General features: G+C 50.0%; 1 protein-coding gene and 1 long non-coding RNA gene across 17 annotated transcripts; both read right to left on the bottom strand.

The window, feature by feature from the left end:
* Positions 1-2010: 2010 nt before the first annotated feature.
* On the bottom strand, positions 2011-101406 carry Fgfr2 (fibroblast growth factor receptor 2). 16 transcript variants are annotated; one of them, XM_046449837.2, is made up of 19 exons: positions 101075-101183; positions 97370-97537; positions 96947-97222; positions 76378-76644; positions 75277-75354; positions 63923-64092; positions 53426-53549; positions 37119-37309; positions 34646-34790; positions 32484-32680; positions 23880-24031; positions 20921-21042; positions 19502-19612; positions 17835-18025; positions 10576-10698; positions 9967-10037; positions 8051-8188; positions 6586-6691; positions 2011-3703 (listed from the first exon to the last, which is right to left on the bottom strand). In XM_046449837.2, exons 3-19 carry the CDS (start codon positions 97110-97112, stop codon positions 3539-3541), a joined length of 2517 nt encoding a protein of 838 aa, XP_046305793.1. In that variant the 5' UTR covers positions 97113-97222; positions 97370-97537; positions 101075-101183; the 3' UTR covers positions 2011-3538. The 16 variants fall into 16 exon arrangements, with proteins under 16 accessions (XP_046305793.1, XP_058437331.1, XP_046305792.1 ...); XM_058581348.1 differs by having other exon boundaries at positions 23880-24030; positions 32477-32680; XM_046449836.2 differs by lacking the exon at positions 34646-34790 and adding an exon at positions 35995-36142 and having other exon boundaries at positions 101075-101181.
* A 16343-nt stretch (positions 101407-117749) lies between these two features.
* Positions 117750-133986, bottom strand: LOC124096440 (uncharacterized). The gene is made up of 3 exons (XR_006852850.2): positions 132913-133986; positions 120452-120547; positions 117750-117920 (listed from the first exon to the last, which is right to left on the bottom strand). It is a non-coding gene; the product is annotated as an uncharacterized LOC124096440 (long non-coding RNA).
* Positions 133987-143606: the final 9620 nt, after the last annotated feature.

Genomic DNA, 143606 nt, shown 5'->3' on the forward strand with positions numbered 1-143606 from the left:
CTGTGGCATGTCCACACAGCGGCATGTCATTGGGAATAAAGGGAATGAGGTACAGATACATGCTGCATTGTGGATGGACCTTGAAATAGGTTACGGGAAGGAACCCAGACACGAAGGCCACATACTGTAGGGCTCCATTTAGGTGAAATGTCTAGAAGAGGTAGATCCACAATCAGCAGCTGGAGGCAGCAAGGGCTGGAGGTGGGGAAAGACTGTGAATGGTTTCAAATGGAGTGATGGGAATATTTGGAATTAGATAGTAGTGATGATCGTACCACATTGTGAAAATTGGAAAACTTTTGGGGGGCATCTTCTGCTGGAGCCAAGCTCCTACAGGTCATCCTATGGGAGGCCCACGAGGCTGGTGACAGCAGGTTTCACAGAGGAGGCAAGGAAAGTTCAGGCACAATCTGTGACTTGCCCAGCATCACCCTGCTACACCTCTCCATTAGCGTGAAGCCCGCCACCCCTCATCTTGGTTCCCACCACACAGACTTCAGCCTTGTTTTCATGGACTCTTTCCTAGCCCGGTGACCCTCAAACCCTTAGGCTGAGTCTCAAGTACCTGTTCTGCAATAGTGCAGCTCTCTGGACCTGGCCCTTGTGGAGCCTGAGACAGGACAAGCTGGCGGACCAATCACTCGTTTTCTGAATGGTGGGGGACTCCTCAGTCCATAGCTGCTCAGGTCACAGGTCTTGTGTAGGTGCTAATTTCCCAAATGTGGGCTAAGGAACTTCCTGCAAATCAGGAGAGTAGCTCCCTGAGGTAAGGAGGGAGGGACGAGCTGAGCAGTAGGCGAGGGGTCACCTCTCCACCCTCCCATCACCAGCAGGACCTCCAGCAGCCTCCTGAAATCTCCCTTCCTAGCTGGGAACAGAAGGGCCCAGGCTCCACCATCTAAGCCAGCTGCCTGTCGGATTTTGTAGATCTGGGGAAAAGGCTATCAGCCGCGGGATTCTTATCAAGTTCAGACTTTTTGAGGTAGGTCTAAAAAAAAGGGAAGAATTTGCAATCTATAAATGGACCATCCTGCCCCTTGTCTCCTCATGACAAATGCCCCTTTCAAAATAATTCTAAAAACTAAAATGGCCAACAGCTGGCTTAGAACTCTGGCCCACCCATCTCCCTGAAAAGGGCAAGTACAGCAATTCTGAAGATTCATGGTGTGCTAATCAGGTGGTGGCACTTCTCTTAGGCTGCTTTCTCATTTTTTTTTGGATCACATTCTTCAGGTGGGGTCATAACCCTGCTCTACTAATAGAGTACAACCCTGAACAGGAGGTTGCAAATGCAGAACCAGGACCCAGGATCTGATGCCGGGTGAGACCCTTGCTCCACCACTGATGGCCTCAAAGCCAACAGAGACCCACAGGCCAGCCCTGTGTACAACAGCCCCGCCAGGGTCTAAGAGCATGGCTGTGGCTCAAGAGAAGTGTCCTGTTACCTCCTTTTCCTGGTGCCAATGAGGCTGGCAAGCAGATGTAACGGGAACTCACTGTGTCCCAGACCGTCGTGTTAACTAACAGGCAAAATTCCATTGCTATCTTCAGATTCTTGGTGGTATGAAACCAAATTCATCCATGTTTTCGTGCTTCTTAGAAATTTTGAGATGCATTCAACTCTATGCATCACAAGTAAACCAGCCTGGAAGGGTTCAAGGTCCCTGGGATCAGGTGTCCTGAGCACCTCCCCTCGCCAATACCTCCCCATCCTGCACCACCTCCAGGTTTGTGACGCTCTCTCCCCTGCTGCTCCTTGGGGACCCAGGAAGGAATGAGGACTCTCTACCCTGAGGTGCCAGTGAGCAACCCAGACAGGGCTTCAACCAACTTCCAATGTCATTGGATCCATGTGCCCCACGTACGGCTGGTCCTGTCCAATCCCAGTGGCATATCACTGCTGCTTGTGGCAAACAAAGGGCCTTGCAGTTCTGCCTTCTGTGCATTTGCACCGCACAGCACTCTGTCAACACCTCCGAGCACAGGAAACCATTTGGTAAGACACGAGTATTAAAAAAATAAGCTGCGTGACATTTATTTTGTCTTGTTAACATTAATATCTGTAGAAACATTTTTATTGTCAGTATAAAAATTAACAGGTTTTATTAAATACTTTCTCCAATTTCGTAACACATAAAATCAGTGTCTTCTGCATTCATGTTGCATGGCTATAGCAAAGTGAGTGGGTGATCTGAAAGCAAAACACAATACTTTAACACAGAATGAACAAGACGGAGCTCTTCTGTCTGATGGGCCGGATCTTGAGGTGAGGTCTTGTCAGCAGCAGACGGAAGCAAACCCTTAAGAAGATGGAAGCAGCCCCCGACTCTCAGCAGAGCATTTCTGTGTTTCCATTTTCTATGATAGTTCTTTGAAGATCCTAAAAGGCTTCTCTGATGCCAAAGAACCTGGAAGCCATTATCAAAACTCACTGAGGAGGATGCAGACTCATCTGACAGATGCACAACTCAGGGGCAGAAGGCCAGCTGCCGGAGAGAACCCGTCCTCCTGGGGCTCCAGCTGAAGTCTGTCCTCGAGGAATGGATTAAGGCACCTTTGAGCAAGGGCGCTGGTACCATTTGTCTAGGGAAATCCAGCTAAATGCAGCGCCGGCCAAAGACAGAGCTGCACACCAACACCTTCCTATGAACAGGTTCCTGTAATATGGGCATTTAGGTGGTTTAAGCATAAAATTATCTGACAGCAGAGTTTAAACACAAATAAATCAAAAACTTCCATTTCCCCCAAGTTAGTCATATATTGTAAATATTTCTGTTCTCATAGGATCTGATAACTAGTTAAGTCCAAGCAATAGATTAACTAGTCCGCTGTGCTGCCCACATAGAAATGCCACTTAAATTACAAAAAAAAAAAAAAACTATAAATGATTAATTGCTTTTGTATATTACCAATCCATTAATAAATTAATGTTATACCATTTTCCCTGAAAGCAAAAGTATTTTTCCCACCTCTGCTTGGTGAAAATTAAGAAATTCTGTATAAGAACAGCATTTAGCAAATAACTATTTAAAAAAAAAAAAAAAGGAGAGACCAATTTTCTAGGTGTATTGGGACATCCATTTAAAATCAATACAAAAAATAATTCCTTGTAAATATATAATATATATTTATACATAATTTGAATATATTTACATACATCCAGCACCTATATACTGCATTTGTGCTCTGTAAGTGTGTGCTGACATATATTTTCTCCAATTATTACAAAATTAACAAGGAAGGCAGAACGTGTGTCTGCCTTGAGTCCGATGGGGCACAGCAGTACCCACAGTGGGTCAGGGTGAGGGGGCAGTGGCTCGTGGCTGTCCACTGCTCCAGAAACATCCTCCTCCTGGCGAAGGTGATAAGTTTTCAAATGTATAAACCTTTACACGTGTGCCGATTCCTTTTCCAATTATTTACTCCTCTGATCCATATATACAAGCAGAGACAACAGGCCCTGGGAGGCAAGGCCTGCCTGCTCAGTGTAGGTAGGTTCCTGGCGCTGCCCTGTCCAGGGACAGGAAGACACGCTCGTTCATGTTTTAATGCTGCCGTTTATGTGTGGAAACTGAGGCAGGCAAGGTTCGTAAGGCATGGGGTCCGGAGAAAACACAGAGTCATCCCCTGAAGAACAAGAGCTCCTTGTGTCGGGGTAACTAGGAGAATACTGCTCGAGAGGCTGACTGAGGTCCAAGTAGTCCTGAAAGAAGGGAGAGAGATGTTTTATTTCATCTCGGGTCAGGATAACAAGGTGAATACGGCTCGAGAGGCTGACTGAGGTCCAGGTAGTCCTGAAAGAAGGGAGAGAAGAGTCTTGTTTGAAATGCAGGTTCCTGAGAAGTGGGCGTAAGCTGGGAAGGGACAGGGATCCCCTGGAAGGCCTACAGAGCCCGTCCCCCCAACAGCCAGGGACACCTCCCCCAAGCCCAGCTTCATCTACCCCCCACTGCTGGTGCTGGGGTCTCCTTAGCCCGCAGAGACCTACGCCAACTCTGGGGCCAGTCACCCCCTTGCTAGAGCGTGTGGTTCAAGTTCAAGGCCCAGCAGAGTAGAAACACCTAATAGGACACGGTCCCCGGGACCCCTTTGCCTAATGAGATCATGAATATTTATTTCCTGAATTACATCTTACTATTATAGTTTCTAGGACAATTTAAGGGGAACACTTCTTCATTCAGCACGTAATTTAACACATGTAATTCATTACTCTCAGAAGCTCGCTCGGTTGAAAATGTAAACAGGTTCAAAAAAGGCTTGGATCCACTCATGCATGTTAAATCCACAGTGGGCCACTAAAGGGAAGCTTAGGGAAATGGAGGTCTGAGATTCCCCAAAGCACCACCTTGGTGTGGCTGCTGAGGTACCCCTGCACCCAGAAGAACAGGCCCTCCTCCACCCAGGCCTGGGCTAGAGCTGGTGGCCTGCTCTCACGCAGCCCGTGAGCTAAGGACAGTTGCTAACATTTGCACATGGATGGAAAACCTCAAAAGAAGAGTAATATCTTATGGCACTCAAATGACATAAAATGATATACAATTCATAACAATTCCAATTTCAGGGCCCATAAAGTTTTAGTAGAACACAGACACCCATTTATTTACATACAGTCTGTAGCTGCTTTCAGGCTATGATGGCAGAGTTTCGACAGAGACCATATGGCCCTTAAAGCTGAAAATATTTACTCTCTGGACCTTTACAGAAAGCGTGTGCTGACCCCACTCTGAAGCCAGGGGAAGATTTCTAAATGGGGACTTTCTCAGTCTCACTGCCTCAACCGAGCTGGCATGCTGGTAGTTCTGCTCATACGCCCAGAAGCCAACTCCATTTCTGTGACATGTGGTTTCACCCAGAGGGGCCTAAAAAGTGCAGACCACAGCAGAAACAGCCTCGGCGTTATCAGAAAAGAGCCCACGGAATGTTGGCGACTATATGTTTTAAAAGACAGAGGGGAAAAAAAAAAACCCCACTATAATTCATCACCAGGGCTGGCAAAAGAAAGAGTCCCCATCCAAGAAAGGGGATGTGTCGGTTCCAACAACACCACAGTATGAACCGCACCACTAGAAACAAACACGCCCACCACATCAAAAGAGGACTTTTTGCTTACAATGATAAAAATGAAATTTTGTCCTAAATGGAACCATTTTTCTTGAGCATATGGTAATGATTTTCAGAAGGAAAGAGACTTCGATTTTTATATCCGTTAGGCAATATGGCATTCTGCTTTTTTTATTTTAGGATACTACATATAAATTTCAGTATGAACGGACCCCTCTTTAAATGTGAATATATAAATGTGTAACGTGGAGCAGGGACACGGGATCATTAGAAGAGAACTTTAGTGCTTTCTCCAGTTTCTAAATGAAGCCATAAACTTTCAGATCTGATAGGAAAAAAAATAGGAATATCAGTGGATTCCAAGTCGAGGGTTAAAGGAACTTATGCTAGAAACAACAATTTTGGCAGGAGAAGAAAGTTGGTGTCCCCCCTCCTACCCCCCGCCCTTGAACTGTTCCGTTCTTTCAACTTCTGAAGGTCAGCTGCATTCATTTAAATGCAATCTCTCCCTTTATTCGGCACAAGCCATAGTGAGACACACAAGATAAAAGTTGCTGAGTTGAGCTTCATATCAGTCCATTCGACTGTATTTTTATTTAAAAAAAAAAAAAAAAATCCCTGTAAACCTGTTCATTAAAAATTAAGTGTATAATTGGTCTAACATATTTGGGAGATGTTAACATTTTGTGGCTCCAAAGACAACTGTGTACTCTGGGGTTGTTTTGTTTTTTTCCCCATGTGAGGGAATACTGTTCCTACATCCTCATTAAATATCTCAAATTTCATTCATTACTAATTTCTCCCCCGTGGGCTTTTCCTGGACTCCAGAGTTTTATCATCTTTCCTGCTCAGAGCATAACCACACTTTCTTGCCATAGCCCTAAAGACCACTCACTCTCTGGATTGGGTATCGAGTGACACAAAGTATTTCTTTGGTGGACATAGATTACAAATATTTTGGAGAAAATAACCACTTTAACCAACAGGTATCAGTTTTCACTAAAAATCCTAATGGTCACTCCCCACAGGAGGCTGTGTGTGTTTACATGCACAAAAAGGAGGTGAGAGCCACAGCCCCTGCCAGCTGAGATCACCCACGGCAGCATCGGTCACACAGAAGGACTCACTAGGTGCCATCCAGGGTCAGCGACAGGGCATCAGCTGCTCTCACACTCATGACCAGGCACAGACTTGGTGAGCACAAAGCCTGAGCTCCCTCCCTCCACACCAAAATGCAGCAGCTGAACACTTCTTCTCCCTCCATCCCAGCCACACGCCACCAGCAGCCACCGCTGGGCAGCCTCGGCATGGCCTCCATCTTTGGTTTCATTAATCAGAATTTACCAAGTGCACTTCTGAGAAAGCTTGTGCTTTGAGAGGAACACACACACAGTTCACTGTCTGGCCCTTCTGGTACCATGACAGACTATACCACGACTCCAACGCGGGAATCGCGTGTATGAAGCTGAGCTTCTCTCCTGAGCTGGGCAAGGGCCCCCGGAGCTTCTGGAAGGAGGTTCTTACCTCATTGGTTGTGAGAGTGAGGATTCGATCCAGGTCCTCCACCAACTGCTTGAACGTCGGTCTCTGTGAGGGCACAGCGTGCCAGCAGTCCCTCATCATCATGTACCTGGCAAGAGACGGGCCCCTGGTGAGCTGATTTAAGCACTAGGCTATGCCAGCTTTAACAGGAACATGCAGAGGCGCCCTGAGTAATGAAAAGGTACCAGAACCTTCCAAGCCACTCAGTGAGGAGGGAGTCGGTCACTATTCAAGGACCCAGTGCTTGCTTCCTCCGAAAGGCACTTGGACTTACAAAAATATGGCTTCACCCAATATGTCCTAGGAAGACATCTAGCTAGGCACCCCTGTGACGTCACCACGGCCTCTCGATTTCAAGGCCCTTCTGGAGGTCAAGGGAGGAGACGGGTGCTGCTAGGTCTCTAGCCTTCCGCCCTGAACACGCTGCTGAATACACTTTGGGTTTTGTTTTAAAGATTCCAATTGACAAAGGTTCCTCAGTTTAAAACAAAATAAAGTGTGAAAACCACAACTTTAAGCCAAGGGTTTCAGGGGCCGATCTGCCCCGATGGGCTGCACGCTGACTTCCTGATTAACTCTCGCAGAGACCAACGTTCCTGGGCTTATCTTGATGGGGAGTTTCAACAGACCCTCTGCATTAGGAAAAGCAAGAGGAACGACAAGGAGCACAATAAATGCCTTTATATAATACGCTATAAAATGTGGTCATTCATCAATGCCCACTGTACACCTAAAAGCACTCATGGGATTACTGACATTAAATCCCTGTGAAAAGACGCACAATGGAGCGCAGTCTCTGGGACAATTGCTGCTCTTAGTTCACCCCAGGGCTAGAGGGGGGACAGCCTCCTTTTCCCAGTGCCACTTCTATTGCACAAGGCACACGTCACTGACACAATGTAACTCCACTTACAGTGCGAGGTGGATTTTTCCAGAAATCAGCTACTGGTTTTATGGTCAGATGCAATACCCTGAGGATTTTTAGTTCTCTGCACTAAGATATGAGTGAAACATGGGTTTGCAGACACTAGCTATCGGCTCTGAGCAAGTGTGGTTGATGTCCATCTGCAGTGGTGGCCGTCAGGGGTCAAAGGTGCTTCAGAAACGCCCACTCTGTCCACTTGCCACGCTGGGGCTGGCAAAAGCACCTCGGCTTTGTGAGGGTGGCCCCACGGCTTCCTAGCTTGCTACCTGACCCGGGCACCTTCCTGACCCTTGAGGCACAGGAGACACCCCAGGAAGATCACTCCAGCGGGCTCTGCGCTCGCCCAGGCAGCCGCCTGCCCTCTGTGCACCGCAGCAGGCTATCTCAGCTCTGGGACTGAGCACGGACACCTTCAGCAACTCTTCTCAGAGCATCTTTAGAGAATCGGGGCTTTAGGATACAGAGGTGACTCAGAAGGGTGGTTGATGTGGCAGCAGGCCCGGCGGGGAGAAATGGCCTTACAGCTCATTGGTGCAGTTGGCTGGCTTATCCATCCTGTGTCCTTCCTTCAGCAGCTTAAAAAGTTCCTCCACGGGAATCCCTGGGTAGGGTGAGCCCCCTAAGGTGAAGATCTCCCACATTAACACCCCGAAGGACCAGCTGCAAAGAAAAGAGAAAACACAGCATGACTGACCCATCCAAACGGCAGGAAAAAAATAAAACACCTGCCCACTTCTTGCATTCACAGATAAACGAGCCCTCCTGTGATTCATCCCACGTCACCCTTCCTGCTCCAAGGCGGCTCTTTGAACAGGGAGGGCTGGGGTACTCTTGATGGAATTTTCCATTGCTCTTAAAAGTTCTTGGTCTCAAAGATGGCACCAGAGACACAGGATCTCCATTCCTACACTCCAAAGGCTTCTGCTCCTCTCACTCTTCCCGGTGTGCCTGACACAAGGACTGTGATTCTCAGATTCTCAGAATGGCTGGTAGAGTGCCCGCAGCAGATGCTCTGTGACTTACTAAGATGGCGCAGGAGTCGGTGCAGGGCCAGGGTCAGGATGGGAGAATGCTGTGCCCACCTGAATTTCACCAGGACACCCCACAGGGCACATTCACACAGGCTTCTTAGAGACCTGCATTGGTTTTTTTTTTTCTGAGCCTAGTTCAGGGGATTCAATCCCTGGGGCGATCAAGCAGAGAACCACAGGTTTAACCTGTGTCATCGAAGCTCTGGAAACTGTCCTTACTGACTCTCTGCTGGTCAGGTTTGGGAATGAAACTGTTCCTGGCTTTCTATGGAGCAGAAGCAGAAGCATGATGTAGGCAGAAGGAGCCACTGGGCTTCAGTTTGCTCATGGCACAAACGGAAATCAGGACCCTTCCTGCCCAAGTTGCCGAGAGGGCCAACCCTGCTGGAAGAGTCCAGGCCTACCCCAGGAATCCTGCTCACACGGGAAAAACAGACCGAATGACTTTAAAGCAAACAAACAAAAACAACAACAAAAACCAGGCCAGGCGTGGTGGCACATGCCTGTAATCCCAGAGGCTCAGGAGGCTGAGGCAGGGGGATTGAGAGTTCAAAGCCAGCCTCAGCAAAAGCAAGGTGCTAAGCAACTCAGTGAGACCCTGTCTCTAAATGAAATACAAAATAGGGCTGGGGATGTGGCTTGGTGGCCGAGTGCCCCTGAGTTCAATCCTCAGTGCCAAATAAATAAATAAATAAATAAATAAATAAATAAATAAATAAAATAAAATAAAATAAAAATACAACTTTTTCCCTTGGAATAATTATAGACTCCCAGAAACTTGCAAAAACAGTCCCTTTCACCCATCTTCTCCCAAAGGTAGCAAGATCTTTCAACTGAATTTCCAAAATCTAAAAAATCAGTTGGAGCCTGATCCTAACTGCATTTTTAAGTGCATAACAGAAACATTATGTAATTTCTACTATATTTCTAAAAGAGACTAAGACCAGACCAGATTTTTTAAGAGTCATCCCAGTGAGCAGCCATGGTGGAGATCATCTGAGCCGAATTTGCCTCACTCAAGTGTCCCCCAAGGACAACCTGGGTGGGGAGCACACAAGCCCCCTGAGCAGGGAGGGTGTAGGTACTACTTTAAGGGACTAAAGAGAGTGGCAGCTGCGGATTGGATTGGCCATCTGGACAGCAGCTCTACAGTACACACCCCTGGGGGCGTGGGAGGGTCACCTCGCTCCAGCAAGGGGAGGTAGGCGATTCCACCTCCTGTGCTCTTCAAAGGTGGCAGACTAGTAACAGAGCCCTGGCTACCAGCCTACTACAACGTCTGCGCTCTCTGAGGCCTTCCATGAACGTGTGCAATGCAGTGGCCACCAGAGGATGAAGACAGAGGAAGAACATGCCCTGTTCCTGTGACCGACCCCACGAAGGAGCCAGAGAACGGAGGTCACTTACACGTCACTCTGGTGTGTGTACACTCTGTCAAAAAGGGCTTCGGGAGCCATCCACTTGACAGGAAGCCGCCCCTGCGAGGGTGGGAGAAAACGTACAAACCCACAGATTAAAACTATGGCAGCAGGCTCGATGAGCTGCACTGTAGCCAGGAGGTGGAACCTCATGGTTTCCCTGGGTCAGGGTCAGTCGTCAGGACAGAGACAAGCTCCAACTAGGACCGGACGTAACATGTCAGCTTTGGGTGCGGTAATAACCTGCCATCTCCTTGGAGTCTCAATACCATTTATCCCCTGCACAGACACACCCTGGCCAGGTCCTAGACAAAAATTAACCCCGTAACGTCCAGGCTCTGTTCTGTGCTATGAAAGTTCTTGACAGACAAGAGTCATGTTAAACGCCTGGAGGCTCCTGCTTACTCAGGATAAAAGAACGTTTCGCGTTAACCAAGATCATCCTGAATTATCGCCTGCATTTGCTTATTGAGAGTTTGTGAAGAGTATGGCCAACAAACAGGAATGAGGGGCGGAAGCTCCTTCCAGCTCCAAACGCCAGGAACCTGGAATCCTTCTGTGCCCCCCACCCCCTCTCCCGCTGACCACCGAGACTCACATTCGTGGTCTTCTTGTAATAGTCTATATTGTTGATGTCTCTGGCCAGTCCAAAGTCTGCTATTTTCATCACATTGTTTTCTGTTACCAATACGTTTCTGGCTGCTAAATCCCGATGAATGCACTGAAATCAAGAAAGAACGAATTTCAAAATACTTTAAAGAAGCAAAAGAAAATATAGGCTCATTTCTTAAAATGCAGACAGAACATACATTTCAAGTCAAAAGGCCATATTGGAGCTGGAAGACGAAACTGGTCAGCTGAGACCACCCGAGAACCCCCAGCACGACTCTGGTATTTATTTTCTAATTGTGAATAAGTAACTAAGCCAAGGCCCTGGTCATTTCAAGACCACACTCTTTCACCGGTAGCCCCGACGCACCAGGGCCCTCCTTCCAGCACACAGAATGGCACTGGAGGGTCCACACCTGCCATCCCAACACCTGATCCTTAAACCCACTTTCAGAAGGGCTGGTTCAACCCAGCATCAATCTTTACCTCCTGGTCCCTTCTCTGACGCTCTGACCTGATACAACTCTGGTCTCAGAAGGTCTACAATTACAACTTTGGTATTCCCTTTCCACAGATGACGTGCTCCCTGCTCCTCCTAAAGAGGATGAATCAGCTCTCCACTGCCAGATCCAGCGGCCCTTGAACCCCCTCCAAGTTCTTCCTCTCTACAGCTTCGGACACTGCTGACCGCTTGCTCATTTTTTGAAAACTGTCCTTCCCTAAGCCCCGCTCTCCCTCCCCTTGCTCTTGGCTCATTCTCTTTCTCTCCTGGACACTCTCTGACTCTGTGGTTGGCTCACCTTTTCCTCTGTCCCTCAAAAGTAGACAAAGTGCCCCATTGCGTCTGTGCATCTCTATCTACCCTCACAGAGTCAAATCCTAGATGACGTATAAAATGGTCACAAATTCCCATCTCCACTCCGACCTCTCCCGAGACCCATGTTCTCATTTTCAACTCACTGTGGGACATTTCCACAGCGGTGTCCCCTTGATGCATCAAGGTTCAAGTTTCTACTCCCCTGATTCTTATTCCTTTTGTCTCTCTCAATCAGAAAGGGACACACCAGCATCCTTTACACCCAAGTCCTGTTGATTCCAACTCCAAAGTGCCTCTCCAGTTTGCCACCTTACTGCTGACCCCTCAGTGCAGGCTGTGGTCATTGCCCGCCCCCTGCGGACTGCCACACTGCCTGTTCTCCATGCTTCAAACTCAGCCAACTCCTCTCCCTCCCTTCCCTGTGTTTTAGACGCAGACAGTTGTGCCCCTGAGAGGTGTGTGTCACAGCATTCCCCATCTATCCAGGCCCTCAGCCCTGTCTGTCAGAACACCTGGCCTTCACAGGGATGCAGGCTGTGGCTACAGGGCTTGCTAGGGGGACTGACGGTGAGGGCCGATGCTTCCTGGGAGTCCCTCTGGTCTCAGAAAGGCCAAGCTATTCTAACTTCTGTGTTTCCTTCCTACAAATGAAATGCCCTTGCTAGCTGGAGTTTTATCTGCACTCTAACATACCACGATTTCATCACGGTACATGGTAATTAGGGTCCCGAATCATCACCCTGTAATTTTGGGAGAGGTAAGGCACAAAGAAGCAAGTCAACAATACCATCAAATGCCTTTATACAGGTTACCAATAAAGGGTAACTGTCACATGACGCCGAGAGTCTGACCAATCCACTGGACATGGCTGCCAGGGGGCCACACTTAGACAGGCACTTAAAAAAGAGCCAAACATTTTGGAAATAGGAATTAAGAATTATTTTACTCTGTCCACACCCCCAGCTAGTCCTTGTGTTTACTTGCTTCCGTGGGACGGCTGAGTTCAGAAACGGGGAAGCAGGAAAGCCACCAAGTCTGTGTGTCCCCGGCCAGACAGGAGCAGGGAACATGAGCACTCCCAGAGCTGCCTGCAGATCCGCGTGGCTGGGGCCGCCTTCCTGGTCTGGAGGCCTCTTCAAATTGAACTTCCAAGCCCTGGGCCAAACTCTCCCGGTGGTACTCTGCCTCCAACACGTGCTGTGAGTTTGGCAAGCCGTGTGGTCAGGAGAATCCAGCTTCCCCTGCACTGGGCCCCGACCACACATCAGGGCTCGACTGGGAAGAGATGCTGCCTAGGGCTACTGCCACCACCTTGTCCATATCGGACACCCCTCTTCCTGGGGAGCCCGGACACACCAAAGGCCCCGCCAGGCTGAACAGAAGACTTGGAACCAGAGCCAGAAAAGGGAAAATAATTTAAAGCAAGCCAGATCCCATCATTCACAGAAATCTGAGTTGTTCTCTAGCCCAAAGAGCTGACTATTTATATAATTAGGGCCCGAGACAGTTTGGCATTCCCCTCTCCTACAGGAGAAGGGTCGCTCAGGAAGGAAAGCTAACGCCCCCAGGACGCCTCCGAGGTGGGGCGATGGGCCTGCTTAATAGGAAAATCCAACCCGCTCGGGTTTAATACTCTGGAAGCTAAATTGGATGTGCAATTTGGTTACAAAAGAAAATATGTGCTTTGAACTAAAAATAGCAAGGAGTTTATAAACTATGTAAGGCCAAACACCCCCTTACGAACTGCACCCTGTTACCACATGCACCCTAGTGGTGCTTTACTTGCGGACTCCCTCTGCACCCCCACCCGGATCTGCAAAGTCCCCCAAAAGATCAGGTGCTGAAGCAGTGCAGTACTATCCAGAGCTTTGGGGGAATGATTGGATCACAGGGCTCTGACCTCATCGATGGATACATCCATTGGATGCATTAAGAGAATCTAAATGGACTCCTGGTGGGACCACCATGATGGTCAGCCTCACCTTAGGTCCAGAGCAATGCAGCCGCCAATCATGAGCTGAAACCTCAGTTACCTTGAGCCAATAAACCTTATTTCCTCTAAGTTGTTTTTCCCAGGTATTTTTCACAGTGCGGAAAGGCCAACACACCTGCATACTCCCCACACCACTGACAGCTGTGTCCCAGCACAGAGCACAGAGCCTGGCCAGGGAATGGTCTGCTGAGCTGCCCTCCGCCCCTCCTTCCAGGGAGTGGGTCTCTAACAAGGCCATCTCTTGGCTGTGAGTGGGAGGCTGTGGGTAGGTAGGCAGGATAGGACCCTTCCCCTACTTCCTCTTTCTCGACTGTCAGGAATGAACCTTCTGGGTCTGGAAACAGGCGATTCCTAAGGGGAACATTCTTTTTTTTTAAATATATTTATTTTTAAAAATTTGTTCTACTTAGTTGTACATGACAGCGGAATGCATTTCAATTCATCGTACACAAATGGAGCACAACATTTCAATTCTCTGGTTGTACATAGTGTAGAGACGCATCATTTGTGCAATCATACATGTACCTAGGGTAATGACATCCATCTCATTCCACCATCTTTCCTACCCAAGGGGAACATTCTTAACATCTTCATCTCCCACCCTTCCCATCTATTCCAATGTCTTCAACTACAGGCAGCCCTGGGCCAGGGACTTTGGACCCATGCAATGCCCCAAGGAAACATTACTGTCCCTTTGACTCTGGGTTCTTCTGAAAAATCAAGGAGTGAGCTCACCAGGTTACTATAACTAAAGCCCCAGAACAGGGACTCTCCTTGGTCCTGCTTGAGTCCAGGGAGAGGTAGAGACTGCCTGAGAGTCGGGCCCGGCTGGGTAGAGGACCAGAGGACTTAGCTCCAGGACAGCCATGTTACCCTGGGGGCCTACAGGTCTCACCCCTTAAGAAAGGACAGTGATTCTGCCATGCTTGGGATCAGAGCCTTCCTTCCTGTCACTTTCCAACAGTCCTCAGCACCCTTATTTATAAAGTCCCACCAATTGCAAATTGTTCCAAGGCTTAGTTATGTAGGATCCTGTAAGCCAGGTGCTTGACACCGTGCCTGACCAATGGTGGGCTCTCAAAAGGTAGTCACTGATGAGTCACAACAGCGGCTACGGCCATCCCAACACCATCTGTGAGGAATCCACCCTCCCACTGTCGTCCTGAAATGTTCTCACGCGTTTTAAAATGTTGGCACGTTGTGCAAAGTTCATTTGACTCCTAGTTCTCTTCACTCCACGGGGCAACTCCAAACCAAGAAGGGCTCGGGGTGCACAGGTTCGGTGGTGTGAGGCTGCCACTGGCTTTGCAGCCAGACTCAACACGGGTGCTTCTCTCCTCCTTCTGAGCACTGATTCCAAGTCTTCTGTTTGACCCAGAGGGTCCTTCGTGTGTCCTAACTCCCTGGGGTAAGGGGTGTCCACACTCGACAAGACGGTTCACAGCCCACCTCTCCCCCTTCCTGAAACCCTCCTTTGGGGCCTCTGCTTCCCCCTTGAATCTCAGACAGCGCCTGCTCAGCCTCCACTGCCTCCTGAGCTTTTCACCAATCTTGGGATTTGAGTTTTCCCGGGGTCCCACTCCAGGCTTCTCATCTTCCTCTTCTAGGTTTCCCTCTAGGTAACTGATTTGCTACCACAGCTTGACACCACCTTCCTCCACAGTCTTCCAGTTGCCTGACCGGTCCATGGGTCTGCATCTGCGGCATGTTGGACACCTCCCTTTGAATGGCTCTGGGATAACCGAGTTCTGGGTTTTCCACCAAAACCCATCCCTGCCCTGCCTCCCAATTCCCAAGTCTTCTTCATCTTGGAAAGCTGGACCACGTCCAGTTTTTCAAGCTGGAAATCAGAAGCCATCCTTGGCTACTCCTCTCCCCGGACCTAATCAAGTCACTATCCTCACAGCAAAATAAGTCTGAAATCACACTAGCAACTTCGGTCAGTGTCTTGGGCCCCACTAAGCCCTGGCCCACACCTACCGGCACCTTCCACAGGACTTGGTGTTTTCCATCTGCCATGCAGGCAACAGGAAGAGCCATCTGTAAAGCACACTCCTGACCTGTTACTCTCCCTTAATGGTTTCTGGCCCCTGGCATGGGGCCTTAAGGTCCTGAATGAATGGGGCCTTATCACACTGTTCCCATTCAGGGTTTTTGTTGTTGTTGTTGTTGTTTACATACTAATTTTTATTTTCATGTTAATTGGAAATCACTCATGGGTCCCGCTGCAAGAGGTCAAGGGCTATGTCCATTCTGACTAGGGCTTGAGGCTTCCAGGGAGGCCTGTTGAGTTGAAGGACTGAATAAAATGCTGAGGCCAGCCCTCCCACCGTTTTGTATGAGCAGCAGCACCCTGTGCCTCTCCCATCTCCCACCTAGGGACAGCTGGGAGAGACTAGGCCCACAAGTGACCAGGCTGCCTCCAGCTAGACTGTGCCCCCAGGGTTCTATCTGAAATACTACAAATATTTCAGAAAAGGTGAAATAGTGCAATGGATAACCAGGGTCACCAAACTTGCTTATTATTCTTACTTGCTTGCCTTCTCTCTTTGTATTCAGCATGTGCACGCAGGCGCATGCGCGCGCACACACACACACACATGCACTCTTACTTTACCGCTCAGCTCTTTAAAAGTTGTATCACTAACGCTTCACATCTAAATTCTTCAGCATTTACAGGGTGAACATACCTGATTTGAAAATCTAAAATCCAAAACATTTTGAGTACTGACATGACACAGGTGAAAAATTCCATACTATAAAACTTGGTCTTATGCACAAAATTAATAAAAATGTTGTATAACGATACCTTCAGGCTCTTATGGGCATTTTGTGTTTAGATTTGGGTCTTTCCTTCAAGAAAGGTGTATGGAAATATTCCATACATGGAAATCAGAAGCCATCCTTGGCTACTCCTCTAGAGTCTCAAACACTTATTTTGGACACGAGCCACTTGACCTGTGTCTCCCACCTTAACACAGTTGCACTGTTGCCCCAAATTCAGCTTTGACACAGTAACGTTACCTAAGACACAGGCCGAGCTCAAGTTTAATTGTGCACAATGTCCTTTGTAAAAGCTGGCCCCACCTCCCACCCCAAAGGAACCTGCCCAAGTCCACTCTCACACCTGGCTGCCATCTCTTTAGCCTCCTTTACTCTGGAATGATCTCCCTGGCACTTTTTGTCTCTTGTGACATTGACCCTTTGAAGCCATGTCTTGTCAAATGCCAGCATCCTGGACCTGTTTCCCGATGCCCAAGACGTTCTGATTGGCAAACCGCCCTGCTTACACGCACATGCAAAATCACAGGACTCAAAACTGTTTCAGTTAGTTTCCCAAAACCTATATACTAAGAGATTTTATAGGGAGAATCTGGAAAAGTTTTGAGCTCTGAATTTTCTGGAAAATTTTTTAAAAACTTAAAGTATTTTTTAAAAATCAAAACAAAACAATGAAAATAAAACACAAAACAAAGACAGAACCCACAGGACCCAGGGTGGAGACCAGGGCTGCAGCACGACTGCCCCTCCCATCCACTTCACGCATCAGACTCACAAGGCCCCTGTGGGGATACAGGTTTGTGACCATCCAAGCAGCCCAGGCCCCCAGGTGACAGAGGTCCACACCCACCAGACCTCAGCTTTCTGGGTTCCCAGGAAGTTCCTGATGCTACATCATATTTCCCAGCAGAGAGGAGTGGAGCTCATGTTGCCTGAGGAGGGGGTCTCTGCACCCCTCCCTGAATGTGGGCTGAGGAAGGGTGTCTTAGGTCCCCTGAAATGCCCCCGAGCACATCTGGGTACCTGCTTAACTGCTTCCAGAATAACTCACATGTTTCAAGTTCCTTTGAAAGTGGCATGCTTGGAATGCCAGCGATTTACCTCGGGGGACCTGGCCAACTTCTGACCACAGAGGGTCACTCACCAAAGTAAGCCAAAATGAACTCAGATGTCCAGGATTCTGTGTTACTAAAATACCCTTTCACTTGATCTCTCTTCTTAGCATACTTAAGGCCACATCAAACTCAAAATCCTAAACACATCACCCAAAGTCCATGTCCCCACACTCAGTAACTACAAAACAAATGAAGCCCAAACAAAATAAAACAAGAAGTCCCACATCAGGATGACAGGGAACACCCCTGGGCCAGTCACCCTCCACCGGGGGCACTGAATTCCCAAGAGCACCAAACCCAGCCCCATCTCAGAGAAGAGACGTCTTTCCTGCTCCTCTCTGCAGCGTCCCCACGAGTTTATGAGGCTGCTTTGCTCTTTAGAGTTCATTAAACTCGAATATGCACAAGGCCATAAAGACTTTCCAGCCTGCACGAGACATGTGAGGGCATGATCTAGAGAATGAGCACAGCCCACCGCCCAGCGCCTTCAAAGGCACTTTTTATTGGCGTTCCCCCGGCCGAGAGGAATGAGGAGGACTCACTTTTTGGGAAGCCAAGTACTCCATGCCTCTGGCCAGCTGGTAGGTGCAGGACACCAGGTCCTTGAAGGTCATCTGCTCCTCGGGCACGCGGTTGATGTCATAGGAGTACTCCATGCCGGGCGGCCTGCGGGCTCGGAGGTACTCCCGGAGGTTGCCTTTCGAAGCGTACTCGACTATGACATAGAGTGGCCCTGTTGACAGAGAGGACACGCTTCCTGAGGCAGCGGGCCAGGATCTGCCCTGGGGCCACTCAGCAAAGGGCCTCTAGTTACTGCACCCAACGTGGCACCGCCATGTTGCCGTCTGTGGCTTCTGCAGCGCTGAGGATGGAGACCCAGGTGCTGGGTAAGGACTCTACCACCGAGCCACACCATCAAGCATGGGTGGTTTTATTTTTTGTTTGTTTGTTTTTTAAGTTTTTACATGCAGAAAAGCACACATGAAAATAGAACACCTGTGTTCTGATCTCTTCAAATGAGAATCAACATTGGGTGGTGACATCTTCAAAAGCCTTCAAGAAATGAAGCAGAGAGGTGGTGCCCTCCCTATCATGGAGGGCAGTGGCTCTCATAAATCTGTTCCCTCTACTATTTACTTCCAATTCATCTTAGCTACTCTACGTACATCTAGTATTGATAAAATGTATGTATTATTTTTAGTCACAGAAAGGAACAATAAAGAGAACTTTGCTACATTTTCACTGATACATTCTCTTGGGGAGGCTACATGTCACCGATACGTCATTCTCATCCGCCTAAGCTGATCCCTCCTTTCCACAGCAGGACAGCATGCTGTTCCATCTCCCATACCACCCTCCCTCTGCTTCTCTGTACTGGTGGGCATTTAGGTTGCTGTATCCACCATAACTGAGTGGGCAAGGAACATGGCTGTGTCTCTCTGCCTTCAGATTGCCATACTTCTCCATGGCACAGACTGGAAGGTCAGCAAACCAGGGCCTGCAGGCCAAAGCTTGCCCATTGCCTGTCTGGGTCACTGACACACAACCAGGTCCATGCATTTCTGGACTAAGGCTGCTCCCCTAGTACAATGGCAGTGACATGTGGTTTCAACAGAGACCACAAGGTCCACAAGACTCTAAAATATCTCCAACTGACCTTATGGAAATAAGTTGCCAATGTCGACCTAAAGGAAAATTATCAAGACAAATGTGCATTTTCAAGTTTATAGATTATTGTCAAATTGGTTCCCAAAGCGCCAGCAGATGTTCAGCGGCAGCAGCCAGGGAATCCCTCTGCGGAGGAAGAGGCACCCCTTCATACTGCTCTCCTCTTTCCTTCAGAGCCCACTGTCTGTAGCTGACAGCAGGATGGGGCGCCTCAACTCCCACCACAAGGGAAGAACTTCTCAACCAAACACAGGGTCTCATGTTCACACTCACAAAAACATAAGGAGATCGCCCTTTCCAAAATGGCCTCCAGATCATGACCTAGAGACAGCAGGACCTGACACCCGCCTGTCCCCAATCCCCAGGCACAGAGGCCCCTTTGTGTCCCTGCCTGGGAACATCTTACAAAGGGTATTTTAAGGAAAACTATAAACATGCACATGAGGCACCCCAGGAGCAGGATTCAGAAGCTCAACTGCTTCTAGAAAGAAGCCTGCTCTCAACTGTGGGCTGAACATCTGGAATCATTTCCCCTACTCACCGTCCTGTGTGCAAGCTCCAAGAAGGTTAATGATATTTTTGTGTTTTCCAATCATCTTCATCATCTCCATCTCTGACACCAGATCAGAAAGGTCCTTTTCCGTGGCATCATCTATGAATAGTAGGTGACCACCAATCAGACATTTCCTCTGATTTGAGGGCTGTCACTGCTAGTGACGAAACTCTTGGTTGAAACTGAATCACAGAACCAGGAAAGACTTCCCCAATCATCTCCCTCATTTTATCAGCAAAGGAACAAAGGCCCGGTCAGGGTTCTTCGGGGGGTCACTAGCAAACAGTCAGGATTAAAACAAGGCATGTGACCCTAAGCCCAAGTCTTCTGAAGCAAACATCACAGACATGAGAGTGTTTCTCTCTACGGTGAGCCAACCCCTCCTCTATCATACATAAGGAATCTTAGAATCACTACAGATTTTCTCCAGAGCAAGAATTCCCTCCCTACGCAACCCCAGTGGCCCTTGGAACACTCAAAGTTGGCTCAGGAGGCTCCCCACAACTGTGTGTGTAAACTGTGTGCAGCATCCTGGGCGGGCCAATGGCCATGGCGCCCATTGGCTACTCAAAGTGGCTCCAGTTCCCATCTTAAAAAAACCTCCAGCAAGAACAGCAAATCCTGCAGCCCAAGGAAAGACTTCTCTGCTTGGAAACCACAGAAACACCTAGCTTTGGACCTCCTTTCCGACATCCCTACAATAGGATTTATAATGTGACCGTTCCCTATAACCTTTCTCATAAAAGACCAGCTCAGGAGCATAAGTTAATGGTTAAAAGTTCTTCTAGCTCCCGTGGAGCGGGTCAGAGGGTTGGTGCGCGCTTCAGGTTCCCACAAGTGACAGCAACTGGATGCTTATGTCTCGGCTGCTGTCCTCACGACCCAGGTCTCTGCACCAACCCCGATTCTGTTAGATCCTTTGTAGCTTCTAAGTCACTTCCCCCGACGGGAGTCATTTCTGCTCCTCTCCTTGCAAAGAAAGAAGGTGTCCTACTCACTGAGCCTCTAGTTACCTCTTACAATGTCAGTTTCTCTGTTTGAAGGCTCGAGTTTGAGTCCTGAAGCCAGTGGGCCAACCCCCATCTAAATCCATCAACTAGGAGTGGATACTTTCTAAGCCCATAAAAACACAGAGCGGGTGAAGAATCACAGTCACCTGCAGGAAGCCCCAGGACAACTCAACCTGGACGGCCACCACTTGCGAACAGAGGGGGCTTTTCTTTCTTGGTAAGTACACATGGCTCAAGATAAATAGTCTGTCCAAGACGCTGATTTATCTTGAAAACTCCTCAACCTCTAGGTCAACTATGTGCCCTCTGACCCCTGCCATGACAGAGTTCACATGCCACAAAAGGGGCATTCTTGATAAGACCCTCTGCGCCCCGCCCCCGCCGCCTCCCCACTCACCTTTCAGCATCTTCACTGCCACGGTGACCGCCTCCTTGGGCTTGTCTTTGTCGATGCCCACTGCTTCAGCCATGACCACTTGCCCAAAGCAACCTTCCCCCAGGGGTTTGCCCAGCGTCAGCCTAAATGTGTAAATAGGGGATTAGCACACGGCATCTGGTGGATGGGCGCAGCGAGGGAGATGCCAGAACTAAATATAACAATCTTTCAGCAGCTTGCAAAAGCATGGCACATTTATCATATGGAACTAATGAGACTTAGGGTACACACGCGCTGGGGTATTTTCTTAGTGACGTTTCAGAGAACGTCAATTACTGGTGGAACAGCTATTCGGTTTCACATTTGTATTCTCAATTTCTTTTCTTTATGAAAGGAAGGCCCCCTTGCTAGGGAGCTGGTCAGTGCCCCTCTCCCCCACCACCAAGGGCCAACAACGAGGTGCTTCAGATCTTGAGCCAATTAAACATTTGTAATTTAGAATGTCCCAAAGAAAAATGTTAAGGTTGTTCTTATTTTTTTTTGTCCCTGTAAAGTGGCAGCTTTAAAAAAAAATCACTATTATTCAAATACCAGTGGATTTTATGGTCACATTCCTTGCCAAGTTACAGGATCTGAATCTTAAATGTGTTTCAAGGAATCTTTAATTTCTCACTACAGGAAGAAGAAATTCTAGAAAATGGGGAGCATACTTTTTTGACATAAGTTTAGACAGAGATCCTTATGACTACCTGAAATTAATCCTGAAAATTCCTCACCTCTAGATCAACTATGTGCAAAGGAAGAAATTGCAAAGTGAGCCTCACAAATTACATTTTTAAGCCCAGAAGCTCTGTGCCCATTTCATGAAGGGCCACATATCACCCTTGGACATTCCAGAAACTAGCAAAATGCGTCTTTGGAATGTTTCTGAATGTGGTTTCTTAAGCCTAACAGCAAAATACTGAGCCGCCATTAGTAAACAGTATTTACGGTAAGTAAGTACACAATGATTTGCAAAAGTTCAGCAAAAAAAAAAAAAAAAAAAAAAACCAAAAAAACAAAAACAACAAAAAAACCTGAGGGCAGCATATGCTATGCTGAGGTCATCCTGTTTCCATTCAGAGCTAAAATTAAATTTAACATCTTGGCAGAAAATAAACATTTGCATTGGAAAAATGGCTAATTTATGTCCTACTGCCCTGCTACTACAAGCATAACAATCCTCTCTTTGTATAAATTCTGCCTCCGATCTAATAAACTGCTTCTAAATAGCCTTCATTCATTGGAAATCAGCTCCACCTACATTGGGGCTAAACACTGTTTGGAAATGCACAGTACTCAGATTTTCCACACTTGGGGGACCCCCAGGTGGGAGCTAACAGTGCAGTACAGACTCCTACTGTTGACCAGGGTGTCACAGGTGGCAAAAGCTACAGACCTAACCTGAGGCTGCAAAGTTCCTTACCCATGAGCACAACTCCCCAGCTCAATGCTATACACAGAGGAATGTGTGCGAGAACTAGCTTATTTATATAATCACTCACAGCCAGGGGCTGGCAGGGTTCAAGAGAAACACCCTTTCCCCTTTCCACACTCTGCAGGTAAAGAAACCATTCTTTGTGCTTCCCCTGTGCCTCACCAGTGCATGTCCGACAGCCAAGCCTTAATGAACGGTGTTTTCCCCACAGTATTCAGAAACTGGAAATTACTTCCATTAATATGCTAATTGAATAATACCTGGACAATTACTTGGTTCTAGCTTATGATATGCATTCGTAGCTCTATATTGGCTGTTGGAAAAGGTAAGCAATGTGAAATTGTATAAGTCAAAATCACCAGTGACGCATAAACTTCCTCTTCCTTCCAAAGAGAACTCCTTATAGGATCTCCAGAAAAGCTGATCTTTGTGTTTCCAAATTTGTACATGTATATTAAAGAAGTGCATCTCTAACATAATCTTAGGGAGACAAATGGGGTAATTGTTCATAAGCAGGTTAAGAGCTCTTTCCAATTTATCTGGTACAGAAAGAGAATCAGCATTGCACCTTTTACCACTCTAGAGCTGTTGGGACTCCAGTTAGTACAAGTACCTCAGAGTGAGCAGACAGTCCTCAGGGAGCTCCCCTTCAGAAGGTGGGGCTGGTGGCGGGGTGGGGATGTCTCTACTAGCAGCCCATGATCTGCCCCACTGGCTCTGTGACTGGCACAACCATCTGCTAAGGGTTTTCAAGGTCGCCAAGACATGAATGGAAATGAAAGGGGCTCCCATGGCCAAGAATTGCGCTCAGTCCTGGGAGGTGTGCACCATGACCCTCGTTTTATAGGAACTGACTGGCAGAGTCAGGGTTCAAATTCAGCCCAACAGAGTCCAAAGTACATGGACTTGCTCAAGTGAGACCCAGAGACACACAGCTCCCAGCAATGCCTTCAATAAAGCCCAAATGGCCACCTTTTACTATGGCAACACCTGTATACCGCCCTGTGAAGACAATACTGTGCACCATAGAAGTCAAATATTAGGTACCATATCTGAAGCTTTTCAGCCCAAAATTACATTAATAAGCATTGAAAACAGCAGCAATGGGTAAAGATCCTAAAGGCAATTTACACTCTAATTTCTCCAAAGAAATAAACCTGAGAACAATCATTTTCCAGTAATTTCCAGTAATTCTGCTTTTATTCCATTTGACTGGTTTTGAATTGTCCAGAAATTTAAAAAATGATAACCAGATGCCATCTTGTTTGGGGAAAAAGCCAGAACTTTGTAGCTCTGATTTAAATAAGCTATTTAAAAAAATAAAAAATTTAAAAAAAAATTTTAATCTTTTCTAGGAGTTGTTATCTGGAAAGTTAATCTCACTCCTATTGACACCATCAGAGCAAGACCTTTGCAGTCAAGACCTAGAATGACAGTGTCCATCCAGGATTCCCATTTCCATCCAAGTTTCCATTCAGGGATGTGCCTGGCAGAAATACTCACTTATCTCTGGGGAACTCCCATTTTGGGTCCTCTGGCAGCTCGTACTCCGAGACCCCTGCCAGCATTGGGGTGTCAGCGGCCGAGGACAGACGAGTCGTTATCCTCACCAGCGGGGTATTGGAGTTCATGGAGGAGCTGGACTCTGCGGAAACCTGGATACAAAATGCAAAGACAGATGTAATCCTGGCTCCACCTGGAAAGGCGGGAAGGCAGCCGGAACCCAGCCAGAGTATCAATTCTTAGAGAGAAAGCAGGTGGGGCCTGGGAAAAGCCATGAACCAAAATGAAAGCCACTGGACTCTGATTCCTTTGTCCCCCCTCGACGCAGCACTTGGATCGGGTTTCAAAACAAAATTTTTACCTAAGTCTGATTGAACTATTGTCTCCTTTCTATCCTAATTAAGACAGCTGCTCCACACAGGCAGACCTCAGTGGCTCGTCACAGCCTCTCTGCCTGCACCCACACCTGTACTGAGCCCCCAGTAATCAAACTCCTCTTTCTGCTCTTCATTGACCAATGCTAGGCTCATGAACTTTCTCCAAAACTTGTAGGAAACAAACTTTTCCATATTTCCTCCACGTCTGGGAACGTAAAGCAGAACATCTCAAAGAAAGAGCTCCGACTGCCTCTATTCAAGGTCAGCCAAGACCCAGGCACTGGGCCCAGTCAGTCTCCCCAGTCCTTTGGAAACTTGCTGATCCCCAAGCCGTTCAATGAGAATGAGCTGCCTCTGGTCCGCTTCAGCTTCAGAAACCAGTGCACAGGCGAGGCAGAGGATCCAGGGAGAGACACCTTCATTCGGTCACCTGGGAGCAGGCGGGGTTCTTTTGCTCATGCACCCAGATCCATTTCCTTCTGTGCCTGATTAGGTGATTATTTCCTAAATCTGTCATCTCCCCTGGCTGGTATCTGTAAAGGAAGACCCACGCACAGCCCACCTGAAGGCCACCCCTGGGTATGACTACACAATCTCAGATGGTCACGGGCTGCTAGAAGACATCCTTACTCTACACCAGGAACAAGACTTTGGCCCAAAAGTCAGAATATGAGGCTAAACGTGAGCCACCCAAGCAGCCCACCAAGCCCCTGGCTTCTTATCTTGCGAGGGCTGACAGAACGCCCAGCTACACGGACAGACACCTTGTCAGCAGAGCGGGTAACAACCGAGCCCAGATGAACCGATGAGGTTGGTTGGGAGGAACTTTTACATGGTAGATCTTGGACTCTTCTCACAGGGAACCAGAGGACTTGTACTCCCTGCTCTCACCCACTCAGGAAGCATTGTTTCTGTCTTTTTAAACCCAGACTACCCTTAAGGCAGGCTAGAAACTCAAGAAGATGCCGAAGAATGAATGGGGGGGGGGGGTAGTTGAGAAATCAAACTGTTTTCAGTATAAAAATCAAGAAGCTGGCCGATGCTTCACATAGAATTTCAATTCCCTTTTTAAATGCATGTGAAAAACATAAAAACAAAATGTATATGAGTACATTTCTGAGCCTCCTGAATTGTCTTTTGGGCAGGGGGAGCTGTTGTTCAAGTTTACCATGCAGGAACGATGAGTAATGGTTTACTGATTGTGCCATATCAAAACACAAATTTTGTAGGTGAAAGCCCCACGCCCAAGCATCCAAGATGCAAAGGCAAATGGCAGAACAAGCAGGAAAAGATGAAACGGTAGGTATGGGCTCCTGTAAAACCTACTCGCACTGCCCACCAACGTCACAGTCCAGGCAGGAGCCCTTCCCTGGACACAGCAGGCAATGACTTCCAAGCCCCACCACAGTTCACGTGGAATCCAACCTGGCTATGGTGGGCTGACTTCATCTGCAGGACACATCAGGCACTTTCAGAGATTCTCAAGTTTCCAGTTTCCACTGACCACACAAACATCCTGAGCGTCGTCCACAGAGAAGGGGCTCGGGAAGATTCAGGAATGGGATTGGCCAAGGATGCTTCTCCCATCTTTCCTTCTAAACCTAATTCACTCTGTATCCTGGCTGCGTGCTGTGCCTGCCAAAGGTACAAAAGGCCCCTGGTGTTTTCAAAAATTAAAAAGATCTTCTGGAAAGTTCCTCCGCATGAACCAGCAAAAATCACCACTTGCTGAAGCGGACACTTGGACTAGAAGATCACAGGCAAGAAGTCCCAGCCAAACTAGTAAAAGTCGGCCTAGCAATGAGACAATACAGGCCCCGGTGGCCAGGTTCCAGCGGATTCTGCAGCCAGGATGCTCTGCAGGACCACCAGCGTAGACCCTCACCAGGGCACTCCAGAGTTCCCGGAACTGCACTGTTGGGGTGCACCGTGTGCTGCTTGATCGATGGAAGATGGGAAAGCGATTGGGAAATCACTGGCAGCCGAGGGCCGATGACGTCAACATCCAGAAAGCACGTGCAGCTTCTCCGCCTTGTCCCCAAAACTCACCCCTCTCCTAAGGGAGGCTCAGGGGATAGGATGTGGGGAAAGCAGCCTTCCCACAGTGAGGGTGAGCACATAGGCATTCAAAACGGCTCTGGGGGGGATCTAAGAGACTTAGTCACCCTTGCGGGAGAGACCAGGAGCGGGGAGAGGGTAGAAATAGGCCTTACTTCAGAATTTTCTAGATCGTTTGGGTTTTATTGTCATGTATGTATATTTCTTCTATGTTTTAGAAACAGCACTTTTTCTTTGACAAACAGAGCATACACCATCTCTAACAACGAGAAATGGCAAGACTGACGCTTCTGTTGCTCTCTTCTGCTGCAAGGTCCTCGTCATGACACTGTGTGCACTTCAATATGGGTACCCCGTGGACTGTCCAGGCCACATCCCCCAACACCGAGGGTCCATCCTGCAGGTCCAACAGCATTAGCCCTGTGAGCTTCGGGAAGCCACGCACCCTTCCCGGCCCAAGTTCCCCTCCGTTACACAGGAGGCAGCCCAGCTCCACCTCACAGTGACCAGGAGGCGGGGGTGAGCTCAGGCCCTCAGCACGAGCTCAGTGATATTTGCTCCCAACCCACAGCATTTTCCCTCAGCGCCTTGAACATCAGTTGTATCCAGACCCCAGTGAATACAGATGGCACCTCTCTGTGGACCACCCGGAGCCTCGGGTTGTTAGAGGTCATTAACTGCACAACCGGGAAGATAGCCAGGTGACAGGAGGGCTGCCTGCAGAACAGGATATGACCTAATGGGCACATCTGAGTTGGGACTCACAAGGCCTCTGCTCCCAACCAGGTGGGATGGGGCTCCAGCAAACGAGAAATGCAGAATCCAGGAGTCAGGGAGCGTCCAGACACAGGGTAACACAGTCCCAGGGACAAACAGGACGGAGAACTCTAACATTCAGTCTGACACTGCTCCACAGCAAACCTCTGACCCCAAGGGAGCCTGCATCCCCCAACTGTGGCACAAGTTCATACACATGTGTTCCTTCCCCCAAACACAGCATCTCCATAAGCCTGTAATGTGAACGCTGTTAAGATGGAAAAGCTAGCCAGGCACGGTGGTGCACACCTGTCATCCCAGCAGCCCAGGAGGCTGAGGCAGGAGGATCGCAGGTTCCAAGCCAGCCTCGGCAATTTAGCAAAGCTCTAAGCAACTTAGCGAGTCCCTGCCTCAAAATTTAAAGAAAAAAAAAAAGGTGGGGGATGGGCCACTGCGGATGTGGCTCAGTTGTTACGTGCCCCTGGGTTCAATCCCCAGCCCCAAAACAAAACAGAAAGGCTCAAATAAATAACAGAAATGGAAACCTTTACACAGTGTGGTTCTCACTGATATTAAAATACAACACTGTGCTTACTTTGTTGAGACGAAGTGTAGAGATTCAGATTAAATATACAAATCTGGAAAATACTTTCGTTATAAAAACACAAAGCAGAAAAAGGTAAGAAAATGCCCCCAGTATAAAAAGGCCTGAGCCTGATGGTCCCATCCAAGGCACATCTTAATTTTACCTCCACGCATTTTTAGAGTGCTTTTAAAACCCCCTTGGGGACTGTAAAGCTCGACTGGCTTTCCCCTCACTCCCTTCCTCTGGAAGGGAACCTGTTTGGAGTGCTTGGCGCAACACCCCCACCCACCCCCACCCCCCCGCAGGCAGGTCCCCGAGGGATGCCATGTTTCAGGGGTTGCTGTCCTTGGAATCGAGGCCCTGGGCCCCCACGGAAGCCCTTCTTCCTCAGCACTATTAGATTATCACTTTTTCTCCCCTTTTCCATGAAATCATAATTTCCCCTGTTACATAGTCTTCAATTCCTACTTCAATTCTGAAGTTTTCTTTCCAATTAAAAAAAAAACAACACCCCATTGTTGGTGAGAAGTTACTTCTAAACAATAAATGCTAACACTGGTGAACTGTTTTCCCACCCAAGCCTTGGAAGGCCTTTTTTTAAACATGTATTTCCACAGTCTCCAATTCAGCTTCCTTGCTTTCCGGAATGTCCCTTTACCATGTGCCACAAATCAAGCTTTTAACTAAATGGGCTTTTCGTATATTTCCACACTACATATGGGAGATTAAGCAAGAAAGTGGGGTTGGTTTTTCTCCCCCTGGCTTTTTAAGGGGCCACCACGGAAGTGTTCTCTCTTCATACGAGACAAAGCTGAACACCTAGAGGGGACCTCCCAGGGAGGACAGCGGGCAGGAGGGCGCTCTCTGTGTTTCCTCCTGAGGACACCAGCCCTGGGCCGCAGCCTGCCCAGGAGCCTGCCCACCCTGAGGCTGCGGCCAGCTTCCCCAACCAGACCAGGCCTGAGGACGGCACTTTTGCCCCAAGTCTCGCCCACATGGCCTACAGACAGACAAATGTTGTCACTGGGTCAAACTGGGCGGGGGGGGTCTGCATAAAGCTTCCAGGGGTTTTTCCCCTCCACAGCAAAACTTGGGTAATTAGGCGAGGAAGTTTATCAGACGCTGAGTTTATCCCTTAACGGGCCTCTGCCTCCCCCAGTCTCTTGAGCAACCTGTGAGGGCCGTGACGCACCCGGCCGGGCAGCCAGCTTCTACTTAGAAGGTCCTGTCAGCTAGAGTCCAGGTCAGAGCTTAGTCAGGCCACGTGTCCTTCAGAGGCTGAGAGAAGAGAGCCGCCAAGCAGGGGCAGGGGAAGGCCAGGGGTCCACAGAAAGGGCAGGTCCCAGTGAGGTGGCCCATGACCATGCTCAGCACCCAAGTCTTTCTGAACCAGCAAGGTTTCACGAGGCCCTTGGACTGCCCACCCTGCAGAGGACATTCGTGGGGTCTAGCTGCCAGTGAGCAAGCTTCCAGAAGCATAGCTCCCTTCTAGAACGACTTCCTTCTAGAAACAGCAATCCCCCTCCGGAACCAGAGCCCCCTTCTTCGGTTTGCTGTGATGCGGAGGCCAGTCACACTGGCCCAGAACAGGCTCCAGAGTCACCTACTCCTCTCCTGCATCTCTGCCTCACTCCTAGCCTCAAAGACATCATCACAAAAGACACCCATGATACTTTCTCTGGTTTTACTCTCCCTGTATCTGGCTGAGAGGGCAAAACTGAAGCCTGAAGAATCACCCCACCCCACCTGGTTCCCACCCCCCCTCAGCCTCTGGTGAGCTGCTGGGGGCAGTGGGAGCTGGTGGGAGCTGCACAGGACATGACCATCCAGACAGAGCCAACTCTAGGACACTCGAATCTCCATCCTACCCTATGGGTGCTTCTGGCTCCAGAGCAAGGAGTTGACATACTCACTGAAAATCCTCCTCAGCACACCCAGCTCGTCCCCTGTGTCCCCTCCTGTACCTGCACCACCCCACTGCCACCCCCAGGTGACTTGTGGGCATCACAGGGAGCAAAGCCCCCCCTTCAGTTCATAGGTGCACAGGCTGCTTTTCCATGGCCCCTGGCCACCCTATAGGGCCACAGGAAGGCCAACAGGCTCACCAAGAAGCCCCTGTCTGGGTGGACGGCTGCTGGTCCCTTCTGACATGCCAAGTGCTCAGGAAACAGCAGCAGGTGGGCAGGGCAGCACAGTGTCCGAGCCCTGACCCTGAGTGAGGTATGAGTCCCCTCCCAAGGGGGCTGCCCCAAGCCACCTGAGTTTCCCCAAGCATCAAGGTGCATGAAAATTCTCAAAAATTCATAGTTACTGGAACATGATTCCAAGAAACACCTTCTTTAGTACTGGGGGGAAAATCTGTTGTTCCAAAAAAATAACATAAATGAAATGTCTGTCTTGCACCCAGTAAATCCAGTGCAAATTAGTAAATGTTAAGAAGGAAAACTCACAACAGGATAAATCACCAACCTCTGGCAGAGCACATCAAGAGAGAGGCCTTGGAGCCAGGAAGACTCGAGTGTGACCTGTGTCACACAGGAGCTTGGGCCAATGCAGGATGCAAGTGACTTCCTGAGAGCCTGGGGGCAAGGGTCCCAAGACAGCCAATGATGGGCTCACTTGTCACCTGGTGAAGACTCACTTCGCATCCCTGGGGCCTTTGTGTGGCTTCTCCCTCCAGCATGGTCGAATAGCCCTCTTTTACCTAGACACGGGACAGGCATCTCCCCCTCCACCAACGGGGCTCCCTGAGGGATGTTCTTTGTGAACAATGAATAATGCTCCCCATTTCACATATATGAAGAACTGGGGGTGTGTCGACATTCCCAAAAAACTTAACTCCCAGAGATGTTTCTCCACTCCCATTTCTCTTGCACCATTTGCCCCTCTCCAACACAAGGCAATCACATTTCAAATAACAGCCTCCAAATAACCTTGAAGCCTCCTGTGGAGCCTGGGTTGGACCAAGCACCAGATGAAGGAGGACGAGTGAAAGGAAGGAGGGAAGAACACGGGAGGGCCTCTGTCCCCGGGGCTTACACAGCAAGCGAGAAGATGACCACTCTAAGTGGACATGGACGATGGAGAGAAGTCAGGAGATTTTAAGGGCACCTTCCTCTTTCATCCTAATAGTTACAAAAAAGAAAAGATGACATAATTACAGGATGAGAGCCTAGTTACGCCACATGAGAGGGTTCCCCTCCTGCCTTATTAGAAGAAAATAATAGCAATGGGAACACCACTCCCTTTTCTCAACTCCCTGTGCCAGATCCCAAGTGTGGATGCTTTAAGAGCAGCCCAGAGGTGACTGGTGAGGAGGGAGGGTGGGGCAAAGTGGCCACGTGGCCTGAAGCCACAGCACTATCCAGCCAGGTGAGGGTCATCTCAGGACTAGACTCTCCAGAAACGGACCAGGCAACCGGCTCTGGGCCATCACTGCTTCTCTGGCCTCACAAATGACAGTGCTGTCACTCAAAATAACAGCAGCATTCTTGGTGGCAGATATGACCCAATGGGCCCCCTTTCTCCCATGTTCTTGGCACAACGATCATCTGCCCATACTTAACACACACCCAGATTCTATCCTCAGCCTCCACGAAGACAGACCTGCAAGGGACATGGTTCCAAAGACCTTAGCAAGGACCCATTCAGCCAGGAGCTGGCCAAGGACAGCCAGATCCATGCGGAAACTGTTGCTGATCAATGGGTCCTTAACCCTTCCCAATGCCTTGTCCAAAAAATGCCATGGATACCCAAGTCCTATGACCAGAAGGGAGATGAACCCTGAATTTCCCAAAGCACTTTTAAGAATCACCTGGGAACTTGTTTAAAATGCAGATTCCTGGCTCTGTTCAAGATCTACTGAATAAGAATCAGGGCTGGGATGATGGAATCTGCAATTTTAGCATAAATTCTACTAAAATTCATATTGAAGCAAGGCCAGTGAGCTGCTGTGGCACTTACTACTTTAAAAAAAAAAAAAAAAGGAAAACACTTTATCAGAATCAAGTTCCAAATATTTTCCTAAGACTTCACATTCATATGTACCTTCCCTTTGTTCCTTCATAGCATTTCCTGACCCTTGGCTTAGGGCACAGTGAAGACAATCTTGTCCCATTTCCCAAAGCCAAAATCAACCAATCAGAAGGCAAATACAAGAAAAGCAGCCACCAAAGACCAGGTTTAAGGTTAAAAGCAATCCTTTCCCAGTTTCACAGAAAAATCATCCTACCACCAGGCCCATGGCCACACCTGTGACCTACTAACAAAAGTAAATATATATAATATATGCATTCAACGCTATTTTAAAGAATCAGAGGAACTCAGCCAAAATTCAGTTTGGAAATAAGTAGTTCAGGTACATCTCTGAGCCCCAGGGTTCAGATCTTGACTTAAATTAAAGAGGACTAGAGTTTCTTTTCTCCTAGTGGTATAAGTCCCATCCAATATCCATGCCTACCTCAAAAAAAAAATAATAATAATAAAATAAATAAAAAATAGATACAGGACACTAATGTGGCCTATGATGAATAGACAGCTATACTTGGAGTCCCTCCAGAGTTATTTCCAGTCCTGCTGAGGACCTGACTCTCTTATTACTGTCCTTTCTTGACCTTGGAACTAGACCTCATTTACCACCCCACCCCACCCCCCGCCCCAAGCACTGTGACTTGACTCTCCAAGCTCCAAATGCTGAGCCCACCAGGCAGCATCACACAATGATGCTCAACGAAGAGAGGACATCAAAGCAGAGGAAAAGATCCAAGAGCTGGCTGGGTGGTTGGGGAGGAGTAAGGTTCTTTAAACTCTTTATCTACTTTCTGTTACCTGTCTCCGCAGGGGGATGCGCTTGGTCAGCTTGTGCACTGCAGGCTGGCTGCTGAAGTCCGGCTTCTTGGTGGTGGTCTTCATTCGGCACAGGATGACTGTCACCACCATGCAGGCAATGAGGAAGACCCCTATGCAGTAAATGGCTATCTCCAGGTAATCTGGGGAAGCTGTGATCTCCTTTTCTCTTACAGGAGCTAGATGGCAGGTCGCAGGGGGAGGAACAGATAAGCAGGCCAGAGAGTTAGGACAGGGGAGTGATGAGTCACAGTGTAATTAAAGGAATCAAGGGCGACGGCCATTCTCCAGTCAAGGTAGGCGTCCCCGTAACTCAAGGCTGCAGGATAACAGGGGCCCAGTTGCAAGTGCCTCTGGCCTGAGGCTCTCCCAGATGCAAACAAATGACCGTGGGTTCCTCACTCCACCATCAGGGCCCAGGAGGTCACCATCTCTGGTCTTAGTGGGTGTCTGCCAGCACTGAGTGGCTGACACCAGGTTACAATGGGCAGGCTACAAGCCACATTCTGTTGGTCATTGGGGCAGAGCTGGATCATCGACTACACCCACAACAAAGGGACCATCTTTCATGGTGGCCTCTGAAGGCAAACCAAATTCAAAGTTCTTGAATATGAGCGTGCCCTTTTTGTTCCTAAGGAGGACATGATGGTGCTTCATGTCACTGGGGTGGGCTCTTTCACAGCAAAGCCCTACAAGATTGTTTTTCCCAGATGAACACAGATAAGTGTTCAGCTAATAGACTGTCCCCCAAAATGTTTTGATTTCTTTAATACAGTCCCCCATGCTATTCAGTTAAACCAATGCATTCTTTATAAAGACAATTATGATATAAAATCTTTATGCACAAAATACACAAAGTTTATAATATTCCATAATAACCATTAAGAGTTTTGTATAAAAATATAAATGGCATTGCATGTGCATACTTATGTAATTAATTTAGCAACTTTTTATATCAAATATTATCTGTCCCCTTCTTAGTCTTCAGTGATCAATTTACAAGCAGTGTATTTCCAAACAGTATTTTTTTTTTCCCCCAAACTGCATTCTTAGTTAATGGGCTAGTATTATCAGGCAAACTGGTTAAGAAGTGCCAGTTAGGCACCTGCAGAATGCAGTACTGCAAGTTAAAGCAAGCTCAACAGGAGAGGCATCTCATCGTTTTTCAAAGCAAATATTCATAGAGCAGATTCACAACAAAAGGAAAAACGGATGCAATGGTATTGAAGCTTATACATTTTAATCAGAAAAAAAAATACTTGCAAAGATAGTCAACTCTCAGCAGCACAGCACAAAATGAAATGATCAATTTATTTTTACTTGATATAAAACAGGCATGCAGGTAGGCACTGTACTCTAAAAACGAGGAATTAATAACTGGAGTGGAACATCATGAGCTAGCAAACCATAGTCTATGCAGTTTCACAAACGAAACAATAGCAGCAAATGTAACAAAGAAAACAGGGTTTGTCAAGACTAGAACAGAGATGTTGGTTAGACTTAGCAGCAACGTTTAGCAACAGGGCTTCACTGATGTTTATTTCTTTGCAGGGCAGAAATAACATCAAGCCTAAGATGGCACAAGCATGCTCCCTAGAAAAGGCCAATGAGAGTTCATTCTATTGCAACATGCAACAAGCCACCGATTCCCAAGGTAGGTAACACACTGCTTCTGCACACCTACGTTGCAGGGTGCTTCCCCCAGGCACCCCAATGAACATCCATCTGCTCACATCTCATTAGAAACACAAGAGGGGGAGAAAAACCACATATGGGATTTCAACGAGATGGAATTTGCAATGAGAAAAAATTACTTTGAATTTTATAAAGTAATTTTTACTTCTTCTTTATGAGAAGGGTGATGGGCTAATTTATACATTGGCTCCATGACTCACTAAAAAAAAATATAAGATCCCTTTGGGTTTTAAGGGTGAAATTTTACTTGATCATAAATGTGAGTGTGGGATCTCCTTGTAAGTGAATTTCCAAAGCAACTTTCTTAATCCCTGGGGGATCATTTTGCATATTTTTCAATCTTTATGCAAGGATAAAAGGGGCCATTTCTGGGAACAGAAGCTGTGTTAATTTTATAGCAATCAACCAAGAAAAGGGGAAAACCCACGGAAAGAAAGAGCAGTATATACCTGGCAGAACTGTCAACCATGCAGAGTGAAAGGATATCCCAATAGAATTACCCGCCAAGCACGTATATTCCCCAGCATCCTCAAAAGTTACATTCCGAATATAGAGAACCTCAATCTCTTTGTCCGTGGTGTTAACACCGGCAGCCTAGAAAACAAAGGAAGCGAGAAAAAGGCTAGAGACAGGAAGGACTGTGGAGGGGCCACGGAACCATGGGCCTCCACGGCGGCTCCAGGAGACGCTGGCCACCGCGAGATTCCAACTGCAGCCATCCACAAAGCCCACAACCAAGACCCTGAGCACACCGGCCAGCTCACCTCCGCAGGCCCGTCACCACACCGGCTTCACCACCTAGACATGCATGCAATCAAACGCATGGAAAAATCAACCCACAGAGGTCTGTTCGCTGGGCCTTTGCTTTAGTTTGGATTGAGGGGGTGGCTTTCCAAAGGCACAGTGCCCAAAAGGCTAATTTGGCTTCTGGTCTTATTGGCTGCAGACTCCCAGCTTGAGAAAAGGATGCTTCTATCTAAATGGCTGTGTAAGAAAACAAAGCACTGTAAACAGCCCAGGTAGACACCTCTCTTGTCCCCATGGCCCTGTGGGAACCAACCAGGGTGGGAAGGTTGTCTCGGTTACCAGATCCTTAATTTCATTTTTGCAAAACCATCTTGCATTACAAAGCCTTGAAAGAGAATGGAAGAAAGCATGATCTTGGCAAGAGAAAAACTGGGCTTTCTGTTGTGGTGGTTTCTCTCCTTTTGTAATAAAAAATATTTGAACATGAGTCACGACAAACTAAGAAGGTCCACCTTCCGCCTTTGACAGCGTCCAGTAGTACGTTCAGTGGGTAAGATGCACTATCTTCAAATTTAGGGTAGGATCCACTATGGAACCAAAGAATTTGTCCAAGAGACTTTCCTGGACAAATAATAGCATGCCAATATTTCTCTAAAAATCTGGAGTAGAAGGACATATATTTCTGATATTTGAATGCTACAAATTCAACAATTCTGCCAGTTTGTGTATAAAACGGTGCTAATGTGCAGTCATGGTGGGAAACGTGCAGCCCGGACAAGATAAACCAGAAGAGATGACTGAGAAAACTGGGTAGGGGTGGAGGGCACTCTTCAGAAGAAATGACAGCAAGCACCTTGAACATTGTGGGCATTTTTCCATGGCTGCTGGCACTATGCCAGCCGCATCACCAAAGAAAGATTATTATGAATATACCGAGGCCACAGGGGTTATCCTAGAAGCTGCCTGCAGGCTCCCAAAGCACCAAGTCTTTTCAGCTTCTATATCCAGCTTTCTTTTAAAAAAATGAAAACAAAAACGAAAACATGGTTACCTTGCTGTTTTGGCAGGACAGTGAGCCAGGCAGACTGGTTGGCCTGCCCTATATAATTGGAGACCTTACATATATATTCCCCAGCATCCGCCTCAGTCACATTGAACAGAGCCAGCACTTCTGCATTGGAACTATTTATCCCCGAGTGCTAGAACAGACATAGGAGAACAATATAACGGCCAACCAGGAAGGACCGAGGGCTGTCTATGGTCCCACCACCAACATACCACAGGGAGACAACCTCCATTACGTTCAAAGAGCTGTGGGCTGAGGGAGAATGAAAAGGGTGGGGCAATGGAGAGGATGTGGGGTGCGGTGACAGCAGGTGGAAGGGGGAGAGCCGCTGCCCAGGCTGCTCATCTCTCTCCAGCCTTTGGACCCTGGGTATTGTTAGCTGGAGAGACGCTCGTGGTGGGGAGTCGTTGGACACCTATGGTTCTGGGAAGCCTGTTCTTTTGAAGGACATTCTCTACGGGCAACTTAACCCAGGAGACATGGGAGGCAGGGGGCTGAGGACTAACTGAACTGCCACGTGCTACTACGTCCTGAGAGCGAGTGAGATGGGAAACAGAGGCCGGTGCTACGAAAATGGAGGCTTGCAAAACAAACAAACAAGGAACACAAGGGGGAAAAACTTTTCACAGGCATAGAAATATGGCTCAAAGTTTACTCCTAAACTATATATGAATGATTTAGGGAATCTTTGAAATAAGTTTTTGGAAAAAAAAAAATTCTAAAAGGTGGCTACTCAAATATTAATAAAAAACAGAGTAACATCAAGGTCTTTCCATCAACTCCGTCCCACTGACAACTACACGACCATCTTGTAGGGGAGACAATGTCATGAGGCCCACTTTTATAGAGGTGCAGCTAAGCCTCGACATTTTTTCTAAGATTTTAGGGCTGACAAACAGCTGAACTAGTCTGACTCCAAGTTTAGTCGTTCTTCCCCGACCCCACAGTTCCCTTGTGATATTTTATTAGCAAGCCTAAAGATCTGCTAATTCCTTAACATACTGGCCAAAGAGAGAATCATCTGTCAATTCTAACAGGAAATCAAAGAACCTGGCCAAACCCACCGGGGAGCCCAGTCTGGGGCCCCCTGGGATTTGGAAAGTGCTCACCTTTAGAACCTTGAGGTAGGGCAGCCCATCGGGCCCATATTTACTGCCGTTCTTCTCGACATGCTTGATCCACTGGATGTGGGGCTGGGCGTCGCTGTACACTTTGCACACAAACTCCACATCCCCTCCGACCACCGTGGAGGCATTCGCCGGCAGCCCAGCCTGCAGGATGGGCCGGTGTGGCGACCGCTCTGATGGAGAGAGGGGAGAAAGGACAAGCAGGGGTGGGAGGAGGAAGAGACCCATAAACAAGGTGTGCTGTCCAGAGGGCTGTTGGGGGAGCCAAAAAGGCCTCCGTCTGCTGGCTGACTCCTCTGGAATAACATGGAGGCCCCATGCACGACAGAAAGGACTTCAAAGGAGCCTGCTGGAGCACAACCCTTGTCAAAACGATTCTTATTTAAAAAACCAGAAAAGAATTTATTATATCCCAAGTTACTGGTTATCCGTGGCCACCTAACGAATAAAAGGAAAGATTTTATTTTGATAATCTGAAAGACAAATGGCAACAGGGGACCGCTTCACTGAGCGTGCTTGGGATGGTCTCCCAAACCCACGGCAACACTAAGCTTAACATCACGGGCAAACGACAAGACACCTCACACAGCCCCAAGGTCTGGGTTACCAGACCTTGATTTAGAACTTCTAGGCCCCAGAACTAGAAGCAAATGTGTGTTGTATCAAGCAAATTCATTTGGGATCATTTGTTACTTTAAGCCATTCATCTGTCCCAATACCGCCCATGCAGGCTGAGCAAAGAGACCAGCCACCGTGAATACCAAAAAGGCTCCACTCCTCATGGTGTCGCCTGAGCATTTTTAAAATGTCCTGAGAAGACCTGCATCCCTTATTTTAAAATATAAACTAGAAACCTAAGTCTCTAGACCAAACTCAAAACTGGAATCACCTCTACCAAGGAGCTTAGTCATTGATTGGCTCTCTATTCACGCATTCATTTATTTAATAAATATGAATGTCACTGTATGCCAGGAAATACAGGAACTAGCAGACAATCTTTGGCTTAACAGATGTGGCCCCGAAAGAAACACAAGGAGAAGCCAGTCCCCCAGCCTGGGCTGACTTTTGGACTGTCGGGGAGAAGGCCCGACACAGGGGATGCCTGCCATTGCTTCCTGGGCCTCATTGTCTTGTAGCTCTTTCTCTGCAGAGAGAGTTCTCAACAAAGTGCACCCCCACACACACTTCCTGTTGAGTGGCTTTCAAGAAGGTTCCTCTCCAGTGGAGTGGGGCTCTCTGCAGAAATCCTACTGAGGCTACCAAGCCAAGGTGTGCTGGCATCTACACCCAAGGTTCCTCAAGAATTAAGCAAAAACCAACTGAAAGATGGGCTAAGAACTGGAACAGACGTTTTTCCAAAAACAACATACAAATGGTGAACAGGTGTGTGAAAAGATGCGTCATTACTAATCCTCAGCAAAATACAAACCAAAATCACCATGGGCTGTCACCTCACACCTGTTAGGGTGGCTAATGGGGAGGATGTAGAGAGTGGATCTCCTGCCCACACAGCTGGTGGGGGTGCAAAACAGTGCGGCCTCCATGAAAAACAATATGGAGGCTCCTTTAAAAAAAAAGTCAAAACAGAACGACCATTTGGTCCCACTTCGAGGTATTCATCCAAAAGAACTCAGGATCTGAGACATGAGCACACCCACGTTCCTCACAGCTCCACTGTCAATCAAGATATTGATTCAGCCAATATCCCAAATCTCCATTGACCAATGAATGGAAAAATTAAAAATGTGATCTCTACATACAACGGGAAACCATTAGCTTTAAAAAAAAAAATGGAAATCGTGCCATGGATGACAACGTGGATGAAACAGGGCAGCCGCGGAAGCAGAGGCACTGCAGGATGCAGCTCGTGTGCGGGGTCTGCATAGCCAACTGCATACCCTCAGAGTGCAGGGGTGGCCGCCAAGGCAGATGGGGGGTTGCTGGTCGGGGGCATAAACTGTCAGTCAAGCAGGGTGAATAAATTCCAGAGATCTGCTGTACAACCTTGCACTTACTCAACTGAAAGATGTTAGATAGCAGATGAGGACATGTTAGGACAGAACATCTCGTGTGAGGTATTCTCAAAAGAGGCATGGTGTCCCACGCCTGTAACCCCAGTGGTTCGTGAGGCTGAGGCAGGAGGATTTCGAGTTCAAAGCCAGCCTCAGCAATAGCAAGGCACTAAGCAACTCAGTGAGACCCCATCTCTAAATAAAACACAAAACAGGGCTGGGGATGTGGGTTAGTGGTCAAGTGCCCCTAAGTTCAATCCCTAGTATCCCCCCAACTAAAAAAAAAAATAAAGATAAAATAACCACAAGTTCACACAGCAGTGCTGTCAGGGGCACACTCCACCCAATCACTGCTCCACCCTCATGCCTACATGTACCAACCAGCCTCCCCCTTTCTCCCTGAAGTGTAGGTACCACTGCCTTCAACCTGCAGCTTCAAAACAGCCAGGGGAAATGAGGATGCCCGGGCCAGCCCAACAAACACACCAAGGATGTCTCCATACCACACCTAGGACCCCAGTGCTCTAATCAGAATGATAGATGTCTAGGCCTTTCTATATTTGGGGCTTTCAGATTAAAATATCATTTAGTGGAATTTGTTGGACAAGAGCCAGACCATGTGCAAATTGATTTTACTCCACCAGTCTGTTGCTTGCCCTCAAAAACTTTTTAAGAAAGAAAAAGTACCAGTGGTTATCTTCAGCACATTTATTTCTATAATCTCCCATCGCTTCGCAGATACCTATGTCTCTGCATTATAAAGATAAGGATGTCAGAGCCCTCAAGAAGTCATTCATCTGTCCCAATATCACCCATGCAGGCTAAGCAATCACCCCACAAGTCAAGACTTCTAGTTTTTCTGGGCAGAAAATGTCAAACCTTGGTGTCTTCAAATGTCATGTGAAAGTGCCACTCTTTGGCTGACATGTTTTCTCAGGCACAAGCCTTGGGGCCTGGTGTGTCACCAGCAATGAAGGAGGTATGTTTTCATGGTGGCTGGCTCCGTCCATGTGGGAAGGACTAAGTTGAGTCCACTTACACACACTCCTCTTCCTCACTCCCCAACATACCTCCTACCAAGAGATTTAACAGCTTAGAGAGGCCATTGCCTGGGCTGGACCCCACAGCAGGTTCACAAACATGCCCCTTTGTACCTGTCAAGACCGAAGACAGCTCATTCCTTCCCTCAGAAAAGTGAATTGTAGGTATCAACTCATTCCCTGGCTCAGAGTTTCACTCAAATGTGTATACCTGTGTGTGTGAGTGTGTGTAAGACAAATATTGACAGTGGGCCTAAGATATCTTTTGAAACAAAAGTCCTATAAAACCTTTAATATCATAAGCCAGATTTGCCATATTTCAAAACAAGCCCTCTTTCTGAAACATACTAGTTTCTAGTAAATCGTTTCACAAGCAAACATCACTGAGCACATCCTACCAAAAAACGCCGCCCCGTGAACAAGGAGCGCTTTCAGAGCACCGCCGCCTCTGGCCTGTGCCAGCCTCCGACGGGCATCAGTCGCTGGGGCAACACTGGCAGGGCCTGCTTCAGGGCTGGGGCCTCGCTTTCCTTGTGGCCAGAGCACTGCTGAGCTGCAGTTATTAAGTTATTCCACTGTTATCCGGACTATTTTCACCAAAAAAAAAAAAAAGCCCCGTGCAATGGTTTAATGTTATTACATTTGCGAATTACAGCATGCCAAATGTCACCGCTGGCAGACCTGAATTCATCTTTGCAAATTTTCTCACCTTTTATGAAATAGCCTCTTAGCCACCCCTTCACCCCCTCTGCTCTTTCTCACTTGAGGTACAAAAACTGCAGGCAGGATCGTTCTGTAATAGAAACCTTACACCATCTTCCAAAACTTATTACAGCTGCTTTCAGTATAAAATGAAACCTCCGAGAACGTTATTTAAAATGTTTCTAAAAAGTCAGTAGGCCTCATGTTTCGTTTTTCCACATCAGGCTTTGATTTCCTTTGCAACCTTATTCTCTGCCCTTAAACAAGTTGGAGAACGAGGCCTGAAACATCTTGGAAAAGGTCCCAGGATGCCAGCATCTGCGGAGCACCACACGCCTCTTCTTGTCACCTTCAGCCATGGATCGCTCCTTGGTGTCCACCACCCTGAAGAGCAGGGGTCAGGAATGGACGACGGTGCCTGCACTTCTGTTCTGACTTCTGAGGTGCTGGGGCAAAAGCCAGAGACGGATGGCCATGACGAAGCTGTCCGGGCAGAGGGGACGGGCCAGGGCAAGAGGAACAATGGCCCTCCAACAACGAACCTGCTGCCCCGGAACCTCACCAGGCCCTGGGCAAGCAGAAACCCTGGGTTTGCAACTTTTCTCAGCAAGCTGAAATCAAAGGGCTTAGTCCAGGAATTATTTCTGCATGAGGGACGGAGCCCAGCGCTGGCTCAGCTCTTCTTCTGAGTGATAACAAAGTCACATCTCCCCACCAGGAGGGACTTGCCATGTTAAGCAAGGTTCTCTTTTGGCATGTTTCATTCAGGTGTTATATAAAACAGATTTCTCTCTCTGCAGGGGGAGCGAAATAAACCTGTGAAAAACCAAAGGGCTGATGAACAGCTCACCTCTGATTTTTTTTTAATACTTATTTTTTTTTACAATATCTTTGTTTTATTTTTATGTGGTGCTGAGGATTGAACCCAGTGCATCCTGCGTGCGGGGCGAGCGCTCTACCTCTGAGCCACAATCCCAGCCCCCTCGCCTCTGATTCTTGACTGCAATTTTAAAATAGGTATGTTCTGAGCTCGGCAGGTTGCACGTGGACCTTCTGTGGACCTGAAGCAGGGTGAGAACCTTCATTTAAAATAGCGACTCAGAGGTCCCTGTGCGGATTCCAAATTAAGACACAATGGAAGGCTGTCCAAAGGGTGCGGCTGCGGTCGACAGGACAGTTGGCTGCAGTGCTGGAATGAGGTTCCACCGAATCAACGCGTAGTAAACACAGACTGGAGCCCTTAAAACACACTCCCTCCCGCCTTCACTCCCTCTCCCTCTCCCGCCCGGTTTTCAAGTGTCCACTTCACTAAAGCAGAAAGTGCAGCTGCTAAGAGGCTAAGTATCCATGCTGGCCCTCTCAAGTCCAGCTCTGTCGCTGGGGGCCATAACCAACTACAGACGGCAGAGGAAAACACAGCCTGCTTCATTACAAGAAGTAATCATGGAGCGAGAGGGAAAAAAAGAAAATACCTGAGTGACAAAGAATAAATCTTTGTTAATTGACCATTGAAACTTTACAACATGCCAGTCCTCTGCTGGACATAAGAATAGGCTCACTCATAGGAGATCTACAGCTTTTGCTCTGACATGGCTAAGGCCATAAAAACGTCCACAGAGCAGAGAGGCCTCCTGTCTACAGGCTCAGTAAACACGCATCCCAGAGATCAGGAGGAGAACCAGGCTCTTAAATTACACCTATAAATTAATCAAGCCCAGAGCCGCTGGTTTCCCAGCACACACTGGTTGGTCTATTTCTCCCCCCAAACTTAAGCAGCACTTGCCACAAAGAACCAGCTCAAAACCACTCTCTGGCAGCAGGACACCAGGAGTCTGTGAATCGAGTTCCCCGGGATCGATCTAGAAGTGGCCAATCTCCTGCTCTCCGGCCCCCATTCACTGAAGAAGCATGGATCACCTTACCTGCTCTGCCTCTAAATTAAAATCAAAATTTAATTACCCTTCCTCCAAAAAGGCAGTTTCTTAGCAACTGCAAGGAGCTGAATAGGGAAAGAACACTCCGAGATTTAGAAAAAAAGTGAAAACAACTGAGAATTCTGTTTTCTAAAGCCCAGCCTAGCTTTCTTAGAAAAATAATAGGCAGTGGTTGCTTTTGTTGCATAAAAATGCACTAAACCACTGAGCATGAGGATCAGTTATGAGGAGGAGGAGGAGGAGGAGGAGGAGGAGGAGGAGGAGGAGGCGGAGGCCACTGCTTATCAAAGCCTTCTGAAGTTGGAGGAGCCAGATAACTTGCTAAAGGCCTCAAGGCTCACTACAATTACTAGAGTGAGTTCACTGCCTTGTCAAGGCTTGGCCCCAGGCAGCCAAGCCAGACAGGCTAAATCCAGTTGGGTTCTGAGTTTTGTTTTGTTTTCCCCAAGTTTTAAAAATGATCAGCAGAAAAAGGTAAGACCCGCTTAGGAAGAAACCATACACTTGGGAAAGAGTCCCAGTGGCCATGGCCAGTGCTTCAGCATGCCCTGTTCTGAACAGATGAGGGGCCCTGGGCGCTGGGTACCCTGAGTGACTTCAAGAAACAAAACCACACCCTGTACCTGACCAGTCTCTGCCCCTGACCTCCTTCAGTATTGTTCTCCCATCCCCTTTGCTGCACGGTCACCCAGCGCCTCACCTTCTGCCCAGACACCTGCCTCTGGACACTCATGAAGAATGGGGGCTGGGGATCCAGCATCATTTTGCAGAGACAGCAAAGTCTGCAGAACAAGCTTGTTTGGGGAAAAATGAAGTGTCTTCCCTCCAGCATGAGCTGAAGTCACAAAGTGACTCGTGAGGCTGCACCATGTGAAATGCTAGAAGCCAAACACCACTAATTCCTTTGTGCCTGCTCACCAGCGTGGACAAGCGGGGTGCAGGGCAGGTGGGGGCTGGGGCCTGGGAAGACCCGCAGGGGAGGCGAACACCTTCCCTCATGAATGTCGCAGACCATATGATTTGGCTGGGACTGAGCAGCTTTTACCTGCAGGGTGTCAATTTGGATCTTCTCCTGAAGACAAATTACAGGAGCAGGACTGTGTGTGTTAATTACGCCTCCGATGTTTAAGATATCAAGCTCTGTGACTTCATAAAGTTAAGCCAGAGCTGACCACTCTTTGGTGACCAGAAAGCCTTGCCAAATTTAGATTTTAAAAATGCCTCTCCTTTTGTTAAAAGGAGAAATGCCTTTGAGATGATGAGAAAGTTCTAGAGACGGACAGTGTCGAAGGCTGCACAACGATACAATGAAGGTGCTGAAAGTTGCAGAATCGTCTGTTCAAAAATGGTTAAAATGGTAAATTTTATGCTATGCATCTCTTCCCACCATTTTCTGAAAAAAGAAGACGTGGCGAAGGCGACAATGGCAGAGTGCATCCGATATGTCTCCAGGGTCACGGGAAAGGGCCCTTCTCAGATCGCTAAGTGTGTTTATCTTGTCGGGTTTACCAAATGAAAGCTTTTCAATCTTCAATACAAAGAATCCGCACAAGGTCCCTCCCTGTACTGTGCTCCAGGGTGGACACTGATGCAAACTCAGACGTCAGGTCTCTGCAAGCTCCCTCCTGAGGAGTGGGGGTAAACACAGCTGAGAGCAATCCCGCTGGGCTCCAGCACCTCCACTGGCTTAGGGGGAGCACTCCCTTCAGGAATGCAACATTATCAGCTGGTGTCTGCCTAGCTGGGTTTCCTCCATGGGAAGAGCGTGCTGGAAAAGTTAGCTGGTTTTCTGTTTTGTTTTGTTTTTTTAATTGTTCAGGAATTTAAAATACCCTTTTGTTAGAAAGGCTGAGTTCCAAATTACAGTAGTTTCTCCTAAATGATTTGCAAAGATGCTAAAAATTTAAAAAAAATCAAACCAGCAGCAAGCCCCTAGTCAAGTCAAAATGAATTTCCTTAAGCTTAAAATGTTTTTCAACTATTTACCAAAAAGACCCTTTTGAAATCTGTCCTAGAAAAATATTCACACAGGTGCTTAATAAATGGGTGTAGACAAAGCTTGTCATTGTAGCTTTTTTTTTTTTTTTTTTGGTAACTGGAAAATAAAAGATGTGCACAACCTCAAGGTGATTAAATGACTTATGCTATATGCATGATGGGCCAGCACACTGCTGCTAATAAGCATGAAGATCGATGCGGACATGGAAGAATGTCCACAGTACAAATGTTCCTAGCTTTCATCAACCCCCATCCTCTGAAATGCCTTTCTTCTAGAGGAAGTCCAGAAAGACCTATGCTAATCTCTCAGATATGTTTTGCTCCTGGGGTGGTTGGAGCAGAAGGAAAAGCTTTCAGCCCATCTGAGCAAACAAGAAATGCCTCCCTTTGGCACAACGACATGGGAGGTTGAACAATAAACCCCATTTGTTTTCTTGGGGACAAAACTCAGACACTGAAAATAACTGTGGTTTTAGATACTCCTTAGGACAAGCATCACCTAAAGAGAGGCTTTGAAATTGTCACCCAGATCTCAAGAGGCTCAGATCCAAACTCTCTTTCTGAAGGTGCTATTCTGCTCCGTGCTCAGGGGGGGCAAGATGCTGCAGTCAGCCCCCACCAGCCCATAACAAGCACTCCACCATCATCTCACAGACAGGATGATTTGGCTTCTTTTGGACAAAACCACAGATTTTAAGGACTATGTCCTTCACCTTTCTGTCTCATTCCAGGGCATGAACCAAACCAGTAAGGTAAGAACTTCTTTTTTCAAGTGAAACACAGCTTCCAAGACCCCTTCAGAGAACAGCCAGTGCTCAACCCTCCACAGACCACTACCTCCCTGACCTGGGGGAGGACAGAGCTGGGCACTGTCTGATGACCTTAGGGATGGATGGAATCCTACAGCGAAGGTGCTTCAGGAATCTCCACGTCCCCCCATCATCTCTTCACTGTGACGGTTTGGGGTCTCTCACGCTATGAAATGAGAACTCCAAGGGGACAAAGTGTGTCTCATTCAAGTGACTGTCACCTGGGAGGCCAAGTACAGGCTGTGCTGACATTATGTGCCCCACAGACGAGGGCTCAGCATTACAAAAGAGTAAATACAGGCAGCCCCAGCTGGAGTGTTCTTTCTCCAAACAGGGACAACAATAATCTCCCTGGCCCCCGTCTCTCTTCTCAGAAGCAGGAGAACAACTTCTCCACAGCAACACTGGTGTCCTCCGTCACCTTCTCCCCACAGCCTCCTGCACCAGACCTGTTTCGTGACAGATCCAACCTCAAAGCCACCCTTCCAATCAGACCTGTTCTCCCTGTCACAGCCTCCCTTCTCCTGGACTGGGAACATGAACCAAATGTGAGCAGGGGAATAAGTGGTGGGGCCCTAAGGGAAACCTGGGGACGCACCTCTAATAAGGAGAAGAACTCAATGGCAGGTCCCCATGCGCATCCCAGGGAGGTGGCATGAAATCTCCCAATGGGGTCTTTCAGTTTGTATAAGTAGCTGTTGATTCAGCTGTGATGAATACTGTGTTTACAGAAAATCTCTCTGAAGGTCCTGCTTCAGAACTGGAACACTAAGCACTACAAAACTCCAAATGTAATAACTCATCAGAATACTTTCCTATTAAGGTTAATATGCCTTACCTAAAATACTAGGAGCTAGAAATCTTTCAGAATTTGGACTTTCTCAGAGGTTAAAATATTTGCATAGACCTTACCAGTTGAGCATCCCTAATCCACAAAATCTAAAATTCAAAAGGCTCCACAATCAAACTTCTGTAATTTTGTCAATCAATGTGACAATCATTGGCCTACAATGGAATCAATATGATGTTCAAAAGTTTTGGACTTCAACCAAGGCATTGTGGCATATACCTATAATCCCAGCTATTTAGGAGGCTAAGGCAGGAGGATCATAAGTTCAAAGCCAGCCTCAGCAATTGAGCAAGACCTTGTCCCCAAAAAAAAGGGCTGGGGATGTGGCTCAGTGGTTAAGCACCCCTGGGGTCAATCCCTGGTACCAAAAAAAAAAAAAAAAAAAAAAGTTTTGGATTTAAGCTTTGGGACTTTCAGATCAGGGATGCCCCACCGTATTTCAATTTGGCCACACAGAAACCGAAGTTCTGGAACACTGTGCATTCTGTGGCTGCTGCAGATAAAGCCTTATCTTCATGCCAAGCTCACTGCCCAGCACTGATAAAGTGGCTTTCTCTGTGCCCAGGCCTCACCTGCATCTCACCTGCAGGTATGGCAAAAAGACCTGCTTCTTATATAAAACTGCAAAACACTGGGGCTGGGGCTGGAGTTCAGTAGTAAAGCGCTTGCCTCGCATGTGTGAGGCGCTGGGTTTGATCCTCAGCACCACATAAAAAATGAATAAAGATACTGTGTGTTCATCTACAACTAAAAAAATATTTTTTAAAAAAGTGCAAAACATTAACCTGATCATAACACTTCTGCATCCTCTTTGCCCACAGACTCAATGCCAAAGATCAACCACAGACCAAATATTAGCCCTCTCTCCAGCCACCTCAGCTGGACCTCCTGCCAGAATCAAAAGCAATCAATAAAGCTTCCTTCCTCAACTGTGGACCAAAGGGCACCTGGCGGCTTGCAGAGGACATGACAAAAAGCTGATATGGTCAAGCACTAACATGCCCTTTCCACGCTGGCTCCACAGACCCCCCCTGCTCCCAGAATCTGGAAGGAGTCACTTCTTGCTGGGAAAGTACTTAGTTGCCGGTCAGTACTTGGAGCCATCATGCTGTTGTCCACTGGCCAGCCTTTGCCCCTGGAAGCTCTGCTGCGAAACAGGAATGAAGAACTGCTCTGTTGCAATTGGACACTCATTAAACAGTGGCGACCAGGAGTTTTGAAATTTCTGTCCTGGAGGACGGGCTGACGCCGACCACTCCTTTAATCAGGGACAGGCTGTGGATCTCACTGGAGACGGGACAGGAGGTGTGGGATCACCTGCTGAGGGTCACCTGGGGCTGTTACTGATGGCAATGCCCTTTCACCACCTCACCTCCCAGGGCGCTGCTCAGCATGTGGGTCATCACCCCACGGGACAGCTGAGAGGACAGAGCTTCAGAGACACCATCACTTCCTAAGGCTACAGAGCTGGCAAAGGATGGACGGGATTTGACATCCCCACCACCTCCGTAATTCCCAACTGAACATCCTCAGGTCAGCGCTCTCTGGCAAGGAGACCCCCCGGGCCAACTGCAGTAACCAAGGGGTTTGGAGAAAAGGCCAAAATGGCCGCCCAAGCCACTAGAGCAGCTCAGGTACACACTTCCGGCTCAACCGCTGCTCCAGTGCCACTCACACAGGGCCTGCCGTGACCTGTGACCTGGCAAGCCACCTCCATCCCACCTGGGTAGGGGGCTCTCTGCCTCTCTCCAGCTGGACTGCAAAACCCCAGCACAGGCACACTCAGCCAGTGTCGGCCTCAGGCCCCACGTCTTAGCCTCAGAGCAACAAACGGAGAAGAATTCACTGGCTGCGAGATCACAGATATGCAGTCTTCAAATGAAGGCTGGCCAGGAGGCTCAAGGTCAAGACGCTTCAAGTTCAGAACCTCACAGGACTCCAGAGAGCGGAGGAAACAGAGCGCTAAAGCCAGAGGGAGGCCGGGCATGTGGTGCACTTCAGTGCTTCTGCCAAGGCTGCTCCTCACCGCGGGGCAGTCGGCATGAGCCTCGCCCATAACTAACTAGGCCACCCCTCTTCACGGACATAAAGGCCATTCTGCTCCAGGTTCACATTCCAGATGTGGCCCGGGGCCTCCCACTCCTTAATCCCTGGGCCTTCACACCAGAGCCTCCACATTCCTGGGACAGAGGCTCTTCAGGGCCGCTGCACAACTCGGGTCGTCTCTCCTACTGGAGCTGGGGACTGGGCTGCCAGCCGCGCAGCGCCAGGGGGGACGCCTCCTTCCTCCTGAGCACACACCTGAGGGGGAGTCAGCGTGGAACGGATTCCTTCATGCTTTCGGGCCGTGTCCCATCATGTCCAGAGCCAAGTTACAGAGGATTTATGTCAAGGCGAGTCAACAGCGCCATTCTGGTCTGTCACCAGGCAAGTTGGGGCTGGTGCTGAAGCTTGCACGATCTCCACCCAGCCAGAGGGCAGCGCAGCCCCCGATGGGCCCCAACCCGCCCCTCCAACACGGACTGCTGCTCACGGCTTCAGCTCCGGGGTGGGGTGAAGTTCTAGAAAGGTAAATTCACAGGGGAGAAGATACGGCCAGCCTCAGCAAATGCACTTCTCATCCTACACACCCAATGCCGGGTGAGTGGTCTCAGGGGGTGCAGAACTGGAACCCCAAGCAGGAAAAGCTCACAGTCCAAAGCCAAAGGGTCTTTGTGGGTGAGGAAGAGCAACCAGTCTTTGAATACTTCCGCCTCCTGTGGTTTTGGCAGTGAAGAGCTGGAGGTGGGGTGGGGTCGCAGCAGCTCCTTCTCAGTTGCCACTGGTCCACACCACAGCGAGCCCAACAGGAAGGCGCTGGCATGCCCTGACCCAGGAGTCAAAAACGCCTGGGCTGAGACCTTGCTCTGCTGTCATCAAGTCCTTGCACGAATCACTCACCCTCCTGGAATGGATTTCCTCTGCTGTAAGATGGACCGGTGGAGGTTGGGATCAAGAGGCCAACTCAGTGAACTTCAAGCATTTGAACTCTATGATTCTCTTCTGCAAGTGCAACAACCCAATCAGTCTTAGGATGGCCTCAATCAAAGGTGGAACTAGGAATCGGGAATGGCAGCCACTGGCCAGTTCTTTTGGTACCAATATGGCATTCAGGCTTCTGATGGAGCAAATGAAAGCTATTAAAGATACCTTCTAACCCTCAAAAGAATCCAGCTTTTGAAGGGGGGAAACTGGCATTGGTGGCTGGTCACCTGCGTGCCAATGTGGCATTTTCACCTGCTAACCCACCTGAGGCCTCACGAACAACTGTGGGTTGAATTGTGGCCCCAGGAGTGACTGTCCATGTCCAAATCCCTGAGCCCAAGGATGTGGACTTACAAAGAAACCATGCCTTTGTAGATGTAATGAAGTTAAGGATACAGAGATTAGACCATCCTGGGTTTAGGGTGGGCTCTGAATCCAATGACAGGTGTTCTCATAAGAAAAAAACAGAGGAAGATCTGAGATACAGAAGTGAGATGTGTGGGGGTAGAGGCAGAGACAGAAGTGATATATTTCTAAGTCAAGGACTGACAATGGCCACTGGAAGCTGTAACAGAGCCATGAAACCTGGTGACACCTAAATTTTGGACTTCTGGGCTCCAGAAGTATAAGTGAATGTGTATGTATTACTTCAAACAAACATGTTTGGGGTCATTTGTTATAGCAGCTCTAGGAACTAATACAGCCATCACAGGAATGAAGCAAGGATCGTCATTCCCATCCAACTGATGACAAAGGTGAGGCTTAGAAGAGCTAAGCCACTTGTTCCAACTCACCTGGTGCCCAAGTGTGCCCTCGAACAGATGTTCTACTCCTGTCACACCACCAGGCTGCTTTCGTTTCTAACACTCATGAGTCAGGCACAGTGAAAGTGAAGAGTTCATGACTTATCCTAGATGCAGCTTCTTGGTGGCAGGGCTCCCATCAGATCCAGGGCTTCAGCACCCCCCACTGATAAACCACAGCAAAGACTGACCACCTCCCACAGCCAGCTGTTTTTATTATTGTCACAATTATGTGACGTGGAGCTTTGAGCTCGTTTTCCCTTGATGTAAAAGGTTGAAAAGTAATGGTGTCGATTTTAATGAGGATCACGCAGGCTCCTAAAAGGACTCCCACAAATGCAAGCCTCCCCCGCTCACTACAACGGCTTGCTGTTTAATTCCGGAGCACAACAACGTCACTTAAATTACACGGCCTTTACACTAAAGTGCTTATGGGGATGCCTTTGCAAGGAAGAATTTCAGTGAAAAGATCTCACCCATTTTGATGCTTCCTCACATCTGAGCCACAAACCCAGGTATCATAGCAACAAGAATAAAACCTCACGAGAATGTGAGCAACAACAGAGCTCCTGACTTCCTGTGAGACAGGGGGAGTCGCTGATAAGCCGTGATCACGCGGCGACACACTAAATTTGGGCCCAAGGGCCACTAGAAGTTTGCGGCTGAAGCCTGAATCGTTCTTGTTTCCCTTGCTGAGATGTTCAGAAGGACTGCCAACCCTGTAAGTCTACACGAGGCTCTTTCGCTGACTCAATTCTTATTTTATTAGTGCTTCTCAAAGCAATTACTAGGGTTCTGAGCAAAGATGAGAGTATTTCACGCCTCCATCTTTACTGAAAATGTCTTATACTTCGCTGACTTTTGGCTTCTATTTATACAGAAGGTTCAAGGCTTGGAAAATTATTGGAGTTGAGTTTTAATGGATATTCCCAACCAGCATTGTGTCATTATTGGCCTGCGTTTAGCTGGGCGATCTCCCAAATTTGTGACATAATCAGGCCTCTCTCTGCGTTACTCCATACACTCAGGCTCCCTGCACATTACCCACTGAATCACACGCTCTTTTCAGCAAGACCGATTGCCAGGGGATTAACATTAGACAGCACAATTCCATTATTCAGCAGCCCGATTCAAATCCCAACCCTAAACTCTAAGAGAGATTTCAGGGCTTCACAGGGATGAGCTGCCAGAAAGCTCAAAGGGGAGGTGGGTGAGGGGCTTTTGAATGCCTGACATAACAACTCAACGGAAAACCTGCCCTAAGCAAGAGCCTGCTGCTGCAGGGCCCATGACAGGACTCTGTGATTCCTGGAGCGGCCCCAACCAACCTCAATGGACAATCGATGGACCTATGCAAAGCCTGACCCCTGAAGATGGCTGCAGCACCACTGGTTTTTTTCTTCCCTCCAACAATAAATTACTTAATTACAAAATTAGGTATTTAGAACTTTTAACCCCAAATCCAACTTGCTTTCCTTAACTGGAAACACTTCTTGTCAAATGCGGTACACATGCAGCCCAAAGTAAATTCCAAGTCACCTACCCTTTGATGGATGGATTTATATATAGTACATGAATGCCAAAATTCATATTGACCATTTTCTTCTCATATTTGAATATTAGGCCTCTTTCTGTTTTGTAAAATATACGAACATAGTAGTTCTAAGAATCATACCACAAATCTCTACAAGAAAAGGGGACTGTAAGTCATTCTTTATCCATAGGACAGACATTGTACAAAGGTCTATCAAATTCCATATGAAGGCTTCAGAATGACTCAAATGCTCGAATAAATCTTCTTTTCAGGGGATGCTTATGTGCAAATGCAAATAAAGACTTTATCGTGCAGAGTGTCTTGTGAATTTAACTTCTTTTAATTTGACAGAAAGCCAAAATAGTTTTAATTTTCAGTTAACCTAAATCTTCAATTAACCAAATCTACACCATTTAGTTAATCCAGGTTTGTTTTTTTTTTTTTTTCCAAAAGGTTTTTAATGGCTTGGAGGGCAATTCAAATACCTGTGGAATTTCTCTCTGTGAGGAGTTAACACATTTTATTATGAAAGGAGAAGAGATACCTACAGTGAGATAACACTGGGGGCACCTGCACAGGAAGTGACGTGAGAGACCGTGCCCCAGAGCACAGTGGGTGGGCATGTGCTCCCAGAGAGGACAACGGGTAGGGACCCTCCAAGACAGAGGAGAACCCTCTCGTCATCAACAAAACCCACCATAACAGGCAAAACTGGGGAAGAAATAGGAGCTTGCGAGACACTGGGCTACACGAGCTTAAGATGTTTGTTAAAATGCCTCTTCCTCCGCGCACTCGGATGGAAAGTACTTACAAACTCATCCATGTGGTTCCCTCTGCCCAGAGAACATGCATTCCAGGAACAGACCCTGACCTGGAGAGGCGGGCAACTCCTGACGCAAGGGGTCGGGCACCTGGACGTCCATCTTCCCACAGCCAGCGGGGGCTCAGCGCTGGTGATACCTTTTCCTTTCCTCTTCAGCCCACGTGACACCGTGGCCCTTCTTTAGGAAATGTTGCCTCTGTTTTTTGTTTTTTGGGTTTTTTGCAAGTGCGCGGGGGCAGGGGGCGTGTACCGTGGATTGAACTCAGGGGTGCTCAACCCCTGAGCCACATCCCCAGGCCTATTTTGTATTTATTTAGACACACAGTCTCACTGAGTTGCCAAGCGCCTCACTTTTGCTGATACTGGCTTTGATCCTCCTGCCTCAGCCTCCTGAGCCGCTGGGATTACAGGTGTGTGCCACCACGCCCAGTGCTGCCTGTTATAAAAGCAAAGTTCTCCTACAGCATATCCGACCCCTTTTCCACTCACATTTTCAGAGTAAATCTCAGGTTCTAGAATGCCAGACGATTCTTACCCTGTCCACCTTACAAAAGGTCAGGTTTGGGAACAACGGAGATATAGCAAAAACCCAGAAAACCAGCAGATGGGGAATCAGAACAGTCAAATAACAGAGTGCAGAAACAATGTGAAAATAATTTCCCCTTAAATATGGGGGAGGGACAAGCGAATCCACTATCATGGCTTCGAATGAGTCCACTAGAACCGGCTGCGAAAGGCCGGCCCGCAGCAGCAGACTCACCAACGACGTCGAGGTGGTAGGTGTGGTTGATGGACCCGTACTCGTTCTCCACCACACACGTGTAATTGCCTTTGTCGGACGGGACCACGCTTTCCATAATAAGACTCCAATGCTGGTTTCGTACCTGAAAAGATTCAAGTAAAGGTGGTCATTCAATAATCTTAGCACGGAAAACCAACTGCTCTGCTTTCTTATTGTAAAATGAAGTTGGTTGGGGCTGGGAATATAGCTCAGAGGTAGAAAATGTGCTTGGCATGTGCCAAGGCCCTGGGTTCAACCTCCAGCACCCGAAAAGAAAAAAAGGCAGAACAAGAAGTCCAGGGAGGGCAGAGAAAAATCACCTGGATTCTACACTGTGCTCACAACTGGTCCTCAGGATGGTGACAAATGAAAATAACTATCTTCAACATGTGAAGGCCTGTGGGGCAGATACTCAGGCACTCAAACACTCAGATGTGCAGGGGCATTAACTGTTTCCTCCAGGAGAACTTGAGTGGCCACGGGGCCTGAACAGCAACCTACAGTATGGATCTATCAGGTCACTCATCCCTGGGAGCCCCCAGCCCTAGAGCACCAACGAACTATCTAAAGTCAATGCTAGTAAGCACCAACAGTATGCCAGGCACCACCCTGAGCCCTCGGTCCTGACTTAGCTAAGTCCATCCTCTCAGGGAGCCCACGAGGAAAGCGCCATTACCCTTCCTGAACTTTCTGGTTCAAAGCCCCTCATTTCCCTCTTCCTGGCTTTCCCATGCTGTCTAGAAATCTCAAGAAGTTTCAGCTGAGAACACAAGTCTGCCACTTCCATCCCTAATGGTGGCTGAGTAGATGTCGTGTTCCCGAGATACACCCAGAATTCCAAATATGGGAGCAATGAATCCTTATGGAACTTCAGTTCTATATCCAGTTGCTTGCAAACTTCTTGAGACTTTGCAAAGATAAGCAGAACGTGTAAAAAAATAAATAAATAAACTATGGTGACTCCTACCCAGTCTGTAAATACGCAGACTAGATTCTAATGTTCTCACCCTGCTTTTGAAATATTTTCAATAGACTTAGATTCTTAAACAAAATTGAATTTTCCTTACCAGGAAAAAAAAATGCAAATTTTACTATCTTTAGTGTTCATGGCTTTAACATCTCCGTCCGAATCATTCTTAGTATTTTGGACGAGGCACTCCAGAGAAATGGAAAGAAAAAATAAAAAGTGAGGGACTACTAATCTCAGCTCTCATTTCAGGAATCTCAACTGACCTTCTGAATGACACCCTGGGCATCGCAAGTGTTTTCAGCCTTAATCACATAAAAACCCATAATACAGGCAGAGCCTTCGCAGGCACATGAGAGATTCAAGGAACTAAACCAGAGAATAAAGAAAATCATCCCGTAACTGCTCCAGTTATAAAAGCAGGAGGGCGGAGCAGCTGTCCACTTTGCCAACAGAGGTAAGGGACCACGGGAGCTCACCAGGGCCCACCGAGTTCACGTTAGCAGCGGCACTTCACAGCCTTCCTGCCGTCACTGCCGCCAGGTTCAGACAGACCACTGCTCGGCGCTGCCGGCCCCGTGGAGGATCACCAGGGGACAGGGGACTCTTCTCAAGAGCACAGGCAGCAAGTTCTGGGCAGTCACCCCACTCGGAGGCCCTGACTCTGGAGGTCATCTCACAGTCCCACTGTGAGCTGGTGATGGGAAAGTGATGTTTCGCAAGTAAGATCCCTGACACTGAAGAGCACCTGGGGCACCCGATCCACCGCAGAGAGAGTCCGTCTCCACTCAGGAGATAAGCCGTGCGCTTGGCTGGGCCAATAACTTGTCAGAGAACCAAAGCAAGGGGCCAGGTCTCCCTGTAGGAGAGAGAAAATTCTCCTGCGCAGGAGGGGTGTTCAGAACCTGGGGGAGTAGATACCAAATGGCCTGGTTCTATGAGAACTCCTGACCCCTGGGTACCACTAGAGCCAGAGGGCCTGAGAGGCAGGTACCAGCTCCCTGGCTTACCAAGAGGCAGGTGGCCCCACAAGGAGATGCTCCTTCACCCAGGGGTACAGATACAGTTCTCTCCTTGCCTCTGAGCCACCAGTCACGTGGAAGGCAAGACAGGGAGGCAGCAGAGACCAGCGTCACCAAGCCACGTAATCCAGCATTTAGCCCTGCTGTAAATATTCAGTTCTTTGAGCCCCCACTCAGATGTCATGCGCATAAGCCCTTAATCACCGCAGTGCCTGCCTCTGGACCCGGTCCAAACTGTCAATGTCTTTCTCGCGCCTGGACCCAGATTTGGCACACGGCATATTCCAAATGGAACTGAACCTGAACTGCATGGGGAGGGGACATTAAATCTTGGCATATGTAGCTTGGCATGGCAGCTACCCCAACCCCACCCCCAGGGGCACGTGGTCAGCCAGAGTGTCTTGCTGGGGCTGTGATATTCCACGCGAGATCCCTCTTGAAGGGACTATGCGCCCTCAATACTGACTTCCTGGAGATGTGCTACAAATATTAGCAAGTTAATGTTAATAAAATATTTTGACGACGAGAAGAAGCACATTTACCAAACAGGTGTTTCCATCCTCCCAGAACCTGGGCGGTGGGTCAATGCTGCCTTGTGCGGTACTGTTAATATTTACTTTTTACATCACTGATCCAGGGTTTGATTCCTTGACATACCACCAGGCCCAAATATTATGAGCTGTGGCATTTTCTAAATGGATGTCCTTAAAGCTGCCACCGGTGAGACTCTGGCTGGCACTTCTGTAGGGGACATCCTACCACTAATTAGTGGTTGCTTAATAGCAAGCAAAACAACAACAGTAACTTTATAAAAATTGAGACAAAGCATAAAGTTAATCCCTGTGTTTCCATTCCAAGCCTCAGTAAAAACTTACAGTGTCAACCCTCCAAAAAAACAGACGAGGTGCCCTTCGAGGCGTCTTTTAAATCCTCCCCCCCTCTCAGTGCTACAATTATTTTGTCAGGTCAAATGAACATATGCCGTCTTTGCTTACCCAGAACAGAGACTGTAAAATACCCAATAAACACTGAAAAAAATGCATAATCTCATTGACAACCAGGGATATGCAAATTAAAACAATAATGAGACACTGTTACTCACCAGCTGATTAACAAAAATTAGAAGGCTCCATGTCACTCAGTACTTGGTGAGTACGGAGCAAAGAAGGACTCAATTGAGAACAGGAACATCAACTGAGAAAACCTTTCTGTAGAAGAATTTGGTGGTAACTGTTAAAATTAGCAACGCATATTATTTTACCTGGTTAATTCCACTTCTAGGAAAGTAGCCCACAGAAATTGCACGTGAACAAAACTTGCTTCAAGCACTCTAAGGAACAACCCAAAAGTGTAATCTATCAAGAAAAGAGTCGTTAATAATGTATGGGTCATCCTGTAGAAACTAATGTCTAGTTCCAGTCACTGAAAGAATGAGATAGTCTCATGTTCAGCCCTGATAAGATTCCATTATAGAGCAATTGATAAATGACCAAAAAAAACAGATTGCATAGAAGTATATTTGTGATTCCCTTTTATTAAAAAAAAAAAACCCAAACACACATAGCACAACCCCGCAGTGGCACACAGGCCTAAGCCACAAGCAGGCCTGTGTGAACACAGCAAGCATCAGGGAGAAGACAGCAAGCTGTGAGCCACAGGCTTTAATTAAATGGTCAGAGTATGCATGTTGTTTACTTTTTCCTCATTTTCACTTTTGAAACTTAAACAGAGATCACGCACACAACAAAGAGTAAAATAGGAAAGCCCCTCGGCCATCTACGTGGTGCTGGATCCTGCACAGCGGAGCCCCTGTGCCTAGGGCTCTCTAGCTCACACACAAAGTCCAGAAGGAAAGAAACCCTGCGCCAACCGACACACACACGATTCTTTATTTTCATTCCTGCCCATGGCCAGATCTTTGTGGAATTCATCATTATTTTCCATCTGCCAAGTAACAGAACTAGAGAGCACGGGGCTTCAAAACTATGTTCACTGCAGTCTTTTTAAAATAACATTTCAATATTGAAACAAAGCAGATTGGAGCGGAGGGCCTGAACTCTCTTACTCCAGTACAAAAAGCGGATTCCACCAACATTCCACACCCTGTCTATGCAGAGACAAAAGGTGGCCCAGACAGGTTTTCTTGGAATGCTTCTGTTACCCAAATCTCCCAAGGTGCCTGTTAAATCCTCAGCTACTTTCGGGTGACAACTGGGAATGTAGATGTAGATTGTGTAGCAACCCAAATGTTAAGGCCAAAGGTCAAAGGCCCAAAGTGTCACCTGGATGTTTGGCTTCCACATTGCAAAATAAAAAGTCAACATTTCCAAATACCCAGGTGTTCGATAGCGAGTGGAACGAACATCCCGAAGCTGTTCTCTGTGCCGGGTCCAACACTGTCCATGTGACAGTCCATACTCCTGTGACTTCCCTCCACTCAGAGCAGGGCCCATTCATCCAGGAAGACAGCCATCCTTTGTGGCCCTGGCCTGTGGAAAGCCACCCCAGGAACTACAGTTCCACACAGGCCAGCTGTCATTAAGATGCATAAAAAATCCCACCATCCCACCCAAGTCCCATTCCCAGCAGGCTTCCGGCTCCAAAACACCCCTTGCAAATGGGTCTGTACCAGCTGGGCTCCCCGTGTCGAGGACTGTGGCCCTCAGAGCAGCTGGTCATGCAGAAGTGAAGGCAAACACCTGTTAATGCTCAAACTCCACATCCACAGAGTTTGCTTTTCAGGAGGTGTCCAGACCACAGAGCCCGGCCACCTGATTCCCTGGGACCAGCAGCAGAAACCTTCCCTCCCCTTGGTACACAACTGCCAGGTCTCTCCAGAGGAGGTGGCAAGTGACCTGCAAAACACAAGGCTGCTCTCTTAGATGTTTGCTGCCTGCAGTGTTCTCAAGGTCGGTGACAGCAGGGCATCCATCACCTTTTGAACTTAACTCTAAAAATTGCATGACCTTCCTCAAAAAGCTAAGCAGGGAACTACAATATGATCTAACAATTCCACTCCTGGGTATACACCCAAGGGAACTGAAAGTGAGGACTCAAAACAGATTCTTCACCAAATATAGCACTACTCATGACTGCCAAAAGGCAGAAATGACCCAAGTGAAAATGCGGTATATCCACACAGTGGAATACTATTCAGCCATAAAAATGGAAGCTTTGAGTCAAGCTACAAATATGGATGACTTTGAACACAGTATGTGAAATAAGCCAGACACAAAAGCACCCCGGGTTTGCTCTCCATGGTACTCCTTGGGCCAAATGGTACTGACTTGCACTGTGATGATTCTGAGTTAGCTGTTAATGATGTTCTTATAAAATGTGGAACCTCCTTTGAAGGACGCAGTTTACCAAGAACACAAGCTAGAGGAGAAGAGCCGGGGTCCCACGGGGTACGGGACGGAGAACTTCCATCTACAAAAATGACACGGTGACAGAACCCATCCACCCCTTCAAGTTGTGGAAGGTCCCAGTGCCCTAAGGCACAGGAGGTACTTGGCAAAGGCACAACCCAAGGAACAATCAAGGCTGGATGAGGCCAACTTACCCCATGTCCTCCTCACAGAGGGCTCCGTCTGCAGCTAAAATGTCCCGGCCCAGAGGAACCTGGGTCAAGTACAAACCCACCAAGACAAGCTGAGCATCCTTGATTCCAATGCTCGGGACCAGACGTGCTTCAGAGTTAGGGTCCCTCCCTGCCCCAATTTTGGAATATTCATTGGAATATTCACATATTCATGAGGTGTCTTGGGGAGGGGACCCATGTCTAAACAAAAAAGCCATTTGTTTCCTATGCCTTACACACAAAACCTAAAGGTCATCTGATGCAGTATCAAACACAATGTTTGACCTTGACCATCATGAAGCTAGGTGGGGGGCTTCCCAACTACAGTGTCATGTCAGCTCTAAAAATATTTCAGATTTTAGGGCATTTTGGATCTTGGATTTGCAGATTAGGGATGTTCGACCTCTAAGCACATTAGTCTTGATTTTCTCCCTAAATGCACGTGCAGGGCTAGGGACACAGCTCTGTGGGAGCCTTGCCCAGCGTGTGGGCAAAACTCACGGCAGGTCAAACCTAAGCGTTACATCAAAAAAGTCATTCCAACAACGTCGGAGTAACTAACCTAGAAATCGGAAATTGACTAAGTGAGGCATCAAAAAGCACCAGTTTGGGGGTGATGGCAACGGAACACTGTTTTCAGCTGTCTCTCCTCAGATCTGAACCCCTCTTGGAGATGAACAGTCCGTACTCCATAAATCACTGCTCTCAGCTGAGGGGCTCTTTGGGAACTCAGGCCGTGGGCTTCGGTGGCTGTTCACAGTCATGTCGAGGGAGCATGTCTCTGTGCTCACTCCGGGTCTAAGCTCTTGTGCCCTGAGACTTGATGTCAGATGGGTTTCAGGAACCCCCTAGACCAAGTGGTTCCATGAATGAGGTTAGGGTTAGGGGTTAAGAGGTTAAGGGCCCACTAACTACCCCAGGTGTCTTCCTGCTTTCTGTGCTACGTCGCAGTAACTGTTCAGAGACTGTGAAATACCGTGCCATCAAGGTAACCTCTTCACTTAAAAAAAAACTCAGCGCTATTGTTTAAGATGAAAAATGGCTGGTGCCACATTACAGTTCCGCAATTAACTCAAGAGTTCTTGGAGCTGGAGGGGACCAGACGTTCTGTCCACCCTCCTCCCTTCAAGGTGTGGGAGCTGAGGCTGAGCTTGTAACGCGCTGGCCTCCAGGACAGACGTGCAGCCCAGGAGAAAGCCCAGAGCCGCGGTTGGAGTCAAGCGTTACGTTAAAAACTTACACATTAATAACATTCAACCAGCCCTGAGCACCGACTAGGAAAAATAATCATCTGACTCTTAATCACGGAGGGACAGCTCGGCGGGAGGTCCCTGATAAACAAGACCCAGCCACAGGACACAGAGTTCTGTGGGTCATTCTCACTAAGAGGAGCCAGCCGTCCGTCCGTCCGTCCGTCCGTCCGTCCGTTTCATAACTCTCTCTGACTTCGTTTTGTTTTTCGTTTTCCCTTCTCCCTTGGCTGGCCACATGCGCACCCCAGTCCAGAACAAGCTGCGGCTCGGCAGAGGAGGGCCGGGGGGGGGGCGGCGGGGCCATCAAAGCTCAGCCTCAGTTGATGGAAAAAGCAGATTGATTTTCCCAGGAAAAGCAAAAATCACAGAAATAACAAATGTTTGTTTGTGGGCACTTTCGGGTCTTTGTTTTCTGGGAAAAACAAACGCGGTGGAAGACTTAACCCTCAGCTTGTTCATTAAGTGGCTAAAAGGCAGGAGCAGGGGGGGACGTCAGGCCCTCCCCCTCAGCAAGGCCTCTCCTCTGGAGGAAGCCCCAGGGAAGACTGGGCTCCAGAAGGACGGGCTCCCGCAGGGCAAAGACCCCGGGGACGAAGAAAATACCAGGGGCTAACTCCACACTGGGGCCCACCCACCCCAAATGCTGTCCTGCTCAGGCCCTGACGAGGACCATGAGCCTGAAGCTGACCAGAGCCAGGCAGGCAGTTGGACAGGCCAGGGGGGGGGCCTAGCTCCAGGTGGGCGTCAGCCAGGGACCTCCCTGACTCCATGACCTGGGGACCTGGGGACCTGGGGACCTGGGGACCTGGGGCTGACGTCACATATCCCTTGGCAAGGATCACTTCAGGTAACAGACTTCACCAGGGGATGAGCATTCTCCCCTCCCTTCCCAGGTCCTAGAAGGGCCTCTGGAATTCTGAGTTTCCGGTATCCCCAAAATGAAAGTCCAGTGCCACCACTGTTGTGCAAACCAATCATCTGCCTTAGTCAGGCTCACCTCCCAGGCCACCCCATCCCTCGGCCACGGCCAGAGAAAAGTCCAGAGGGCAAGAAGCAGGCCCTCGCTGCCTCCAGCCAGGACTCCATGTTCCAAAGACGCAGTCCTCCTCTCTCTCGCTTTGTTTTCTCAAAAGCAAAATATACTCTAGACTTTCGTCCCACCTACTCAGATTCCATTTCTCTTTCCCTCCAGAAAAGGATCAAACGTGGACCAACAGAGAAGCCGTGGCCTCACATGTCCCCACCGGCCAGAGACACTCCGGAGGGTTCCTGGTTTTGCTTTGAGAACACAGGCGCTCTTCACTGAGAAGAAGGTTGTCATAAATAATCAAAGCTGAGCTGCACCTGTTAAAAATCAAGCAGCATTTCCTCATTAAGCCCCTAGTCTCCCAGCGTATTCGTAATCACTGATTCAGATCTGCAAAAAGCTCCTCACCCATAATGATGATGTGGGTCCCGTTTATTTTGAGACCAGGCATCTCTGGAGGCTCCTGGGCTCTCTTTGTGCTTATTTACAAGTCTGTCTTAATTGACAGAATTAGTTAGACACTGGGATTCTGACCACCATTCTGATGCTTAAATTATATTTAAATAAATGGTTGCAACTGCACCAACTATGTGAGTCTCAGCGAGCGCTTGGTGGTTAAGACAATCCCAGGAGCCACAATTTAATGGTTTAACTCTTCCTTTCTAAGCAGTACTGCCTAATGAAATCTTCGTCTACTTGTTATTAAAGAATTTTTTTTAAAGGGCCAATGTCCCAGACTCATGGTAGCTGATCTAAGGACTGAATTCAGAATGTAAGGACAAATCTCGCCACCACCTCCCGCCTTCACCAAGCAGGAGTCGTGGCAGAGGATGACAGCATTTCAACATCCAGAGGCTTCAAAGGCTAACACCACCCACCATCTACCTGCCTTTCACCCGTTTCACCCTAAACTGATCCCTACCTGCTCACAGAGATGGACTCGGGCTTTTCCCATTTTCCTCTGAGTTTTGGCTTCTAGGTGTCAATTTTTAAATGTTAAAACAAAAAGGCAAAAACTTTTGCACAATCAAATTATCCTTTAAAATGAAAACCTGTGGATGGCCTTTCAGAAAAGGACTCCCAGGCACTTTTAGGAAGGGGCTTTCGTAACCACGGCAGTGATGGAACAGGGGCTCGCATGCCATCAAGTGATGTTGAACAGGAAGGAGAGATGGTCCTACACGTCCCTCCACTGCCACCAAGAACTCCTCCCCCACCTGACTTAGGATGGCTCCAGACGGCTGCATCCCCTGACACCCAGGCTCACACTTACTTCTCACAGGGAGCCCAGTGGTCCCCACCACTCCAGGCGGTGGAGTGCTGGGATGCCACTTCCACGATGAGGTGACCAAAAGCCACGACTTCTGTGTTCCTCCACTCTGGCTCCTCGTCTGCTCACCCTGAGGACAGCACAGCAGCTGCCTTACAAAGAGTCCCAGGTGGCAAGGAGCTCTGGGCTGCCAACTTCTTGCAGGAAGCACATCTGACAACAGCCACATGGCAGACCCTTCCCAGGTGAGCCTTCAGGTGAGACCCCACCCTACGTGGGACCCGGCGTTCCGTGCTGGGAGGCACCAAGAGACAGAAGAACCCACCAGGCTGCACCTAGATTCCTGACCCTGGCAACTGAGATAACACTATTTAAAGTCCCTGTGTCCCGGGGTAATTTGTTACACAGCAACAGGTGACTAACGTGCCCACTCACATTCCAAAGGCACAAAGAATTTCATAATAAGGGTTCCTCGAGTCCTGCGTCTCGAAGTTCTGCTTCCATACCAAATAGAGATTCCATCGCTCTCCTTATGAGACACCCTTCCTTCCAACACAGCCCAAAACTCCTGCTGGATCTCCTTCATTCTTATCCTCCCAAGAGCGGCCACCACGGCTCCTTGCCTGCCCACTGGACACAGCATGCTCTCAGGTCGTGGGCCTCATCAGCATGGCCCCACCGCCAGCTCTCTCGTCTGCCTCCCTGCTGGACCAGGGGCTCTCTGAGCTGCAGCCACATCCTGGCCCCCGTAGCTTCCCCAGTGCCTAGGACAGTGTCTCACGCAGAGGGGCTCAACCAACCTTGGCTGGACAGATGAACCAGGACCCGGAGGAGCCTTTGCAGGCATCTGCAGGGCAAGGTCAGCCTTACCCCCGCTCCCTCCCATGAGCAATGATGTCAAATGTCAGGGCATCCTAGAATCCTCCAGAGGACAAATGACAGAGGCCTGCCTGTCATCTTCCAGAGCCGTTAGTGAACCATTTTTCACGTCCCGGCCTCTAGCCTGTTCCTATTAATGCAATCCTGCTCTCACAGGGCAACTCTACTTGAGACTTCTCAAATTCTGCGCCAGTTTAAGTTTTACAGACCATAAAGCATATAGAAAACAGACACTCAACTTTCGACCTTTTAGTTATTAAATTCTCCTCATATAAAAGAACAATGCAAATGGGGATTGTACTTTAAAATAACAGGCAAGTCCCGGGCAGTTTTTTTTAGATATCAAACACTGACACGATCCATTATGATAATCGCTGTTTGGTTTTTTTTGGTTGTTTTTTTTTTTTAATGTTCCTTCTAGTTCTTGCTAACTTTGGAGGGGTTTAAAAAATACACACTTAAGAAAGCTCAATCCTACCTTGTAGCCTCCAATGCGGTGTTCCTGCTTAAACTCCTTCCCATTCTTCAGCCACCTCATGGTGGGTGTTGGGCTCCCCCCAGCTGGACAGCGGAACTTGACCGTGTTGGCCGCAGGGACTGCGTGCAGTCTCTTCTCCATCTTCTCCGTGTTGGTCCAGTAGGGCGCCCCTGATTGGAAAGACAGTGTTACAATGCACATAGAAGGACAGCTTCATCTCCACCAGCCAACTCCAAACAGGTAAGAGCAATTCATCTTAGACAACAAGGATCTGATTTTTTTTTTAAATCTTTGAATAATATTTACATTAGGAAAATATTTTCAGCACTCAAATCCAGCTGGCCTAGCAGAAGGTCCCAGGAGGGACTGCTTATTGGTTTATGTCTATTAACGAGGGGAAAAAAAAAAGCATTCGAGGCACCTTCTCTCTCTCATGCTTGGTGCCAGAAAATAATTTCACATCAAGTCATATTTTTAAATGCTACTTTATAGTCACGGTAACAACACACGCAGTAACAACAGCACAGTCCTCCAAAAATATATCATTTTGGATCCTCACACCTTTTAAATGGCTACATACACACAATGGTAAAAGCTAGCTGTCCTCGAAAGCCCCAGAAACTTATCCAATAGAGCTGAACTTTAAAGGGTGATTGATATTATAAATTCCCATCCTATTGTGAGGAACTAATCTAAACAGGCATCATTAACGTCCCAGCTTTATCCGACAAAATACCTTATCACAAAACATATTTTAATAAAAAGGTTTTTTTCTTCTCCAATGGTGGTTCTGAACACCAGAATCCTACCAGCACACCTAAGCAGATAACTTGACAGGAGGCCACCAATAAATGTTATGGAAAGCTGTGCCCTCTGAGTGGCCCTCAAAGCCATAAATACGAGTAATTTTTTTAAACCCAAGAAAGGAGGTAAGTTTTCCAATTGCCATACATTTTATAAAAAGCCACGGCATCAATCCAGGATAAGCTATAAATTTTCTAAGCTGGCTAATAATGGCGAGGGATCATGGTTGACAGAAGGCTTCTCGTTTGTCAAGCAGCGTGTCTCTAAGAGTTTACATGTGTGATACCTTAACCCTCAGCAATCCAAGGGAACGGCTCTACAGTATTCCCTGTGCACAGGTGGGCAAACCGAGGCACTGAGCTGTTAAGTCATCTGCCAAAAGCCAGGAGGCTCAGAAAAGGTGTGGGCCAGAATTTGAACCCAAGCAGTCTGACGCCAGAGCCCACGGCTTTTAGCTGTGTTCTTTACTGCTTCCCCAGGGGTTAGAATCCATGTCTTCAACCACTGTGATATTTAAGACTGGCGTCCAGGGCAACTGGCCTGGCCTAAAGGCACACTCCTTCCTTTATTATCTTCCAGAACCTCCACTGAAATGTTGGACAGCAACTGAACTTTTCACACACGTTTCTGTCTTAGTAAACTGGTAACCTAAATCCATGCCCTTAAAGGGTCCATCAACAGGGCCTAGAATGTTCTCGAAGGACGATTCATAACTGTGCTGTTTTCTGATGAGGGTTCACCTGAGCAACAGCACCCACATTCCACAAGCCAGAGACAAAATGGCCCCAGGGAGGGCCTGGGTCCTGCCCGTACCTGGCAGTCTGCACTGCTCTACAGTGGCACGGCATGCCCCCACAGTAGCAATCACATAACTGAGCACCAAGACTCCCATGTCACAACTCGGAACTGGAATGGCTACATCCATGTATCCACCGCTCTTTGCCTCCCTTGCTCTTGAGAGGACTATGGAAGGTGGGGCCCAGACTCCTCACCAAGGCCACGCTGTGCCTTCATATCCTCTGGCACACTGAAGTGCCGAGGTCAGTGGGATTTAGGTGGCGAGATAGTACAGAGAGGGCAGAACCGTCCGGTGGGTCATCTTGCAGAACAGAGGCAGCGGGGAGGTCAGATGAGGGAGGCAAGAGATGGGCACGTTCTTTCCCTGGACCCCAACTGCATTTGGAACGAGCAGGCATCCCTGGCAGCCAGTGGGCTGGGTGTCCGGTGCCCATGACCACACGTATTCTTGTGAGAGTTCACAGGGCTCCTGGATCCCCATTTATTACAAGACCCCTGGGGCCAGGCATACACTGAACCAATTTCAATAATCTTTCATTTTCAAAGCTTCTACTTAGAAAAACCCATCCACAGCCACTGAAAAGAAACCTTTGAGAGCACAAAACAAATAAAGAGCTTTGTTGCTGCACAAAGACTTTTACAAATCTGACCTAAATGAAAAGCACACCTCATGCTGTCAGGTGTCTGAACTCACGTCATTTGTTTAAGTAAACACAATGGCCTATTCACGCGAATTAGCTAAATATTAATGTAGTAACTCTTTCAGAGAGCATCAATTACTGCTGAGCTTATCCCTTGGAATGTCTTTTTTTTCTTTTCTACATAAAAGAAATCAGCAGATATGTGCTCACATACCATTAGGCATGATTTTTATGTTCCCTAAAAGGTCAAAAAGTGGGATTTGGCTTAAGGATGGTGGAATGTTGATCTTTTCCACTCTTGCTGAGCTAAGCCACCAGAGAGGCTGTACCCAGCACAGGATAGCCCCTGACCACGCGGCCATGCAGACTGACCTGCCCCTCCACCTCCCGCCCTCCACTGGGGCCTTTGTCTTGGTGCCTAAGGAATGACTGCAGGTTAGGGGGAAAGAATTTTGCTGGAATTTCTGGCAGGTAGCCACTTCCCTGGGGTGAAATTTCAATCATCAAAACTATACCTATAAAATCTGCTCGTGCAAAACAGACGCCCAGCCATGCGTCAGGGTGTGGGCACCCGCTTCTCTGCGTCTGAGGCCCATGGTGGGTGGGGCACCATGAAATCCAATCACTGTAAGCAGGAACAGATCCCCTTATGGCTACGGCTCCATGCTGAGATTTCACAACGCTCCCTCAAGAACTGCAAGTCGTGACTCCACAGAAAGGCCCACGAGCCATGTTGTGCAAGGTGGCCTGGGTGTCCCGAGTGGCTGCCTCAAGCCCCTGCTGTTCACCTGACCAGCCTCGCTCTGGGGCCTGCTGACATCACACAGGCACAAGAGGCCCTGGAGGGAGGCTGAGTTCCTGAATTTCTTGAAAATGAGCCTGATGCTGGGAGGAAGGAACTGCTTTACGGGGCTGGGCTGTAGGTCAGGGGTAGAGCATCCGCCCAGCGCACAGGGACCACGGATTCAGTCCCAGCACCAAAAAATAATAATTACAGTGGCTCTTGCTGAAATAAACTAGCTTAAAGAAAATAGCAACACTGTAAGGACAGCCATACAGCATTCCCTTTAGCCTTGGTCCCCACAGCCTCTTCTCTCCTCAGTATTTCCGTCCATTTCTGCAGTCTAAGCAAATGCCAAAGAACCACGAGGCAGCTGCAGGGATGCAGCCGGGCACCAGGGACAGGCCAAAACCCAAAAGGCTGGACTCGAACAGCTTCACCAGCTTCATCTGGAGAAGGAATTGGCACAACCAGTTAAAAGAGTCAAAGGCAGAGACATCCTTGTACACAGCGGGTGACCAACTATCAACAACCTACTTAAAATGAACCCACAAGCCAAGGGCACCTTGGCTGAGTTCAAGTACGTGAGTATCTAGCGTCCACACCTCACGGGGCAGAACCCTGGGGGTGGACAAAGATGGGTTTCAAGTCATGAATTGTGGGGGAGCTGCAGCAAGACCACCAAAGGCACTCGACCTGAACTCCACCAGCCACCTGTAAGGATACCACTTGGCCTCGCCCATAGGCATGGCCCCTTCAGCACTGACCCCCTTGTACCTTCTGATGTCACATGTGGCAGAAGAGAAATGCTCTTAGTCACTGAATCCTAATGATGAGCAAATTAAAAGAACAATAAAGACCCAGCCACAAGGAACAAATAAAATCCCATCTTCAAGGGATAGCAGGCCACTCGTTACCGTTTGCCACACTGTGAGAGATCATGTCGAGTGGAATTTCACTTTCCCACAACAGAAGTGTCTTAGGATTGGGTGGTTGAAAAGGGACTCATAACCCCACAGAAACTCCCCCTCAACACAGCCCTGCCGTATGTCCCCACCCCGTGGTGAAGTGCATCTTTGCCTGGGCCACCGTGCGCTTCGGCACCAGGTGTCTCTCGTGTGTGTGCTGAGTAACGAGGGCGGAGGCCTGAATGCATCCTCCACCTGCAGAGTGGGCTCTCCAGAGCTGAAGGACGGGTGAACCGTGGCCTGACAAGCAGACAAAGACTGTTCCAAGGTTTAGCTCTAGAATTAGGAGTTGCTCTGATGGGGCCCCTGCCAGATCTAACATTCTTCCCAAGCGTGCTAGGCAGATACTGATTCTGTCAGTAAATGGGAGGATTAGAGGGGTCTTTTATTGACTCTGCAATTTAAACTTAATGAGAAACCATGGGCTACGGAGCCCATCCCCGCAAAAAACCTTTACATGTCCCCAATACGGACACCTAAGGTTCATGGTCTGCTCTCTCCCCAGAACCAAAAAGAGAGCACAGCCCAAGGTTTTAAAGGAAAAACATGGAATCATATTACAGAGCTGTACCAAAAGAGGCCTCAGCGACCATCTGGCCTGATGGCTGATGTGATCAGTGTCACCCAGAAAGGTTAAGTGATATGATCAAGGTCACACAGCCAGAGGCCCCACTGAGGCTAGCCCCAAGTCTCTGGCTCCCTGAGCAGTGCTCTCTCAACCACTCCCGACTGCCCTGTGAACTCTCCCATAGTAATTAAGTCAAAAGTTCAAGATTTATGTGGGCCATGGACGCTGATGACTGCCAACTGTATTTTTATTGATGCAAAAATAAAAACACACACACATACACGCAGCCAGTTCCAGCTCCTAGATTAAGTCACAAACTCCCTAAAGCCCCAGTAAGGCCTCTGCCCTAAGTCTATAATTAGGGCTTTTAAAAATATCACTAATCAGGACATTTGAATGCTCTAACCCCTGTGAGGGGAAACGTCACCAGCCTTGAACCCGCCTGGGGTTCATCTGTTTTCAGTCTGATGTGAACTTAGAGAAAGCCAATCTAACAGACGGTGGGGGTGTGAGCTGAGGGGAAGGTCTGTGGCTTCATTTGAGAAATCTCAACCAGCTCAAGGCCAATCAGAAACACATTTAAAAAAAAAAAAAAAACACAAACACAAACAAGTTACCCAAGTGAAATGAGTGGAGTCCACCAGGTGGCCAATCACCTGCAGGAAAACCCTCCAGCCTCTGCCTGTGTGTCTTGACCAGGGAGGTAGAGAAGCAAGTGTCCATCACTGTTAGCCTGAGATGAAATGCCCACGCCAACTTACTGATGAGCTTTCCATTACCAAGAATTTCCTAAAACAGCAGAGCGTGGTGGCGCATGCCTGTAATCCCAGCGGCTTGGGAGGCTGAGGCAGGAGGATCACAAGTTCAAAGCCAACCTCAGCAATGGTGAGATGCTAAGCAACTCAGTGAGACCCTGTCTTTAAATAAAATACAAAATAGGGCTGGGGATGTGGCTCGGTGGTCGAGTGCCCTGAATTCAATCCCTAGTACACTAGCCCCTGCCAAAAAAAAGAATTTTCAAAAACACAAGAGGCCTGAGGTCTCTGTTTCTTGGTTCCTCTCAACTCCTAGAAGTCAACACAACTAAGAAAGCTCCATTCACCAACCTAGAAATCATCCACCAAGTAAAATTCCCAATGAGAAAATGGCTCAGAACCGTTACCGTGGGCAGATTCATCAATGAAAAGAGTTTGGAATCTCAGGCCAAATACTTTTGTTTACCCCAGTGACTTAAAAAAAAAAAAAAAATCCCTTCTCTCTGACATGGAGTATGGGGCATCTGCTGGTCTCAACAGGAATGAAACCAAAATAGAAAATTACCTTGCCTCTCTCCATCTCCGGTCAATAGAAAGAACCCCTCCAGAGGGTAGAGTCTCAATGCAGCCATCTCGCATCTTGCCATCATGTCCCTCTGGCCAAACAATGGGCCTCAACTGTTGACAGTCATGACCTTCCCAGGAACTGAGTCTCAGGCTCTGAGAAACATTAATCACTTAAACCTAAGCTGGAGGTAATAAAAACCCCTTGAGCAAACCAGCATACACATTTACTTATCTGCTGCCAGGTAACCCATTAAGATCCCTAATACCTAGGGAAGGCAACGACTGGTTAAGTTATACTTTCCTATGCTAAGGCATAAATTCTGAACCTTTCAAAACCCTCAACCTGGATGCCTTTCAAAAACTAGCATTTGAAACTGTAACTTTCTGTCCAGAGAGAACGTGTTTCACTGACGGGCATGTATAGCTGCATTATTTCCTGGCAGCCGGCGTGTGATGACATCACAGGATTGCTCTGCTAGGGAAACATCTAGCGCTGGCAAGGTGTGAGGTCATCAGCTAGTCAGCTGCTAAAATATGACCAAAGAATGCCCTTTGTATCTGTGAAGGGAGAACTAGACTTAAAGAGGGGTGAGGGTTAGACCCACTAAGTCAGCCCCTGCCGGGTTTTCCAAATCATGTACAATGGTATGTTAATAGAGGCTGTATTATTTAAAAGGGTCTTATGGCCAATACATTTGAAAAAGCCTGGGAAAAAACAAAACTAACAGATGCTTTACTGTAGAACCCCTTAGGGCATGGATTATACTGTTGGACACTGTACATCTCCAAGAAAGGGTTACGGCATGCAACATTTCTAAAATTTCAAAACAACTCACTTGGCAGAGAATCATTTGGAACCAGGGTTCCAAGGTATGGTCTTTGAGAAACACTGGCTTATTTCCTTCATGTATGGAGCAGAACCTGCACATCACTCTGTTTTTAATATGATCCATAAAAGATGTACATAAGGCCTGTAATTCCACAAAATATTCACTCAACCTCCAGGGAGGTTCTGCCCTCGAGAAGCCAGCAGTCTACTGAGAAAGGCAGGCTCAAGGTGTTAGGTCTTATCACACAAGATGCAATAAGGGACTGGGGTTGGGGCTCAGCAGTAGAGCGCCCACCTAGCATGGGCAAGGCCCTGGGTTCGATCCTCAGCACCACATAAAAATTAATTAATTAATTAAAGGTATTGCATCCAGCTACAACTAAAAAGAAAAAAAAAAAAAAGATGCAATAAAACAGAAAACGAGCCACTTGTTCTGCCTGTGTAAACACAAAGTCCCCCTCAGAGGAGCCCACTTTGGGACTGGATCAGAGCTGGGTTAAAAGTTAGGAGCAACCTGGATACTGCAGAACATTCCAATAAAAATCAAGCAACACCTTGGTCTTAATGGATACCAGTTTCATGTACAAAATTCAGCACTCCTGCCTTAATTTTTCTTTTCTTTTCTTTTTTTTTTCTCTTTCCAATGCCGGGGCGGAGCCCAGGTCCTCACCTTGGTTGGGCTGTCATAGCTGGCTACCCCCGCCTGCACCTACCAGGCCTCTCCCAGGAGGCTACCTTTCCTTCTCACAGCTGAGCACCGACACTGGATGAGCACTAACGCACCCATCAACGTAGGCATCAAAACAGAATAACCCGCCCCACGTTTCTCAAGCTTGAAGACAGAGAACTAAACATGCAATGTCTTAATCCAGAAAGAGACAAAAATCTCCCCAGCAAAGCCCCAAAATGTCACTGTCAGCAGTCAGCAGAAGTTCATTTGTGAACTTCACTAGGGGAACATTCAAGCCACCCCACGTGGCATCTCCCAGGCAATCAGAGGGCACCGGGGAATCAATCTGGACACCCGGGTGTTTCCAGGTGGCTGGAAATGCTGAGAATTCTGCGCTTCTGCAATTTTCCCTATTAATCAGGTCAGGCATTTGACACTTGAGGTGGCAAAAAACTGTTTTAATGGCAACATCCCTTTCCCGCCTTGCCAATGACCCCAGCCACGGCATTCCTCTGTCCACACAGGCCACAGCTGCTTAATCTCGGCCGCCCCAGGCTGCACCTGTGAATCAGACCAGCCTAATCACACTAACAGATGGCAGAGGCCACGCAGCCAGCTAAGAGCTGCTATCACTTTAAATAGCATCTAATGTTTCACAGGCACAAACAGAGGCCCTCGCGGGGGTAGCACCTCCAGGGACAGCTAAAACTCGCCCTTCACCACCACAGAGTGCCCATCTCAGGGCCAGAGTGGTGTCATTCGAGAGTCAATTACAAAAACCCCCGGGTGCAAGGTGAAAAAAGCCAGGCACATGCTCCCTCGCTGGCACCCACCGGACAGCTCTGTGCCTGGCCCTTCCCGGACCCTGGGCAGCTGGCTCGTGGTCACGGTGGAAACCCAGAGGTCTGCTGAGCCCTCAGAGGGAGGATGCATGCCCAGCCTGCTCTACCTGCTGTCGCACTCACTGCTTCACGTGGACTGTGGCGGTGAGCTATCTGGCAGGGCACCTGACCAGCAGGACCACACAGTTGGCAGGCAAGCCAGCCAAACCAAGCCGGGGGAATCTGATGTCCCAGTCGGCAGCAAAGGCGCCCACATGCAGTATCACTGCCGAGCTACAGACAACTGCACGAACGTGCTCACTCCACCCCAGTGTGAGCCCGGGATGCCCACGGGCAACAGGCCTATGACCCACTCCAGCGCTGCCTTCTGCTCCTGAGTCAGGTTTTGCAGATCAATAAAAGGAGAAGTGCTCTCCACGGACTGCGACCCGCGGCACCAGCCAGGGCCACTCACAGCCCCTGACTCTTGGCCTCCAGCTCCAAACCAGAGCCAAGCAACTAAAGAGGCCAGTGGTATGCTGGGCTGTGTCAGTGTTTTTGTATTAAACCATGCCCCCGGAAAAGGCCAGTACGAATCACAGCATATGACATTTTTACTCGCCTCATTACCCAGTTTCACAACAAAATGGCTCATGGCAAACTCTTGTCCAAGGCAGATCTGCACGTGCAAATCCTAAGCCAGTGGATCTCACAGTTCCATGTGCATCAGAATCACACCCAGCTTCTACTTCAGTGAGTCTGAGAAGGTGCCTGAGAATCTGCATTTCCAACAAGCCCCTCCACCCGCAGTGATACTGATGCTGTGGGCCCGGAACAGCACTTTGAGAACCACTGCCCTAAGCTTCCTCTTGCCTAAAAGTAAAAACTCTTATCAACCAAAACATTTCCCTTTTTCCCCAAGCAACTGGGGGACTCAGGGACAAATCCAAACCCTCACTTAAGTACCACATTTTTCCCAGGTGCCTAAGATCTATTGTTTCTTCTTCCTTTAAAAAGCCCTGGACTAAATAAGAGACTTTTCAACAAATGGTACTGGCCCACCTGAACATCCATCCACAGGCAAAATATCAGACTGAGACCTCACAAAACTTAATTTAAAATAGATCATGACTGTGATCTAAATGTAAAACAGGAAACTACAAAACTCCTAGGAGAGAACACCAGAGCTGACCTTGCTGTGGCCTTCTAGATAGCAACACCCAGAGCACAACAATCCACAGAGAGCGGATAAGCTGTGCTTCATCATGCAAATTGAAGATTTTTGTGCTGTGAGAGCTGCTCAAAGGAATGAAAAGACAAGCCACAGACTGGGAGAAAATATTTGCAAAAATACACAGGACTGCTATCCAAAATACACAAAGAACTCTCAAAACTCAACAATAAGAAAACAAACAACCCAATTAAAAAACGAGCCAAAGGTCTTAGCAGGCACCTCACCAAAGAAGATGCAGGGATGGCAATTAAGCACCTACAAAAGGTGCTTCACATGGCTCATCCTGAGGGAATGCAAATAAGAACAACAGAGAGACCACAACCACCTCCTTGAAAGGCCAAAATCAGAGCACAGACCGCATCAAAAGCTGGCAAGGATCTGGAAAGCAAGATGGCGCAGCCCCTCTGGAAGGTGTGCGGTGGCTTCCCACAAACCTGGGCGCACTCTTTCTGCATCATCTAACAATTGCAGCACCCATGGCGATTACCTAGGAGAGCTATGAATGTGCATCTCCACAAAACCTGCCTCCGAGTTTGCAGCAGCTTTATTCCTAGGTGGAGGCCACCGAGCCACCCTAGGGCAGGTGAGTGGGTCAGTAACTGAGGCCCATCTGAACTACGGAACAGCATCAGCGCCAAAAAGAAAGGAGCAGTCAGGACATGGAGACGAGGAGGAAGCCCAAGCACACCGCTGGACGAAGAGGCCAAGCTGAAGTGTGCGTCCCCAACACAGGACATCCTGGAAAGGGCAGAGCCACAGGGACAGTACAAAGGCCAGGGTTGCCTGGTGGGCACAGCGGATTGCTCTGCATGACACCAATGGTGGACACGTGTGCTCGGACACTCGTCCTAACTCAGAGTGCACAAGACCAAGAGGGACCCTGAGGTGAACTACGGGCTTCGGGTGATGACGACAAAACTGCTCCTTAAAAAGTCAGTTTTTCAAAAAAAACTAATTGTTTTATTATTTAGGCCCTGGTTAAATTAACTGACAAAATCGTCTGGAGACAGTGCAGTCTATACCACCCAAGCAAAGAACTCCAGGACCATCACTGTGGGACGCTCCAGCCGGGTCAACGCAGAACGCAACCGATGCTACCTAGTCTTTACAGGAGCACTGTGCAAATGTCAACTCATTCACGCCTCCTAACCACCTGGAAGACATTATCATTGTTACTATTCCCATTTTACAGCCCAAGAAACTGAGGCGCAGGTGTTCAATGGGGAACTGAGATGCGGCAGGTAAAGCAGGACTCAGACCCAGGCTGTCCAGCCCCGAGAGGCCAGTCGCGTTCCTACCACCAAGTAAAAGGGGCCCTCTGGGGTCAGCGCTCAGTGTGAACTGCCTCAAAACAAGCAAACACCACCTGGCCCCTCTCCTGTCCCTGCCTACCACACGAGGCCCTCATCTGGGAAAGCCAGGGCTTCTCAGCTGTGGCGCACGCCGTGGCGCACTGACCAGATGGGTCTCTGCGGTCCCAGCAGCAAACCTGGCCCCGCCTGTGAGATGCCACTTGTGCCCCTCCCCCAGTGACAACCAGACATTGACAGAGGTCCCAGGGAGAGGGACAGGCAGTTACCCTTGGTCAAGAGTCACTGGGTGAAGCCAGGCACCGTGGATAGCCATGGAGATGACCAAGGCGGGTGTGGCCGGTCTCGGAACAGTGAGAAACGGAACGAGAAAAGAAAGCCACGAGAAAGGCAGCCGCTGTCTCCACAGAGTGGACAGACACAGAAGAAAGGACGAGCGGTGGTGAAGGGGGGACAGTGACACGGTTTATTCTCAGGTTTGAAAGTTAGGACAGCAGACACACTAGACAGCAAGAGCCGCGGGGCCCAGCGCGGACAAGGACACGGTGGCGGTGGGGGTCGGAGCTCCCAGCGCTCCTCTCTCGGGCCTCGGGGCAGCGGCTACTTACTCTTGTTGTTACTGCTCTCACTGACCAAGTCTTCAGAGGCGTCTGTGTCGTCCTCGTCATCTCCGGACGAGAGGGCATCTGTATGCAAGAGAACAGATCCAGGCCTGTGTTTCTGCCCAGCCAAGGGCCGCCATCACCGCCGCCAGTGCGCAGGGCTGAGCTCACCACCCAGGAACCACCAAGCCTGAGACCACGTTCGGTTGCTTTTAATGGTTTAAAGGGTCCCTCTGGAAGGACAGTGGGTCTCTGTTGGGATTCTCGACGCCTCCTGCTCCCGTGCTATTTAAACACACCGTCAGATTGGATCTACTGGAACTGGATTTTAAGCTTCTAACAACATTCGAGTCCCCAGCAGATTTACTGATTATGTTACAGCCAACGATTTCTTTCCTCCCCAAGAGAACTTTTCAGCATGTGGGGACCCCTTCCAGAAAGAAATGGGTCCCTAACAAAACGTGATCCCTGTGTGGCCCTTCTCGTCATTAGCATTCTGAGAGAGGAACTTTAAACTTCACAGAGAACTTCAACCTTGGCCCTAAAGGGGGCTTGTTCGGTTCCCCACCTTACATGGAAAGAAAGCTGAGAGGAACTCATATTTTAATAAAGGAACCGGAAATTTGGAGCTTCCGTAGTTCAGTCCAATCTTCAAAATGCCAAAGATGTTGGTGGCATAAAGAGAAACAAGACTTATTAACATTAAAAGTGTGCTGTCTTAAAATGTTGCCTTGCACACAAGATCTCGGTCATTCATAATGATGGGCCTCTCAGAGGACCAGGTCCTTCCATAAGAATTTCAAAAATGGGTCATCCAGGTGGGGTGGCATGCACCTATAGTCCCAGCTACTCAGGAGGCTGAGGCAGGAGGGTCACTTGAGCCCAGGAGTTCAAGACTAGCCTGAATAACACAGCAAGACCCTATCTCAAAAAGTAAACAAATAATTTTTTAAAAACTGATCAATAACAAACTCTGAAGCTGTGTGCCCCGCAGCCAGCCAACTAGCAGATGTCACTATGATTTCACTAGACAAAAAAAAAAGTTAAAAAATCAACTTTAACCAGAAAACAGCCAGAGAAGAGGGCGCAGCCTGCAGGCCAACTCACCTGTGACATTCACCATGAAGTACCAAGTTGCACTGTCTACAGTCCTAGCGGCAGTACAAGCATAGAGGCCGGAGTCTCTAGGTGTGGCGCCTTTGACCTGCAAGTACTCCCCAATAAGCACTGTCCTATTGCTGGGCCCCAAGTGAACCCCATCCTTAGTCCAACTGATCACGGCGGCATCTTTCAACAGGCATCGCAGCTCTAGCGCCTCCCCTGGCGCGGCCACATACACTTCTGGTTGGGAGATTTGGTATTTGGTTGGTGGCTCTGCAGAAAGTGGGAGAGAGAGACAGAGACAGATGGGACAGAGCGGGAGGAGAGAACGTCCAACAAAGGTCAGTGAGGCCCTCCGTTCCAGGAGAAGCCGTTCCTGTTTGACAAATGGCCCCAGGAGGCGTCTATCTCTCCCCGCACCCCAAGAAGCCAGGAAGCAGCCCACACTCAAGGGTAGACTGAGGCAGACTGAGCCCCGAAACAGCAGCCAGAGGAAGTGCCCAACAGAGCTGCCCCGCCTCCATTTCCTCATGGTGAAGGTCTTCAGAAGCAAACCAGAACCCAGCCAGGGAGGATGTGCCACAGGACCGTGCCGAAGCTGACCACCAACCTGAAGCCTGCTCCCCCTGGGAAAGCCCATTACCGTGGCACTTCCCGTGTGTAAGAGAGTCGCTGGCTCTTACCAATGCGTTGATTCGACAGGACTATGTGCGTGTTCTCCCTCCTTCTTTTACTTATCTATTTATTTGTGCCACACTTGGCCTCTGGTTATAAAACCAAGTTCCTTAAAATGAAATGCCTCAAATTCAAGGGAAACCAACCGTCCCATGCAGAGCTATCGGGCACAGAGCTATTGCTGGTCAGGAGTGTGCTGGGCTAGGCTGGGACATGCCCAGAGGCCTTGAGACAAAACTAAAAGAGCAGAATGTCCACGGCTGAGAGCGGGTCTGTGCCACACTGACCCTGGACGCCTCTTATTCCATGTCACATGGCCCAACCCCACCTGCCACCAACCCTACCCCACTCATCCAGGTCCTCAGCCTCCCGGCTTCTGTGCCTCTCTCTTCTTTGGGGATATCCCTTCCTCTCTCTCATCCCTGTTCAACCCGACTCTCCTTCAAGCCCAGATCAAGGGCCCTCTGCAGAAGTCCTGGATCAGTCACCTGGCCAGAGGGAAGTGGCCCTGCCCCCTCATTGTACACCTGCCCGCCTTCTCAGCTCCTGGGATGTACATATTTCTTATGAGTACGTCCCGCCTCCCCGAGGACACACAAAGCTGCCAGAGAGGGGACACAGGTCTTGGGGATCAGTGTGTCCTCCACTCATCCTAGGGCCTGTGGCATACACAGGGACAGCAGGACTGAGCATCATCACAGCCCCCAGAGACACAGGGCAAGATGGAACAGACCCAAGAGGATCCAACCCACATTAACTTCCCCAAAGGAGGAGGGAGGAAGCTGCTGGCCTCTAAGAACAGCCAAGGCCACCAGGGGTTGGCCACGAGGTCCATGAAGCGAGCTTTCATCCCCGCAGCGAGGGCTGTGAATGGTACACAGAGCCCCAGGCCTGGAAAACACAAAGCCTCCTTCCCAGCACTGGACGGCTCCAAAGCTGGGCGGCGTCACAAGGCAATTGTTTTGCCCAGAGTCCACTCAGGACAAATCTCCCACATGACTGAGATACAGTCAGTCCACGCCTTAGTCCTCACTCCCAAGAAGCATCTGATCCACGAACCGCGGCCACCACAACCAGCCAACCTGGGGACCCTGGCCTTCCATGGGGCCCCACCAAGAGGGGCCCAAATGTTTAACAGACTGGAACACAAGGGGTCCGGGGGACACAGTCAAAGACCCCGACATGGTGCAGAGAGAGCCCCACTGGCAGGCGGGCTTCCTTTCAAAGGCCTGTTTTCCTCACGCACAGCTACTTATTGAACACCCCCGGGGGCCACGTTTTGTTCTGGACTCTCAGGAAGCAACACAGGAACCTGCCCTTGTGGGGCTTCCACTGGGGTGGGGGTGACAGAGGGGAAATATAAATCTACAAAAGAATATAAAGTGTGCGAGGTGGCCTTCAGCAGGGGGAAAGAACACAGCAAGACAGCGGCCCACACAGAAGTGGCGGGTGAGGGCTCCATCCGTGGCAGGAACTGGCCAGCGGTGGTCCAGGGGCCAAGCCAGCCGCGGCCTGCTTTTGTAAACAGTGTGCCTGGAGCCCGGCCACGCTCACAGGCTCTGCACTGCCCGGGCGGCTTCTGTGGTGCAGGGCAGAGCCGAGTCCTCGCACGGAGAGACCCGTGGCCTGCAGGTTCAGCTCCTGTGAAGGGAGACGATCAGAGAAGCTCCCCCAGGAGCGGCCACTTGGGCTGAGAAGCAAAGGACAAAGGGAAAGATGTTGGGAACCTGGTTGGAAGGTTCTCAGATGGGATCTTCCAGGACGGCAGGTCAGGAGGCAGCTGAACTGAGGCACTAACAGAAACGCTCAGAAGTCGGGACCCTGAGCAGAAAAGGGAGAGGAAGAGAACTATGGGAGGGACGGCAGACCACCTGTCACTCCACTCCCTGGGCCAGGTGTGGTAGTGTGTGCCTGTACTCCCAGCTACAGCCACTCAGGAGGCTGAGGTAGGAGGACTGCAAGTAAGAGGCCAGCCTAAGTAACTTAGACCCTGCCTCAAAAAAATAGAAAAAGAATGTTCTGGAATTTGCTTTCCTCTGAGCCAGAATGTGTCATCAAGGATTCCTGAGCAGGGAAGCAGCTGGGTCAAATCACAAAACTTCCCTCCTTGAAAGGAGAGGCGACAGACCCTCGTAGCCCATCTGCTCTGTCCTGTCCCTCAGATAAGGGGAGGCCACGGGCCTACTCCATGTCATAGAATGCTCGCAGACGACATCAGAGGGAAGAAAGATAAGCAAGGCATTTGCGATTACAGAAAAATCCCTCTCCTGAGAAAATACCATTATGATTTCTCAGCTTTTAAGATAGGAAACTCAGTTTTGAGAATCCCTTCCTTCACGTGAACTCAATGAACCACAAAGTCTTACTGAAACCAGGGGTGTCCCCATTACTGGAACAATGTCACCAAAACACATCCCCACCTGCCAGTTAAGCAAGGTCAGAGAATATTACTCAGCAATGAGAGAGAATAAAATCATGGCATTTGCAGGTAAATGGATGGAGTTAGAGAAGATAATGCGAAGTGAAGTTGGCCAATCCCAAATAACCAATGCTAAATTTTTCCTTGATAAAAGATAGGGAGAGGGGGCATGGGAGGAATAGACGAACTCTAGATAGGGCAGAGGGGTTGGAGGGGAAGGGAGGGGCCCTGGGGTTATAAATGATGGTGGAATGTGATGATCATTATTATCCAAAGTACATGTATGAAGAAACGAATTGGTGTGAATATACTTTGTGTACAACCAGAGACATGAAAAACTGTGCTCTATATGTGTAATAAGAACTGTAATGCATTCCACTGTCATATAATAAATAAAAAAATAAAAACAAAACAAGGGACAGAGTCTTGTTCTGGGTTGGACACAAGATGATTGGTTCTGGGGTGCTACCCTGGGGGCAAAGAAGATGACACCCTAGGACTCTCCATCCAGCCACAGGCTCCCCAATGAAGAGCAGGGGTGCCCAAATATCCAGCCACTATTTGTGAGGCTCCAGGGAGGCTCCTCGTGTGGACCTGACCTTCCAACTATAACCCACAAAAGTGGATGACAGCACATCACGGTTACCCTCCAGAGACATTTGCCACGACTAGGAACACCAGTGTTCAAAGGACAGAGAACCTCTGGATTCTACATCAAGACACAAAGCGACTTCAGGCTGGGCTCCCATCTCTGTGGACAGTTAGGGTGTCTTCAGGTACCAAAAATGGATCTTATTTCCATTAAACCCAGGTCAAAACTGTCATCCATTTTCCAGTGACATCATGAACCACAAGCACAGTAAACTCTCTCTGCTGAACGCATCAGTAAGACAATGATGTTTATCCATAAAATAGAGCCGTGACAACTTTAAAGGCAAACTCAGAAGACACCCCTCCTCCTCCCTGAGCTAGGCAACAGGCCCTCCCACCTGGAGGTCTGCAGTGTTTGCCACACCCCTGGGCTTCCCAGGCAGACTCCAGCACAGGCTAGAAGAAGAGAGGATACATGAAGAAAGGCACAGGAAGGGGACAGCAGGAGGGACAGGCTGAAGCTGTAAGGAGAGGGGAGGGCCAGAATGCCAACCAGTGACCCAGCTCGCGGGTCCCTGCCCAGGGACACACAGTAGAGACCACACAGCTGGCCCCGCTGAAGCAACCCTGTCCCTGTCCTGCCTTAAGGCCATTTGCTTTCTTGGGGCTTTGGCTTCTGTGTGTGAATGCTTCAGGTGGCCTCAGAGCCCACTCCCTCTAAGTAGCGTGCCCAAATCCCCTCATGCTGCTCTGGGAGTGGCCAACACAATCTGCTCATCTGCTGGGACCAGAAGTGCGTGCCTGCCACACCCCACCTGCCACCCCAACCTGGACTGCCCGCCACTAACGCGGGCCACTCCCTCCCTGACTCCGCCTCGCTGCACGGCCTGCTCTGTGAAATATGACAGTTGACACAGGGCAAGGAGCTCCCTGGGAAATCTAAACAGTGCCTTTTATAGCAATATTAACATTTCCTGGATTTGGTGTTTCTGATGCTGCAGCACACGGTTCACCTCTCCCAAGCCTCACAGCCTCACCTTGAGCCTCTGTCCTGCCAAAATGCAACACAGAGAAGGTTCCAGAAGCCACTCTGCTCACACCAAATGCTCTTCCAGGGGGTTCCACAGACAGAAGGCTTGTCCCCACATAGTTTCCGTAATATAAACTGAAATTCAAAAAGGAGCAAGCAAGCAAGCAAGCTGGGATGAACCCTGGGCATTCTTTGTCATGTTACCTAAAACTGCTCAACAAACAAGGTGACAAGTTTACTTTCTGGGCGGGCTCGGCGCTCTGGCTTCCACCTGCTGCCAGCGCACGGGCACCAGGCACTGCTGCCCAGGAGCGGGGACTGGGTGGCCTTCTCCCCCAGCTTCCAACGCTGGAGAAGCTGGCAGCTGGTTCAGCTGGGGCGGCCTCAACAGGTAGGCTGCTCTGAGAGTCAGAAAGAGCGAGGGAAACGTCCCCAAGAGTCACCCACACGGGCCTGTGACTCCTGCCCTCCCCAAGAACTCCCTCAGTCCCGTGCTCCTCAAAAATTCCAATGGAAATTGGAAATAAGGGGTCTCCAAGCAGGGAGAGGGACACTGAGGCAGGGTCTGCATGACTCTCCCAGGCCCTCAGCAGATCCAGGGAGAGGTCCTGACCTGTGGGTGAGACATCATACTGATGTCACCTGTGACAAGCTCTGTAGGTAAATGAAGGGGCGGGGCCTTGCTGCAGGTGAAGGCAGCCCCAGGAGGGGGAACCCTGCCCAAGCGGCTGCCCCTCCGCCCAGCTGAATCCTCCCCAGCCCAGCGGGAGGACATGCTGTGTGGACAGGGGAAGCTGCGTGGCCCCACCTCCCGTTGCCGGTCCAGCTACAGCCGCACCCAGACTGTCACTTCTCATCAAGCCTGCCCATGAACTTCTCCCCGGTGGTTTCTGAAGTGGCGCCCAAACGCCAACAGAAACAGATGGGAGCCCCGGCCTGCCTTGTCCAGCCATCCCAAGGGGACGCTCTGTGGTCTTAAACTTCTGGGGAAAGAAGAGCAGCCTGTGCCAACAGGACAACTAACCACACTCCACTGTCACCAAGAAAGCTGTTTCTGGGGCGTCCCCAGCATGGCGCCTTTTCAAGTGTCTACAGGATCCAGTTTCAAGGACACATAGGGTCCCGGGAACAGGCCCCTCCAAGGGCTCCTCCCTACGGGGTCATCCAGTCCCCGCGCATTCCCCACAAAGAGGAAGACAGGGAGGGGAGAGGAGTCCTTGAACACAGAGCTGTCGAGCAGGAGGAGGGAAAAGGGGCAGAGGAGGGGGCGAAGAGAGAAGAGAGGACAGAAGAAAGGGAGAAGGAGCTGATGGGTGGGGACGGGGGGGGGGGCTAGCGGGCGTGGCGGCTGTCCTGTCATGTCCTCTTGGGGCTAAACCCATCCGCACCTCCAGGCAGGGCTCAGGCCCACGAGCCCTGTCCCCCGGGACATCTGCAGCAAAAATAGTAAGGCCTTGGGCTCCTGGTGCCCTCCCAGACGTTCTGTCACCTGGTACAAGACAAACGCGACGCTGAGGGACTGCCAGAATCGACAGCAACACACGGGATCAAGCTGTAAAAGTCACTGCAAAAAGCCACAGCACATGCAGGTGGGGGCAGAGGTCCCCCATCCAGTTGGCCTGCACCAGGTCCCTGGCCCCAGGCCATGCCAGGGTCCTAGTGAGACGCTTCAGCTGGACGACGCCCAGTTCTCTGTCCACAGGATCAGAAACCCCCTCGCGCGGCACAACTGCAATATTTCCACAACTGTGAAATGAGGGAATCCAAACAGACAAACAGACACCTGGCATGGGCAGCCTGGTTTTTTAGAAACCCAGAGCTGTTTAGCAAGATCTGGGGCTTTGGAAGAGCCCAGCTCGACTCTTCCACGGCAAGGTCTTGGTGAAGCTCGCACAGAACTAAGGCAGTGGGGTCCCCTCGATGGCGTCCTGCAGCAAGGACTCTACACAGACACGGAGTCAGCGCCCACGCAGCTGCTTCAGCTCAGACGCCTTAGACCCCCCCTTCACAAGAGCCAACGTCAAACACAGGCCTCACAAGGCAGAGGTGCTACTTGTCCTTTAACAGGGGGTGAGGGGACATACACTCTGCCCAGTATAAAGACGAAAGTTCTCACCCATGGGGCCGGGGATGTGGCTCAGTGCTAAAGCACTGGCCTAGCATGTGGGGGGCCCTGAGTTCAATCAAAGAAAGAAAAAAAAATTCTCATCCTCACGAAATCCTGCCAGCACAAAGTTGGGAACAAAAAGCCAAAGCAGTGAAAAGGTGTCCAGGAAAGGGCTGCAGGCCTTTCTCTCTCTTCCCAGCCAACCGTCTAGCGTCCTATAGCCCTGCATGGGGCTGAAATGTCACGTGTCAGAACTCAACGTGCTGCATCCCAGGAACCAGGTACCGTCACCACCGCTAATAGCTACCTCTGGGGCAGCAGCCTGACAGCTCCAGAAACTCTGGCCTGGCTCCCCCACCACGTGACCAGATGGAGCATAACTAATGTCTCCAATATGGTGACCATTAAGCCGTATTTCTAGGCACACCCTTCACACAATTTAGGCCCCTCTACGAGAGGCAGGGTGGACAGCTCTCTACATTTGAATGACATCAAATGCCCATGAGAAAATAAAAATGTAGAAAGAGCAGAGGCCTAGGAATGTACTCACTGAGGAACGGGTCACCCTGGTCACCCAACACTGGGACTCAAAGTGGAATTGAATGGAATCACTCAAAGTGGAATCAGAAAAAACATCCCGATTTTGTCAGCATCCCCGTCTCTCCCAATTTCACCAGCTCATGACAATGTTTTCTAAAAGGGATAGAGGCACACAGGGACAGTCCCCCTCACCCCGTCACAATACCTGCATTCAACTCTTATACTCACAAGAGCAAATTGCGCACTGGACCATCAAGATGTGCAAATCAAATCTGCTCCACAGGCATAAAATGCCTGGATGTTGGCGGCTTTGCTTGGGTAAGAATTACAAAATTAAGCCTTTGTTCAAAAAGCATGTCCCAAAGAGAGAAGCCATCAGGTCCTATAGCGCCCAGGAAGTAGAAACCTGCACTACAAGTTATATGTAAGTGCTCCGCGATGCTCGGGGTTACAATGGGGAGTCTGTCACAGCCGCCCTGCCCACTAGTCCAGGGCCTCCTGCCTCCTGAAATGCACTCGCAGAGAAAGCTGGTGCTTCCCACACTCTGCAGGGGTTCTGGGGACACGCTGTTCTGGAAAACCTCGTCACCAAAAGCTAGCCCTGAAGACCAAAGGCCCCAGAACCCTGCTTGTCCAGCAGCAAGCCAGGTATGTCCTCCCCACATCCTGGCATCAGGAAAAGCACCTGAGCCCCCAGGAGGGGAAGGAATGAGCCACGTGACATGATCTTAAGGTTGGGAGGCTTGCTGAGGTGTCACCTTGGAAAACGAAGGTTTCTCTAGTTCTGAAGCCTAACACTCTGCACCTCCCCCAAATTCCTCATCTCCAAGACCTGGTGACAGCACCAGCCCTAAGTAGCTTTCTGCATTTTACCAAGTGGCAGAGGAGATGCTGCCCTCGGGTTCACGGCCACACCCTGAGCCCTCCTCTGCACCTGTGGTCACATCTTGGTCCCTTCCCTAGCAAAGAGGCCAGGATGAGGCCAAGGATACTAAAAATGCAGGCTGAGCAGACCCGAGTCCCAATTCTGCCCCCTACACACCGTGTCCTTGGAACAAGCCCTCGGCTTTTCTAATCCTTCATTTTTTTCTTGCCCTGCAAACTAGGAACCTTAACAAATGAGAGAAGGCCCCAGGAGCGAGGCCCACCTCAGTAAGAGCTCATCCCTCAGCACCCCCTCCCCCGGCCTCTTGCTGAACGGAGTCACCAATGGAGTCCAGTGGTTCAAGCTCAGAGCCCCCCCTCCCCCGCTCCAGCACCCCTCCCCTATTAAGCCCACCTCAGACAGCGGTCAGAAAGCCAGACAAGGCACCACCCCACGGTCCATGCCATGCCTCCTCCGTCTCTCCACAGAACCTCTGCACAAGTCTGACCCATCACCAGGGCCTCCCCATCCCCTCCCCCGGCCATTGAGGACTCCAGGTGTTCTAGAAAGCACATCTGGGCTCCACCTTTACAGCAAAAAAAAAAAAACAAAAGGCACCAACCTCTCTACACCGAATACACTGGGGCCCACCTGCTGCAGACCACTCTTCCTCACAGCACACTGCCTGCTCTCAGGGCGCTGTTCCTGCACCTGCACGCCCCGCCCGGCTCCTCTGCCCAGCAGGCTCCTATTCAGTCTACAAAGCCCAGCTCAAGTATCTCCCTAGGAAACTTCCTGCTTCCAAGGCAGACTCTGCTGCTCCCATCTCCAGGACCCCACAGCCTTTGTTTCTCTGAGTAGCCTGTACAACAGCCAAACACCATCTGCCTCCCAGGTCACTCCATCCAGCCGTTGGCTACACGTAGAGCTTCCTGAGGGGCAGATCAACCCAGCGCGTCTCAGACTTTACTGTGTATGAAGTTCACCTTCCTAGGCCCCCTGAGAAAGGCCCCAGGGGAGCCGGTCTGGGCTGGGGACTGAGACTCTAGTTGCCCCAGGTTCCCAGATGAGGCCAACCTGCTGCTACAAGGGCCACACTGTCCCAGGACAAGAGTTCCAGACCTGCTTCTTCTAGTAATGAGCCACATCCGCAGGGGCAGCCCCTTCCCTTGGTGACCCTTAATCCTGGTTTCCAGGACAGAGGCACCTCCAAGTCTCCTGCTGCTGGCCAAGGCCAGCCTTAGGACAAACCCCAGGCTGCCTCAGAAGGCCCCTGTAGCCCCTGAAATAGAGGCACACCTGAGAGAAGGCACCCCAACTTGCAGCTGGCCCCACCCTGGCCAGGGGGGCCGTCCTGGGCTCCTCCTCATGGGTCACAATTTGATGCTAACGGGTCAGCAGACAGCTTTCTCCAGCCCCGTGAGAACCTCCATTAGAATTCCTCTGACTTCAAAACAGGGTTTTCTTTCAAATGAACAAATCTGTCACATCATGTACATGTAAGTTACCTAAGCAGGGACTCCTGGAACGTACCCAAATGGAACTAAACTTGTGAGATTCATCATCATCAACGCCCAGGCCTAACACCTGCTCGACTGATTTAGCAAGAGAAGCGGCCGACGGCTTATTAAAACGCCACCTACTCCACCTCCGCCCGACCGACCTGATGTTTATGCGGGTGGCACAGTAATACCCCACGGAATTCCCTAGAGACCAAGATCCCAGCAGGCTCGGGGCTGAATAACTCATCACAACCCCCACAGCATCCTGGGAATAAGCCAGTGAATCAAACCATGGGCAGGAGGCCCAGGAGCCCAGGGCCAGCATGTCGGGTCACTGGCTTGCATTCCAGAGTGCCTCAGGCCAGCCGTGCAACTGCATTCCAGAACCAAGTGTCCACTGTTACCTGTGGCTCCCAGAAGCTACAGCAGGGACAAGCCTGCCCCTCCCTGACACTGAAATAATCAATAAGTGGTGCATACTCATCAAGTGGAAACATTCGTTCTCAAAGTCCCCTAAAGGGCAGATCAATGTCCAAATCCTAGGTGACATTTTCCCTAGCCACAGAGCAGGCCCTCTCTTGATGAGTACTTTAGAAATAAAAGAATACTTCTAAGGGCACAGCTACAGAAGAAAGGGGGGTCAGGGTTAAGAGTTATTCCAAGAGGGCAGGGCAGCCTCCTGCTCCTTTGGCGGGGACCTTTTGGGGGTATTGTTCAGCAAGTTTATTTAAAGGGCTCGGCCTTTCTTCTCTCAGCAGGACCCCAGTTCCAATACCCGTTCAGAGGCTGCAGATGTGTCCCAGGACTGGTCCCTCCCAGCAGCATCCCAGCCATCTGCAAAGGAAGGGGCAGCAGCTGGAGACAGGGAAACAGATGGCCCTCCTCATCTGAATGGGTTTGATCCCACTCCTGGGGCTCTGCTAGTAAGGGCCAGGCCTACGTGGTGGCTGGAGGCAGAGAGGTAGCCCAAGGAACCCTGGGCAAGCAGCTAGATGGGAATGACCTCACAGAGGGTTTCCCAAACTCACTCTGACTCCCATGAGTTTGTACCCCAGGGCCCTGGGAAGGCAAGTCAGAGGCACAAGAATCACTTTTCTTATGTGTTTTGCAGAAAAAAGCAAAACCGCCCCTCCTCCTGGGGACACTGTCCTAGAGGACTGAAATCCACATTAATTCAGGAAATTCCAAATTAAGATGGCCCTACTTGGTCAACTTTTTCCCCAGCCCTGTACCATAGCTTTGCATAGAGGTAAAAGCTCTGAAGAGCCCCCACCTCAGTAAGTCCCCTCCAAGACCCCGGAAGCGCTGGACCTGGAAAAGGATGGACAAGCCTCCTGACACGCTGGCCTCCGGCACCCAGGGCATCCCAGGAGCGCAAGGTGCGTAACCACTACCTGCCGGGCCACGCTGGGCGCTCCTGTCTCCCTGCCTCCAAGGTGGCCTGGCAAGAAACTGCCCATCAGAGAGAGAGAGAGAGTGCCAGGAACAGACCACCAGGGAGCAGGCTGAGCCGACCTGCAGAGCGTGGCCCAGCGTCCTCACAAGCTGCACCCAAGGATGGGCACCTTTCTGCAATGGAGGCGGGGTGGCCTCTGAGCTGCACATCGTCACCAGACAGCCTCTGGGACACCTCTGTCAACAGAAGCCAGCTGGGGACAGCAGAGAGGCCCTGGATGATCCACTGGCTGGAGGAGGGGCAACCTGATGGGCGAGATGGCTGCCGGGAAGTCCAGCAGCAAGTTTGCTGGAGAAGCAAGGAGGATGGCCACCTCCTTGAGGTGAAGGCCAGCCTCAGAAGGTGCACAAGTCCCCAGAAATCCTCAGCCTGGTACCCAGACCCACCAACCTCATTCCAGGGCAGCACACGGCCTCCTGGGGTTCCCCACGTCCCTGGGCAGGCCAAGCACTCCCTCACAGCAGCTTCACCTTGGGATGGAAGTGGCCCTTCCTTTTCACCATTATTTCACAAAAGCTGGTCTCCCTACTTGACAGGACTTGAGGCTGTTTTCTACTTGCTGTTCTTTCTCCACAGAAACTAACTCATACTAGGGTCTCAAAAAATAAACTGAGAACAAATGAACGATCAAACTCAAAGAAGCCACATTAATGACCTGCACAGAAAAGTCTCTGCCGAGCTCCAAGAGCTGCCTCACCCCCAGGGTTGCGGGGATCAGAGGGGAAGCTGCCCTGCTGCGTCCAGGCAGGAATTCCACAACCTCCCCCACCACTAAACCCTCATTTCTAAATGCCTGCGACCCTGGGCGTCCACAGCCACTGCGCAGAGACCCACGCAGTCCCTAAGCCAGTCTCCACTCACTCCGCGTCTTCTGGGACCAGTCAGGGTTTACCTTTTTTTTAAGTCACCAAATTGAACTTTGCTTGCTTTAAAAAGCACTCTATTTATTACCTGGCCTCTTTTCCCCTAGGGACACCATTCCTGGCCCAGGAAGGGAAGATGTCTCCACTTCTGCCCCTTCATTCTTGGAATTTTTCTCTTTTGTGGAGGGAGTTCCTAGTCTCTGTTCCTAATCTCTGCCGGGAAGAAACTGGAAGGGCCAGGCAGGCTTTGGTACTTGTCATTTCCATAATCACGGGTTGCAGGAGGTCCTGGTACAGGGGTCCTACGGGTGGGCCTTCATTTTCCACTGAGTCACTAATCAGATGCGCTGGAAGGGCACAGCGGTGCACATCTGTCATCCCAGCAACTTGAGAGGCTGAAGCAGGAGGATCACAAGTTCAAGACCAGCTTCAACACTTCAGCAAGGCTTTAAGCAACTTAGCGAGGCCCTGTCTCAAAATGAAAAATAAAAAGGGCTGGGGATGTGGCTCAGTGGTTAAGCACCTCTGGGTTCAATTCCATACCAAAAAAAAAAAATGATACTGGGAAGAAAAGCTTGACATATTAAAAAAGCAACAGCCAAAAAGGCTAATGGATTGTAGGCTCCAGGGCAGACCCCAAAAGCACTGGGACAAGGAAGATCTGGGGTGACCTGCATGTCCTTATGGTCCCAAATTAGCCTGGTCACTGGGGCCCAGGGAAGCCTCCCACTGGTCTCCCTGGGACCAGAAGCCAGAGAGAATTGGCTTCTTACTGATAAGCTACCCCCTAACAGAAGCCACACCAGAAGAATCACAAAGTGGTATTATTAGTTCCACTGTCTGAAATCTTTCCTCAAATTACTTTAGGAAAATAGGTGTAAATACACGAGAAAGAAACAACCAACCACCAGTGTCCTTGTAAGTTTAACAGTCCCATGGCAGATCCAGCACAGAAAGGAAGAGGAAATAGAAATAGAAAGAAGTGCTCCTCAAAACATCCTCCTGCTCAGGAAGGAAGAGCCAGCTGTGAAATCTGTCTTGGGCCAATAAAATCACTCAGAGGCCTGGGCCTGCTTACCACCTGGGAGGTCTTAAGAGGAGTCACTTATGACCTGATCCATAAGATGAGAATAGGAGCACCTAGGATCTGTCGGTTGGAGATTAGAGATAATAATGTCCAAGTACCTAGTGGAGCCTCCTACACACAGAAGCCACCTAATGAATGGCAGCTCGTTACCGTCTCCATCACTATTTCATCCTCATTATCTCAGGCAGGGGCTACAGGAACAGGACCTCATCCCCCAGGTCGGTCCTATCAAGCAGCTCCCAGGGGAGACCATGCAAATGAATGCTCAGCCCCGCCCCCACTATGGGTCCCACCATGACTGCTTGAGCAAGCCCAGCCACCTGTGCACCTGGGGACTTCCAGCAGGCAGAAGGCACATGGCCACAGGATGCAGAGCACTCCCTCACTGACCTGAACAGCAGAGCCCACTCCACCACCCCCGCACCCCACTACCTCCTCCCCGATCTTCACAGGGCCTAAGTCAACCCTTGGGAACCTCAAACAGGAGACTCCTTTGCCAAAACATGTTGTGCCTCTCGGCATCTGTGCCCCACTGTTCATTGTTCAGCTGTAACTGACTTTTTTCAGCAAGAGAGAAAAATGTGAACCCTGAGCCATTTGGGCTACAAATGGGAAGTAACTGGAAGGGCTTCATCTCTCCAAAATCCTTGAGACTTGCAAAAGCCCAAGATAATAAGAAGGGCTGGACAAACCCAGGGCTTAGTTAGAGCTTGTTTTCTGTTTCATTAATGTAAAACTTATCATCAGATCTATATATTGTATGGTATCTATATATTGTATGGTAAACATCTTATCAGCCTATGAAATATTGTTTTTAAATTCACTTTGACAAGGAGGCAGGGTGGGGTAGGGAAGAAAGCCTCATTTACTAAGCACCTACCCTGGGCCAGGATTTGCAGAGGGGCTTTGCGTCATTTGCCTTTAATCTGCACAGTCACCCTTCAAGATAGATATTATCTTTGAGGCTCAATATCTTTGACAAGTTATCTAACTTGTCCAAGGTCACAAGGAGATACTGGAGACATTGGAACCCAGCTCCCAAGGCCAAGTTCCTCTGCAAGTTTGTCTCCAGAAAGCAACCTTATTCATTCATTTTTTAATGTCATTACAGGATTTGGATCCAACATATAGAGAAGTCCCAGTCTTTGAAAGATGTGAATGGTTTCAAATTAATATCACCTAAGATATATTCAATAGTGTGCCAACTACAGCCATCTAAGAATGTAGCATGTCTTAGTGGAAATCCGGGAGGCTTAGCAGGACAGGAAGGAAGTTTGATGAAGGCAGCCATGGGACTTCAGGGCAATCCCACTGTCAACTGACTTCTGAACTTGAAGGGTACTAAAGAATTTAAACTCTCAATTTGACCTCTGAAAACTTTTAAAATATAACAATTGGCCACATGTGGGGAAAAAACTTCATAAGTCAACTGTCAAGTGTCAAAACAGGTCCCATATAGTAACACAGACATTTTGAGGTTAGAAAATAATCATGGTAATTTATACAGAGTTCATTTTATTCATAATAGACCTGTGAATTGAGCTGTTTCTAGGAAGGTGCAACATAAATCATGTAAATAAATATGTCCCTTGTTCTCATTCCTAATTCTATCAGCATTTTTCTTAGGAGTTATTTTTAACTTCCTCATAAAACATGTTCACCATACCCTGAAATTCTAGATGCATGCATTTTGGTCAGAAATGACTTGGAATTTATAGTTCGTCAGACAAGGAGTTAAAGGAAAGCATACGCCATAGCTTAGGTCCCTTACTCAGGCCAGTCAAAAAATTTTTTTATTCATAGGATGTGGCAAAAGTCCACAGTGGGGTGTGAGTACTTATGGTAGTCGGAATAAATGACACATCCAACATCTTAAAACTCCATCATGGTACAAGTTTTCCAAAATCAAAATTACTGACAATCTAAAGAATGACCATGGTTTGTCCAGTTATTAAATACGTGTTTGTAGAAACAAAATATAAATGGTGGGCTGGGGCTGGGGTAGCGTGTGAGGCACTGGGTTTGATTCTCAGCACCGCATAAAAATAAATAAATAGAAATAAAGAAAATTGTGTCCACCTATAACTAAAAAAAGTTTTTTTAATATAAATGGTAAAGGCCTGACATAATAAAAACAGAGGCCACAAAAAGCCCGTGGCCACACTGACAGAGCTACCATCTTGGATTTTCTATCACGCCCTAACCAGGGATAGTAAGCAATCACAGCCAGGGAGAGAAACCACACGGAGGTGTGGCCTTTGTTCATTTCTGAAGGGGACAGACAGGAAGGACAGCCAGGTGAAGCATCCAGCCGCCTGTTCACCACACTTCTCCATCAAGTGCATCAGCCTTAAGCCCCCTTCCTTACACCTCCCCGGCAACATGCCAGGCGCCATCTTGACTTGTTTACAGACCCTAACACCCCTTCCCTAACCAAGGCTAAAGTGCAACCAATCCAGGTCACTTGGTGTCCCGCTGGGTACAGCAGGAGGGAGCAGGCAGTTTATGGAGGATTCAATGCCTCACTTTGCTCAAAGCAGAAGCCACCGCGGCTTCTATCATCAGGTTCCAGGGCCCCCAAGAGGTCAAAGCTAAACTCTTGGGATTCACTCCAACTTGACAAGGCCACCAAAAAGACACGAGGCACACTACTCAGAGCACAGCCAGGGCTCCGCTCTACACCAGGCTCAGTGGCCAGTCATGGGACCTGGGACCCCACCACTGTCAGTCAGTTCAAGGAAACTGCGCAGGAGGAGGGTGTGCGACCTGCAACACAGCAGGACGCAGCCATTCTCCAGCTGTCACTGGGATGAGGGACACAGGGAAGGGATAAAAGACCTCAGGATCTTAGGCTAACATCAGCCCTCAGGGGAAAAAAATCAAATAAAGACCGGAGACATCTCTCTGCAGCTGCACACAACCCACAGCACCCACTTCTCTGCTGAGAACCGAACCAGCGGTGTGGAAAGCCAGCCCACTGCAGTTCCCAGCTCACTAGGAAGCTGGCACCCTCAAACCAACGTCCCATGTCTTCCTTTAAAGACTAAAATTGGCTTAAAGGGGAATGGAAAAGTCAGACGGGCTCTGATGAAAGGGGGTAGGCAGCCTGGAACAGTCACTGGGCTAAGTAACAGTCCACGAGGGGTGGGGGCACCACCTACACTTCACTGAGAGTGAACATTAAACACACTCTTCCTGTTTAAGCCCTGCCCCAGCTCTCTCCTAACCAAGTAATTACTCCTTAAGTCTGACTGATATTAGGATCCTTCCTATGGGATGGCGCTGGCTTTGGGAATTCTCACCCTCAACTGGGCCGGAGCTGGTGAGGGCTTTTTTTGCATAAGTACATGTTCGGTCTTTTAACTGGTTAAAATAAGCAGGCAGAACACATACAAACACACACCCCAAACTCAGATCAGAGGGAGTCAGTATAGAAAGTTATACCAATGTCACTCTGGACTTGCCAGATTTTTGCCCTAGAAGTAATATTAAACACAGCTCTTTGTCTATGAATTGTGAAATACTTTATATACTAATAAAGAATGAGTACTTCATTGTGTATTTAACTGCATAAGCCTGCATTTGGTTTAATTGACCAAGAATAAGTCCTTGTTCCTAAGCTAACTCTCGAGTTACAGTCAACTCTTAAATATTAACACTCATATTGAGGAACAAAGATGCAGATAATGCAAAACAGAAGATTATTTTAAGTCATTCACTCTTGGTATGCGGATATATTCTTTTTTTCCTTGCTTTTCTTTTAACTTGCAATTAAATGCGTATGGCTGATATTATGGCATTTACAATACTTCTAACAAAGGACTTAAAGCACACTGGAAAAATCTGACTTGGGGAGGTCTCCATGCAGATCCCACACTCAATTCCTCTGCTATGAACTTTGGAACAACCTGCTCTGGTTGGGGTCAGCATGGCCCCCGGCCCCCCAAAAGACTGCTGGGAAAATGGCTTTTTTAAAAAAAGCATGTAAACTGCTTGTTACCCAGGTTGGTGGTTTTTGGAATCATGGCACTTTGTGAGGGTGGGAAAGTAATTAAGGGTTCAGGGTTGGAAAAGCCCTTTTATTTTAGCTCCTACTGGGCGGGTGTAAACAAAGATTCCCTTTATGTCAACAATGACTTAATTAACCAGAGTAGGTGACAATGTCAGGAAGAATTTGAAAGTAAGAGTTCCCTCCTCTCTGTAATCAAGCTTCACTATACTCTAAACATTCAGAATATTAATCAGCAGAGTAGCACTTGGCTCTGAGAATCACTCCCCTCGGAATCAATAACTGCTATAACTTCACTCAGCTGTCCCAGTAACAACGGGTGACACACAGAAACAACCAATTTTAATCTGCAATATTAACCAAAATCCTCCAGAGTGTTCTCTCAAGTTAATTAGGTAGACCCAAGCCATGGTTACCACCTGAGAGAGTGCTCAGAAGACAAATGCACACCAGGAGGTGACATCTGATGTGGCACTGGCCAATGCTGCGGTGACTGGGCCATCAGACAAGGTTCTGCAGGAACTTCTCAGGAACACTCCACTCTGGTTCAACAGACATAATCTAAACTGAGTCTCCAAGTTAGCAAACCAAAAAGCCTTCCAAGATAAGGCCTTAGAAGGTCAAAGCTGAAGGTACCGTTAACCCAGGCTATAGCTACATTAACCACAGAGGACAGACAGACGTACAGGGACAGATGTAAGGGGACTCACACACACACACACACACACACACCAATCTGGCACTCCAGAACCCAATCTGGAGCTGCTCCAGCTGGCTTCCAAGAGCTTAAAGCTCCTTTCTCACCTACAATTCAATGACCTTCAAAGCAAAACTCAACAGATAAACTGGTCTTAAACTTCCAATCAGGTGGCAATATTGGATCCATAGACATGAGACCCACGGACCTACAAAGGCAGGGTCCACTGTCACCTCTGTCCAAGAACAACTTTCTTCTCAACTATGTGCTCCTTGACACTGCCCCAACTGGCCCACCCAAGGGTCTGGAAAGACCCTTCCTCACTTGCCGGGGACAGTGCTGACGATAACATGCACTGGTGGCTTATGAGATGCCAGGCCTGCTCTGGCGATGCCCACACCTGGAATCCCAGTGAGTCGGGAGGCTGAGGCAGGATGGTCACAAGTTCAAGGCCAGCCTCAGCAACACAGTGAGACTCACATACTTAGTAAGACTCTGTCTCAAACTAAAAATAAAAAAGGACAGGGACGCAGCTCAGTGGTGAAGTGCCCCAGGGTTCAATCCTCAGTATGAGAGCAAGATGCCAGGCCCCAAGCTCACTGCTCTTTACAGCCACGTCAAACAGAAATCCAACAATCTTTTGAGGTCACTAGTCAGAAGGCCTCTGAGAAGATTACTGTTCATCAAATATTAATAGAGACCCAGAAGATCATTGTATGCAACCTCAGAAGACAGAGAAGAAAACCCAGCCCAGGGGCCTCTGTGCTTTTTCAAAGCCCCCTCCGTGGGGGCGCTTGGATTTCCTTCTAAGCCACTGTCTTTCATTTTGGTCTCTCAACTCTGGATGCAAACCTTCATGGGAACTATGAGCTCAGAAAAACGCTCACAAGGACGGTGGTAGAGTGTGACCTACACTTTGGGGAACTTTGAGCGCTGCACCCCGACCCCAGAGTGATCCACAAGTCCTCAGTGGGGAGACCTGCTGAGAACCATGTTCACACTGTTGGATATAAATTCTTACACAAAGAACCACGGAGGCACAGCACCCCTCTCCCCTGCTCTTCCTCCTCTGCCTCAACTGTCTGTCCCCACATACGCCTGTATTTTAAACTTCCTTCAATAATTAAATGTGGTAAAAGAATTCCACCAGGACCATTTTACACTTTATGTTGAAATAAACTCACCATAACACTGCCCTGGAATCTAAAATGGAAAATGACAGTTATTCCTAACCTGGGCCATTCCTGAAGCCCACACGGTAGGAAATCCCAGCTCAGCTTCCCCACCGTGCAGAGCCATGTACTCAGGGGAGAGCCGGCAATTAGGGAAACATCCATTTTAATTATTAGCAAAATTAAAGAATCACAGGCATGACTTTGAGAAACTGGGGACGGTTTCCCTCACATTAAGCCCTTTAAAAATGCGTCACCATTGCAAATTACATCGGCCCTGATGTCACAGCACAAGTCACAAAGAGGCGGTTCCACAGTGGTCTGGATCGAGAGCTTGTAACAGCCTCAGACACAACTCCTCCCAGATCCCTTTCCAGAGACATGGTAGGCACCGCCACGATGTCACCACACCTGGCAATTACACAGTCGCAGTGCCTCTGTGTAACCACGAATGCCCCAGCCTCCCTCACAGCTTTGGAAGAGCAGTGCCTCGGTCTCCCTAGGGACCCCACCTCTCTGGTTCTCATCTCAGGATGGCAGCACAATACTCCTTGTGGATGTCCCCCTTTGGGACCAAGGAAGCTGGGCTTTCTGCCCCTCCCAGGCCACCCCTCTGGGTCAGCATGCTGCTCACCCACCCCACACGCCCCATGCATCCCCACAGTGGCTCAGCCAAACCCAGACACCACGCAGGACCGGGCGGGCTCCCAAAGGCAAGCAGGCACCAGGTGGGCTCAGAGCAAACAGGTTCATTAAGTGGCGATGAGTGCCGGGATCTGCCGTTTTACTCTCGGATTACCACTCGAAAATAACTCGGCTACCAATATTCCCTCCTGATGACAGATTCAATGCTGCACCAAGTGGAGGCTTGGCTAGTGAACACTGTCTCCCCCGGACCTGGGAAAAAGGTTGCAGATATGCCCAGCTGAATACAGGAGCCCGGTGTAGTCCCCGCGAGTGGCCTTCCACTTTTACGATCAGGTCCCCAAAGACGACATGCCAGTCAGTACCTGCCCCGTGAGAGCTGAAGTTCTCAGAGAGGAGGGAGACCCCTGGGTGTATTCACTTCCTGGTCTCTCTAAAACAGAGTCTGCCACTCTAGGGCACATTGCTTAAGGATTATGAACTACAATGGCTTAGAGAAGTAACCTGTCTGGCCTCTCTCTGTAGCACTTCAGAGACTCCAACAAACAATGAAAATCAAGCATCAGCATTTCAGATGTTGGCAGTTTCCTTTAGTGGTCCCCTTTGGTCAGAAAACAGCAATTCTTTACACTGAAAGCAAGATCCCTCCAGCGAGAAAGCTCCTGCAGGAGGCTAGAGAGGACAGTCATCTTCCCGAGGCACGTCCCTTCCGCGGCTCTCCTGGGCACTGGCTAAAAGGGAGCTGCAGCTGCCTCCCTCGCCCAGCACTCAAACCTCCAAACTATACCTTCTGCTGGCCACCTGGCAGCCAGGAAAGGGCAGCCCATGCTGAAACAGACCTCCCCATTCCGTGCCGCTTCCCCCAGACAAATCCCCACACAAACTTGGTACCCTGAAAGCGAAATTAAATAACTTACCTTCCGGCTCTAACGTGGTATCCTCAACTAAATTGAAGGAGGGCCGGGCCCGGGACAAGGTTGCCATGGTGACCACGACCAGGCAGATGAACCGACCCCAGTTGACCATGGTTACGGTGCCAATCCCCAGTCCTCTTCCATATCTCCATGTGGACGTTAATCCCATCTGCACACTTCCTCCTGGAGCATGGACCGCCTGCAGCGCCTCGGCCCACGGGGGGCTCAGCAGGCAGGGCACTGCGGCGGGGCGCTGCTGTGCTGCGACTGCAGCAGCCACTGAAAGAAAGAGATTCGGCCAGTCAGTGCAGTCCTCCCCAGCGCCACGCACTTGGACCCACATAGGATAAGACCGTTTCTCGGCATCGCCAGGGTGTGTGCAAACACAGCTCTTTTTCATTATCAGCCAGGGCCTTCCATCCTCACCTCGGAGCCCCAGGTGTGTCCACCAGATGGGTCCTCAAGACGCTAGGCTGATCTTTTTGAAACAGCACTTTTAAGAAATGGAGATACAACAGTAGCTACAGGGTCCAGAGCAACACGCACAGCCATGGGGTTAGGTAAAATGTGCTCTTCTTTTACCCACCATCGCCTCTACAAAAGGCAGAAGCAATGTGACCTTAGTTTCAAGGGCAACTACAAACGCAAGTTTAAAATGCTCGGGTTGGCAGAACCAGCCTCATTAACTCCTCAGTCCAGCTGGGCGCTAGGAAGCTGACTGGCGGAGGTGGCTGCTTACAGCCCGGGATTTCAGCGGGGCTGGAGCTGGCGGTGTGTCCGCCGGCATGGTGGCTCTCAGAAAGAAAGGAGGCCAGCAGAATCAAAAGAAACCCGGGAAGACTACAAAAAATTCCCACCAGTTTACACTTGTCAGGATTCATTTTCAAATGCAGACGTGTATTTCAATCTTTCGCCAAGCAGCCACTTACAAAGAACGAACAGAACTGCAATACATTCAAAGCAGCTGATCCAAACAGGGATTCAAAGCCTGAATTCCTTTCCAGGGACTCAATGGCAGTGAAGGCCTACTAAATGTCTTCGACCTATGTCAAGGGGCTTAAGAAACAGCAGAAGCAGACTCTGATGAATAATGCAGGAGGTTAGCAGTGGTGATGACGAAATCTAAGTTATCCTGGTATGTGATGGCCCCAGAACTTTCAATATGCTAACCTACTGGCAGCGGTTGGAAGGGGAACTCAACTTACTATTCTGTTCACCCACTTGATCCAAGGCAAAGAGAAGCTTCCAAGCAAGCTCAAAACAGTCCAAATAACTTTAAATTCATTCAGTATCTTCAGTGATTGTGTTGAGGCGGCAAAATGCACAAACTTTGGAGAATTTGTATAAAGCCATCGCAAGAAAAGAAAGGTAGGCCAAGTTTGGGCTTCAGTCTGTGAACCACATGAATGAACCACATTTTATAAGACCGGGGGTGGGCTGAGACCTGCAAGAGACACATCTCTACCTTTCTGCTTTTTACTACAGACTTTGTGTTTCAAATCACCACACAGAATTTCAACACCTCCAGGGCCTTCCTAAAGCTCTAGCCTAAACACTGCTTCTTTCAGCCTCCACTGAGGATGGAGTGTGGGTCCAAGGGTGACATCATGAAAACCTCTGCTTTAAAGAAAGTACAGGTGAAACAGTGTTACCACCAGAGAACCGTGTGCCCACCCGAGGGGGCATGAGCAGTGCACAAACCCTGTGTGTTCAGATAGCTTGAAGCATTTTTCCCCCATCTTCTCTTTCCTCTTAAAGAGCCTCAAAAGATAACTCTGTACCTATTTCTACATACATGTGGGAGGAAGTACACAAACATTCTCATGGATTCACTAGGCATCTCCACAAGGCAGGGGAATTTTCTGCCCTTGGGGCAACTTGAGGAACAGGCTTGCTTACATCCTGGCAGGAGGTCTTGCCCGGAGCTGCCTCCCCAGCCAACACCTGCCTCTGCCCTGCAGACACTCCTTAGCTCTAGGCCAGCAAAAGGTGGACAGTGCCCTTACTGAATCTCAAGCCTTTCCCTTGCCCTCACCAATCGCACTAGAAACTTGAATTTCAGCCCTGTGCAGGCCCAGGACCACGGGCGGACCCCTCCTCAAACCTCTGGAAGGCGGAGACGGAAGGCAGCAGGTCTGCACAGCTCCTCGCCAGAGTGGACAAAAGTGTAGTGCGACCTCCTAGGCAGGATAATTAGGTCCCGAGGCTCCGTGTTGGGAACACAGGCCCAGCATGCTGCTGACGGCCACAATCCCGGCTTCCTGCCTTCAATACCATAATCCTTCCTGGAGTCGGAGCCCCAGTGAAAGCCCAGCGTGTTTATTTTTCCCCCTGAAAGGGAACTCTCTGCTCAGCCTGTGTGCGGGAGGAGTTGTCACTCTGATGGATGGCTCTTCAGGGCCACCCGCCCCACGGGCCCATTTTCACCTCGGCACAAGCCTGCCCCCAAAGACAGGCAAAGTGACCAGCAGAAAGAGCCTGGCTGGGGAGGGGTCACCACACCAGACCTGCACTGGGTTCTTCAAGTTAGCAGAACATGCCCAAACCCCAACCCTCCCAGAAGACAGGCTAACACAGCCCGGCCTTAACGGGCTCCACCTGTCCTCTGCTAGCTCACCAAATAAACACTTTTGTTCTGATGTAGCTTTTGCACGGACAAAGTCAACAGTGCCAGAAAAGTTCGGAGATGCTGGCCCTAAGTGCAGACCCATCTCCTCCCTGGAAGCCTTCCTACCGGCCAGCACTTTGTAGGGCAGAGAGCTATCAAGGAGTCAGGTCTAGGGAGGATGGAAAAATTCCTCAACACATTGAACTCTCCAAAGACACCAGCAGGCACAGGAGCACAATAGCTGCCTTAATGCTGGAAATCCTAAGCACTCGGGAGCAGCTTAGGGGTGCTCATCATCACCACCCCGGTTTCATTGTAACATTTCTTTCATTTGACTGCTTGGAATATCCTGGTTTCTCCCCCCAACTCGGGGCGCTAAAGAGCTCGGAGAAAATCTGCATTTTAATTGACATTCCAGCGAGAGGGAGAGGGGCGCCTGATTGCTTTTCTATTCAAACTAAACAGGCTTTTCAGATGAAAATGAGTCGAGGCTGGTGGAAGATTTACAGGGATTTGGGACCAAGGGGACAATGGAGTTTTAAATGTTGATAGCGTTTCACACCAAACACATAATGGGTGCCCTGAGTCTGAAAGCAGGTTGGCCTTTAAGGGTGGGTTTTATTGAGCTGGGGAGAGGAAAGGCGGTCTTGGAGCAGAGTTTCTAGGGAGCGGACTGCGAGCGGAGCGGCCGAGGGCGGTCGCTCCAGGGCCGCCTCCTGCGCCAGTGCCCCTGGCCGCAAGGGTCGGAGCCAGCGCCACGCAGGGCCCTCGGCCGATTCCCCGGCGCTGAAAGAATGAGCGCGCAAGTTAGAACTCGCCTGCGCTTTCGACATCTCGGAGCGGCAGCGGGCAGAACAGGCAGGCGACTAGGAAAAGTCGGTCCAGCTCGCCCCCTAGCCCCAGGCGCTCAGCGCTCCCTGCTACGCCCACGGCTGCTGCGGGCGCGGGGCGCCCAGCAGCCAGAATCCGGGATCCGAGCCGCCCCTCCCCAAAAGTGCCACCTCTGGCCATCACCACCCCTTTGGAGATGTCGCTGCCCCCCCCCACACCCACAACGCCCCCTCCCGGGAAAGGTCCCCCTCCCCAGACTGGATGGGGCGCGAAGGGCGCTCCGCGGGCTCAGGAACGCAGCACCCCGAGGTTACCCCTCCCGAGCGCCAGCCGAGGCGCCGTGCCACCGGCAGGCAGCCCCAGCCGTACGCCCTCTCTGAGCTCGGAGGAACGTGCACAGCCGGCAGGACTGGGACCGCCGAAGTTTGACAGGGTGTGGGTGTCGGGGCAGAGGCAGATGTCAGCATCTGAATGGGGGTGCTAGAGGCAGAACTCTCCCCAGATGCCAGCCGTCAGCACGCACCCACCTCCCCTATCACCTATCTGGCCAAAGAGGGAGGACAGGGAGCGCCCCCGCACTGCCACTTCCCCTCGCCCTCCGCGGGGGGACCGTGCGCCCTGCGCTCCGGGCTCCCACGGCGCCCATTCTCCCGGCTGGCGGGGCTCCCGGAGGCGTCCAGCGCGGCGATTACCTTGAATGGCAACGCTCTTCCTCGGTCGGAGCTGTCCCGGAGCCCGGCGTGGGTCGGGATGGAGCCAGCGACCAGATCGGGGAGAAAACTCCAAAAAGAAAGCGGCCCTCGGGTCCCGGGCGGCGCAAGGGCTCCGCGGTTTCACGCGCACCCCAGGCTGCGGAGGAGCGCGGGCATGACGCCGTGGCGGCCCTCGGGTTTGGGGAGCGAGGGGAAGAAAGGACCCGGGCTTGGCGTTTCCTCCCCCAAACTTTGCTCCCGAGTTGCGAAAGCCCGGAGCGCGCAGGGAGCCGCGGCCGGGGGCCCGGGGGCTCGCGGCCGCCCCCGCCAGCCCGAGAGGAGTCGCCGCGCCGCGCCGGGCCAGCTACGCCGCAGGCAGCCCGCGGCGCCCCAGCTCTGTGCGCCGCGCTCGCTCGCCGCGCTCTGCTCCGCACCGCCGCCGCTCGGCTCTCCGCGCTCTCCTGCGCCGCGCCCGCGCCGCCGCCGCCGCCGCCGCCGCCCGCGGGTCACGCCCCCGCTGAAACCCGAGCCGTTTCCTGGACGGCGGCGCCCGCTCTGCCAATCAGCGCCCGCCGGGCCGCCCCGAGCCCCGCGCAGCTCCCGACGCCGCGGAGCCGCCCCGAGACCCCGGCGGGGAGCTAGGGGCCCGGCCGCGGTGGCGGCGGAGGGGTGCCAGAGTGTCCTCCCAATAAGGCCGGGTCGGCGCCCCACGTCACCGCCTCCTGCCTTCCCTGGCGAGGGAGGTGGCCCACGGCTTGCCCTACGTTGTTTTATGTCAAGTTAAGAAACAAATGACAGAATGCTCTACCCCCTTAAAAAACGTCCCCATTGTACCCGGCGAGAAATTTAGAGCAACTGAAGCTTTTGGAGAGGAAGCAACTTGCAACAGTTTGCAGGACGATGTTGCATTTTTCTGTTCGAAACAACATTTACGGAGACCCTTCTATGGGGAGGGCATAGTGATTAGGGGATTTTGCTTAGTTCGCTCATCTACCCTGCTGGACAATATTCCCAGTTTTTGATAGAGACTGATGAGGATCAGAGAAGTTAAGTAATTTACCAGAGTCACACAGCCTGGCTACTCGCTAAGCCTGACTTTGAATGTGGCTTTCTTAGAAAAGAGCAAAATCTGAACCAACAACAACAAAAAAGAAAGAGCGAGAAAGAAAGAAAAAGAAAAAAAAAAAAAGAAAAAGTGTTGTTTAGTAATGTATATTTTGATTAATTTCGAAAGAGCCCTCAAGAGGGCCTGGGGATGTAGCTCTTGGTAGAATGCTTACCTAGCAAGTGTGAGGCCCTGGGTTTGAACCACAGGGAAGGGGAATAGAGACTAAAATCTCAACTACCATAAACAGCCAAATGACCTTAAGCCAGTCAATTCCTCTCTCTGAATCTTAGATTCTTTAACTGCAAAATCTGATTCTTCAAGTGAGCACCAGGCTGCAACTGACCCAGTTCATAGTTTCCATTTGTTCTTTTTTTTTTTTTTCCACTAGGACCTGTCTTCTGCATAATTTATTTTTGAATAAAAATAACTCTCTCTTCTTATTCTGAGCAGTTATGCATAAGTTCAAGGCCACATAGATTAAAACCTTAATTGTTTTTCTTTAGAAAAGGTCACTAAACCCAGAAATGCTTTAGAATTCTCCCGAGGCCTGAAGACAGAGGAACAGGGAGAAAAACCTAACCTGCAACATCCACTCTTCCTGCCTTTGAAGGGGCAGTTGCTTCTGGTCACCATCATTGCACACTTTATGACGTTTGCAGAAACATTTTTTTGAGATGCCACCTGATTAGAAAATCATTTCATTTGTGATAGAGCCTGGAAGACTTTTATGTCAATTACTCAGGAGCTGGAAGTAACAAATGCACTTAAATGCCTCAAGTTCATGGCTATGAAATTATAGTTTGGAAATTTGACGGCAAAAATAGTAGGCTGCTTCTCAAGTAAAAAAATCATCAGTGTATAGACTTCGCAGGAGGGGGATATTTTGGGTCAGTCCCAGGATCTTTTAATTAGTGGACACTTCATGCCGGTGACACTCAGCCAGCCGTTCACTCCCAGCCTGGTGGTTCTGGCCATCCCCGTGTGTTCTCAAGTTCTCAGACCTGGGATCACAAAAGAGATGTGTCTGAGTGTCCCCCGCCCTGAGCTGGCACTTACATCTTTATACTTCCCACCAATGGGAAGCGGAGGGTCGGGGACAGAGCCCTTTCCCATCCCGCAGTGCAGCCATCGGCCTTTGAAACGCTGTTAACACATTCTCACATAAATTAATGGTGCAGGAAGCGGGTGGCTCTCTCCATTCATCAGTAGCTGGGTGTCCGCTGAATGGCGGGGAAGCCTGCGCCTGGAGAGGGCCGCAGCGCACCTACTGTAAGGCCCAGATGCGGTTTGCAGAATCTATTCTCCATCGCCGTGAAAAGACAGCCATCCACCCAAAGCCCCGTGTCCTGGGCGCTCATTTTGCAGTGGGGAAGCCCGCGACAACAAACTCTGCAGTTCTGAGAAACCTACAAGCACGCTTGGAATTTTTTTTTTTTTAAATCAATTCTGGCGTCATATTTAGACTTCAAGTGACCTCAGACGGACCGGGAACGCTTTCACACCGGCGAGGCCCCTGAATGAGAAAATAATCTCTTTACAGTCCCCCCCCTTCCCCCTTCAAGTGGCTGGAACCCCTTTTGTTCCAGGGCCTCCCTTGAATGGTGTTGCTAATAAGCCTATTAATGGGCTTCCACGGCAGAGTGTGAATAGGTAAATAAGCCCCAATCTGTTGAGGTTCTGGGGCGAGGGCAGAAAAGCCAGCGAGAACTAAAGGGGACAGTTTGAGCTGAGCCACCGAGGCCAGCACAGGTTTCGGCTGAAAGAAGCGCCAGACAAGGGCGCAATTCACCGTCCTCCGCCCCCCGCCGGGACCCCTTTCTTCCCAATTTTCCCCCCTTTACAAAATGTCTTGAGTAGTCATCCCCCCTTTTCTTCCCCGAAAAGCCCTCGGGACGCCCTTCTTTCTTCCTCTCTAGTAATGATACGTCAATGGAAGGACACCAGAGCCCTGTCCCCAAACGTCTCCAAGAAACAAATTGCGCCTCTGGCCCGTCGGGGGTGGGAAGCGAGAGGCGAGGCGGGTGGGACCCTCGCTGCCACGGGCCCTCTCTCCTCTCTCCTTCTTCCTCCTCCTCCTCCTCCTCCTCCTCCTCCTCCTCCTCCTCCTCTTCTTCTTCTCCTTCTCTCTCTCTCTCTCTCTCTCTCTCTCTCTCTCTCTCTCTCTCTCTCGGAAATTTTCCTTTCAATAATTCACTTTTTAATGGTGGCTGCTGAAAAGCTAGATGAATAAGGGCTGTGACATTTAAGGGTTCCTAAGCCCTGCCCATGGGGGCACGAACTGAACTGCCTGCAACACCATGAATCTCATTCCTTAATCGACATCTCAATGACATCCACCGCATGAAAGAAGGACCCAAGAGCAGGGATCCAGCCTGTCCAGGGCTGTGGTAAGGCCACTTACTCCCGGGTTAGTCCGGGGCCAGGGAGAGGCAGGATCCCTGGCAGCTCCCGCCCTACTTTAATAGCTGGCATTTAACTGAAGCAAAATCACCCATCGATTCCACTGCAGAACATCCTCAAAGCTTCTAAACTTAGAACTGGGCCCTGAATCTCTAAGCCAAGGACTTCCCAGGGGACAGTCCTTCCTGAAGCATACTTCACCAGCAAAGCCATCAGCCCTGCTTCCTAAGAAGCTCGGGCAGCACACTTCAATAACTGGGTGACTGGGGGCCAGTTGCTTGAGTCCTCTGAGTCTTCCATTTTCTTAGCAGCAAAATGTAGAAAAGAAAGGTTCCCACATGTTAGCGGCTGAGTGGGCTCACTAAAAGGACGGATGAGTTAGGACAGGACCAACTCAAAACATTTTGGTTCAGATGCTGGTCAGTGTTTTGAGAAATCCACCCTTGGGTGAGAATCTGTGTTTCCTCCTGGGACTACTGGGAGGATTAAGAGCTGCAAACTACCAACCCTTCAACATTATTAATAGCCTGAGGCCACTGTACCCACATCTCCTCCCACTCTCCTGGTCCTGCAGAACCTGGCCTGGCCACCTGAAGTGAGACTTGTCCTGGGAAGGCAGCCTCAGCTCCTGTCCTGAACATGGTCCTGAGCTAGGCCTTGCAACAGTTATGGGGACCCCTTGTCCCCCACAGGGGAACCTGCAGGGGCCCAGGGAGGCAGAAAGTACTTTTCACAAGGGAGGACACATCTGGACCCAAAGAAAGAGCTTCTTTAAGACTTTGCAGGGAATCTGAAACAAAACGGCCCACTGTGCTCTGCCCAGTTACTGTGTTTCTTCTGGTTTGAGAGACATGACAGTGACTCCTCAGGAGACCCAACACTGTGAGGGAGTGCACAGGAGGACATCCTCAATCACCCAACCAGGTGATTCCACCCACCAGTGTCAGGGGATTGGCCACTCGCTCCCCATAGAACTGAGATATTTTCAGGAGAACTCATTACTTCCCCAAATATTTGTATTTCCAGGAAATAATCACCCACACCAGGGGGTCCACCTCCCTCCCTTCAAGTGCTCTAAGAAGCATTTGGGTTAGGGTTAGGGTTGTAAATGCCTCAAGGAATTTTCAAGTTCAGGTGCATTAGATGCTGCCACACCTCTATTCACATGCCTATAGTTTTGTCAGTTGAACCTGCATGGTCTTCAAAATAGGGAAAGAATTCAGGGCCAATTTGTGGCTCATAGGATAATACTTATTCATAATATTTTTTAAATATATGGAAGTGGGAAATGTTTATGAATTGCAATTACTAAGGCTTGTGTTGGAAAAGTTAACCCTTAAAAGTCTTACACACACATACACACATACACACACACATCTTCTGCACACTTGTCATTTACCAAAAATGACCAAGTCTGGGGCTGGGGCTGTGGCTGTGGCTCAGTGGTAGAGTGCCTGCCTAGCACTTCGAGTCCCTGGGTTCAGGCCTCAGCACCACATAAAAATAAGCAAACAAAAGAATGACCAAGTCTTTCACTCAAAATGCAAGGGAGCAGCAATTTGGGAACCCTGATTGCATTCTGGGACCACTACAAAAGATAACTGGGAGCATCCTCGAGTGTCTGGATATCAGGGATAGTTGTTCATTTGCTCAGGTAAGATTACAGCAGTTTGGTTTTGTTGGAAAATGCCTGTGTTCTCGGTAGATCCATGCCAGAGTCTAAGGATGAAACGTCTGGGTGTTTGTACCCAGTGGCTCAGGAGAAAGGGCACAAACACAAAGATGAGCAGAGGTGTCACTCATAACATGTCCCAGCCTCAGCATACAGTGCTTGCTGACTTTTTGGACTGAATAATTTCATAATAAAAAGCTAGAGGAGGGGTGGGGATGTGGCTCAAGCGGTAGCGCGCTCGCCTGGCATGCGTGCGGCCCGGGTTCGATCCTCAGCACCACATACAAAAAACAAAGATGTTGTGTCCGCCGAAAACTAAAAAATAATATTAAAAAAAAAAAAAAGCTAGAGGAAATACCTAGGGAGGATATTTGGGACTCTGGCCTCAAAGCTGTCCTCTTGTGCCACATGCCCCCTCGGGACTTTGGCTCCTGCATCTGCCAATCTGACCTTATGAAGGAAAAGTGATTGGTCAATTAACTGATTAGCCAAGCCAGTCAAATGTAAGGTCTACAAAGCCCAAAGCCTCCAGGTATTTGACAAGCAAAGTGGGGAGTAGAAACAGCCCTTGGGTTTTCATCCCCGGATTGTCAAAGGGCTACTGTGATTCCGGGGAAGTCACTGAGCATGCTCCAACCTACCCTCTTTTGCATAATTGAGGTGCGCCCCCCCACCCCCCAGTTTAAAAGATAAACTTACATAGGATCTCTGGTCCTCCTCTGAACGTTCCCTGCCTCTACCCTGAGGTCCAAAGAAGCTGGGACTTGTCTTTACACATCACCGAAGGCTGGCCTGGTGTTACAGGAACTCAACGTCCACTTTACAGCATTTTGAAACCACAGCCTAGGAACACTGCAGTTGACCCCTGTCCACTGGTAACGAGTATCTACCGGAAAAGTCCTGTAATCCTGGCCGATTGCTGTTAGGAGCAATTTATGGCATGTCATTTCTTTGTTGCAAAGACTGCATGCCCTGCCGTCCCCCCCACTCCCACTTCAGGACCACCTCCACCGCACAACGCTCCCAGGGGACCAGAGAGAAACTGCACAAGAGGCTTGGGGGGGGGGGGCAGATTAGGAAGAAGTATCAGGTTCCCTTCCCTCTTAGGCTCCCAACCCTCCTCTGCCACCTCCCTCCTGAAGCTCTGCTTTCCAGCTAGCCAATGTGATTAATTAAAGCTAAATTAGCTAAGAGTTAAGTACATCTTAAACTTGGGCCCCATGGTAGCACCAGCCACCCCCCAAGGGCTCCACAACCACACGTGGCTGGGGCAGCCATATTGGACAGTGGAGACCTGCCGGGATACTCCCATCATGGCATTTGCCGTGCTGGACTGCACTGGGGGTGTCCCTGCTTCCCACTCCCTCCTCCAGGAAGTCCCCAGGATCTGCTTCTGCCTCCCTGCCCCAGGTCCCCTGCGCTCACCACCTGGGACTACTCCCATGCCTTGGACGTGGGCATTTGGGCTGCCAGAGAGGCTTAGAGACAAGAACTCCATTTCTCAGAAGGAGAGCAATACGGGAGACACACGGGGCAGGTCTTGGCTTAACAAACACAATACCTGGTTCACAGGAGGGTTCCATTCCGTGAAGGGATTTGGCCGGCAGCATCCCCTCCAGGTCCTGGGCACCCTTGATGCAGCCCCTGGTCTCAGAGGGACTTTCTACAGGTCCTAACTTTCTCTCTGAGTGGGTTGCTGTTCCCTCAGCTCCTCAGAAACAGCAGGGCCCTGAGCCCTGGAGAAGAGGGGAGGGGGCTACTGACTGCCACGCTGGAGCCCAGGGGGAACCCAGGGAAACTGACCTGGGGTGATCTCAGGGAGGAAGGGATTCACTGGGGACCCCTGAATTATCACATCAGGAAAGGCTCGGCCTCCCAACCGCCCCTCTCTGGCCTCCCATGGCTGGCTCTGCCTGGCTAGTTGGGGCAGTTGAGGGCTGTGACAGCACCCAGCAGACCCTCCGTAGATTGATGGTGACGTTTCTCACTGGTGGCATCTGGGAAGCCATTACACAGGGTTTGCACACAGTGGATGATGTATGTTTAGAAGCGAGGGCAAGGCCATTTTAGGGTGAGGCCAATGATCTGATCTCCACAGATCATTCTTTTCTGTGGATTTGTGTGGTTTTGTTTAACTACTTCCCGAGGGGGCCTGTCTACTTTGTCCAAAGGTGAAAAGAAGTTCCCTTTAATAAACTGAAGGGAGAAAATTGATGCTGCCAGGATCCTGGTAAACTCCGGGAAGGAGCCAGAGAATACAGAGCAGGACGCGTCGTAAAACCACAGACCCAGTAACCCTTTTAGAGTCCCAGGGCTCTTATATTTGTCCCCAGGATGGGGGGAAAGGCCATCAAGGGGGCGACGATTTCTTTAACAGACTTCAAGGAGGAGCCTTGAGAAAAAATTAACTCCTTCCCGGGAGGGTGAGGGGCGCCCTACCCTGCAAGCAGGTGTCTCCGGGGGAGGCCGACCCCAGGGATCCTTTGTTCTCCCGGTCTGTGGAGGGACTGCGCAGAGGGCGCCAGCGCCCCCTTGTGGCCATAAGCGTCAGCGCACGGGGGCGCCAGGGGCGGGTGGCCAGGCAGGATGAAAGAGGGGGCTGCCAGGCCGCCAGTAGTGGTCTCCCGCGCACCCCTCCCGGCCTCGCAGTCTTTCAGGTGCAGGAGATGAGCGATGGGTGTCAAGGCCGGTCGGCAGCAGGTATGCAAGAGCTTGCCCCAGCACAGCTGGAACTGCATGTCTTGCCCCAAGGCAGAATTCTGCAAGGTCCCTGGGCTTCCTCCTGTCTACACAGTGGCTTTGCTCTAGGGAGCCCTGCGGTTCCTTCTCTTGGTGGCATCTTTCCGTCTGGATGTATGAGGCTGAGAAGGACTGCTGCAGCCCAGGCTTAAGCCAGCTTCTACTCTGGCCCATGTCCACCTGGACAGCCAGCATCCCTTCCCACCAGCTCCCCTCCCACCCAAGCCAATCAGTGCCTGGCTCTGGGCTGACATTTCTCGAGAGTTAAACACCTCCCTGCTTCCTGGCATCACCACCACCACCCTGGAACGGGAGCTTTAGGACCCTGGGTTTTCCTGTCTCTTCTCTGCCTGCCACCCGCCCTTTCATCAGGTCATCCAGAGCCTTCGGGACTCCCCACTTTCAGAACCACAGCAACTGCCCGTGAGCATGGAGTGGGTGCCTGCTGGAGGACATTCGTTGGTGCTCACTAGGTTCCAAGCAGCTACAATCATGGCTTCAATGAGTGTTCACATTTCAGTCACAAGGACCCTTTGAGATTGCCCTCTTTGACCCCCAAGGTAATGGGGGGCTGTGGAGACAGAGTTTGGTCAAGTTTGCAGGGTCACAGGAAGAAGTGTGGCTTTGGCGTTGTATTTCCCTGTGGTGGTGGGAGGGGATGTATCCCGGTCTCACCTGTGTCCAGATGTGGTGTGGGCCCTACATCTGCCCTTCCTGCCACAGTCTCCTCTGCAGAATGAGGTATCAAAGTTGGCTTTCCAGATCTATAGCTTCCAACATCTGCAGATGAGACAATAAGTGGAGGGAACATTGTATCTGCAATGAACATGTGTAGACTTTGTGTGTGTGTCATTACTCCCTAAACAAGACAGAACAACTATTACAGCGTATTTATGCTGTATTAAAGATCTAGAGAAAACTTACAGCATCTGGAAGGATGCGTGCAGGCTATATGCAAACACCCTGCCATTTTATACCAGAGCCTGGAACATCTCCAGATGCATCTATAGGTGGTCATGGAACCAGCACCCACAGACAGGTACCAAGGGAGGATGGAATGCAGAGACCTATTTCACAGAGGCTGTGCAGATTGGATAAAGTGCCTCAGTGAAGTGCTTGGTTCCTGGTTAATGATCACTACATGTTTTCTGGTGTCATTTCCAGACTAGGGGCATTCAGACCTCCCTTGCTGGACCCCATCCCAACCCTGGCCTTACTTCTTGGTACTTCTCTTTGCTGTGACCCTGGACAAGTCTTTCGACCCTTTTGAGCTTCTGTGTCTTTATTTTTAGGCTGTGACTATTGGATTAACCATTGTCAGGATTTACCTCTAACACCGTGGATCCTGGTGTGGCTTACGCTGTCTGGGGCAGAGAGTTTGTTCTCTTTTTTCCAAAGGTCCGTCAACATCACACGGAAAGTCATTCCCTTGTTAGCTCATCTTTGTAGTCAGCAGATTCTTCATTTTATCCAACCAAGCCTTCATTTGTTTTAAATCCCCTTTGTGCTATCTTCTGTGGACAAGGAAAGGATCCATTTATTTTCTTTGTAAAAATCTCCTTTATGCTTCAAATCAGAAATAAAAGACGATTGTTGGTCTCATTGTCTCTAAATAAGACAACACCACTTAGAACACAGAGGGTCTGGTTGCCAAATTTAGCTGATAAAAACACAGAAAGCCAGGGCTGGGGTTGTAGCTCAGTGATAGAGCACTCACTTGGCACACGTGAGACACTGGCTTCGATCCTCAGCAGCACATAAAAATAAATAAAATAAAGGCATTATGTCCAAAAACTATGACTAAAAATATTTTTTAATCATTTTTTTGCAGAATGCCCAATTCAATTTTAATTCCAGATAATAAAAAAGTTTTAGTATAAATGAGTCCCTGACATTACATGAGCAAATATTGCACGGTACGTATACGCATTAGAACAAAATTAATTGTGAAATTCAGATTGAACTGAGTATTCTCCTATGGCGGCTCTGTGCTAGGTAGGAGTCCCTCTCACAGGACAAGTGGTCAGGGCAAGTTCAGGGGGGCAGATATTCCTCCCACAACCACTGAGAACTTCCTCCATCCCAGACCTAGGCCAGAGAAGTCCTTCGAGTATGGGGGATAGGCCTGACCAGGAGCTCTGCACTGTCTCCCCTGGCGTTGGTTTCCAGGGCCACTCTTTGGCAGTTCGGGCCTATTTCTAGGTGGTTGATTTATGGATTGACAGCGCTCTGTGGATATATGGCAATGATGATAAACATCTATTATAAATCATGTCTCCTCTTGAATGAAGTTCCGAGCCCTGGGGTTGAGCCTGTGCCTCTGAAATGTGCAGCTGGGATCAGTTCTTGTCACAGTGATGGCCTCCACACCCCAGGCCATCACAGCACGGGGTTCACCAGGAACTAGACAGAGTGGTCACTGCCAGCAGGTCCCTGGCAGCCGGTCTCTGATACCTGTTCTCAAGAGGAAGCCTGGCTACCATCCAGCGCCCAGTGGCCATGTCTCCAAGAAATGACATCTCCTGGTTTCTGCCTTCTTGCCCAAGGCTAGTGTGGGGTCCTGGGAGGGGCCAGCAACAGAGCCTGTGCCGGCAGCCCCTCAGCCACCATGGCTGGCTCCCTCACCCCTTTTCTGCCATCTGAGGGGGCTGAGGGGTAAACGGAGCCCTTGTTCAAGATGGAGACAGGTGAGTTCCTGCTGTAGATGTGCCTGCCCCGGCTGCCTTTCTGGCTTTTTCCGGCACTGGCTCTGCTGCTCTTCCAGGCCTTGGTCCTCAGAACCTACTTTCTGCCACCCCAATCATCTCTGTGACGCCACCAGAGTCAGCCACCAGCCATCTCAACCTGAGGGACCACAGATCCCTGTCATGTCACATCCAGTGCCGCTAATCCAGACTCAGCTCACCTACTGCCTACCACTGCCACAGATTCTTTAGCTTCAAATGGGCAAGCCTTGGGGACTTGGGGTCAGCAGACCTGGGTTTCCGTCTCTGAACTTGGGCAAGCTCACCTAACCTCTTGTTTAGTCAGCTCTTTCACTCTGCCACTAAGAGGACCCAACCAGAACAACTGTGGAGGAGGAAAAGTTTATTTGAGGCTCACGATGTCACAAGTCTTAGTCCACAGAAGACCAGCTCTAATCCTTGGGGCTCAAGGTGAGTCTCAACATCATGGCGGAAAGTGTGGCAGAGGGAAGCAGTTCACATGATGATCAGAAAGTGGAGAGAGAGAGAGAGAGAATCCACTCTCCAGATACAAAATATATACCCAAAGCCACGCCTGAACTCCCACCTCCTCCAGCCACGTTCCATCACTTCAATGACCACTCAGTTAACCCCATCAGGGATTAATCCACTGACTGGGTTAAGACTCTCACAACCCCATCATTTCTCCTCTAAACCTTCTTGCATTGTCTCACATGTGAGCTTTTGGGGGACACCTCACATCCAACCATAACACCTTTCATGCTGTGCCTGAGCTGCTACCCCTGTTGCTACCCCTGTGATGGTTAAGTCACTTCCTATTGCTGCTGTCACAACTCGCCACACACTGTGGGCTTCAAATCACGCAATATACCACCTCACAGTCATAGTCAGAAGTCTGGGTGAGCTCTGCCAAAATGTAATGTCGCCAGGGCCCTGTTCCTCGCAGGCTCTGTGGTGCTTGCCAGATTCTGTCCTGTGCTGTAGAGCCCAGGTCCCCTCTCCTGTTAGGGCCACCAGCAGGGAGCCTCTGTCAGCTCCTTCCTCCACTTTCAAAGCCAACAAGGACAATGAGCCTCTGCCGCCTGGCTTCTGCTTCAGCTGAAGAGAGTTCTCTGCTTTGAAAGGCCCCAGGTGATGAGATGGGTCTGATGTCGGATGCTGGGGTCTTTTCACCCAATGACAGTAGAAACAAAATCAAGTCGGCTCAGTGAAAGTGCAGGCAAGACCTTCCCTGGGGCTTCCCTTTAGGAAGGGAGACGGCTCCAGTGAGAAGATGTCACGGTGGTTCCCCAAACCAAAGAAGGGGACCTGTTTCATGGGCTACTTGCAGGGGTGGGGACACTAATTGGCTTTGTGTACTTAACTCAAGCATCTTGCCCTGTGCCGTTACCCCAGCTGTTCAAGAGCGCACACAGGGCACCTGACCTCAATGATACAAAGCTGGCGCACACCAAGCCTCCTGGGGTCTGCTTTCAGGCCAATACCCAAGACCTAGAAGTGCATTTGTCCCTTGTCCCCATGGTGGTCCCTGTCTGAGGTTCACCAAATAACCTCCCTATTTCAAGGGAACATTAATTCCCTTTCCATCAGCAAAGTCTATTTTTCCAGATTCTGGGGATTAAATTTGGGACTTGGGGGTCCTTTGCTCCACCTACCTCAGATGGGATAATGAACTTGTGGGGGAAACAAGGCACAAATCAGGTGGCTTGAAACCACAGGAACGTGCCACCTCAGCTCCAGATGCTGGAAGTCCCTGATCAAGGCTGCTGTGCTGCCTCTGAGGCCCATAGGAGGTGCCTTTCCCAGCTGTGCCAGCTCCTCATGGTCACCAGAGGTCCTGGGCCAACCTCAGCATCCTCAGCTGGCTGCTGCGGCACCTGCTCACTGCGTCCGTCACCACACAGTGTTCTCCCTGTGTGCACGTGACCAACTTGATCTTTTTGTAAGGACACCAGTCTTGCTGAGTTAGGGCTGGCCCTTACAAACGTGTCTTAGCTTGATGACATCTGCCACAAAGATCCTTCTTCCAAATAAGGTCATATTCATAGATACCAGGGATAAGACCTCAGCATCTATCTGACGGGGTCACCATTCATCCCAAAACAATTCAGACACTGCTGAAAAAGCCGTTAGCACAGGGCCTAATTCTGGCTGGCTTAATAAACAGTAGCTGGAAGCAATGCCCAAGTCGGGTCCCCTCTAGGTCACTGTGAGCACAGACCAGGACGGCAAGTGAGTGTGTGACAGGAGGTGGACAACCGTGTCTCCTCCTGGCTTCCTTTCCTGGCTGGCCCCGCTCACCTTGAGCTCAGCGTTTCCCCCTGCCCCTTACTTAGTCTGTGTGCCCTTGTCCTTGTGGCCCTCTCCCATCTCCTAGTCCATCCAAAGGCACATCTTGGCCATTGTCCAAGTCCCACTGTGCTGGGAGGCCACCCTCCCAGCTGTGCTGCACCTGTCTGTGAGATCCAGGGCTGCCCGCGAGTCCTGCTGTTCCCTGGCTGGAGAGAAAGGAAGGGACTGACTCAAGGGCAGCAAGGTTCCCAAGAAAAGCAATTTGGGGACAAGAAATTGCAACCTCTGCCTCTCCTGGTCCAATGACAATCCATCTAGTAAGTGTAAACTGCTCTTCCTAGAAAGGAAAATAGCATTCGAGCCCTCTTGCCAAGCTAGCCTCCCAGGGGCCATAGCTCTGGGGCCAGCTTGCCAGGGCTGACTCCCCTTGCTCACTCATGTTACCTGCCCTGAGATGCAGAGGAAGAGGAAAGGTCTGATACATCCCTTCAGCAGCCCAGGGGTCTGGCTCCGGGGTTTTCGGACGTCCGCATTTAATAAATTAAAACACGTGCAGATGCAGAGTGGTCCCCAGCCACTGCGGAGTTTCATGGAGAGCAAAGAATGACTTCCAAACACTTTAGCATCCTGACCTCTTCTCATTTCCGGAAGCGTCCTTGAGCTCACTTCCCCAGGCACTCATGGGAACGGAGCTGGAGGAGGACGAGGGACAGCTGTCGCTGCTGGGGTAACAGAAGGGACAGGCAGGCCCCTCAGGACACTGCTTCTCCAGGCTCTCCACTGGGAGAGGAGGGCTTGCCAGGGGCCAGTCTGATCTGGGCATCCACAGAGTCTAACACAGGGCCTGGGAACAAGCATTGATTGTTGAGTGAACACATCAATGAAATGATTTGCAACTGCCAGAGAAGATTCTGGAAGCTCTCCCCAGTGCATAGAGCTTTGGTCTCAACCCCACCCAGTGCCAGAAGCAGGCTGCCCGCCTCCCACAGGCTCACCCCAAGGCCGGGCTGAGGGCAGAGTGTGCAGGAACGTGGGGCCGTCGCTCAGCTGCCAGTGCCGCAGCCTCTTGGGGAGGCAGAGCCGTGTGCAGCTGTTTATGTGATGTGTATCTGGTGGATAAATAAACTTCATTTTCTGGGGCTGCCAATCTCTAAACATGCAGAAATATACATTCGCTCAGAAACTTTTAAGAAAATAAACAAATGTGGTGTGTTTGAATCTTCCTAGCGCCACAGCCCGGGTCCCCAGCTACTTGCCTTTCAGCTGGTTAATGAGCCTGGTTTATGGATCCCCTCCTGTGGGCCTGTGTGAAGAAGTTCCGCTCGGAGGAAACACGTGAGGCTGTGGGGGAGGGAGTGGCCAAGCAGCAGATCCTTCCAGCGCGTCCACCAGCTCCAGCCAGGCAGGCCTGAGGCGCGAGGCAGGTGACCTTCACGCGCCCCTTCACGCGCCCCAGCATCTGCTGCTGCCAGCCTGTCAGCCTGCACAGGGAGGCACCTGGGCAGTGAGCTGGGCCTCCGCTTCATAGTGACTGAGGTCCTCAGGTGGGCGTCTGCCCCCTTGTGGGACACACCGACAGGAGGAGGAGGGAGATTTGGTTGTGGGGTTTGCCTTTCTCAATCTCAGGCTGGAAGGAGGTGCCAGGAAAGCTCACCACTTCCTGCCTTGACTTGAGCCACCACAGAGCATTTAGTCCTGCAGCACCGTTGAGGGCGTACTCATCCTGGGGCCCCTGGGGCCCCTGCAAGGCAGTCACTCAGCCACTCACTCGTTCATTCGCTGAGAGCCTGCATGGCAGTGGGCCCTGTTCTTTGGGCCCATTGGTCACACAGAGGTTGGTGTTCAGAAAGCATTTGACTGTCAGAGGTTCATGGTCCAAGGACACAGAGGCCAGGCTTTGGACGATGGAGACCCAGACACATCTTGGGGGTTTGGCCAAGGCCTCACCTAGCAGGTGACAGAGAAAAGGGACCTGGAAACTGGGTCTGATCCCTGGATGGAGGGATCCCATCTGTGGGGGCTGCATCTTGTCCACACATTAGCTTATAGGGTCCAGGGGGGCGGATGGGGAAGGGAGAAAGAGGGGAAGCAGAGGGGACCCTCCTTCAGAGGGCCCAGAGGCTCATTCTGACTGACAAGGTTTGCCCTTGGTGTTGGACTTGGGCCCTGCCCCTCCCCTTCCCACACACTCCAGGCAGAAGGAGCCACCATGTCCCTGAAACCAGAAGGATGTCAGGGCCTGTTGCTACTGTCATTTGGACATGGCCAGGGACACTGTAGGGCATAAGTGAATCCCTGTGGATGCCAAGGAGGTGCCCTGCTCCTCCCTGGGGGCTGAGGAGTCGTTCCCTCTGTCCCTGTGAGGGCTGGCAGCAAGGGCCGCTGTGGGTAAGTGCTCTCTGCTAAAAAGGAGCCCCTGCCCACCCTCCCCCAGGCCATGTCATCCTCAGGGACAGCTCATGGCCAACAACTGGTGTGGGGTGGGGTGACCAACCCCTCCTGGTTGCCCAGACTGCCCCAATTGTCAGATCAAAGGGCCCACATTCCAGGAGCCCCCAATTCTGCAATGTTGGTCAGCCTAGCTGGTGGGGTGGGGCTGGGACCCAGAGCTCACCCAGTGAGTGACAACTCTGAGGGCTCCCATGGTGCCTGGCCATGACCATTGCATTGTCCAGTTCATTTGCACCAGTCCTGCTTCTCCAAGGCTGAGAACCCGAGGTCGGCCCTCTGTGAGCCCCTGTGCCAGAGCCCCAGCCCCAGAGTCTGTTCCAGGGGTGCCCGACTTAAGGCAGGAGATTTGTTGCAGTGTTGGCTTCTTAGGGCTACTTAACAGACATCAGGTGAGGCTTACTTACCAGGGAGCAGCGGAAGCAGTGACACTGGGACAGGGATGGTCATCTGCATGTGAAACGAACGGTGGGCAGGGTGTGCTGCAAGGATCTGTTGGCTCTACAGGAGCGATCACCAGCCAGGTCCAACTGTCACTGGCAATCCACAGCCGGGCCATGCACCACCCTTAGTAAGACATGAGGAGAATGAGTCCTCTGCCTCCAAAATCTCGTTAGCGAGCCCATCTCTGCGTTTCTCCACTGGCCATTGTTGCATAACAAATGATCCAACATGTAGTAGCTTAATGTGACAACCGCTCACTATCACAGAGTTCTGGGGGCTGACGGCTCAGCCAGGGGGTTCTTCAAGTCTCCTGTGGTGGACTCAGGAGCGACGCTGATCCAGAGGCTCAGGGGGCTGGAGGCAACCCACCCTCCTTCACACCGTGGCCAGCAGCCCATGCCGGCTGTGGACAGAGCGTCTCACTCCCTCCATCTGCCTCTCTACGGCTGATCTCCTCAGCATGATGCTGGGTTCCGAGCAGAAGCCTTCCAACAGTGAAAAGCTATAGCTCTCTTAAGCCCAGGCCTTGAAAGTCGCATCCTGCACATCTTACCAAGCAAAGCAAGTCAGAGGTGGGCTCAGAGTCCAGCAGAGGAGCAGAGTCCTCGCCCTTGGTGGGAGGTGTGACAAGAACCCACATCTTTACCCCATAGGTGGCCCTGTTGGGGGATGACGAACTCCCTCCACTTTGGCCACATTGTTATGGTGGCTCGTGGGCTGAGGGCTCACTATAAAGGGGCAGAAGGATCAGTCATCCCCAGCTGGCCAGGGGACTGGCATTCTGGGGGTGCAAAGCCAGGGAAAGTGGCTTTCTCCTCACCTTTGCCTCGACGTGCGAGATGGGCGGGAGTGCTGGCTTGGCTCCAGCCTGGCCTCGCCACTCTTTGCTTCTCTTTTGGGATTTGGATGCTCCTGATGCAGACAGGGGCCTCCACTGGTTGCACACGCCTGCTTTGGGGTCTGCCTTGCGATCAGGCCAGGAAAGCCACTTCCTCTCTGCACCTTTCAGTTCCAAACTCCAAACGCGTTGTCCAACACCTGTTTTCCACAAGTGACAGTGCTGTAAACTAACTAAAGTGAAGCTTAATCCTAGGGCTGATTCCTGTGTGGTAAGTTACCACTACAGAGACAGAGCGCACGGGAAATTTCAAGAGTCTCTCATGCACTTCTGGTTTTTAACTCATTTCACCTCTCCCTGCCTGGTTTCATGTACACACACTGCAGATGTTACATCTCCAGCCCACCAGGGACCTCTGAGCTGGGCCCTGGAGGACCCCTGCACAACCAGGAGGCCAGCTCTAGCAATTTCTGGGTAAATAGGGAGGTAGGGGTGAGTGTCAGAAATAGCCCCAAGAACCTCCCCGACAACTAATGTGAAAACCACACCAGACTTCCAGAAAGTGTCTGCTCAGCCCCAGGGCAATTCCAGAGCCCAGGAAGGCAGAGCTGCTGCCTGTGGCTCTCCAGTGGGGACAGCCACCGCCCATGAGCGTCCCTGCTCCTCCCTGCAATTAACATGTAGCCATTAGCTGCTGTCGCCACAGAGTTTTCTACTTTCTTTAGCAAGGCTTTCCCAGGCAAATCTGAAATCAAACAAAAGGAACCAAAAACGGACCGTGAGTAACCGCGTGAAGGCTCATCAGGGAGATGCGGATAAATAGACTTTGTGTAGACAAACCTGCAGTGAGGATCAGAGAAACCTAGGCAAGTTCCACCGAGTCACAGACTTGTTTATCTTTATTCATCCAACCAACATTTACCAGCACCTGGCATGCCAGAACCCGGGATAGGAACAAATGTGAACATGCCACCCCTGTCACCAGGGACAATGCCATTGGGTGGAAGCACAGGGATTGGAGGAGCAATGACCCAGCGAGGGGCCTGGGAAGAGCAGGTCTCCTTGCTGCAAAAGAACCCTGCAGTAGTTCTGTATATCCATTAAAAAAATTGTTTCTGCAGCTATAAATCAAAGTCCTATCTGAAAAAGTGACAGAATTTGAATAAGCGATTCCAGGGCCCATGCCATCTGCAGCTGCATTTTGATCACCTGCCATCCCACACGTGACGGCAACATGGCCACCAAATATCCTACAAAGGTTGCTCCAAATTTTGTAGCACTGAAGAGTTGTCGGTAAATGGACACTTGACCACGGAGAAAAGCTGCTTCTCTGTGGTTCAGCCCCCGGCATCCGTGGGTTGAGTGGGTCATGGCTGCTTAGCCTTTTTGCTTGATCAGAAGACAGAGCCATCCTGGGACATGGACAGGAGCTGTGCATCTCCCAAGGGATGCAGCTGTCACCCAGCTCGGCCAGTGGAGGGCAAAGGGCAGGTCTCTGCCCATCTCTGGCTTCAGCATTTCTACCTGCAAAACTAGGTGGGAGGCATTGGTGGACGAAAGGTGGAAGAAAGGACGAGGGTGGAGGCTGGGGTGCGAAGGGCCTCCGGCTTCTAGGCCTTGGATCCCTGCCTTCTGCAGGAGGACAGCCACGTCCCAAGGCAGGTGCCGCTCATGCTTCAGGGTCCCCTCAAGCTTAGGGAACGTTACAAGGGCAGGGGCTGGCTCAGTAGTCCTGGGGTGGGTCAGGATTCCGCATGCCCAGCCAGCTCCTAGGTGCTGCTGCTGCTGGTCCAGGGGCCACGTGCTGTGTGATGAGGGAGGCTGGGGAGGGGCCAGCAGAGATCCACAGACCATCTGGAGTTGTGAAGCTGGCCTGGGCCATGGCTCCATCAGTCCCCAACATGGAGAGCTGCAGTAGAGCTCAGAGGTGCCTCGACCAGTTGCTAGGGCTGCTAAGACACTCAAGCAAATAAACCTGCCTCTGCCAATCAATCAATCAAAGAACCAATAAATAAAATATACAGATATATATCTTCCAGTTGGGTGTGTGGTATGGCAGAGGCAGGACAGTGCTGAGATCTATGGAAGATGGGTTTTAGGTGGCCTTGACCTGAAACCACAAGATGCATCTGGGCACCCAGCAACTTACCCACTTTGGTTTCCCCTTCATTCCTAAATCCCTGAGAGCTGTACTTAGCCCTCAGGTCCTGAGGGTGCTGAGGAAGTACACACATGTGGACTTGACTGCACTGGAGCCCAGCTCTCCCACTGACCAGCACCCACCCTCCCAGCCCCCCCACCCCCGGCTCTGGGAGTCCTATCTAGGCTCGGGGCCAGGATCGTCCCTCTGCTTTCCTTGCAGTATCCTGGGGCCGGGAAGGAGACGGGCACTGCTAATACAACGAGCAGTCAGATCAGACACCCGGTGGAGGATACCCAGCCTCGAAATGGATAAGCTGAGACCCTTAGCTGCAAGTGGAGAGTCAGCTCAACTTGACTGACAATGCGGCCGCTGTCCTGGGGATTCGGCCCAGCATCAATGAAACCACAGCAGAGGGAAGGACACCCACCAGGAGTCAGGGAGGAAGAAGGCGTGTATAAGCATCCCTCAAAACTGGTGTCCAGAACAACGTCTAAGACGCAGCTCCTACACCTACCACCTCCTTTTCACTCACAGGTCCTTCTCCAGGGACCTGTCTCAATGTCCCTGTGTGGAACAAACCAGTTGTACCTGAAAAGCAGTGCTGCTGCCTCTTTAAGCCCCTTGCAGATTTCTCCGATTCTCTTTGGCATCAGGGTTGGGCATCTCTGGGAACCTGACCCGCATCTGTGCAGGATAAAGACAATTACCAAGTTGAAACATGCCCTGCACCCAGCACACCTACTAAATCAGTGCTTTACTTAAGCTAATGCTCCTGATTATTCCAGCCCCCCGGTGTGCCAAGCTGAAAAGGCGAGGCCACTCACTATCAGTCCCCCTCGAGGCCCGGCTTGTGCTGGGGCCTAAATCATGATGCTTCGGCTTATTAGCAATAACCAACTTCACATGCAGAGCGGTTTTGAGCTTGTTTCTAGAGAGCTCTGCTGGGCCACAGAACAGAACAGCACAGCAGACACTCTACAAATGTTTCTGTAGGTGGTGGAGCACCTGGTGGAGCCCCGTGGCCAGTGTGGAAGCTGGCTGGGCAGCAGGATCTTGTCTGAGCGTCACCTCTGCGGTGTGGCCTGAGGGTGCCTCAGCTTAGGTCTTCACAAGCTGAATCAATTACATGACATCATAGTCTACAGGCACATTATCTGGCAATGAGGAAGTACTTGACACATGATAGCTGTTGAAGGTGACATGCACACTGTTGCCCAGCAGGGACACTTATGGTATGTGGTCACCATAGCCATTGCTGTTTAATAGACAAGATTCGTAGCAATCACCAAGTTCAACCTATGGACACATACAACTGGTGAACCCTGAAAAGGTTAAGAGTGACCTGAAGTCACATTGCCTATCAGCAGAACCCGGGTTGGGGCACACTGGTTCTGGCCCAGGTTCAGTTCCCCTCGGTGGATGCGAAGTTCCCAGAACATGGCTGAGAGGAGTTGTGGGGAGGCAGTCTCTGACTCTCACCAAGGTTCTGTAGGGTCCTAATTTACAAGAACAGTGAACTTCAGAGAAGTTGAGAAACTTGGCTGTGGCTCAGGGGTACACGCTCGGCTAGCACATTTGAGGACCTGGGTTGGATCCTCAGTACCACATGGAAATAAATAAAATAAAGGTATTGTGTCCAACTGCAACTAAAAAATAAATATAAATATTTTTTAAAAAGATGTATTACCTACAACAGACTCTCTTCAACCAAGTTTCCCCCCAAAACAAGTCTGCTCAGCATGCTGCCTGTGAAGATATGTTAACAGAATTTCTCTTGGATCTCTGCTTTACACACGCCTTTACTTGCTAAAAACATAACCCAGATCCCCTCCCCTCCCCTGTTCTGAGTCCCACGCACAGTGTGATTGTCATATTTTGTATCTCCAACACACCCAGGGTCTTATCAGGTGCCCACATATGGACTGAGTTTCTTCTCAAGAGGCTGAAGTTTCTCTCTAGTCTTTATGGATCTGACTGCGGCAAAAGGCACTCCCCTCTTCCAAGCCAGGCTGCCAAGGAAAGGCCCCGCAAAGCACCCCCACACCCCCCTGCAGAAAAGAAGCCTCTGCTTGTTAGAGGACCTGTTAAGTGATGGCCAGACTGTTCAAACGCTGAGGCTGAAACCCAAGGGGCGCTCTGCAGAGGCTGGTGATTTTCAGCAGAGCCCGTTTGTGCAGCTCTGTCTCCGCGATCCCTTTCCTGCCAGTCGGTTTCCCCGGGTACGGAGAGCCAGTGGCTTCCACCACCTTTTTCTGCTCATGTTTCCTTCCAGCAGTTTTTAAACCAGAGACGAAGCTCCCCTTATCTAGGAAGGCTTCTAGAATTCCCAGGCTCTCCCGCTGCTTCTGATCCTGCTGAACGTGACCGGTTGGCGCTGTGTGTGCATTTCCCGGAGAAGACGCAAGCCTCCGAAAGCAACCACGAAATGCGGCTCCTGGTTAGTTTTGCCGTAGCTCAATTATTTTGGAAACAAACCAAAGTTGGCTGTGGGAAATCTTGCTAAAAATAGTAAGTGGTCAAAGCGGAAGACTTCCAATATTAATTAAGACAGTTAATTCTGCAGCTGTAAATGGTCTTCATCATCTCCCAAGGATATGACTTGCTCACGGTACTAGGGAAGTCAAGCCAGGACCACAGGAGCCCTTCCCAACTCGCCATGCAGGGCTTGCTGGGCTGCTGATTTCTGGTGGATTCTTATGGGGGGTAGGGACTGGGGGGAGCTGGAAGCTCCTAGGCCACCTGGGAGTCATTGGGTGGGAAGAATCCAAACAAGTCCCTTTAGTTGGTGGCTCCCTTCATTAGGAGAAAAACCTCCTGATGCTTACCCAATTTTCTCTCATGTTACTGCACCAAAGCCTTGTGTTAGAACGGGCAGGTAGACTCTGCTTCCAGGACTGGACGGGAGTGTAATAAATGACACAGTGCACAGGCCACCTAGATCCGGAGGCTTGCCATAGATCTTCGCCATCATCTTGTTCCAACTCTGTTTCATGCAGTCAGCTTGTATTATCGAGCGTTTGCTGTATACCAGCTACAGTTCTAAGCTCTGTACACACACTCTTTTTTAAAAAAATTCTTGTGGCAAAATGGACCTAACATAACATTTACCAGATTAGGCATTTTAAGTGCAGCTTTGGTGGCATTAAGTAAGTCACATCAAGGTACCACCATCGCCCCCATCCTGGAACCTATTTGTCACCCCGAACTGCACACACCCACCCTCTCATCCTGTGAGATGAAGTCTTACCCCCCACAGACGGTGAAACTGAAGCAGAGCATTGAGGGAGCCAGCATCTCTTTAAGGAGATGGTGACCTTGGGACCTGGCTCTGCAGCAAACACGCAGTAAATGAAGAATTAGCACTCGGAGGCAAAGCCGCACACCCTTACTAAAAACGCCGTGTTTATGACTCTCAGTGAGGGCTTGATAAACATCTTCTGAAAAGATCGTTAGAAATAACTTAGGCTTCCCAGCTCGTCCCATCTCCGCTGCAAGGACCCTCTGCCCCAGAACAGAAGCAGTCACAGAGCTTCGCATGTGAGTGGGCGTGGCTACATGGGGTGACAGACACTGAAGTTTAAATTCCATATAATTTTTTCTATTGGCAAAATACAATCACAACATTTTACCCTTCGAACCATTTCGAGTGGTTGAAGCCCCTTCGCAAGGCTGAGCGAACTCCCACCACCCACCTCCAGCTCTTTGTCAACTTCCCCAAGTGAAGCTGCTCCTATTAAAACCACCTCCCCATCCCACAGCCCCCAGCAAGCACTTCCTGTCTCTATGAACTTGGCCATCTAGGGGCCTCGTGGAGGTGGAATTGTGTAGTATTTAATTGTGTAGCTTTGGGGGTCTGGTCTAGCTTATTGCATTCCACATAATGTGAATTTCATATCATTTTCACCTGTCACAAAATACCATTCTTTGATTTTTTTCCAATGATTTAAAAATGTGAAACCCTCTCCCACCTCAAGGGCTATGTGAAAGCAGGTGGCCGGTTCGATTTGGCCCATCGGCCATAGTCTGACAATCAAACGCCAGTCTGACCATCTGCTCTTTACAAACATTTCAAATAAGGCACAGAGAGGCTAAGAGAGTAGTCTACACTCACACAGCTGCATGGTGCCCATACTTGAACCAGAAGCCAGGCATTTACACCCCAAGTTTAGCTAGAGAAAAAGGGAGTAATGTTTGGACCCTGAGTTTTTCCACTGGAAGTGGCTCCATGCTGCGTGACGTGGTGAGAAGTCACCACTGTTGCTCATGAATGCACAGAGGGGGTCTCTACCTACTTCCTACCTTGGAGCCAGGGTTGGCAGTGCACTAGACACTCTGCCTTGGAAGAAATGTCAAGTGCGCACTTGTCCTGACTGTCCTCCACGACACGCAGGCGGGGCCAGGCACAGGAGTCAGCTTCCTCCACACAGACGCTGGAACAGGCAGCACTTCTACTTAAGGTGATTTGCCAGATGCTTGAAAGACATTTAAAAGAACAACAAACACCGCTCTGTTCCTTTCTGGTGGCCCAGGGGACCTTGGGTTTATAGCACTGGGCTCCCAGGTATTCAGCCAGAGTATGGCATTCTTCTCCCATTGAGTCAGAATCTGCACACATGGGTTTTCTGCAGGCTGGTGTTGTGGGGTGGGGCAGGACGGGACCCCAGGGGGCCTCACCCATGCCGGCTCAGGCCTGCGACTGTGCGGATCTTCAGTGCTGGGTCTTGCTGCGACCTGCTGTCTTGCTCTTGTGGAACACCACCAGCAAGATGGCTGAGCTGAGCTTCTGTGCAGGAGAAGAACCAGTTCAGGCCTGTTTTCAACAGCTGTCCTTCAAAAGCTGGAAAATAACAGATGTGGCAGGAGCAGGGCAATCACTGTGTCTTGCTGCGTCCCTCAGGTGGCCCATGGCTACCGGGTCATATATATATATATATGCTGGCTCAGGCCTGTGCAGATCTTCAGTGCTGGTTCTTGCTGCATATAAGCTCCCACACCAGCCACCAGGAAGTCAGATTCTTTGAACGGAGGGTGCTCTGCTTGGCCTCCGTGTCCCTCTGTGACAGTGGAGAGCGGACCTCTGCCCTGGAGAGCTCACCAGGCCTCTGCTGAGCTGCACACAGACTCCTGCCCTCCGGGTTCTGCTGTCGGGTGGTCCTGGGTGCTCCTGTGGCACTGAGGAGCAAGCCCTGTTCTGACAGCTCTCATCTCAGGAGAGCCTGCAGGCACGTATGACTGTGACCTAGCGTTGCATCACCTGTACCAAAGACCCTTTCTTTACGACAAACCTTCTGGAGCAAAGTCGATGGCTGGGGGAAGCCCGTTCCTCCAGAGATCATGGTTGGTTGTGATTTCCATGTTGGATGAAGTGCTGGTCAATACGACCAACTTTGGGGGTGGTCGGATAATAACAGTGACAGTGATGATCACAGAGAGGAGAGGGAGAAGGAGTGGCCCCGTGCTCATTCTGCAGGAGGTGCAAACCAAGCAGTGCAGCCGGTGCTCAAGGAGTCCAGAGAGGAGATGAGGCTTGGAGGCCCACAGCCTGGGAGGAGAGATGACCCTCTGCATGAAGAACCCTAACCAAGGCCAGTGTGCTGAGGAGCAAACAGGAATGGGGAGTAGGGTGCCTCAAACCTGGGAGGGAAAGGACAGTGAGCATCTGCAGCCACCAGCTCCTCCTGTGTTGGCCTTCAAAGTCCTTTTCTTGCTTCAGATCGGACTCTGACCACCTCCTGGTCTCTGGACCAGAGACATCACTTCAAACTTTGGGACCCCAAAGGCCAGGCCTCGTCTGTCTGATCTTTCTATCCACAATGCCTGAGCCACAGGTGCCCCAGACAAGACAAAGGGACTGCTGCAGGGCACAGATGTCCTGGCCCTGAAGACAGACGAATGGTCACTGCAGTGGAACCAGGGGATCTGGAGCTTCTATAGGATCAAAGGTGCTTGCAGCCAAATTTGGGGCTTCGTAGGAAAGAATTCATGTGCATGCGTTTTTCGGTTTTCTCTGCAATAAAATAGAAACTTTCATGTATTGCACTAATTTGTTTCTTGTAAGAATTTTGAGAACTTTGCAGAAAAACAGAATTTCTGCACAAAGAAGATCAAAATCCAAATTACATGTGAGACAAGGAAAATGATATCGAAACAGATAATAAAGGGTAACAATCTCTACTAAGTAAAAAAATATTCCAAAACTGTTAGAGTCTGTAAACAAGTCAGGATGGCGCCTGGCAAAATGCCAGAGGGAGTGGTTTGTGAAGTAACACCAGCGAGCCATTAAGTGTGGAGATTCCTTATTGGTTGACTGATGTATCTAGTTTATGCTAATTTAAATAAGCTGTGTAAAATGTATAAATACCTCTGTTGTCCTACAATAAACGGCTCCCGCTCCTGCTGTATCAATCAACACAAGTTGCTCGTCAACCCCCCGGCTAGTTTGCTGCAGCCGTAAAAAAAAAATTCCAAAACAAGAAATAGATGTCCCATTTTTGTAAAATGGCAAAAACATAAAGAAGAAACATAAACTAGAAATAGCTGTAGGTATAAAAAATAATCAGTATCCCTAGTAATAAAATAATTTTACATTAAAGAAAATCTCAGATATAATTTTGCAAAGAAACAAAAGAGATGCAGTTGTATCAAGCTGCAGGGACAAAATCACCCACACACCTTTGGTGGAACAAAACTTTGGTAAACCTTGGTGACAGTTTTTGACAAATGTCAAACATCTTCCTAAAATGTGTTTACCTTTTGTCCCAGGGATTTTTTCTTGTAGCATTTGCCCTATGGAAAGAAGAATGGGTGTGCACAAAAGTTTATTTATAAAGCCATTCACTGCACTATGGATTATAATTGTGAAAGCCAGGAAACTATCTAAATGACCAGCAGAGAGAGAATTAACTAAAAATAGAACCAAACAATGAAACAGTGTACAACCACTGCACTTTCGAAAAAACACTTAATGGCATGGAAAGATGTTCACAGTAAATTATGTGAGGAAAAACATATTGCAACACAGTGTGATTTGGTGACATTTTTGTGAAAAAAAAAATCCCAACTGGTATTTACATAGAAAAGCATCTGGAAATATGTACTCAGAGGTGTTAATGGAAGTAGTTTCTGAATAGGTGGAATTGTGTGATTTAGTTTTTTACTGTTGCCCCCCCCCCATTTATTTATAATGTTTGAATTTTGTGCAATAATTATGTTTTTTTAACAAGGAGAAAAGATTATTTGAATAATAAAAATCAATACACACTCGAGACTGGAAATAGTACTCACAGCAAAGGAAAAACTTGTTAAGGAAAGCAAAAGTGGAAAGGGCATGTGAAATAGAAAATCCTGAATGTCCCCAGTCAACGGGGACAAGGAAAAGCCATCCGCATGGCCAGCAGTGACAAGCCACAAGCTAATCAGTGAAAGGGAATAACATTTCCATTTCCAATTAATTAAATGATTTATGTTATAAAAACTCTTTTTTTCTCTCTGTAACGTTTATTCTACCTCAAATAACAAAACTTATGAAACCCTGTGTTTTCATGTATAAGAGAATATTCTCAACATCCAGAACAATTAATGGAAATTTCTGTCAAGTAAAATTAAAGAAACACATTTCATTTTCACATTTGTGTATTTAAATTGGAAAAAAATAATGCTGTGTGTGTTTTTAAAAAGACCTTTACGTCATGTAAGAAAACAACTATTTTAATTGAAAAGTGTTACTCGTGTGCTTCATGGAAAAAAAAAAAAAGCTTAATCAACATAAAAGATTCAAAGACCCACACCAAATTTCACCACCCAGAAACCACAGCAAACATCATTCTGAATCTTTGTAAGGCTAAAAAGAAGGATGAGTCAGGAACAGGGGTGCATGCGTGCAATCCCAGTGACTCAGGAGATTGAGGCAGGAGGATCACAAGTTCCAAGCCAGCCTTAGCAACTCAGTGGGGCCCTAAGCACCTTAGCAAGACCCTGTCTCAACATAAAAAATGAAAATGGCTGGGGATATGGCTCAATAGTAAAGCATCCTAGCTTCTTTATTTTAAATAATAATTATTATTATTATTATTTTGTACCAGGAATTGAATACAGGGACACTTTGTCACTGAGTCACATCCCCAGGTTTTTGTTTTTTTGAGAGAGGTCTTCACTGAGTTGCTGAGGCTGGCCTAGAAATTGTGATCCTCCTGCCTCAGCAGGATTACAGGCCATAGTACTCAGCTAAAATAATTTTCTATTATAATGTTTCTGCTGTTTTTTCCTCTCTTTAGTTTCTTCAGTGTCCAGAACACCATCTTACACACAGATAGCCCTAAGTACATGAATATTGGATGAATGAACTGAATGGTACCATATCATAATGCCACATTTATTTATTTTTAAATATTTATTTTTTAGGTACAGGTGGATGCAATATCTTTATTTTGTTTATTTTTTTAATATTTATTTTTTAGGTGTAGATGGACACAACACAATGCCTTTATTTATTTATTTTTTTTATGTGGGGCTGAGGACCGAACCCAGTGCCTCACGCAGGCGAGGCGAGTGCTCTCCCTCTGAGCCACAACCCCAGCCCCCTCCCACATTTAATTCGATCAATTTAAAATCAGATTTCATGAAAGGTTAAAAAGAAAGCAGACTTTCTAAACTTCAAATAAATGTTTTATTTCCAGAAGAAATACCAGTTCTAATAGATTCTTTAAGGTGAAAAGACAAAACAACTCTGGGATAAGGACATGATTGAAGTTCCTCAGGTTTTTGTGAAATTCTTGTTTGAATTATGATTTGTTAACCCTTAGCTTGTCCTCCTCTTGCCTCTCTCCTTTGGCCCCGTGCCCAGCTCTTGCTAAGTGAATCTGTCTTGCGGTTCTTCCTGGGATGCGTCCGCGGGGTTGCCTGCGCTGTCCCCGAGTCGTCCCTGTCCACTGCCGACTGCTGCTCAGGGCCCAACAACCACTTGCCCTGGTTAATGTTCCTGGCTTCAGCTTTCTTTCCTCCAGAGCCTCTGGACATTGCTCCATTGTCCTCCCCAGCGAGCCTCAGACACCTGACATTTCCCCTCTTGCAGGCTCTACCTGCCTGAATGTCTGAAGAAGTCTTTGTTTACCCTCCAAGTTCAATATCTTGACAGGATGCAGCTTAATGGCAATCACTACAAACCATTTTCCCCCCCAGTGCCCTTTTGATCTAAAGATTTGCCATTTATTTCTGACAGTCTCTCAGAATGCAGCCTTTCTCAGTTCACTTCTTGGGCCCTGATTGAGAGACATTAGCTATCCTTATATTGGATCACCTCTGACCTCCGTAGCTGTCGCTTCCTCGAACTCACTCTAATCTTTTTTTTTTTTTTAATATTCTTTAGTCATAGATGGACACAATACCTTTACTGATTTATTTATTTTTATGTGGTGCCGGGGATCGAACCCAGTGCCTCACGCATGCTAGGCAAGTGCTCTGCCACTGAGCCCTGACCCCAGCCCCACACTGCAATCCTTGCCTTTTCTTGGGTGTTGATCTCAGCAATTCTCCCATGTCGATAATTAGGTTTTTCAGTGGCATCTTTATAATCTCTTACTTGTAATTTCTGGGGTGCGGGGTTTGTTTGTGTTTTTGTTTGGTTTGGGGTACTGGGGATTGAACCCAGGGACATTTAACCACTAAGCCACATCCTCAGCCCTTTTTTTACTTTTTATTTTGAGACAGGGTCTCTCTAAATTGCCAGGCTGGCCTTGAACTTGCAATCCTCCTGCCTCAGCCTCCTGAGTCCCTGGGATGATAGGTGTGAGCCACAGCTCTTGGCACCTTACTTATAATTTCTGAAAGAAATCATCGACATGGTTTTTAAAGTTTCCTAATGTGTTTTCTTTGCTCTAAAATTTCATTGTATTATTTCACCTCATCTCTCCCTTCAGGTCTCATTTTCCTGAATTTGTATCCAGAACGTTCATGGGTAGTTCAACCAGGACAGGCTGCACATCTATTTTTTTTTTTTTGCCAGCCATGTTCCTGTCTTCCATTTATTGTCTTCTCTATAACTTTCACGACTGTCCCGCAGTGTCTTACGGCCCTGTTCAGTGCAATGGGTATGGCCCTGTGCACATCTATTTCCTCTGAAGCCGTAGGGGGATTTTCCTCCACTCCCTTCTCATGTTACCTGGGGCCGGATGCCTCCAGGCTACAGGGTGGTGTGGATTTACTGACTTCCATAGTCTGGGGACACGGAAATGGGGGAGGGGAGACCTGGCCAGCAGCCTTCTCTTGAAAGTTTGGGTTCTGCTTTCTCTTTCCAGATGCCACAAACTGTCCTATCACCAGGTCCCCTCCTCCAGCCAGAGCTGTCTCCCACCTGCGGGTCTCAGCTCCCTGGATCACACCAAGCCTTGGCCACCCCTCCGCCCTACACCAAGGTTTTTCTTGGGGCCCTCTGGAACCCAGGGGTCTTTCCCCTGGACTTAGGGGGCTGCCTTCTCTCTAGAGCACCCATTTCTCCCTGGAATGAAGAGGATTGGTGGGAGGCTCTGGATTTCATGGGCCCTCTTTCCTTCCTGGGAGAGATAGGCTTGTACTCAGGAATTTGGGGTTTTTCCCCAAGGTCATGACTTTCCTAGACACAAAGGCAATGACTTGTTTGATTTCTACTTGGGTTTATTACTGTTTTGGTGTGTTTGTTTCCTGATTTATTTCATTAGGAATTGAGGAGCATGTACGTCCTGCCACCTTCTCCAGTCAAAAATCTCACCTCTCAGGAGCAGAACATAACAAGCAGGCCCTCCTGCTGACGCAGGCCTTCCTGAGCTCACAGCTGCTGTCCCTTGGTGTGGTCACAGCCCAGGTGTCCATGTGTGGCAGGAGGTAGGGCGACAGGCACACCTCATGGGACCTGGTCCTTGATGCTGGTAGCTTCTTGCCATCTCTGTCTCATAAGGACAAGGTTAGTCTGCAAAGCCATGCGGCCCTCTAACTAGGAATGAAAGTGTGGTCCCCAGAAGTCCCCAGGAGGAACTGCTTGCCAGTCATCGTGTTTACCCTTGCTCTTGGGGTGATCATGACACCGACATCAGGTGACAAAGCCCGTCCCTGCTGACCTCCCGAGCTCTCTGCTGCTCCAGGGCTGGTCTGTGGGCCTCACCACTCTGAGACTCTGCAACAGGCTCCCTTGCAGTTGGGCTTCTGAGCCACTCTGGGCCACTTAAGCAGAACATCCAGGAAGCTTTACTCAGTTAAGGAAAGACCAAGGAGCAGGCCGAGGAGCAGGTGCCAGGGCAGCTCCAGACAGCTCTGGACTGTCCCTCCTGCACGCTCTCCAGGCCTGAAGGCCAGTTGCTGAACTGCAGGACTGAGCTACCAGAGCAGGAGGTCTGAAGGACCCACCCGTAGACTAGGGAGAGCACCTGGGGAGGCAGCTCCAGAGCCCGTGCCGAGCTCCCGCCCCAAAAGAAGAGGGTCTGGAGGCAGAATACAGCTGTCGTCAACAGCAGCAGCAGACACAGGCCCTGCCTGGCTCGCCACCAGGCCATCCGATTTTGACACAGAAAATACCAGAAATTGCACCTTCAGTAGGATGTTATATGATGAGTCAGCTTTTCTCAAAAAATTCTAAGCGATACTAACATTTTATAGTCTGAATAACAGCCTGATACCTAGGTTTCAGCAGGGAAGAAATCTGAAAAGAGAGGCAAGGTTCAAACCACGGTCTCTGCCACTGCACGGGGAGGTGCCCAACTACAGGTGAGCAGTAGAATAGGCTATTTCCCCCAGGGAGGTTGCAAAGGAGGGCACCAGGCCCGGAGGTCTAGTCTGCTTGTCAAGAATGCAGACTCTGCCCTGCCCCAGGATCTCCTGTGATGGGATCTCCTGTGACGGGATCCTTGGGTGGGTGCTGTGGGTGCAGTGGAAGGGCAAAGTCCAGAGCCCAGCTGCCTGGGGTGGAAGCAGCAGATGTTGGGGAAGAGTGTCGGCTAATGAATGCAGAGAGGACCCCAGGAGGGAGGCCCACCTGTGGCTATCCCCAGAGACAGTGGACCCTGGCCACAGTCATCGAAGGCTAAGTAAAGCAGGTGAAGGACAGAAGTGGAGATTTGATGGACCCCAGGCTGGCCCCACCTGTCCCTCCAGACAGGCCACGTGTCCTTGGAACAATGACAGGCGGGGCTGCAGGCAGGCAGGGGCACCGAAGCCGCCTCCCCGAGTTGGTCCCTCTCTAGTTCCACCTCCACTTCCAAGGAAATACGAGGAGTGGAGGAACATGTCAAATGACACACCAAGACATAAAGAGAAAGTCCAGAGAATGGGGAATTTTACAAATAATTCCACCCAGGGGTAAAAAGCAGGAAATTATTATGGAAGGATGAAAAACATCAGGTGAGTGTGGTGTTGGGCGATTGTCCCTGATTCAGACAAACCAACCAAAAAGGGGCATTTTCAAGGAGATCAAGGAAAACTGGGCCCAGAACAGGTGCTAAAGGATGGGTGTGATAACAGCACTAGGATCACATTAAAAAAAGGAGAAGGCCTTCTTTGTTACATGTGCTTACTGAAGCATTCACAGGTAAAATGGTGTGACACCCAGGATTAAAATACTCCAGAAAACAGTAACTAAACTTAAGGGAAAAAATAAAACAAGAATGTCAGATTGCCCATAATTGTTCAAAGTAGGTGATGGATGTATATGGGATTAATTATATAATTCTCTACTTTTATATATACTTATAACTTTCTGTGATTAAAAAATTCAAAAAAAATAAAAAAAATAAAGCCCACCTGAGATCATGTCCTAACTCCAAACTCCCTTGCTGTGTGATCAAGAAAAAGTTACAGAACCTTTCTGGTCCTCATTATCCCCATCTATACAGTAAGCTAAGGACAGGACCTGCCTCGTGGGCTTGTCCTGAGATAATACATGCAAAGCATGCTCGACAAGATGCAGCACACAGTAAACACTCAATAAACATCGGCCATCCATTCTATATGTAGGCAAGGTAGCAGATGAAGACGGATGTCTCTTGATGTCCCCAGGTAATAAAATCCTTTCAAGGCCAAGGTCTTACCTTATGGAAACACTGGTGAATGGAAACCTGCCAGCCGGCCCTGATTCTGCTTGAAATCAGGAGCTGGGCTCACCGTCCTCTGTCATCACCGTCTGCTGTCCACAGCAGCTGGATCCCTGGCCCTCGGAGTCCACAGGATGCTTCCGGAAGGTCACCTGCTGTGTTTTTCTTTATGGAGCCTTTTTAGGGGCTATATCTCTGTTTTAACACCCCGAAAATGGCCCTTCCTGAAAATGGGCCCCAGCACGGAGGCCCGTTGGCTCAGAGCGGCCTGGAGGTGCAGGGGAGCGGATGCCTAGTGTGGCCCCTCTCTGGGGCCATGCTGTGGCTTTCTGGGACCGCATCTGCGCAGGAGCCTCAGTCTTTGCATCTGTACCTGGCACCGTGGCACCGACCCTGCGGCTCTTCGGGAAGCAGCAGGCCACAGGCACGCAGAGCCCTGGCTTGGTGGGGGTTCTTGGCTCAGGTCCTGGGGGTGGCCACGCCCACGGAGCCTCCCCACCCCCACTTGGTGTCTCTGCATTTCTCACCAACCACGAGACACCATGGGGCTGCTCAGCTTGCCCTGGGCCGGGTCAGCACCTCAGGCGGTGGTCTTCGTGGTCCCCACACCCCTGACTGCCCAGACAGCCCCTGGCCTTGCCCACCTGAGCCCTGGGCCCTCTGCCTGAGTTTGAAACAGGGCAATCTTTAAAGCCACCCACTCACGGCTTCGCCCGTCATCCTTGGGGACGTCCCCCTGGACTCCATCACCTCTCAGTTGTCCCCAAGCTGCATCTGACACTTGCAGAATAAACGGGAAACGAGCATTTGACTCCTTCCTGAGAAAGCTCCATCCCCCTTGAAGGGAAAGGAACAATAAAAGAGAGGATCTCTGGCTCTCTGCCCCATTTCCTAGAGGAAAGTGTTGCCCCATAAATTAGCAGGAAAACACTGAGTCCCAAGCCCAGAGACTGCTGACCGCCCAAGCGTGGGTGACAGGGAGTGGCCTCAGCTCTGCCCCGCCAGCAGGAAGCAGCTCCCCCTCTCCCATACTCCCTCAGGACCAGGGTGCGTGTTCTCCTCTGTTTTTAGAATATTCCAGATGTCTGGGCGCACTCAGAAGGGGACTGTCCTCCCGTCCCCTCCAGGAGCTCCTGGCGGCCCCAGGGGGGAGTGAGTCCCCTTCCTGTCCCCTGCAGCATGGTGCAGCCCATGTGGCAGTAACTTGACACCCAGAGTCACACTACCAGTACTAACAGTTTACATGTGACAGAAAGCAGAGGCTGCAGAGGGGAAGAGAGGCCCAGGTTCCCGCCCCTCCTCTGAGTGCCCCGGAGCACCTCAGTCACATGGATGGGCTGAGTCCCCCAGCAGCCTGGACTGTGACCTGGGACAAGAGTGGCACCCACAGGCTCAGAAGAATGTGTTTGACAGCCCTGGGTCACTGGCCATCAGGATGCAAGGCCACAGCTCATCCCTGTCAGCCAGGCTGGGCACAGCTGCCTCTTGCCCTCCCTAATGTGACCAAAAAAACCTGCTTTGAGGCCACGGAGGCAGAGGGGGAAGTCCTGCTGGGGACTTTCTGGACGTTCCATGGAGGCTGAGCTAGCATACATAACCCAGGCCAGGGGATAATGTGCATGGGACCTCGTGACCCCCAGGGTGGGCAGAGGGCCTGTGACCTTGGGCTCCTCGGGAGCTTGTTCAAAACCAAAAACAAGAATCTCAGCCACACGCCAGGCCTGCCAGCCGGACTCCACGTCTGACGAGACGGCAGGTGAGTCGGAAGCTTATTCAAGTCAACAGAACTCTGATCAGAAACTCTGCTGAAGCTTGTGCACCAGCCAGACCTTGCATGCAAGGTGGCCAGTGGCTCCGGCCGTGACACCGGAGTAGCTGGCCCTGTCCTCAAAGCCATGTGGGGTCAGGATGTGGGGTGGGCAGCACTGGGGAAGGACTGCATCTGGGCTGAATCCGTGGGCTCCATCCTGGCCAGGGAGGCTGGGAACCCTGGGTTGGTCGCCAGGGAGGCACAGGTGGCCGGCCACATGTGAAGCTCAGCTCTGGACAAGGCAGGACCTCGGTCCTCAGCTCAGCTCCAACAGGGAAACTGGAGATTCACTTACAGACAAGAGCAAACCAGTCACATTTTTGTACTGCTTTTTACAATCAGCAATTATGATATTAATAATAATAGTTATTAGTGTCACAGTCTTAACAGCTCTAATTACTGAAAACTGAGCCCAAGCCAGAAACCTCATGCGATTGAAACCAAAGGAACCTGGAAAAGTCACTTGCTCTCGGTGCCTGAGTAAACCCTGCAGGCTCCACCCACCGCACCTGCTCGTAGCTGAACACCAGTCACCTTCGCCACAGCCCGTCCTGCAGACTCCCCTGGCCCTATCCCCAGGGAGGGGGCTTTGAGGCTTGGGTCTCCCATCTCCTCCTCGTGAATAAAGTTCTTGCCGTGGGGAATCTTTCTCTTTTGCAAAAGTCAGGGATTGGCTTTCCAGGTGGTGGCATTTAAGGGAACCTGAGAGCCCTCACACAGGAGCACACGGTCACATGGTGGCTCATACTGGGTCCCAGAGACCTGTGCACATGGCAAATACAGGGGGAAAGACAGCCAGGGAAACCCAAAGCTGGAGAACAAGCAGGTTGTGGCCAGGACAGCAGCGAGGGCCCGACTTCCTGTCCACAGAGGGAGCACAGCCCAGGAGGGGGTCCTCATCCCAGCTTCGGGTGGCCCTGGGGTCGGACTGGGCAGAGAGTGGCCCAGTCTTGTTGAGTTGCTGGTCTTTACCCTCTTCTGACCTGTGTGCCTCCTCCAAACATCTCGTGACTGTGAGATGGACTCTCCCAGGAGATGACTGTGAGATGGACTCCCCTCAGTCCATTTCGCTGGGCTGAGGTGGAGCCACTGTACAGATGGTACAGTGATGCCCCAAGTACGTGACACCTTCTCACAGAAGCTTTTTGAAGTGTCCATCAGCCTGGATGAATAAATGTGGTCTCTCCAACCAAGGAGTACTATTCAGCTGTGAAGAGGACACACGTGGCGTGGGCAGCCCGACCCCCGCTGCGACAGGACTGGAACCTGAGAATGCTCCACTAAGTGCAGGCGGCCAGACACGAAAGCCACATTGTGTGTGGCCCTGTGTATGTGAAATGCTCCAGAGCAGCCCATGTCACAGGCACCGAAAGCAGAGGACTGGCTGCCAGGGCTGAGGGAGGAGCCGGGGCGGGAGGCCACTGCTGCTGGCCCTTTGGCGCTGATGGGACTATTTCAGACCGTTCTTCAGGTCTGGTGCGGCACAACGCTGTGGACGTGCCAATGTCACTGAAGTGCACACTTTTCAACAGCTTATTCTATGTCATATGAATTTCACCCCATGACATAGAATAAAATGCCCTTGATGGAACAGGACATCAGTGTCCTCCGGGAGAAGGTCTCCTCTGCTTTGGTTTGTGGGACTCCCAAGACTCCCTGGCGAGTCAGGGCCACCGTGCTCACAGGCCCCTGAGGCAGAGAGGGAGGCAGGAGCCCAGGGCCCACGTCATCACCTTGGGCAAGGGACTTAGCATCCCCAAGCCTTGGTCCCCCCCTCCATGGAAGAGGGGTGATCTGCAGTAGTGGGTCCTGTGTCCTCCCCAGGTGATGGCAGGGAACAGAGAACAGCCATCCGGACACCATGGGAATCACTCAGATTCACCCTCAGGAAAGGGACAGGAGGGACCCTCTTCATGCTTGGAAAAGAAACCTACCTGGCGGATCCCCAGCAGCCAGGGGGCCCAGCCCATCTGCGGCAGGCGCAGCCCCCCAGGCTAAGACTGGTCATCCCCTGTTCACGGCACAGCGGCTGGGGTGCAGTCCTGCGCCAGGTCCTCATGTAGGTGCTGCAGAAAGCGAACCCAAGGGACAGAAACCTCCACCGCGCAGGGCACAGGTTGCAGCCCTGGGGACGGCACTGAGCAGGCGCAGGCGTGCCCGCTCACTCCACTCCTCCTCGCTGGAGCCTGTGCCTGGCGGACTCTCAGCAGCAGCTGCTTCTTGCTAATTAAACAAGACCGGGTGGGTGGCGCGGCGTGTTTTGACAGTGACGCATCTGAGCAAGAGCCACAATCCACCTGACCAGCTAGCCAAATGTGGCTTTCTCAAGGCTGGTTTTCTCCCTTGGGACAGTGTCATTTAAAATGATGAACTTGGTGTCAGACCCTGGCTCAACCCAGGGCAGAGCAGTGGCGGCAGGTGAGAGGCAGGTGCACCACAGGTGCCCAGGAGACGGAGCACGGGGCAGGAGCCTGGGAACAGCTGGGCTCCAGGAGGCTCAGCACCTGCCGGCCCTAGAAAAGCCAGGGCCCTCCGCCTGGTGAGGACGGGGGGCAGACAGAAAGTGTGGGCCCTGCCCCCAGGTCCCCATCTGCTGGATCCAGGATCCTGAGGATGCCCAGATGATACGGGACAAAGAAGATGTTAAGCTGCAGGTTCTAGAGGCAGCGGGGCCCAAATGAGATCAGACCACTCAGCCAGCTGCGTGCAGTCGGCACCCGCAACGGCTGCCTTGCAGGGTCCTAGGACTCTGGGATGCAGGAGAGGCACATCCTAAGGAGGCGGGGCTGGGGGCTGGGGGCTGGCAGGTAGGCCAGGACTCATCTTAAGACAGTGGAGGCAGGGTACCTTGGTACCCGGCCAGAGGGGGACTCCCTGGGCAGAAGAGCCGGAGGAGGGCTCAGGGCTACTGGGAGAAAGGGCCTGTGTCTGGTGGACACCTGCTCTGTGGGCCGAGGGGTGCAAGGATGTGAGGGAGGTGGGAGATGCCAGGGGGAGGGAGAGAGACCGGAAGGCAGAAGGGGGAGGCTGGGATGATGGAGAGGAAGCTGTGCGGCTCGGGCGGGGACGCCTGTGCCAGCCCACTGCTGCCCCAGCTCTGTCCCCCGCCGCCTGCCCACAGCCCATCAAGCCCTCTTTTGTGACTAGGCCCAGTCCCTCCTCTCAGCACTGGTGAGCCAGGAGGCCTGGCAGCGTCTGGTGCCCCAGGCATGGAGTGGAGGACTGGAGACCAGCCTCTCCTGCTGGCACCAGAAGCTGCAAACAAGGGCTTGTCCCTGCCCTTTTGTGTGGGAACAATGGGCCCCAAAGAGCCCAACCCTCCCAGAGAGGAAGTTCCAGGACAATGACCTCCCCACCCCCACTTCCTAGTCGGAGTGGAAATGTGGGCATGGAAGAAATCCTAGTGTTTTAAAGTCTTGGTGACACTGGGGACCCTGGCAGGTCCATGCTTGTACCTGGAAGGAGTCAGTCTCCTCTTAACAGGTACCTCCCAGGGACTTACCTCCCCTCATGACTGCCTCGCGGCCCAGGCCTTCCCGCGGTACCTCCACACCAGTTCCCTGGTCTCGAGGCCCTCTGGGGTCCTGGGTGACACCTCATGGCTTCCTGTCTAGACCCCAGCTGCCAACTCCCATGGAACACGTGTGCTCCCCTGTGCTCTCTTCCTGTCCTGCTTTCCTTCCGTCCATCTTCCATGGCTGCCAACCTGGGCTTTGTAACATTGCACACATAGATGACCTTGGAGACCGGAAGTCCCAGGTCAGGGTATCGGCAGGCTTGGTCTCCCGAGGCCACTTTCCCTGGTTTGCAGATGGCTGCCCTCTTGAGGCATCCACACGGCCTGCCATGTGTGCACATGCATCCTGGTGTCTCTGTGTTGTAAGGACTCCAGTCCCACTGGATGAGGGCTCTACCCCTGTGACCTCATCTATCTTAATGCCTCTTTGAAGGTCCTACCTCCAGACACAGTCACACTGAGCCCTGGGGTTTCAACTTATGAAGGGGACACACACAGGCATAATAGCATCTCTGCATTCCCAGCAGCTCCTGCCCTGGCCTAAATCTTATCAGCATGTTCTGCAGAACATTCTATTCTCACCTCAGCCTTCACTGGTATTTTATTGTTCTCATGAACTTACCATGATACAGTAATAGTATATGCTGAATTTATTTGTGTCTGACTCCCTGGACTAACATGCAGGCTCAGTGGAAGCAGAGGCTTGTCTGTCTCATTCAGCACAGAATTCCCCGTCCCTGGATCAGGGCCTGGCACTAGGTGCTTAATTAATACTTGTGGAAGGAACCTCCCACTACTTCCCAGCCCACCCCCTGGAAACTCTGAGCTCTGCTCACACTGTTCCCTGGGTCAAGAACACACTTCCACCCCTGCTTTGCTGAACAACTGTCATTTCTTCTCTGGCACTCAGCTCCGGGATTTCTCCTCTAGGGCTTGCTCTGTATCTTGTAGTGGGTCAGGACCTGGGATCAGTACAGGCACAGGCCAGCAAATTTATCATAGTGTCCTGATATTTTCTGCTCATGGGCAAGCATATGGTCCAACTAGGCTGGAAACTCTTCAAGGGCAGGGCTATATCTTTTCCACCTCCAAATCCCTGACACCCAGCCCAGAGCCTGGCTCTTTACAACAGCAAAAATCAGTCTCTCTCTCTCTCTCTCTCTCTCTCTCTCTCTCTCTCCTCGTCCCTCCCTCCCTCTCTCTCTTTGTGGTGCTGGGATGGAACTCAGGGCCTCAAGTATTCTAGGCAAGCTCTTCACCGCTCTCCACCGCTGAGCTGCCTCCCCAGCTCTGAGTCTCTTTGGCTCTGCACTAAACTTAGATCTTGTGATCTGTCTGCTCTGCTCCAAGCCTTGATCTTCTCATTCACTCACTTATACAACACGTGATCATCGAGCACCTACAAAACTTTCTCAAGTGGCATCAGTGAATTTAGAGAGTCTGTGAACTTGGATGGGAAACAAATTACATCTTCAATTTTACTAACCTTGAACTAATATTCTGCATTTCCATCAGTTTTGAGCACAGGCCCCAAACCACAGTGGTATTAGAAGGACTTATGACTTTTATCACCAATGGAAATGGCAAACAGTTTTATATCACATTATAATTGTTGCAGGTGAGTAAAATAGCATGTATTCTAATCATTACCTCGAAATTGCAATATTCATTCATATTGAAACATCTTTGCTAGTAAAGAAGCATATACCTATTATTATATACATTTTTATATTTTACTAACCATTTTAGTCACATTTCAAGATTCCTGGCTTCCTTTCCAATCCTAACTATTTTATCTTATGCATTTAAAAATATTATTCTGAGAAGAGGCTCATGGGTTTCACCAGATGGCCAAGGTGGGCCTTGATCCTCAGGGGCCAGCCATCTCCCAGGATCTGGGATATACCCCAGAGCCAGACTGAGTCTCTGCTCTCACAGAGCCGCACTCCAGTGGATAAGACAGAAGAAACATGTTCACAAATGAATAAATGATATTTATGGTGACAATTACTATGAAGAAAATGTAATAGGGCCATGGGGACAGAATGACTGAGTGGGAGAAGAGGGAATATTTTGCTAAAACAGTTGGCAAAGGCTCTGGGAGAAGAAGACGTCTTGTGGAGACCTGAATGATAAGGTGTGAGCCACAGGAAGAGTGGAGAAGGGTGCCCGGGCACAGACGACAGCCAGGCAGAGGCCCGAGGCAGCCCAGCTGGGCACACTGCTGTGTGGCTGGAGAAGCAGCGTGGGGGACAGAGGTGGAGCAGGGAGGTCAGCTGGGCCATTCCTGTGGCGTCCCATAAACTAGATCAGGAGCTGGCTTTTACCCCAAGGGCAACAGGAAGTCACTGAGAATTTTAGGAAGAGAAGTGATGTGATCTCCTTAATGGTTTAGGAGACCACTCTGGCTGCCACGGGGTGGCGGTGGAAAGAGGAGATGGCCAAGAGCTGTGGGGGCCCAGAAATGACGGAGCCCTGGACTGGAACTGGGGTGGCTGGATTGGGGTGTGTTTTGCATTGGAGCAGAAAGGACTTTGGGTGGCCTGAAGCCAGGTGGCCAGGGGAGGAGAGCTGAAAGCTGGGAGTCAGGGCAACTCCCTGTGGGGCTCGGAGCCCCTGGCAAATGTGTGGGTGGAGGGGGCGGGGCCTCTGCTCCTGACGGGGGTCCCAGATCAAAGTTCAGATCCTGTCACCCAGCACTGGATCCCCACAGCCTGCCTGGCCACACGTCCACCCTCCTCCTGCTCTGCACTTTACAAGGCTTGGCCACACCAAATCTGTCCATTGGACGAGCTCCTCTCAGGGCTCAGTATCTCACACCCCGCTCTTGTCCTCCAGCCCGAGCACAGGGAGGCCACGGGCCTCCACTTCTCCCGCACAGACTTCCCCAGACCCTCAGGCGAGGCCTGGGGCTCCTCTGCACCAGTGGGCACACGGCACATCCTGCCTGCTGCACTGGGCACCTTCCTTGCCCTCATCCACCTCTGTCCAGTGTCAGTCCAGGAGCAGGAGCGGCCTCTCCCAGTCCTGGCCTTGCTCCCTGCAGGGTACACAGGACCGGGGGACGCCCCCGCCCCAGTCGGTTTGTGCTGTTGGGGCTGCTGACAGCTGGACCCATCGGTTTTTAAGTCTTTGCTTGGTAGCCTCCCAATTTAAATAGTGCGTGTAAAAATACTAATGGAGCTGCTGTGAAATGAGGCATTTACAATGTCTGCAGGCCTGGGGGGTGGCTCAGTGGTGGGGCGTGGACTTAGCCCACACAAGCTCCTGGGTTCCATCCCCAGCACCAACCGCCACCACGGGAGCTGGGAAGTTCTGAGAGCCTTCTCGGAACCCTCTGGATCCATCTTAACCAGAAAACTCCCCCTTAAGTCTCGCGAGTGGCCCGAGTGGATGTGACATCCAGGTACGACCTGGTTGTGATTTCTGAACCAGCCTGCAGGGCAAATTGGCAAGACAGACGGAGGTTTCCTTCCAAAGTCACGCCACACACCTGCCTTCCCCAGGTGAGGAGTGGGAGGGAGGGTGCCCAGAGCTCTTGGTTTCGCTTCCTCTCCTCACCACCGCACACGGGTCCTGGCCATCGCTTGCGCCAGGCCATCCTTAATCACAAGAGTGTCCCATTTTCCATGAGCACTGGACACGCTTTTCACTCTTGGTGGGGGTATTTCCAATTGCCTGTCACATGGGAACCATACAGCCTGCTCGCAACTACCCTCTACGATTTCTGGGGTGAAATACAACCCTAAGAATTGAATGTCTTCAGCAAGGCCAATATGTTCAAAATCAGGTTCTCTGGGTGTCACGAGAACCGTCTTCCATCCCAAGATCCCATGAGCTCTGGGCTGGCTCTGAACACACGGACTGGCTGCCTCCGGAGTGGAAGATGGGTTAATGCCACCACAGCTCCACAGGCAGAGGCCAGCTTTCCCCAGCCGCTGGACTGTGTTACTGAAGAACACAGCTGACAGAGGGGTGGCCTGGTTCACGGACTCAGTGATTAGGCCCTTGACCCCAGGGCAGTGGTTGGGGTGGGGCAGCTGGGGAAGCTCAGGTCCTGTCCCCCTCTACCCCAGGGCATGGGAGAAACTCACCCCTGCCTACTTCCCTGTCTCCTGGTGGTATAGACCATCTCCAGCTTCCAGCCACCGAGGGACAAGGCTCCGGGAGAGCCTGAAGACGAGGCATGGCGGCAGGGACGTGAAGGATGCTTCCAACCCGACACCTCGGTTTCCACGGCTCTTCTGAGTCTGTTTCCGAAACGTGAACCAGCCCCGGCTCCACAGAGACGGAAATGGACTGAAATCCCAACTAAGCCACCAACAATCTTTGATTGGGGCAGATTTATGGACTCTGTGAGTCTTAGTGTCCTCATTTGTAAAATGGGAACAATACTTTCAGGGATGGTATGAAGAATAAGGTTGAATGTTTCTGAAGTTCAGAGACCTGGGCCCAACACACAGCATTTGCTCCAGGAACGGCAACTGTTGATATCTGAAGCAAGACTCCAAGAGTCGTCAGAAGTTGCTCAATACTCTGGGCTCAGGTACGGGCATGGGGAGGCAGCTCTGTCGTGGAGCACAGGGGACCAGAACAATTTCCCAAGGGTGGCATTCGCACTGTCCTTTTTTACCGCTTACTCGGGTATCATTTCATGGGCGCCGTGTTTGCAGCCCAGGGCCTGCGTTGTGCCCACCGAACAGTGCAGGGGGCAGGGAAGGGGCAGGGCATCGATGGGCGTGAAGGACGCCAGGGAAGGTTTCACAGGCCACAGAGATGTTTGCAGCCTGTTGACTTTGGAAGCCCACTTGCAGAACTCATTTGAAGGCTCTTCCAGGAGCTCAGGCCCCAGTGCTGTGCCTGGAAAAATGAGGCGGCACACTGGTCAGTTCCTTCTGCGGCTCTGGGGCCATCGGCCTGTGCCAGGCTCTGCTCCACACCTCCTCATCTTCTGGCCTTGGGGGACCTAATCCAGGCAGCACTTCCCTGCCCTGTTACAGAAATGGCGTGTATGTGAACAGGTCAGGAAGTCACAAGGCCAGTGACGCATATCAAAGTGACACTTGATTCTGTTCTCCTCATTTGCATTTCTCCTCTGTAAAAACTGTGTTTCTTAATATTTAAGTGCTGAGTTGTACAGTGAGCCTGATAAAATCTTATGAACAGTTTTTTTTTTCCCCCAAAAGACGTCAATCACGGTACCAATGTCATCGGCTTCCACTTAGAACAATGACCCAGTTGGTCCGTCTGCAGTTTCCCAAAATCTACACTGAAATTCCTAACATTCCTCCCCCAGAGGAAGCAGAATGAGATGAAAGGCAGCTAGAATCAACAGCTCATTCCGGGTGGACAGTAATGTCAGAA

This window comes from Marmota monax, unplaced genomic scaffold (genome assembly GCF_021218885.2).
Source record: "Marmota monax isolate L192 unplaced genomic scaffold, Marmota_monax_Labrador192_F-V1.1 WCK01_AAM20220418_F8-fsc00004, whole genome shotgun sequence".
NCBI lineage: Eukaryota > Metazoa > Chordata > Mammalia > Rodentia > Sciuridae > Marmota > Marmota monax.

Coding starts and splice junctions, on each gene's coding strand:
- Fgfr2 (XM_058581350.1), bottom strand. CDS start 97,112: ATGGGATTAACGTCCACATGGAGATATGGAAGAGGACTGGGGATTGGC. Junction 32,681..35,994: donor TGTCCTGCCAAAACAGCAAG/GTAACCATGTTT, acceptor CCTGCCATCTAG/CTCCTGTAAGAGAAAAGGAG. Junction 8,189..9,966: donor TACACACACCAGAGTGACGT/GTAAGTGACCTC, acceptor TTTTCTTTGCAG/CTGGTCCTTCGGGGTGTTAA.